Below are 144,179 nucleotides of genomic sequence, written 5' to 3'. Positions count from 1 at the left end.
GAGGGGGTAGGGAGTGACTGCCTTATAGGAATGGGGTTTACTTTTGAGGTGATAAAAATGTTTTGGAATCTATTTGGAAAATAATTTGTGATAAAGTAGAAGTCATGGTTGCACAATAATGTGAATATACTAAATTTGTTACTGAACTGTTGACTTTTCAGTGGTTAGGTTTAAGTTATGTAAATTTCACCTCAATAAAAATCTTCATATGACCTGAGAGAAATCCAAACCAGCAAATCTGCACGTTACAGAGTATTGTATGTGCTGAGAAGGACCTATACTTGGAAATGAGGCTCCATTTCCATTTGGGTGAAAATGGGGATAGAGGAGCAGAGGGCAGAGTTAAGGAACTGGGAGCTTTCTAGAAGTTGGGTCTCTGAACCAGCAAGAAGGAGAAGGTGGATAAGAGAAAACTAAGGGGTCTTGCTGTGCCCCTTCCCCAACCCAAGAATGGAAATATAATTTGATAAAGCCACAAATTTGGAGCTAAAATGGGATTAGGAAAAAGGAAATCTGGGAACACTGTCACTCAGGGACCAGACGATTTGGAAGAAGTGCCAGCAAGGACTGGAGGCGGAGAGGGATCCGTTCTCACACATATCGATAGCTCTCCAAATTCTCTGAAAGCCCTTCCTTCCCCAGAGCAACAGGGTCACTGCGTCTTTGTTTTTGTTTTTTGTTGTTTTTTTTTTTAATAGAAGCATGTTTTATTTATTTATTTGTTTGTTTGTTTTTTGTTTATACAAGCACTGGGTACAGTCAGAAGCGTGGGAGGGTGAGAGAATTCACCAGAGCCAGAGCGGGGAGCAGAGCAGGCAGAAGGACCAAAGTACACTGCTGAGGGGAGCAGCGGGCGGCAGGAGAGGTCTGCGCGCCATGCGGGACCCTCCTCCGGTGGCCGGGGAGCAGCCGGGGATCGAACCGTCGCCGCAGAGGCTGCGGGCAGCTTCGCAACCCAGCGCTCAACCGCTGCGCCACCGGGGAGGCCCAATAAATAAATCTTTTTAAAAAAAAAAAAAAGAAAATTATTTAAAAAAATGATTTAAAAAAAATGTAAAAGACAAAATGTTAAGGCAGATTGAATTGTAAAGTTGGCTGTCTGCAGTGAGTCATTTTAAAAGCAGAGCGCTCTGCCAGTATTAAAAAACAATATCCAAACGGCCTCCCAGGTGGCGCAGTGGTTGAGCGCTGGGTTGCGAAGCTGCCCACAGCCTCTGCAGCACCAGGTCAATCCCCGGCCGCCGGCGAGGGTCCCACATGGCGCTCAAACCTCTCCTGCCGCCCGCTGCTCCCCTCAGCAGTGTACTTTGGTCCTTCTGCCTGCTCTGCTCCCCGCTCTGGCTCTGGTGAATTCTCTCACCCTCCCGCGCTTCTGCTGTACCCAGTGCTTGTATAAATAAATAAATAGATCTTAAAAAAAAAAAAGGCAATATCCCTTTAAAAAAAATAAAACAGTATCCAAAGATGAGAAAAGATGTAAGAATTATATAAAATAAAACATTGAAATAAAAAGAATATTTTGCAATAAAAAATATCCAATTTAAAAAAAAAAGAAACCTATTATTTTTTGTAAGGTAGCAAATAAAAGTCCTTATGTGACAAAAGTCTTTTTAAAATAGTAATATCCCCCAAAGACTAAAGACAATAGATCAATGAAACTTATAGACAATTTATACATTAATTTATAGACAAACAGATCTATGGACTAGAATAGGAAGCCCAGAAACTGACACATACACATATGGATATTGATTTAAAATAAAGGTGGTTCTGAAGAGCAGTGGGAAAAGGCAATATCATCACAAAGGGTACTGGGACAATGGGTGTCAATATAGAAAACAATAAAATTTGATTCCTACTTCATCCTCTGGAAAATTCAATTCTATCAATATGTAGATTGTAAGCACAAATGTGAAAGTCAAAACAAACAACAGAAAAAAAGTATCGATATAATATAAGGGTTATTGTCATTTAAGTGAGGAAATTTTTTCTTGAACAGAACACAAAAGCACAGAGTAAAAGGTAAAGCAGGTGAGAGTGATAAACTTGATTATCTTTGAATTAAGATCTTATATTCATGAAAGGAGTATAAAAGCAAACTAAAGTGTAGGAAACTACATTTGCAATGCATTTTTCAATAAGGGACTTTATCCAAAATATAAAAGGAACTTGTCTACAAATCAAATTATTTTTCAAAAGAGATAATCAATAGAAAAACAGGAAAGAAATTTAAATGAGCACAAGAGAGAATATTCAAATGGTTCAAGTAAGTATATAAAGTGTTCAAATCTGACTTCTTTATTATTGGAGAAATGCTAATTAAAACCACAGTGAAGGGCCTCCCTGGTGGCACAGGCGGTTGAGCGCAGCGCTGTGAAGCTATCCTCAGCCTCTGCAGTGCCAGTTCGATCCCCTCCAGCCTCCGAGCAAACCACATGGCGAGCAGACCTCTCCTGTCTTGCCCACTGCTCCCCTCAGCAGTGTATTTCGTCAGTCTGCCTGTTCTGTTCCCCGCTCTGTCTCTGGTGAATCCTCTCACCCTCCCACACCTCTGACCTGTACCCCGGTTCTTGTATAAATTAAAAAAAAAATTTTTTTTAAAGAATTTTAAAAAAAAAACCACAGTGAAATACCAAAGCACCCAAAAGAATACCTAGCTTTTCTCTCTTCCCTTTTCTTTCTTCCTCCCTTTCTTTTTTAATTGAAGTAACACAAAATCGCAATACTGTGCAAGTTTCACATGTCATCATTGAGAACCAAGATATATAAATACCACATGGAGTTCACAGTTAAAAATTCAAATTTATTTTTCACAAAGTGATTGCCCCTTTTTCCTGATTTACCCAGCCCCTTTCCTTCTGGTAACCAAAAAGTTTATTTTTGTTTTATTTAGTTCATCTGTTTGTTTTCTCTATATACTACATATGAGTGAAATCATACAGTGTTTGTTTTTCTCTGTCCAGTTTATTTCACTAAGCATAATTAACTTTAATGTCAAGTGTTAAGGAGAATGTGGAGCAAATAGGAACTCTCGTGGTGGGAGTACTAACAAGAGCAAACATCTTGGAAGACTTTGTCTACTAAAGATGAATGCACACTGTTTTTGTGTCCTTTGGGTAGATCCCTAGTAGTGGAATTGCCGGATCGCATGGTAGCTCCATTTTTAGTAGACTGAGGAACCTCCAGACAGCTTTCCATAGTGGTTGGACCAGTTTGCACTCCCACCAGCAGTGTAGGAGAGTTCCTTTTTCACCGCATCCTCGCCAACATTTGTTGTTGCTTGTTTTTTTTGATATGTGCCATTCTTACCAGTATAAGGTGGTATCTCAATGTGGCTTGATTTGCATTTCCCTGATTATAAGGGATGTGGAAACAGTGATTCAAAAGAGCACCTGTACACCTATGTTTATTGCAGCATTATTTATAATAGGTAAAACCTGTAAACAACCCAAATGCCCCAAAATAGATGACTGGATCAAGAAGATGTTGTATATATACACAATGGAATATTATTCAGCAATCAAAAAGATAAACTCATGCCATTCACAGCAACATGGATGGAGCTAGAAAGAATTATGCTCAGTGAAATAAGCCAGAAGGAAAAAAAATATCGGATGGTTTCACTTACAACAGGAATATAGAGGAACCAAATAAGACATCAGTGTAAAAAATAATTAACAATACAAAACACAACAAAGCAAAACCAGACAATTATAAACCAGAGACATCCTGCAGGGGAGGAGGAGGGAGAGGGATCAGAGGGAGGGAGGGAGGAGCACAGGGGACTGAGGTGATGGTGCGCGGGTGCATTGGGGAAGGAAACTCTATGGGGACTACACCTGAGGGGGAGGGGGGAAGCAAATATTGTCTAAAAAGTGTAAAAAATGATAAATGTTAATATAAAAAAAGATGAACGCACACATACCTATGACCCAGCAAGTCTACTCCTAAAAAAGTGTACCCAACAGAAATGTGCACCTATACACACAAAGAAAGCACAAACACGTGCAATAATAGCAACAATTATTCTTAAGAGTACAAATGGTCCTGACCCAAGTAGTCGGACAATAGTAAAATAAACTACATATTTATACAACAAGATAATATACAATGAAAATGAGTGACCTGTTTTTGTTAGGTCATATAGTTGAATCTCACAAATAGAATATTGACTGAAAAAACTCAGAAACATATGCCTATCTATATGCATATATGTATAGATATATATGTATGGATATATATATATATTCATATAAAATTTAAAAACAGGCAAATCTAAAGTAAGGTGATAATCTTTGGGAAGTAGGCAAGATTGGTGATTGAGAGGAGACACGAGAGGAAGGCTTCTGGGGCTGCCATTTCTCTGGTATTGAGCTGGTGTTCATTACATGAGCATTTGTTGATGATGAGCCACTAAACTGTACATTTATATAGTGGATACTTTTCTATATGCCTGTCATACTTGACAATAAAATACTTTTCAGTGAATACCCTTTAATCCAGCAATTTTTACTTTTTTTTAAATTTTTTTATTTATACAAGAGCCGGGGTACAGACCAGATGTGCGGGAGGGTGAGAGGATTCACCAGAAACAGAGCAGGGAACAGAACAGGCAGACTGACGAAATACACTGCTGAGGGGAGCAGCGGGTGAGACAGGAGAGGTCTGCTTGCCATATGGGTTTCTCGGAGGCCAGCGGGGATCAAACCGGCACTGCAGAGGCTGCAGACAGCTTCACAGCACTGCGCTCAACTGCCTGCGCCACCAGGGAGGCCCAGCACCAATTTTTACTTTTAAAAATATGGGGAATATAAAAATAAAATTTATTATTAAAAAAATAATAAAATGATTATATACAAATTAAAAAAAATTAACTTAGGGACTCCCCGGTGGCGCAGCGGTTGAGCGCTGGGTTGAGAAGCTGCCCGCAGCCTCTGCAGTGCCGGTTTGATTCCCAGCTGCTCCCCGGCCACCAGAGGAGGGTCCCACATGGCGCGCAGACCTCTCCTGCCGCCCGCTGCTCCCCTCAGCAGTGTACTTCGGTCCTTCTGCCTGCTCTGCTCCCCGCTCTGGCTCTGGTGAATTCTCTCTCACCCTCCCGCGCTTCTGACTGTACCCAGTGCTTGTATAAATAAATAAATCTTAAAAAAAAAAAAAAGAAAAGAAAAATATATTTTAAAAAATTTAACTTAAACAACTTGGTAAATATATTCAAAAAAATAGAAAAAAAGATTCAACATTTTGTTATTGTTAGAATACATCCACAAAGTTGATATGACATATATTACAATTGCTACTTTAAGTCTACATTTGTTCATGTGGAAAAATACCATGATATAACAGTTGAGGGCGGGGAGTAATCCAACCCTAATTTTGGAAAATACATGCATAGGAAATGAGAGTAAAACAATACATTTATAGTTATGTCAGTATATCTGTACTTGTTTTCCTAATTCTCCTACTAACTTAGATTGTTAAGATTATTAGCCAGATATTGACCTTAAATCTCTTCAATCTGTTTTAAAGCAAGAATTTCAATAACTCAGAATCTAAGACAAAAAAACCAGCTGAAAAAATTAAAACCTTGATAGATGTTAGTTGTGCTGTGAATAGGAAAAAATAATTATAATAGCTATTAATATTTATTAAATGATCACCATGTGCTGATCTCAATTAAACCTCATTATTGCACAGTAGACTGGTTGCATTAAAGGCCCCAACTCATTCTCTCTGTGTCAAACTTCTGCTTGGTATTGCCATCCCACACTGACTTAGTGTTCAGTTTTGTGATTTGCCTTAGCCAATGGAGTACAAATCTAGGATTTACAATTAGGCTGCATCCCAATAAACCCATCATAAGAAAAAATATTTAATACATTTAACTTGCCAAACATCATAGCTTAGCCCAACCTGCCTTAAACATGCTCAAAGCACTTATACTAGCCTACAGTTGGGCAAAACTATCTAACATAAAATCTACTTTATAATAGAGTTAAATATCTCATATAATTTATTGAATACTGTACTGAAAGTGAAAAGCAGAATGGTATGGGGTTTTGCCATATTCCTCATGTGGGAAAAGATCAAAATTCAAAGTACATTTTCTACTGAATGAGTATCACTTTTGCACCATCATAAAGTCAAAAACTGTAAATTGAACCATGGTAAGCTGGGAACCATCTGGACAAGTCACCATTAAGCAGTCAGGAAATTGAAAATGCTCTGGTTTCTCCTGCTTCCTCTAGCCCTCTGTGGTCACCATGAGATTATGACAAAGCCAGCCTGCTGGAGGAGGAAAGATACAAGGGGCACAACTAGCCACCATGTCACCCTGGATGAGGCCATTTTAGATTAGCCAATAGCCAGTTAATGTCGACAAGTGAGCAAGCCCCAACATGATCAGCAAAGCTGTCTAGCCAGTATCCATGTGATGCCAGACATGTGAACAATAAATGTTCTATGCCACCGAGGTTTTGTGTTTATTTATTAATACAGCATTATTGAATCAAAGGCTAGCGTACATGAAGTCTGGGATGTAAATAGTAATATTACTATTTGGGGGAAACTGAGGCTCAGAAAAATCACACAGCTCATAAGTGGTGGAGCTGCGATTCAAAGGTCTGTCTTAATCTAGAGGAAATGTTTTTAATTACCACACTAATACATTGCCTCTACAAATGCACCCCTAGCTATAATTTTAAACGGAGCTCTAGCATTGTGTGTGCATGTGCATGCGTGTGTACAAGAAGGCTTGCAAGTCTTTCTCCACAGCTGCTCACTAACTGAAAATTTAAACTTTGGAAGCAGTATTTCTGACTAGCTCAAACAGCTGAGTTATATTTAGCACTTTTTAAAAGCTGACTGATCGCGATCCTTGCAATTTAAACCAGCAATTGTGTGCTCGGGGACTCTGGTGTTTTTCTCTCTCTCTTACACTTTCTCTGATGTAGTCCACAGGCATTTAATTTTTCACGGATGCCTTCAGCGCTGACCTGTATCCCATTATTAATTTGTGTGCCTCAAAGATTTACCCTAAAAATGCTGATGACACCAATAGGAGATGTAAAATTTGACCTTCACTTACACAATGATTGGCATTGACTGTAATTCCTTATGAGATTTCCCATAATCAACGTGCTGTTGTGTGCAGCTAGAGTACATAATCAGTTGTTCTGTATCAAAAATCACCTAGCAGTTGAGCCAATGAAACAAGTCCTCATCCTGAATGGTCAGGTGAAATTGTTGTTAGATATACAGCCAACTTTTGACAATCCCTGTTAATGTTGGGCATGAATAATTATTATCCATTGATGATGGTATATAGGATATATCCATCCAAAATTTCACTTTCTTACCAAAAGTGCTCAAGATGGAGTGATCAAACAGCAGGTGACTTAGGACCACCTTGCAGGTGGTTCCAGACCAGGTGCCATGAAGTGAGACTCTGGAAGAAAGCACGGCATGTGACAAACAGTGACAAGGGAGTCTGGAGATGTGCTAGTCCAACCCCACCTCAAACTGACAAAAGTCAGTGGACATCTTCCTTTGCCCCTAGATCACCCCCCACCCTTACCCCATCTACTCAGTGCCAGGAGACTGACCTAGCTGGACTTCCTTGCCTCTGGCTTCCAGTTGGGTTTGTAGAATAGAGAGCCCTGGCAAAAAATAAAAGGAATGAAAAAAGAAAACTAAATTATCTTTTCCCCTGACTTCCCCCTGTATCACAGAGTGGTGCTTTGTCCCTCCATGATGGCCTTAGCTTCTTTCAGAAAGCCCCCTCAATACATCCTGCTCCATCTCTGGGCTCTGCTAATCACCTCTTGCCTTCAGATCGAGAAGCTCCACCACTTATATGTTTAGAACTCTGGATTCTCTCATAAGATTTCTCCCTACACCAAAGGTACAAACCTTTATAAGTGGTCTCCTCAGCAGACTGTCCTTGAATTATCCTGCTTTGCACATGCTGGGCTGATCTACCTGTGACCTAGGGAAGTCCTGTCACTATGCATCCTCTTTCTTATCTATCAAATGCAGAAAATCTCCCCTTTATGGTCAGTGGGCATATTTTATTTGGAAGATTTTGATGCCAACATCCTTGTAAGAGTTAAGAGCTACAGAATGTCAAATTAATATTGTAAAGCTTTCTTGGGATTACAGAACAGAAAGGAAATGGATACTAGCAATATGAGGAGGGATAAAGTGTGTGATACCAAAAGAAACAAAGAGGAATAAGAAAGCAACTTTTTTGAACACTAGTGTCCTACTAGCCTTTGTAGGATTGGTTCTGAGAGTAAATCAGGGGCCCTACCATTTTCTTGTTTCCTGCTTCTTTTCATCAACATCTTCTACTTGGTGTCCTCCAGGAAAAGTCGGTTTTATTGAAAATTGAAAGTGTGTTAAACTTGCTGACATAAAAGATGAATATATAGTTGGAAAAGGTGAGTTTGAGCTGTTCAAGTCCACTTGCTATCCAAGAGTTTCATACTCGGGGATTCAATGAACCATGGATGTTGGTTGGCTGCATCTGTGGATGTGGAACCCATGAACACAGAGGAAGGCTGACCAAGTTTTACATGGATTTTCAACAGAGGAGAGGGTGGGCACTTGTAACTCTCCTGCTATTCAAGGGCCAATCAACTGCATTTGATGTTTAAAAATATGGATGAAAAATGAAAACTTGGGGCCTCCCTGGTGGCACAGCAGGTTGAGCACAGAGCTGTGAAGTTGTCTGCAGCCTCTGGAGCATGGGTTCAATTCCCAGCCGGCCAGGGAGATACCCACATGGTGCAGGAGACCTCTCCTGTCTCGCCCACTGCTCCCCTCAGCAGTGTTTTTGGTCCATCTGCCTGTTCTGTTCCCCACTCTGTCTCTGGTGAATCCTCTCACCCTCCTGCACCTCTGGCCTGTACCCCAGCTATTGTATAAATAAAAAAAAAATCTTTAAAAAAAAAAAAGAAAAATGAAAACTTGGAAACTTCACTCAGATTAACACTTGTTGACGCTGTGCCCCAGACTTCCTCCTGGTGCTCTCACCTGACCTAGGTAGTATCAGTTCCTGGCACTCGCAACCAGCCTGCTCCTTGTTCCTAAATTGTACCCAACTGGCTTCTCACATTATAATGCCCACTGACAGATTAGTCTTTCAAGTTTGATGATATTGATTCATTCAATCTTATTTATTAGACACTCAGAAACTCTTTTAGGCAGTGGTGAACAAGTAGCACAAGAGCCTTTTCTTTGAGAGCTTATGTTCTAGTGCCATAGCCCATAAGATATGCATAATTTTAAAAGAAAATCTTAAAGAGGGAAAATAAAAGCTCTAATATTGATTTACATTTTCCCTTACATACTTGCACAAATATAAGAGACTATTGGGTATTCAAAATTAGAATTTGAGATCACTAAATCCAATCCCTGAGCGCGTAGGCTCCCACCCAACTACACACGCCACACACAGAAATTGCAAATGAGAAAACAAACTGTGAGACCTTGAACAAATATCACAAGCTCTCTGTTCCTTAAAAATGACAGATTCAGGGCCTCCCCAGTGGCGCAGTGGTCGAGCGCTGGGTTGCAAAGCTGCCCGCAGCCTCTGCGGCGCCAGTTCGATCCCCGGCTGCTCCCCGGCCACCGGAGGAGGGTCCCACATGGCGCGCAGACCTCTCCTGCCGCCCGCTGCTCCCCTCAGCAGTGTACTTCGGTCCTTCTGCCTGCTCTGCTCCCCACTCTGGCTCTGGTGAATTCTCTCACCCTCCCGCGCTTCTGACTGTACCTAGTGCTTGTATAAATAATAAATAAATAAATCTAAAAAAAAAAATGTTAAAACCTTAAATAAAATAAAATGCAACCTTCAAAAAAAAAAAAATGACAGATTCAGCATTGGACTCCAAGCCTCCCAAATCCTACCATGCTTCAGACCTGAACATGCGTTTCTCTTGGTGTTTCTCTGCTGTTGTTATCTGTGGCAGCTGGGAGATCATCTTTCAAAGACATCACTCCTAGGAGCCTTCACATATTTTTTTTTTTCTTCCAGCTTATCTCCCACACCGCCTTCAAGGCTTGCCAGTGAGGCCGCTAGGAACTTCAGACCAGGTTGGCTTTCCTGTGCACATACCTGCAGCAACCCACTCCACTCCCCTCCCTCAGCACTATATAATTACTAGTACCTGATTGTCTTCCCTCACTAGAAGATAAGCACTTCCAGGCGTGAACCAGCCTCTCCCCCGAGCCCAGCAGAAGGCAAATATGCTGAAAGGATTTGTGAATAAATGAAGTTCTTATTTAATTTATGAAGGACATTAGAGAGAAAACCAGGATGTGTTCACTGAATAGTTCCTGACAGAAAGCTCTTAAGGAGCAACAATGCTACATCTTCATTTTTAAAAGGAATGACAATAAATTTGATCAGCCTTTTTGAATAAGAGAGAAATAAAAAGTGGTACCCCCTGGCCTCATTACATGAGGAACTAGGTTCTCCCTCCCACCCTTTCCCCGTTTCTCTTACAGTGACCCTACCCTTCTCGTATGCCAGTAGTAATTCACCACAGTTCCTTTCCTTCCCTTGAACCACAGCAGTACAGAAAAAGTATCTCCCAGCTTATGAAAAAGCAATTTCCTCCTAGCGTCTAAATGGAAGGAGAACAGAGGATTCAAAGGGAGGGAACATTTTCCCTCCAAGGCCAAGGATTGCAGAGTCCTCAGGGTGGAGGAAAGACTACAGAGAAACACAGATGGCATGCCGGCAGTGGGATAAATTAATGTGATTGCATCCTGGTAATATTTCAAGTGAGATATTCATGTAATTCATGCAAATTTAGAAATAATTGTGGTTCATGTTTCTAGGATAAAGCCATGGTATTTTGCATTTACCTGAACTACCCCTCCAAAAGGGTCATTTTTATTATTCCTTATTCAATTATTCATAACCACACACTCATGGATTTCAGACCCATAAAAGGTCAGCCCTCTTTGATTCTGCAATTGTTTTCTTCTGAAGTCAGGAAGCCCATGAATATGCACCCGCACACAATCCTGACACTTCCCTCACTGTTCATTAACAGCGTGTTCACTGTATATTTCAAAGTCAAACAAATAATACCTGTCATGAACATGAATTTTTAATATCGCCTATATTTCATTTTAAATGAAATGTCAAAATGATGGAAAATATTTCCATGGAAGTTTGGAAAGGGCAGCATCTCACCAAGGCTGCCTTGTGAAATTTCGGCGCCGGTACAAAAACCTTGTTAAAACAGTACCACTGCCACTGGAATCAGATTTTTTTTGGTATTTTACTGCCTTTGGCATTCCTGGGAAATGTCAATGCAAAATCTGTTTGCTTTGGGGGACTGATCAGACCTGTTGTCCTCTTTTCATCTGAGAATGGAGCCCCTTTGTTCAGAGCCCCCTTCAGTTCCCTGCTTTTGGGAAGACTACATTTTATCGACATGTGATGCCCCTATTAGCATATTTGTCCTTTGCCTGCTATCCCTCTTCATTATTTTTTTTTAAGACTTTTTATTTTTTTATACAAGAACCGGGGTTCAGGCCAGATACGCGGGAGGGTGAGAGGATTCACCAGAAACACAGCGGGGAACAGAACAGGCAGACTGATGAAATACACTGCTGAGGGGAGCAGTGGGAGAGACAGGAGAGGTCTGCTGAGCCATGTGAGATTCTCGCCGGCTGGCTGGGATCAAACCTGCACTGCAGAGGCTGAGGACAGCTCCACAATGCGGTGCTCAACCGCCTGCACCACCAGGAGGCCCTCCCTCTTCATTCTGTAAAAGTGAAGAGGAATATCGGGGAACCAAATAAGGGATCAGGAAAAAAAAAGACAAAACTAGCAGGCAACTATAAGTTAGAGGCATTCAGCAGGGGAGAGGGAGGGAGAGGGATTAAAACAGCGGCAGGAAGAGCACAAGAGACTATGGTGATAGTTCAGAGGTGACTTGGTGGTGGGAATTTTATGGGGACTGTACCTGAGTGGAGAAATCAAACATTGTACAAAAATGAACAATGATGTAAAAATATCTATATAAACTCACATATATATATTTAAAAAATAAATGCATGAACAGACACACACAAAAAAAGTGACTTCCCATTTTTGAAGGCAAGAAAATCAATCATTTTGACCCCCATTTTTTCTCTAACTCTCAGTTAGAATTTCTTAATTTCAAACTCCCATCTACATTCCCAGAAATAAACATAATTATTTCCCAAGAAAGCATTTCCTGGAGATTGGGACAGGAAGTGAGAGTTTATGGTGGCAAGAGATGTTTAAGTATGTCAAGTGGGGTTCTCAACCTCCATGCTTAATATTTGGGGTCTGATAATTCTGTCAGGACACTTTCCTGGGCATGAGAAGATGGTTAGCAGCGCCCAGGGCTTCTAGCCACCAGATGCCAGCATCACACACCCTCCTTCTGCTGTGACAACCAAAAGTGCCTCTGGACATGCCCGATACCCCTGGGAGTGCATTTGAGGGTGACGGGTGACCTCCCACACTCCTTACAAAACACTGATTTACAAGAACAACCAGAAATAATTGCTTTCCCAAAAATGTTTTCTCCCCTCAGTGCTAAAGAAGCAGGCACTCCAGCAAAGTGCCACAACTGAAACCCACAGCCTCTCTGATACCCTGAGAATGTCACCAAATGCTGGTCTCAGTTTCCCTTAGCCAATACAAGGAAACAGAGTTTGAGGAAAAGGAAAGTAGTTTAATTTATTGACAAATGAGGAGAGTAGCAGACTCCTGTCTGAAAGACCACCATCCTACTCTTTGGCAGCGTGTAGGAGTATTCATAAAAAGGAAAAAAAAAAGGGGGGGGGGAGATGGGCAGGGGTCTGCATGTCCTTTTCACGCAGGCAGCTGGAGATTTCGGCATGAAGAGATTCAGGTGGGCCCCAGCTTGCTTGCTAACCCCTGGTATTTCATTCCATATTATCTTCTTAGGAATGTTCTTTTTTTCCCTTAGAATGTAAGAAGGCAAGGTTGTTAAACAATGAGGGTAGATATAAGAGATGGGAATGTTTGCATGTTGGGGCAAGAAGAGAGACATGTCTTTTTATAACTGTATCAAGAACAGAGTGGAGAATAGAAAACCTCTGCCTCTCAGGGTATCAGGTGGGCCACAGGCTTCAATTTGGCTATAATTTTCTGGTTCTCCTGGACCCCTGCCTTCTTTAGCACCAACAGGAGAAAACATTGCTGGGAAAACAACCATTTCCAACTATTCTTGTAGATGAGTGGTTTAGAGGGGCTGTGGTGACTTTTTATTCCTATTTTTAACATATCTGTGAGTCCTTAGCCTTCCAGTCCTCTAAGACTCCAGCATGTCCATCATTAGACTCTTCTGCCAAGTTTTAGGGGATTGCAAAGTGAGGTGGTTCAAGAACATGGAAGTTGTGGATGATAATTTGTATCCTCTTCATTATGTTCAAGGCATACAAGCAAAGGACCTAAGTTTGTCTCTTAGTTATGTGGACCATGCTTTTTCACCCCAATACTGCCATGGGACTGAACCACACAGGTCACGGATTTTATCTTTGTTATATTTTTATTGGGAAGTAATTTAATTTATGCAAAGGATCTTTGGAAAATGTTATCTCAAATAGAGTGTAATAAAGAGATGCTGTAATCTCCATTTTACTGATAAGGAAACTGAGGTCAAAAAAAACACAAGGAGTATACTCTAAGTAAATTTCAACACCCTTGTTTCTCCCATTACCAAATTGGCTCTTTCTACATAATATATTGCATTGGTGCCAAAGTTTCTCAGGCACAGGGTAGAACTTTGATATCTTTCTGTGTATTTTTCAAGTGGTCTGTTTACATATGTCAAATAATTATGTCTAATGTGTTAGGAAAGTTCTTACTTTCTATATGGAGAGAAGACTCGGCCTCCATAGCCTGTCCACTTATCCATGAATAAGCTCCTCCTATAAAGGACCATGTGTCTGGATGCCTGCTGCCAGTTCAATGGTCAGTTTGCAGAGCCCAAGCACTTAAGTTGAGAGAAGTACTTGTTGGGTGTTGTGGTGAGTGAAGCAGGACCTTGAGCCATATCTGAGCCAATAAACAGCTATAAACATATCGTAAAATTTTCTGGGGAAGTCCCCTGAAGGCTAGAAAGCAATACCATCTTCTCGGGCTCCATCCTTTATGCAGGAATCTGCTGTCTGAAGCTAAAGTCAGTGCTTTCACACCCACTGAGGCTCGAGGAGCCAGATAAAGATTTAACAATGGGTACCCACTCTTTGCATCACCACATTGCATTCTTTAGGGAGGAAGGAATTAAATCCTACATTGTCTTCCTCTAGTATCAACATATCTTTAGGTCTGGACAACACAGAATAACAAACCCCTTTTGTCAAGAATTTATATCCTTTGCAAAATCAACAAACAAAAATGAGTAGCCTTGCTATATGCCAAGAATCAGTCTGAAGAAAAGGAAATTTTTAAAAAGTCCCATTTACAATTGTACCTCAAAAAATTAAATACCTGGGAATAAACCTAACAAAGGAGGTAAAAGACCTACCTATACAAAGGAAATTATAAAACATAGTTAAAAGAAACAGAAGAAGGCACAAAAAGATGGAAAGATATCCCCTGCTCATGGATTGGAAGAATTAACATTATCAAAATAGCCATCCTACCTAAAGCAATTTACAGATTCAATGCAATTCCAATAAAAATCTCAATGTCATTCTTCAAAGAAATAGAACAAATATTGCTGAAATTCACATGAAATCACAAAAAAACTTGAATAGCTAAAACTCTCCTGACTAAAAGGAATGAGAATGGAGATATCACATGTCTAGATTTCAAAGTATTCTACTAAGCCATAATAATTAAAACAGCATGGTATTGGAACAAAAACAGACATAGAGAACAATGGAATCAATTGAAAACCCAGAAATAAAGCCACATACATATGGACAACTAATCTGTGACAAAGTAGCAAAGAATATGCAATGGAACAAGGAGTCTGTTCAACAAATGGTACTGGGAAAATTGGGCCACTACATGCAAAAAAATGAAACTAGACCACTACCTCACACCATACACAAAAACCAACTCAAAATGGATAAAAGACTTGAATGCAAGACCTGAACATATAGCAGAAAATATATAGAAGAAAACATAGGCAAAACACTCCGTGACATACACCTCCGAAACATCTTTGAGGACTCATCTCCAGAAGCAAAGACAGTGAAGAAAAAGATAAACAGCTGGGGCTACATCAAACTAAAGAGCTTCTGTAGAGCAACAGAGACAATAACCAAACAAAGAGCCACCCTATGGACCGGGAGAAAATGTTTGCACTCCGTACAATTGATATGGGGTTGATTTCAGAGATCTACGAAGAGCTCACATGATTCAATAAAAACAATGTAAACAATCCAGTCAAAAAATGAGAAGAAGAGCTAAAAAAGATACTTTTCCAAAGAGGAAATGTAAATGGCCAACAATAATATGAAAAATGTTCAACATCACTTATAATCAGAAAAATGCAAATCAAAACCACAATAAGATACTACCTCACACCAGTGAGAATGGCCCATATGAAAAAAACTAGCAATAACAGATGCTGGTGAGGATGTGAAGAAAAAGGAACTCTCCTACACTGCTGTTGGGAATGCAAACTGTTCCAACCACTATGGTAAGCTATGTGGAGGACCTCAAACTACTAAAAATGGATCTGCCATATGATGCAGCAATACAACTCCCAGGAATCTATACAAAGGACACAAAAACATTCAAAAGGAAACCTGTACACCTATATTGCAGCACTACAGTTAAGATATGGAAACAGCCTAAATGCCCAAAAACATATGACTGAATCAAGAAGATGTGGTATATCTACAAAATGGAATATTACTCAGCAATCAAAAAAGATAAACTCATGTCATTTGCAGCAACATGGATGAAGCTGGAAAGGATTATGCTCAGTGAAATAAGTCAGAAGGAAAAGGAAAAATATTGGATGGTCTCACTTATAGCAGGAATATAGGGAAATCAACAAGGGGTTGGCCAAAAAAAGACAACAACAGCAGGCAAACTATAACATTGGAGACATACAGAAGAGGAGCGGGAAGGGAAAGAGACCAAAACAGGGACAGGAAGAGCACAAGGGAATATGGTGATGGGTCACGGGTGATTTGGTGGTGGGAATTTTATGGGGATTAAACCTGAGAGGAGAAATCAAACATTGTACCACAATGAAAATGATGTAAATATATATATTTTTAAATAAATTAAATATAGGCATTTAAAAAAGAATGTATACCCTAATGTCACTGACTTACTATTCAAACTTGTGTTTATTGAAACAGTTCTCAACAGGTAAAATCTGTCAACTGCTTTCTCACTTTGATAATCTACTAAACTCTTTGTCTCTTTGAGACTTCATTTCCAGTTAACAAGTGATATTTCTTTGTAGAAGTAAACCTGGGTGCTATGAACCTCTTACCACAGTGGAGAGGAAAGGTAGTATATGAGAGAAAAGAAGGTTCTACAATTGCTTGTTTCATCAAAGCTCAGTGAGCTCACCTACAAAGACTGAAATGATTACCAAAAACAAGTAACACCGACTTTGCACCAACAATGACTACATATACCCCAAAAGGGAAGAGGGATGGGCAAAAAAAAATCATTTTCTGGGTTTTTTGCTTATGCTACCACAGTGTTACTTTCTGAGAATCGGGTAGACATAAATTCTAGTTCAAGCTCTGCAACTGACCTTGATCAAAACACTTCTTGTACACATTCTACAGGTGAGACTTAGAAAAGGTAATGCCCACCCAAGCTGTATCACAGGGAGAGGTGCAAATTAGCTCTCAGATGTGAAAACACTTGCAAACATAAAGCATTTCATAAAGCATAATGAATCCCCCACGTGAATGAGGGGCAGACTTTCAGAGGATCAGTGGTTCATCAAGAGTGACCACTACAACCCTGAAAGAAAGAGAAAAATACCAGATGGTCTCACTTATAGCAGGAATTTAGAAAACCTAAGTAAGGGGCCAGGAAAAAGACTAATTACAATAAAGTAAAAATCAAAATCAACAAGCAACTATAAACCAGAGACACATTATAAGGGGGGAGGGGAAGTAAAGGAGTAGGATCAAAACAAGAGTGGTGGGAATTGTATGGGGACTATAACCAAGATGAAAATGCAGACATTGTGCAAAAATGAAAAATGATGTAAAAAATATATAAAATTTAAAAATAATAATAATTAATTAATTAATTAAAAAAAGAGTGACCACTACAGTGAATTGAATAGTGTCCACATCCCAAAATTCTTATCTGCTCAGGACTGCAGGATGTGACTTCATTTGGAAAAAGGTTCTTTGCATATGTGGTGAAGGTAAGGAAGGATGGAGATGAGAGCATACTGGAATAGAGTGGGGCCTAAATCCATGGGAATTTCTTAGTAAGAAACAGAAAAGGAGACATAGAAAGGGTGATGTTTAGAGGAGGCAGAGATTGAAGTGATGTGCCCACAGGTAGGAGAATGCCAAGAATCGAGGGTAAGCCCCAGAACCAAGGAGGAAGGTCAGGAGCTGTTTCTCCCTCAGACCTTAGAAGGAATTAACCCTGCAAACAGCTCAATTTCTGACTTCTGCACCTTAATTGTTAGAGAAAAATTTGTTTGTTTGTTCGTTTGTTTGTTTGTTTGTTTGTTTTGAAGTTTTCAAACTGTTATTCCATAGCAAGATAACCATATGATTCTTCATGAATATTGATTGTTGTTTTTTGTGATTATTTTGTAGAAGCCCTAAGAAAACAATACAACCACATTGCATCTCCGGGACTAGGACTGTAACTATCCTTCCAGCTTGGGAAGATTAGAGGAAACATAGACTAAACTGTCCCCAAGCCTCACAGTCTAGATGGGGGGTAGCCATATCAAACTCCAAATCTCCTACAAGAAAATGGGCATAATTGAGGGCCTGATCTTCAGCCAAGTTTGTGTAGGTAGGATATAGCATTCTGTGAGGTCCCAGAAAACTCCATGATATTGGCCATGAACTCTGAGGCCAATCAAGTTATTATAAAGTAGAAAGCAGTATTTTCTCCACTGGAGATATGAGCCAAGTCTCCTACCTTCACTCTGATAGTGACTGTGCCTGTCTCTAAGAAGGAACTCCTCCCTAATATATACTTTAGATGAAATAAAGCTTTCACCACTAGCAAACCCTTTAAGCTAACAACCCTCCAGGTTAACGATATGGGATCCAGCATGAAGAGGTCACAAGTGTGAGATGTTGAGTTCGAGAGATAGAATGACCTCATGGAAAGGAGAGCAGAGAAAGAATCCCAGCCCTTTAATTCTGCAGGTTAAATCTATATAAATAAAGCCTCCAACTATTTCTTGGGAACAGCATACAGATCCTGTCCCTAATGCTGACCTTTTTATGCTGAATTCCATAAACTTTAATAAATTCTTGTTTGTTACCTGCAGGGTTAGAGTCTCTATTATTTTTAATTCTCAAAGAACCCAGAATCCAGTAACAGGAGGATCACAATGAAACAGCCTCAGCAGCACTCTTGGGATGCTTAAAGTGTGAGCCAAGTTTTGGAGAATAGGTCCCTTCCCACCTTTTGGATGGACATCCTGTGGAAGTCATTCCCTAAATATACCAGACTAAAGGTCCAGAAGAAAATTTCACAGACCCTACATGACACTGCTAGCAGAATTACTAGAATCCCAACTGTCCTTTACATACAGAGAACAACTCCCCTGCAGACAGATTTAGGAAAGCTTAGGCCAGGTCTGCAAGAGTTTAAGTGCATATTCTCCACTACCCACTCTCACCACAGCAAAAACCATGAGTAGCTGCAAGATTTTCCTACACCCCAGTAACATGATCTTACGTGTAAAGGGTAAAATGAGATTTATTATGCATGACAAGTCAGTGTGAAAAGGATTAAAAAGTAAACATTTACTTAGCAACTAACTTCACAGGGAACTTTACACATGAGGTAGTATAGAACCTAGAAAATACTAGGAATTCTGTAGTAATAGAATCATTGTAAAGGACAAATACCAACCAGGGCTGCAGGGGAAGGTTGGGAGGTAAAGTGGCAGGAGCAGAAGCCATAGGGATGGATCGGGAAGAAAAGAAGCAGATCATCCCCAGGCAGCAGGAGAGATAAGCAGATGGGACATGAAGATGCTGGAGAAAAAAAATCCAGAGACCCAAAGAGTCCTGTGTCAGCAAAGCTACAGGGGGACTGGTCCATGTCCCCTTAATGAGAACCTGAATGATTCAATGTTCAACAAGGAAAATTAAAATCTCCTACTCTTCTGAAAACTAAAGTCTATTGATTTGATGATTCAAAGAACAGTTCCATCAAGAAGCAGTTGGCTGCCAACCATGTGTGCAGTCCACAGGGACAGATGCCATTAAGCTGGGCAGTGAGGCACAGGGAGTGACTGGCTATTTCATTTCAGAGAATGAGGAGAAAAGAATCACATCCCCACGATACCTAGCCTTTTCCTGGGGACTTCTCCTTATAAAAGAAGTCCCAATATATGTCTTGGCAGTATTTTTGAGCATCAAACACACTACATTTGTTGGATCATCAATTACTTCATTCCCCCACTTTTCAATAATTAATGATACACCTTATAGTGACACATCACACCTGATTGGTGTTGGATAGTCACTGTTTCCACAACCAAGCAATAGAATCCCAGGCAAAAGCAAAGCAATGAGTGTTCTTCTGGCCCATGCGGCCATTTCAGAGACATAGGTATGCTTTCCAGCTGACTTTGAGAGACTCAAAAAGCACTTATAAAGCCCCAGCACATATGCACTGACCCAGGTTCCAAGGATCCTAAGTTGTGAACAGCTGATGAACAATGATTGTATCTAGAAGCTCTTTGATCTCCTCGTAAATCTGCAGAGTAGATCCCCACCTATCCCCAGTTTCTATCAATTTTTCCCTTCCAGTCATTTCCCTCCAACCCTCCTTTAGCTGTCTAATATCTCCATGCTGTATCAAAATTTTAATCAATTGATTTTTTTCTGGTTTTGGTATCGTCATTACATAGGGCAGATAATTCTGTAGAATAAGATGATAATATAAGAGACATTCATATTTTAAAAACTGGGTAAAATTGTTTTTTATATCATAATTCTTTTTTTTTTTTTTTGCTTGTAATAATTGTGGATAGTGCCTCAGTATTCCCATGCAAGGAATGTCACATTTGCTTTTCTCAAGATTGGCCCAAGTCCAGTGCTACTTTGTAACCTTTTGCCATTACAACTACCCTTACCTTTTACCATTCTCTCTTGACTGGTTCAAAGCCCTCGAGAACTTACAAAGCCTAGAAAGGAAGCCCCTTAGACTTTTCTGAGCAAGGAAGAACCCTACTGTGTGTCCTGGCTTCCTGCCCTTCCTTTCTTGCCTCACAGTAGTGCTGCAGAGTCTTCTTCAATCACTGCTGGTCCAGGAGGCTTTGCTTAAGCACATCCCACTCAGCTCCACACCTTCCATGGCAAGCAACCTCAGCTCCAAATGTCACCACAATTAGTTACCAACCAGTTCAGAGTGCCAGTGGCAGTTCTCCTAGACCCTCCTGCATCAGAGGTGCTATGCCAGTGTTAACCAGACATTCGCTCATCCATCCATCATGAAACTAGCAATTTCCCCTCCTCTCCCAGGGGCAGCTTTTTACTCCCTGACACCAGACTCCAACTATTATCTTAAGAAGACTGTGGAAACATAAAGGCCTGTCTCTCCCTGTGAGGGTCAAAGGGTGAAGAGAGAAGAGGAGAGAATTCCTTCCACCCCTTACTAATGAGGCACCCACAGACTGGAAACTATTGTACTATAGCAGTGGAAAGCAAATTAAGTTTTCAGCCGGTCATACACATACATACATACTAGCTATTGACATCCCACTACCCAACTTTATAAAATTTCCAGTAAAGCATTAACACATTTTTTCCATTCATAAATATAAATTCACTGTTGGAATTTAGCAAATGGGGGAAATTAGAATAAACTTATGTAACTATAGATTCAATAAGATGAGAAGGCACAGGTTTAGTATGAACAAGATAAAAATGGAATTTTCCACTGGAACTGCTCTAAAGAGAATGTCACCAGACAGCAACAGAAATATGATTCATATGTAAGTTTATAAGTTCCTCATCCATAATTCTGAATAATTCATAATAATAATGGATCATCACAATTCATCTAAAAACAGAATCTTTTCTGCAAAGATTCTGTAAAGAGTTGGCATCAAAACCTGACCTGAACTGACATGTGACTATTTATGGCCTTTATTCCACTTAATATTAATATTTGTATTTTATAATAGAAATATTGGTATATTTGATTTCTAGGTGCTATCCCAGGCTATACTAAATATGTGTCATCATATATATGCTACATTTCCAAAAATCAAACAATTTTGAATTCTGCAGCCTGTCTGCCTCAAGTTTTGGGGAAAGGGATTATAATACTAGACTATCTTTGAGGAATTACCTCTCCCAGAAGGAATTAAGGCTAAGAAGACTCATTCCCTCAAGATCTTAAGCAGGGTATTTTGTTTGAACATTGGGTCTTTTCACAAGTCCTAACATTTAAACCAATAAATGCAAGTCTTTTTATCACTAAGATTTCTGCACTATAAAATTCATATCTCACCTTTAATTCCTTTTTCCTCTGGGGAGAATTGGGGGTCAGGTACTTTCAGGGATAGGAGAATGCTGGGAGCTTGAAAGTCAGGAATGGAGTCAGAGTTAAAGACATCACTTGATTTTTTTTTTAAGTTCAATAGTTATATTTTATGGTCATAAAATGGATGTGGATATCCCTACAGCAACCAAATGGTTATATCAAAATGTCATGAACCCCATGAGACCAAGAAGGAAATCTTTATAGCTACTAAAGGAGAAATTGCAGCTGCTTCCAAGGAGATAAATGGCATCCAGAAATCCGACCAATGAAACATCTTCGGCCCACGGGTCAGAACTGGAAACCCACAGGCCTGCTTCATTTAGCTGACATCGATCAAAAACATCGATCCTCACAGGCTTTATTTTGTTTTGTTTAATGTGAAAAGCATGCCACCTTTAAAATACAGACATTTTCACATAAATACCTTGGTATTTTCTTCTCTTAAAAAATCTAAATATCTGACAATATTGGACCCACACGCAACATGGCACCAGTTGTCTAGTGCCGAGGATGGCCATGGGACTATTTTATTTATTTTTTTAATTTTATTTTTATATTCCCCATACAATTGCAACCCCCTTATTTTGACCCCAATCCCTCCTTTCTCCACCCCCGTAGTGTGTCTCTGGTTCACAGTTGTTTGTTGATTTTGATTTTTTTCTTTCACATAGTTATTCTTTTTCCTGGTCCCTTATTTAGGTTTTCTAGATTCCTGCTATGAGTGAGACCATCCAGTATTTTTCTTTTTCTTTCTGGCTTATTTACTGAGCATGATCCCTGCCATGGAACTATTTTAGATAGGAGTGACCTCTCCACATCACCACAGTCCCCATAGTTTCCTGGGAACTGGCTCCTGCCAGCATTTGGGAGTGAGGCACATGCTTTGTATCAGTCCTTCTACCATGCTTTGCACACATCAAGGATTCAGAGATGCACAGTGACACACTGGTGTTACACAATACTGTGGATGCTCTGGGAAAACCATCTTTCACTGAAGGGGGGTCTGGCAGCCTGGTTCCAAGCACACAATGGAGCAGTAATGACTAGTGAAAACGTTTCCAGAGACATCACAAAGAGCAGTACCAAGCAGAAATGAGAAATCAATGAAAATTTCTGCACAAGTGAAATTGCCATGATGGGGAGTAGGGAATGCAGATACTCTTAGCTGAAAAGAACCTTAAGGAACAACTAATATAATTATTTTCACTAATGAGCAATTTGTTACTTTTCTCCCAGGGAGACAGAAACATCCCCAATATTTATTGTACCTACTGAGAATAGGCCATTTACATATGCTGCCTCATTTACTCTTTACAACATCCCTGGGAGGCAGGTATTATTATGTTGATTTTAGAAGTAAAGGAACTGAACCCCAGAGATTTTAAGGAACTTACTAAGGACACTAGCTTGTAATTGTTACAACCAAGATACATATTCAGGTTTTTATGATCTTAAAATTAATTTCACTTTTCATTATAACACTTATACCAAAAGCAAATGTGTATCTCTGTCCACCAAGAAAGTAATCACTCAAATAATTCTGACATCTACTATTTTCTCTCCCTCTTAATAAAAAATACCCTCAGGATCTAATAGGGGTCAGTCATACTTTAGTGTGAATTGAGTCATTCTGGAATCTTAATGGAACTTGAAAGATTTTTCAACCAAAAAAAAATCCTTTAGGAAAGAGGGCATTCCCCGGTGTCACTGAAGTCTCAATGATTTTTTTAACCCAGAGCCCTCCTTAAACTTGTGATTATGATCTGGGAGCCATGCTCAGGGGCTGGGTTTCAGTTTTCTCTGTCCAGCCCTAACCACAATCACAACCTCTTCTCCATCTGGGGAAGGAGAAAGCACTGAATTTTTTAGGCACGAGTCTCTGGCCTGCAGGTACCTACCGCATGGTCTTGGAAAACTCAATTATTAATGTGAGTAAATGAACATCATTTTCTTGTGATTAGATTTCACTTTAATTTAAATTTTGTTAAAGCCACAAGGGAGCAAAGAAGCAGTCTCGTGAAATAAACTAGTCAGTCTCAGTTTTATTTTTCATGTTGGCATGCCAGGATTATTGGCAAATCTTATCAGTCAGGCAGCAAATTACCAAGGACTACATTAAAAATGTGTATAGTCATTTTCATTTTTGAAAGATTCAAGACTATAAATAATTAAATGCATTAGACATCTGTTATTTATGAGCTGAAATGACAGTTTTAATTTAGTTCTTCATCTAGCTAGGCTTGACGTATAGTGACTCTAAAGGAAAACACAGGAAGTATCTAAAAATGACATCTTACAGCGCCTGCAGTAGCAGTGACCAGAGGTGCAACTCAAAGCCTGGTTAGTTGCACTTCCCTTCAAGGCCTGTCAAGACACAGTCTCCATCCATGACCTTGTGGTGTCTATCCTCGGGAATTCTGACTGGCTGACAGAACAGGCTGTATCTGCTTGTTTCACAGTGTAAATCAGGCAGCTTAGTCGGAGCTGTGAACATGCTCCCAATTCATTATAATTGTGAAACTAAGTCACTACACCACATCTACAGCACACTTCAGGAGCATGCCGAGAACTCAAAGCACCTATTTGGGTTTCCCAAAGATGTGCAAAACTCATGGATTCTGGAAAGGAAGAGACAAGAAACAGATGCAGGGGGTGTGATGTTAATAATTAAGGATGTTAATAATTAAGGTGCACTGCAGTCACTAACTAAAGTGAGAAAGTGAGAGAATCATTTTTGGAAATGTAGGCTCCCTAAAACACAGTCCCACAAACCCACACACATCAGCACATGCCCTGTGACAAGATTTTGGATTTCTGGCTAAGAGGAAACAGAGTTTTCTTCAGTTTGGAGCATTTGAAAGCTACAGCGAATCCTAGGGTGACCTTGGCCTTAGGTGATGGAGAATCACCTTAGCCTTTGTCAGAGCTCCTGAAAGTATGGCAGGTCACATTACCTGTCCTGGGCCAGCTAGGATATGCACCATTTGATTGAGCTTGTCAAGCATTGAAGATTACTGCAGTACTCAATGTTTGCTGATTCCAGTCAGGTAACTGAGTGGTTGGTTTGTAGTTTTTTATCTTAAACAATGGAGAATTGTATCTATGGTGTGTGTTTTTTATGTATGCAGTGCTTAAAGCATTAAGACTCCTAAAGTAAACTGACTAGAACAGAATTAGGTGAATGTTGACCCCCTTAGAATTGTTTACCAGGTTAATGTGGACATACATTTCAGGATCATTTGCAATTACTTCTTTTTGGGGGAAGGAGGACCAATGTGCTGGGGTTTTTTCCAATGTGTAAAATATAAGTCAGAAAACAAATCAGTATATTCCAGCAGAAATGATGCACATAAGGTAATAACCCCTGGATCCCAACTCCTGCATCTATCCAAACTCCCAGTCAGGGCCATTTTGCCCTTTCTCATAGCTGAAGAAATGGAAGAACTTCTGGGGCTCAGGGACTCACTTTTGTTGAGCCCAGAGGTGTTCCTGCCCTGACCCTGTATCCCAGATCCAGAACCGGATTCCTTGATTTCCTTCTTACAATAAAAGTCAGCCTTACCAACCAGTATCCATGCGGTCCTCAGAATTCCCAAATCTTTGCCTTCATCTCCCCTCATCTTGCTTGACCTTCTGTACTAGTCGCCCACTAACTAGTGTTCTATCCCTTTAGCCTACCGCCAACAATGAGGCCAGACTCCAGATGCAGCCATGCGGAATGCCTGCCAGGATCTTCCTGAGGCTCCCTAGGCCCAGCCAGGACAGTTATTGGTCACCTCTGATGAAATTCCCCCTTCACTTGCCCCAAAGGACTGGGTTTCTCAGGCTCCAAGGCTGGCCTATTCTCATAATGGCATCCCTTATCTGACAGCTAGGTATTTAGGCTTCTCTGAGTAATTTTTCCTCTGCTCCATCCAAGAAGCCTGACTGACAGCTTTTCTGGGATTTCTGACTTCCCCAGCTGCTAATCCTGCTCCTCACCCAGCTCTGTATTCCCCTGTTCCAATTAATCTAGGCAGGAGCTGATTCGGCTTGTAATGTGAGGTTAATTACAGAAATGATAACATTTCTAAATAAGAATGAGCTCAACTTCAAAAATCTAAATTAAAATAAAACCAGGGCCTCCCCGGTGGCGCAGCGGTTGAGCGCTGGGTTGCGAAGCTGCCCGCAGCCTCTGCAGCACCGGTTCGATTCCCGGCTGCTCCCCGGCCACCAGAGGAGGGTCCCACATGGTGTGCAGACCTCTCCTGCTGCCCGCTGCTCCCCTCAGCAGTGTACTTCGGTCCTTCTGCCTGCTCTGCTCCCTGCTCTGGCTCTGGTGAATTCTCTCACCCTCCCGCGCTTCTGACTGTACCCAGTGCATGTATAAACGAAACAAACGAACAAATAAATAAATAAATAAAACATGCCTCTATAAAAGAAAAAAAAATTTTAAAAAAAAAAAAAAAAAAAAAAAAAAAAAAAAAAAAAAAAACCAGAAGGAAATCATTTTGGGTTACAAGACACAACGACAACTCCTGATGCGTGTAAGCATTTTCCAGCCAGCAGAACTCACCCTGGTCAGTACAGCCAGCCTGAGCAGTCACAAAGGGCCTTGCCTTCAGAAGGACCCCGTCCTGGGTTAATGCACTTCTCTTTCTGCCTAGAGAGGCTTCATTTTATCTTCGAACTTGTGTTTCACAAGTGAAGCCCAATGGGACAAGGGAACTGCACGCACATTCCCTACCATTCCCTGCTGCCCCACAAGCACAGCACTCCAATACACCAGCCATGCCACAGTAAAACTCAAAGTGACAGAGCCTCCCCTGGTGGTGCAGGCAGTTGAGCACTGCTCTGTGAAGCTGTCCGCAGCCTCTGCAGCACCAGTTCAATCCCGGCCAACCGGTGAGGGTCCCACATGGCGAGCAGACCTCTCCTGGCTCGCCTGCTGCTCCCCTCAGCAGTGTACTTTGGTTGATATGCCTGTTCTGTTCCCCCACTCTGTCTCTGGTGAATCCTTTCACCCTCCCACACATCTGGCCTGTACCCCAGTTCCTGTATAAAATAAATAAATCTTTAAAAAAAAAAACTCAAAGTGACTATAAGGTACATGTTACATCTACAACTGACTAAACAGGGGGTACTGACATCCCCAAAGGCCCACCACTTCTGTTCAATCAAACCAGAGCTTGCTTCCACCATGGGGACTCCCCAGCCCTCTTTGTTCTCAGGATGTTGTCTTGGTACCCAAATTTCCTGCTGGTCAAGCTGAAATGTAGAGTCAGGCAGGGGGCCTCTCACCAGGACAAAAGTGTTGGTATTACAATAGCTGCTGAAAACAGCAGGCAGACATTATGGTCAGATTAGCATAACCAGCTAGACTACCACCAGGTTGACAGGAAGTCAAGCATAAGCAGGGACTAGAGATATACTGTTTTAATCAGAAGAACCAATGTAGCCCCAGGCAACAGCCCCTTTTTACTCCCCATTAGTTTGTGCCAGACTATTGTGCATTCCCAATACACATCGTGACCACTCACATTCCTCCACATATCGAACACCGACTTGCCCACCTTCCCTGAATCTGACACCCAATAAATGTGAGATTGGACCCGAAAATCCAATGCTGGAGGGGCTGCATCTCCAGACCCTCTAGATCTCTCTCTCTCTCTACTGGGACTTTGAGTTGTCTTTCCTCCATCCCGCACCACTCCCAACACTGCCACACTGCAAGGTGACACCACTACAGAAAGAATGTAATGGTGTCCAGAGAATCAAGAATACCTGGGGACCCTATCACACATTCTGCTTTCCTTTTTTACTTATTTGGTTTCCTACCAATTATGTCCAACCATTTCCAGTGAAAATGATGATACAAAAGAAAAGGGAAATTGAGGGCACCCACCATTCCCTCCCCTACTCCTCAATAAAGCAAAGGTTTGGAAGGACGTGCGCACATCAAGAAGTGAAATGAGTACAGTTGTGTTTGTTTTGTGTGTGGTTCCCAGTTCTGACCAGAAAAAAAAATACATATGCATGCATTTTGCTTAAAATACAAATTGCGTCATTTCAGGGAATCTATATATGAGTTAAATGTTCATATTTGATGGCCAACAGGCATATGAAAAAATGTTCAATATCACTTGTCATCAGGGAAATGCAAATCAAAACTACCATGAGATACCATCTTACACCAGTGAGAATGGCACATATTAAAAAAACTAGCAACAACAAATGTTGGCGAGGGTGTGGAGAAAAAGAAACTCTCCTGCACTGTTGGTGGGAGTGCAAACTGGTCCAACCACTATGGAGAGCTGTGTGGAGATTTCTGGACCTACTAAACATAGAGCTTCCATATGATCCAGCAATTCCACTCCTAGGTATTTACCCAAAGGACACAGAAACATCAATTCCAAAGAGCACCTGCACCCCTATGTTCATAGCAGCACTGTTTACAATAGCTAAGCTTTGGAAACAGCCCAAATGCCCAAAAATAGATGACTGGATCAAGAAGATGTGGTACATATATACCATGGAATATTACTCAGCATTCAAAAAAGATAAACACATGCAATTTGCAGCAACATGGATGGCGCTGGAAGGGATCATGCTCAGCGAAATAAGCCAGAAAGAAAAAGAAAAATACCGGATGGTCTCACTCATAGCAGGAATCTAGAAAACTTAAATAAGGGACCAGGAAAATGAATAACTATAAGAAAGTGAAAATCAAAATCAACAATAAACTATGAACCAGAGACACTCTATGGGGGGGGGCGGGGAGGGGAGGGATTGGGGTCAAAATAAGGGGGCTGCAATTGTATGGGGAATATAAAAATAAAATTTATTTAAAAATAAATAAATAAAATAAAATAAAATAAATGTTCATATATTTGCATTTAAAACTGGCTTTGTATAATATAAAGTTAAACAGTAAAATTCATGCTAATAATCTAAAATTTCTCTTTGTCTTTTAATTAGAAAGACATTAAATAGCAAATAAAGATGACCATGGCAAATGTGAGAGAGACCTGGGATAAAGAAAAAAGTTGTGTATTTTAGTACTCTAGCTGGATCGGTTCCATTTTGTAATAAAAACTCCCCTAGACCAAAATTTAGGATTAAGTAGAATTGAAACTCTAACCACCCTTTGTTCTGTCTTCCCCCGCTCACCTCCTTGTGATTGACCTTCAACTTGCAACTAATGCATTTCTCTCCAACCACATTCCCAGAAACTTGGGAAACTTGGAAAACTGATTGTATTACATCCCTAACAAACATTTTCTGTGCTTCTTTGAGGCTGATGGTAACATAAAAAACAAACACCTGCTGATTGTTGCCAGGCAATGACCCAAAGGAGACACTCACTGCAGAGAAAGCCAAAGACCTTGACTCACGATGTCTAACTTGCCCTGTATTAAATCAGCCTTGGAAACAAATTCCCCCACTTCCATTTGGTGGAAGCCTTGACTATAGTCCTCTGTGAAAAGATTTTCTTATAGTTCAGAGTTTGCTTTCTGGGTGGCCAGCAAAAGACCTAGTCTGGTCACTTTTAGTACTTTTCATATCACTTTTTTCTGCATTTTTAACAGGGACCCCACATTTTCATTCTGCTCTAGACCTAGTCAGGAGCAGACTAGTTGGGCAGGCAGACACTAACCAACTCTTGAAGGCCCCTCAGTCCCAGAATGTTTCCAACTCTGACCTTGAGTTTCAGCTCCGCAGTCTAATGTGGGTTTGAGTCTCCTATGGCGGACTCCAGTGTAGCACAATTTTGGCTCCTGCCAAAACCCTCAGCTGCCGACCCCGAGGCCTGCGCCACACCACCTCTCCATCTCCGGCTCACCCTCTTCACACCAATCTTCTGCATTGTCTAACTTGCCAAACTTGCTACATTGCCCTGCCTCCCAACAGCTGTTGTCTTTCCAGGTCTTCTAAGCAGCAGGGCCAGTTCTTGGCCACCAGACCCCTTGCTGGTTCAATTCCTATTTTGGTCTTTCTGTCACCAGGCATCTAGCACTTCACCACTTCCCCTCCTGCATGTGATCACAGTGTGGGGATCAGAGCGGGGTGGGCAGTGTTGACTGGAGCCAGTTTCCATGTGGGAGGTGAAAGGGGGCATTGGGGGCGCCCTGCCCAGTGAGAGAAGCCTCACAAGTCCATCAAATGTTACTTGGCTTTGGAACCAAAATCCAATCATCCAAAGACAGTTCACATCAGAGGTTGGCTGCCTCTGATGCAATGAATCCAATGGATTCCATCCATTGGAATCACCTGAGGAGATTTTAATACACACAGGCTCCTGCCCAAAGTTCTAATTGAATTGGTCTGGGGTCAGGCTCAACACGTATTTTTTTACACCTTTCTAAAGGTTTGTAATGCACATCCAATGCATCCAGCCATAACATAAAAAACTTAGCTGAGCCAAAGGAGCAAAGCTAAGAATAGAAGACAGAGGGGCCTCCCTGGTGGCGCAGCGGTTGAGCGCTGGGCTGCAAAGCTGCCCGCAGCTTCTGCAGCGCAGGTTCGATCCCCAGCCACCGGCGAGGGTCCCATATGGCGAGCAGATCTCTCCTGCCGCCCGCTGCTCCCCTCAGCAGTGTCCTTTGTCAGTGTGCCTGTTCTGCTCCCCACTCTGGCTCTGGTGAATTCTCTCACCCTCCCATGCTTCTGACTGTACCCAGTGCTTGTATAAATAAATAAATGAATCTTAAAAAATAAAAAATAAAAAAATAGAAGACAGAATCAACAGTTACCTCGAGATCACTGCTTGGTCCCAGCTCTCTTGTGGCTCTGGGCAAACCACTTATGTCACTGAACCTCACTTTCTACCTGTGCAAAGCAGAAGTAATTTTATAAAATCCTGTTACTGATGCTATAAAAGTAGAACACTAAAACATTCCTCGCATTTTGGGTCATGATTTACAATTCCCAGCATTATTTTAGCTATCAAACCCTGAGATTATCCAGGCACACTGGGTCTACAAAGTGAATGTTTGTGCTCCCCAAAAACTCATCTATTGAAACCTAACCCCCAACATGCTGGTAAATGCAAAAGGGATCTTTTAAAGGTGATTGGGTCATAAGGACACCACCCTTATAAAAAAGATTCCAGGAAGTTGTCTTGCCCCTCCAATCATATGAGGTTATAACAAAAAAGACCACTATCTAGGACTAGCTCTCACCCCACGCCTTAAATTTGGACTGCCAGCTTCCAGAACTGTGAGAAATAATTTCTGTTGCTTATAAAGCCTCCCTGTCTATGATATTCTGTTCCAGCAGACAGACCAGAGCAAGGCAGTCGGGGAGGCGGGACATGTATTGACAAGCATGGACCACCTGGTTAGTGTCCTGAGGACACCTGGCGGGGACCTTTGCTCCATCTCTGAAAACTTCTCCACTGACACTTATTTTGATAAATGAGTATGCTAGTAAGACACAAACTCAAAATTCATCAGTAACACTCTCAATTATTCCCGGTACTGTTTTTTTTTTTTAATTTATTTCCTTATTCATAGAGAGATTGCTATTAAAACATTATGATGGGTGTAGGGTAAGGAAAAAATGTCAGGCTTTTCTGCCCTCCCGCCATCAGGATAGATGATGGATCCTTGCGGTCCTGAATGCGTGCTGAAGGTGGGCACCTGGAATAGGGCATGGGCATAGGTAGATGGGATTCACCTGGGCTGAGACTGGGCTTTTAAGGGCAGCATCATGGGGACGCCAGTAGAAGCCAAAAGAGAAGCTGAGACAGGAGCAGAGAAGCCGAGACAGGAGCAGCAGAAACTGAGAGAGAAGCAGAGAGGCAGAGAGCCCAGATAGAGTGAAAACTTGCTGGGGGCTGGGAGCACTGCCAGCCTCCCGGCCCCCCAGCACCCCTGCCTGCTGTGTACTGGGTAAATTCCAATAAAAACCTGCAAAAAACCACTGAGAACTCTGACTCCTACTTTACCCAGTCTGCTGGATCATAGAAAACCTGCTCAGTGGCCCGTTCCTGACCCTACAACGGGCCTCCCCGGTGGCGCAGCAGGTTGAGCGCCGCGCTGTGAAGCTGTCTGCAGTGTCTGCAGTGTGGGTTCGATCCCGGCCGGCTGGCGATAATCCCACAAGTTGCATCAGACCTCTCCTGTCGCGCCTGCTGCTCCTCAGCAGTGTACTTCAGTCAGTCTGCCTGTTCTGCTCCCCTCTCTGTCTCTGGTGAATCCTCTCACCCTCCCGCGCCTCTGGCCTGTACCCCAGCTCTTATATAAAAATAAATAAATCTTTTAAAATAAATAAAACATTATGACTGCTTAATGAACTGCCCCATTCTGTTCTTTAAAACACCTTGGTCAAGGGCTTTAAGGAATCTGAGTAGAAAAGCGCGTCATCTTCTATCTTGTTGCTAGCTTCTCACTATTTCTCCCTTTCTTTCCTTTCCTCCCTGCAGCTCCCCTACTCTTTTCTGGCTTCAGCTTTCTTTGCCTCCTCTTTCCACTTCTCTCAGAGACTCACCTTAGAAGGGCCTTTTCTCATGGTATCTAGTCCAATTATTTGGCTGATTACACTACTAAGCAGCTCTGCTGAAATGACAGTCAGCCATCTCTGGACTTAATCCTACAGTCCAGTGCATCCTCCTCAGAGTCATGAGGAGCCTTAGACTATACAACGCAAAATTTTCACTGCTGTTCTTGTTACCTGAGCTCCCCTTCCTTCCTTGATGATAATTGGTTTCCAGCCTGCCTCAAAGTTGATTGCAGTGGAATCAGCTGGTAGAGCCTGGCGACTGTAAACAATGGCAGAGAACAAGTCTGGGGCAACTTGGGCTTGATAGGCAATTTATGGGATATGGAAGGACACTTTACTCTCAGAAGCTGGCAGCCCTGGTCAGCCCAGACTGTCCTTAGGGCAAGAATCAAAGATTGATTCTTCCTGTTTACACCTGCAGTAGAAAATACAAAATGTTATCAGAAAAGGCCACAAGAAGGATTTTTGTTTTCTTGCTATGCCTTTTTCCTAGTTTATAAACACACATATACATGCACACTCTACATCTATCTCTTAATTTTCCTTCTCAGTTTCCTCTATTCCTTTTCCTTCCCAGCTTTCTTTCTTTACACATAAGCACTGAGTTTAATAAAACCTAAGGATATTCATCTTCATTAAGTAACTGGTGAGACACCTAAAAGACAATTAATTGTGATCACTGGGGAAAATAAAACACTTTATCAGAATCCACTTTGGGTTTTTTTTCTTAATAAACATTACTTTTAGAGCAGTTTTACCTTCTCAGCTAAACTGAGAGAAAGATACAGTTTCTACATAGCCCCTGTTCCCATATTTGCACACACTGTCCCCACCTCATTGAGCTAAGCTCCAAGCTGGCAAATGCAGAGGAGGAGCATGACCTAGAGGAGACCTCCAATAAAAATTTAAAATCTCACTTATCTGAAAAAGAAAAGAAACCTCATCATAATCCTCCATGTATGGACTGTCCTGTAACTATCCAGTGAACTTCAAACAAGTTTACTATTCTTTGCCCTTAACCCACTCCTCAGCCAGTAAAATTTTTTTTAAATAATGAATTTTATTTTTATATTCCCCATTCAATTGCAACCCCCCCATTCTGACCCCAATCCCTCCCTTCCTGCCCCCCACCCCCAAAAAGTGTCTCTGGTTCATAGTTTTTTGTTGATTTTGATTTTCACTTTCTTATTTATTTTCCTGGTCCCTTATTTAAGTTTTCTAGATTCCTGCTATGAGTGAGACCATCCGGTATTTTTCTTTTTCTTTCTGGCTTATTTCGCTGAGCATGATCCCTTCCAGCACCATCCATGTTGCTGCAAATTGCATGTGTTTATCTTTTTCGAATTCAGCCAGTAAAATTTAACTCCTTTGTTCTCCCCTGAAACCCTATTAGCCCCTCCCCTAACTAGGCAGGATGGCAACTTTGAGTTTTTCTCTTGCCTCTTTGCTCATCAACCTGCAATAAACTTTTTCTGCTCTCAAAACTGGCATCATGAGATAGCAGTCCTTTGCTCAATAACAGCTTAATAGTTCATTTCTTTTAGTCCTGAATAATATTTCATTACCTATATGTACACAAGTTTATTCATTCACCTACTGGAAGACATGTCAGTTGCTTCCAAGTTTTGGCCATTATGAAAAAACTACGATAAGCATCCATGTGCAGGTTTCTATGTGGACATAAATTTTTTATATATTATTTAATTCATTTGCTAATATTTTGTTGAGGATTTTTGCAGAAATTCCTTGCCTATATGCCAACAATGAACAGTAGAATTCACGATAGGTACTGGTCTGCAGTTTTCTCTTCTTGTAATGTCTTTGTCTGATTTTGACATCAGGGAAATGCTAGCTTCAGAATAATAACTCAGGAAATATTCCTCTGCTTTGAGCTCCTGAAACAGGAGCTGGTATAAAATTCTTCCATAAATTCATCAGTGAACGCTTTTGGGCTTGGTACTTTCTATTTTTGAAGATTATTAATTATTGATTCATTTACATTAAAATATATAGGCATATTTAGATTTTCTAGTAGTTCTTGTGGAGTTATGACTGTGCCTTTAATAATCATGTTACTAAATCTGCAGACAAAGTTGTCTCATTTCTTTATTATCCTCTTTGTGTCTATGGCATCTGTAGTGGTGTCCCCTTTTCATCGCTGATATTAGCAATTGTGTCTTTTTTTTTTTTTTTTTTTTTTTAGTTAGGCTAAAGTTTTATCAATTCTATTGATTTTACCAAAGAAATAGTTTCTGGCTTTGTTTTTTCTATTAATTTCCTGTTTCAATTTCATTGATTTCTGGCTTACATTTGTTATTTCCCTTCTTCTTCTTTAGATTTAATCAATCTTATTTTTCCAGTTCCCTAAGATAGAAACTTAGATGATTGATTTTTAGATCTTTCTCTTTTCTATATCATATATATTCAATACTATCCATTTTCCTCTAAGCACTACTTTCACATTTTTTGAAATGCTGTGTTTTCATTTATTTCAAAATATATTTAATTTTTCTTGAGATTTCTTCTTTGTTCTATGTGTTACTTGTAAGTGTGTTATTTAATCTTCAAGTATCTGGAATTTTCCAGTTATCTTTTTTTTTTTTTTTTGTACTTCTAGGTTAATGCCATTGTGTCTAAGAACATACATTGTGTAGTCTCTCTTTTGTAAAGATATTTTTATGGCACAGAATGCAGTCAATTTTGCTCAAGGTAAACTTGAGAAGAATGTGTATTCTGCTATTATTGGAAGAAGTATTCTACAGATGTTAGTAATATCCAGTTGATAGATGATATTACTGAGTTCATCTATGTCCTTACTGATTTTCTGCTTGCTGGATTTATTTCTGATAGAGCAGTGTTGAAGTCTCCAACTTTCAATTGCTGATTTATCTGTCCTGTTTCTTTTCAAAGTCCTATCAGTTTCTCCCTCACATCTGTTGACTCTTTTTCATTTGGTGCATATACATTATTACAACTTCTTGGAGAACTGACCCTTTGTCATTATGTAATGTGCCCCTCTTTCCTTGCTCTGAAGTCCGTTCGAACAAGTAAGACCCTCCATTTTCAGTGTCATTGAAGTAGGAACTTGCGGAGGCCCCTAATTATGAAGAACTCCCAAGGCATGTGCACACACTCTATGGTGTGGTACAATGAGCCAACTTCATTTTGCAAACCATAGAGTGTTGTAAGGAATTAGTACACATGGATCAACCTGAGTCTGTTTACCAATCCAGTCTATTCTTATCTGAGTGGCTAGAACAAGGACTTGAGCTTCCTTCAAACTCTCCCCCTCTTACTCTATGATACATGAGGTCAATCCCTCATGACATGATCTTTTTCTTCCTGCTAAGAACACAAGTTTACCTGGGGTGGGTGATGTGCTCCATCTAGCACAAAAAGCTCTGGACATTCAACTTTTTTTGGAGACATCATATGAGTGGACAAGTATGGACTTTGGGGTCACAGGCCTCAGTTTTCTCATCTGTAAAGTAAGAGAGGAAGTTCTTCATAGTTTGTTATGAAGATTAAGTGAGGTACAGTATATAAAATATCTAACATGGGAACTTAGCAAATGTTCAGAAAATGATAGGGAAGTGTCTCCCCAGAACTGGTCATCTATTACAAAGGGAAAAACAGTAACTTAACAGTAGAAAACCATGAATGATATTACCTCAACATTAATATCACTAATAATGAGACAATCTGAGGTCAAGTGCATCCCAATGTGATGCATTTCTATTACATTCCTGCCAAATATATATAATTGAATCTAATTAAGAAAAAAATATCAGGCAAATCCAAGTGAAGTGACAGTCTACAAAATAACTGGCCTATACTCTTCAAAAATGTCAGTGTCATTAAAGACAATAATACTGAAGGACTATCCAAGATTATAGGACTAAAGAGACATAACTAAATGCAGTGCATGATCTTGTGTTGAATCCAGTACAACAGAAAACAATAGCTATGAAAGATATTATCAGGACAAATGGTGAAATTTTAATATGAGATATATGTTAGAATATATGTTAGAGTTAAATTTTGTGAATCTGATCACTATGTTGTGGCTATATAAAAGAATATCTTTCATTCTGAAGTATTTATTGGCAAAGGTGCATCATGTCTGCATCTTACCATCAAATGGCTCAGAAAAAAAAAATCATTTTTAACAGATCGGTGAATTGAGGGAAAAAAGCCAAAATACTAACAAATGGATCAGGGTAAAGTATATACAGAAGTCCTTTGTGCAACTTTCTGTTTTGTGTGTTGCAGCTTTTCCGTATGTTTTAATTTATTTCAAAATAAAATGGGAATTAGTTCTAATTGGGAAAAGAAATCAAGGTATACTGCCACATTCTCAAAAAGGAAGAGGATCTCTTGGGGAAGGACTTTCTAATCTCGGTGTAACACTATTTTCAGTCACACCGTATCTGAGCAGTTCCACCCAAAGCAATGTTCTGGAATTTGTGCTGGCAAACCATTTCCTTATGGAGCAGTGGCTCTCCAGAATATGCACACACACACACAAGATGCATACACACATCTTGGCACACACTGTGCCAACACATACATATACAACACTGCACAGACACACACACACAGATCACAAACAAGCATACTATATGCACACTATGTGCACACAGAGATGCAAATACACAAACATACACTGAGATACACACATTCAAGCACATAAACATTCAGGGACAAACTATAATTGGCAATGGAATTTCAAGCTATGTCTTCTTAAATTCCAATATATCCATTGTATCTCTAACCTAGAGCCTTATATTATCACCTAACTGGTCTACTGTTTTCACTCTTTTCTTCCTCCAGTTTATCTCTTCTACATTCTTCTTTCTAGTATCAGTAAAAAATAAATATGGTCATGTCATTCATTTGTTTAAAAAGCTTCAACACTTCCCAATCGTTAAACTAATTCCTTCTCTTACTTTCCTCAGAGCATCTGCAATGTGAGGCAGCTGTGTGCAGATTTCTCCTGAAAGATGGGAGGTAATTGGAGGGACATTACATTGCACGGCAGCAAATCATTCAAAATTGAAAAAGATTACCATTTATTTTTCTTGAAGCAGAGTAATTTGACTTTTTTTTTCCTTAACCAAAACTACCTTGGAACATCCTAAAGATAACTGATTCAGAGTTTGTCCTTTCTGCAGTGATTCGTCACCCCGACTGTGCACTGAAATGCCATAGGGAGCTGGAACCACACCTCAAACCAGGTGTGGAATCAGAATGTCAAGAGATATGTCTCCTCCCACATCCCTACACCCAAAAGCAAGAAAAACAACATAAAGATGCATCCTCCTTTAGAGCAAGTGCCCAGGTCATGGTGGTTTCATTTATACACTCTGTGGTCCATCAGCATCTCAAGAACCAATGCTCTATGCTATCTTTTTTGTCAGACACCAAGCTAGACCCTAAGGAACTTACAGTGTCCTCAACAGGTCATATTATTCAGCAATCAAAAAAGATAAACACATGCAATTTGCAGCAACATGGATGGCGCTGGAAGGGATCATGCTCAGTGAAATAAGCCAGAAAGAAAAAGAAAAATACCGGATGGTCTCACTCATAGCAGGAATCTAGAAAACTTAAATAAGGGACCAGGAAAAAGAATAACTATAAGAAAGTAAAAATCAAAATCAACAAACAACTATGAACCAGAGACACTCTATGGGGCATGGGGGGCGGGAGGGGGAGGGATTGGGGTCAAAATAAGGGGGTTGCATTTGTACGGGGAATATAAAAATAAAATTTATTTTTAAAAAAAAGTTACTCTTTTTTGTAACACATGTAGATTGGGCATTTTATATATTTTACCTTATTAAACAGATCATAGTGAGAACTGGTATTATTAAATCAGATCATTAAATAATAATTACAGATGATTATAATAGGCATTGTCATCTCCATGTTATGGATGATGAAACTGAGGGTCTAGGGAATAACTGATGAGCATCAGGTCACATTCACACTTTAGTAAGTGATGTTGCCCAAATCTGAACTCCCATCCTTCTCACTTCCAAGTCCTTGATATTTCTACTACATCCTCCCACAATGTCTCATTAGACTCAAGTAAGAAAAAATCTTTGACATTTCTTTTGCTATAAAATTCCTAATTATTTCAAACCATTCATGAGTTCTGGTTGCAGCTTATATATTTCCTTAGAATTCACATCAGAAATAATCTTTGAGGGCCTCCCCCGTGGTGCAGCGGTTGAGCGCTGGGTTGCGAAGCTGCCCGCAGTCTCTGCAGCGCCAGTTCGATCCCCGCTGCTCCCCGGCCACCGGAGGAGGGTCCCACATGGCGCGCAGACCTCTCCTGCTGCCCGCTGCTCCCCTCAGCAGTGTACTTCGGTCCTTCTGCCTGCTCTGCTCCCTGCTCTGGCTCTGGTGAATTCTCTCACCCTCCCGCGCTTCTGACTGTACCCAGTGCTTGTATGTATAAATAAATAAATTAATAAATAAAAATAAAAAATAAATAAAATTTAAAAAAAAAAAAAGAAATAATCTTTGATAGTTCACTATTATAGATAACCCTGGTCCCCAAGGATGAGTGTCACAATGCATCATTCCCGTCCAAACTTGCATTTCACATGACTGAGCAAAGGAGTATGGGACTGATTGCTTCTGAATGTCCAAATGAATACATCTCAAATAGCAGATGAGGAGTACATCCTAAAAAGTTCAGAACCATGTGGAAATTTATGAGATCTCACATAGAACTTCCATGTGCTCCAAGTCTTAACTGTGAGTGGCAGAATAAGTAAGCTCTGCTTGATTGTGGAGGTAACTTGTTAACATTGGAAGCTTTGGATAAAGATGTTATTTCTTGAGGTTTGTTCACAGTAAAATGTGGCAAATAAATAACTGGTAGTTTGTTGTATTAGATGGAATATCTAAGGTATTTACCATAATATATAGTTAAAACACTGTATCTGTAATTATAATAGATTTTATTTTTTTTAAAGATTTTATTTATTTATACAAGAACCAGGTACAGGCCAGATGCATGGGAGGGTGAGAGGATTCACCAGAGACAAAGTGGGGAAAAGAACAGGCAGACTGACGAAATACACTGCTGAGGGGAGCAGCGGGCAAGACAGGAAAGGTCTGTCGCACCATGTGGGACCCTCGCCGGCCAGCAGGGATCAAACCCACCCTGCAGAGGCTGCGGGCAGCTTCACAGTGTGGCGCTCAACCGCCTGCGCCACCAGGGAGGCCCTATATTAGATTTTATAATTACACTTTCATGAGTTCTCTCCCTTGCTCAGAAAGGAAATTTCACACAGTGAGTCTGAGATGATGGCATTAAAGTTTGGGATCATAGGGCCTCCCTGGTGGCGCAGGTGGTTGAGCACAGCGCAGTGAAGCTGTGGGCAGCCTCTGTAGTGCTGGGTCGAGCCCCACAGGCTGGTGAGATACCCACATGGTGTGGCAGACTTCTGTCTCACCCACTGCTCTCCTCAGCAGTGTATTTCAGTCAGTCTGCCTGTTCTGTTCCCCGCCCTGTCTCTAGTGAATTCTCTCACCCTCCTGCACATCTGACCTGTACCCCGGCTCTTATATAAATAAATCTTAAAAAAAAAAGTTTGGGATCATAATGGAAGATTGAATATTTTTTTTCTCAGATAAGCATGTGTATGTTCTTCTTTCAAGAACCATTTGAAGAGTTAATCTGGAAAACATTTGGGATTGGTCCCTGGGAGCTTCCAGGGATTAAGGAGGCTGAAGCCCCATTCATTGCAAGGTTTGTTAGTACAGTCACCTTCAATAACTCCTACGTTCCACACGTTTCCTCTGCTCTCTTTTGTATCACCTAACTCCTAAATGCTTATTTTATGTTCTCTCAGGCTTCTGGATGTAACTCCACTCAGCACTTACTATTTACTCTTAATCTTTATATGCAATACCTTAGACAATGTCTCTAGGTTTTTTGGATTATTTTTATTTTATGACAAAGACCCTTCTCATAATGAATATATGAAATGTACCTACGACTGTGTCTGACATAGGGCTCTAAACTACCAACGTAATAAACTACCACAATGCTGGTACTGATGTGGCTGGACCTGTGATGGCTGGCTGATATTTATTGAGGATTAACTCTGTGCCAGGCACTGTTAGCTAAAGGTTTTTTGGTTGGGGTCAGATTATCCAGAATCAATGCACTTATGGGGACATTTTTAAGCCATTGCATTGGTATTCAAATTGATGGTCTAGGTGCTTTCTCCCTCACAGAAACAGATGCTTGATGAAGTACAAGATGCTGAGATGATCCCATGAAGAAAGTATTTTGAAAAAATTCTTGCAATCTCATCATTCTCAACAGCCTCACACATAAAATTTGATAGCTGACCATTTAACACACCCAACCAGAAACAAATCATCATCTTTAAGCATCACTGATAGGCCATCCGCTAAGCAGATGTGTGAGGGTTTGTGTTGTAATTACCTACAGGTGAGCTGCCAGCAGTTATTGCCCCAGAAAATGTTTTCAAGCACTAAGGAGTATTTTATATCTAGTGTCAATATGCCAGTAATCAAAGGTAGTTTAGCAGCAATATTAGGTATCTAACTATCTATAATAATGTTTTTGATGCCCTCAGTGTCAAACTAGTGTTCTTCCTAAGACTCTTAAATCCTAATACTCTTAAATCCTTTCGCTGTTCATTTCTGGTTACAGCTGTCTTTCTGATCCATGAAAACCGTCTCTACTAGTAACATACTTCACCACAAAAAAAAAAAAAAAAAAAAAAAAACCAGCAATAAAATCCTGGCCCTCATATTACCAGTGTATGAATAACCCTTCGTATCAGGACCTTGGCATTGTAATAAACTACCAAACTCATCCATTAGCAAATACACTCTCCTCTCAGTGTTTGCCACACTTCTCTCCCCAGCGCTATCAGGGCCAACTTCTTTGCCCCAGTGATCATTCATTACTACCCCAGAGTCAAATAACTGTGCATATTTTTCCATCAGACTACTTCAGCCCTACGACTTACCTCTCTCCCCATACCCAGGTTAAGTCAAGTCTTCTCCCCCACCACGTTCATCTGCCTCTCATCCTCCATGTTTTCTCCCCTCTACTCACCTCCTTAGTTGGATGTACTTTCCTCCTTTGCTATGGTGTCCATGGAAGACCCCTGCTTCCCGCTCTCATTCCAATATGTGGGTCCAGTCTGGGGTGTGGCTCCATCACACCCCAAAGCTGCACCCAGTTCTTCTCACTTTAGTCATCCTTGGCCCCACCCACTTTAATTTCGCTGAGAGGAGGTTCTTTTTGGAAAAAAAAAACTTTTCAGGGCCGCCCTGGTGGCTCAAGGGGTTAAGACATGGCCTATGAAGCTGTCTGCGGCCACTGCAGCACGAGTTCGATCCTCAGCCAGGGAGAAACCCACATGATGCAGCAGACATCTCCTGGCTTGCCCTGTGCTCCCCTCAGCAGTGTACTTTGGTCAATCTGCCTGTTCTGTTCCTCACTCTGTCTCTGGTGAATCCTCTCACCCTCCAACCTCTGGCCTGTACCCCAGTTCTTGTATGCATAAAATAAATCTTTTAAAAAAATTAAAAATTTCTAGTTTTACTGAGGTATAATTGACAATTACATTGTATTAGTTTTAAGTGTAAAACATAAGGATTGAAGTCACTGAAAGGATGTGACTGCCATCTCACCCTCAAGCTGTGGGCCCAGGCAACCAGAGACTCCTTCCCCACTAGGGAGGTGCTTTCCACTTGTGCTAGAAACTGCCCCCCAGGAACCGCCACAGTTTTCCATAGTGGTTACACCCATTTGTGTTCCCACCAAGAGTGCATCAGGGCTCCCTCTGCCCCACATCCTCACCAGCATTTGTTAACTCTTGTCTTTTTAATGGTTGCCATTCTAACAGGTATGAGGAGACAGCTCATTACAGCTTTGGTTTGCATTTCCCTGATGATGAATGATGTTTAGCCCCTTTTCGTGTAGCTGTTGGCCATTTGTATGTCTAGTCAGTTACTTTTCATTGCTCTTCCATCCACCCCCATCTCTCCCCACACCACCACTTGTGGAATTACTTCCCCATGTGGTTTTTGCCCAAGATGTTTGCACAGTTGGACTGGTCACTGCTTGTGCCCCACCCGAACCCAAGCTGTTGGGTTACAAAGCCACTACCCTGCCATTATTGCAAAAGAAAGTGTTGAAGACAGACAGTGCAAACTTTTAGGCAGAAAGTAAGGGGCATCTCATAGCCAGTCCAGCCTTTTTCATCTGGTCATAAATGTTCCCGGTACTACAACCAGGGATTCTGCAGTCTAGGCACCCAGATCCACCATAAGAATGTGTAGTAGATGTTTATGTGGTTGTTGGGAGATTTGAGTATTGGGAAAACATCTGGGTTTTCTTCATAGCATTTTAGCTTTTTTTTCTTTTGTTTTTATTGCTGAGAATTTAGTTATCTTGATTTGTACTGATTTGAAAGTTCCTTTATTCGGCCTCCCCTGGTGGCGCAGCAGTTGAGCGCTGGGCTGCGAAGCTGCCCGCAGCCTCTGCAGCACCGGTTCAATACCTGGCCACCTGCGAGGGTCCCAAATGGCATGACAGACCTCTCCTGCCGCCCACTGCTCCCCTCAGCAGTGTACTTCATCACTCTGCCTATTCTGCTCCCTGCTCTGACTCTGGTGAATTCTCTCACCCTCCCGTGCTTCTGACTGTACCCAGCGCTTGTATAAATAAATAAAAAATAAATCTTTAAAAAAAAAAAAAGTTAAAAGTTAATAAATAAATAAATAATAAACGTTCCTTTATTCTTTATCTATCCCGCTCAGTTCAAGTTTTTTATTTTCTTTTTAAAATATTTTCTCTTAATCCTCTTTGTTAAAGTACTAGCACTCAAAAGAGCATTCTTAATTCCTTGATCTTATATGTAAGCTTGAAATCCAGCTATTTTTATGATTTTAACACTTTTTTCATAGGTTTCAGTCTGCTATCCTCTTAAGCTTTTTTCTCTTTGATGTGTTTAACCTTTTACCTTGTTGATTTATATTATTGTATCTTTTATCTTAAAGCTTATTTATATTGTGTCATTATTCTTTATTCTCAATTTTTATTTTATTTATAGCTTGCCAGATTTATTTTTTAACTTTATTCTGACTTCAGCTTTATTTACTCCTCCAACTTTATTTCAGTGATTCCAGTCTTCTATTTTCTTTACCTTAAACTATATTTATCTTTCAAGAGTATTTGAAGTCTTAACCTTTTATCTGTACTGAGCTTTATTTTTTTATTATAACATATATCGTACTCTTGGGCCTCCCTAGTGGTGCAAGGGGTTAAGACGCAACATATGAAGCAGTCCACAGCCTCCACAGCACGAGTACGATCTCCGGCTGGCCAGGGAGCTACCCACATGGCACAGCAGACCTCTCCTGACTTGCCCGCTGCTCCCCTCAGCAGTGTATTTCAGTCAGTCTCCTGTTCTGTTCCCCCATTCTGTCTCTGGTGAATCATCTCACCCCCAGCATCTCTGGCCTGTACCCTGGTTCTTGTATGCATAAAAAATCTTTTTTTTAAAAAAAGAATTCATTTAAAAACATATATCATACTTTTTTTCTTTCAACTTTCTTTTTCGAAGTCTCGGTGTTTTAATGTTAATGTTCTCTTAGACCTCTGCCCTGCTTTTATTATTTTATGTACGTTTTCTCACCTTTCTTTTCCTACATTTTTATTTATTTTTAGGACTGGGGTTTCAGTCTCTATCAGGAGTATTAATAAGAGAAAAATTCCACCTTCCTCAGGCAGAAATCGCAAATCTTCTCCCCCAGGGGAACTTTCCCTGACTTTCCCCCTACCCCGTTCCCCATCTCCGGCATCCCCAACCCTTTAAGGAGACTTAAGCAATCCTCCTGTAACTCTTTCCAAGTGGGCAATGAGCATGACTTCACTAAAGGGCATTGCCTCCTGGCATCTTATTATCCTTGACATTTTTTTAATCTGTTTGCATTTGGGGCTGCCCCAAACTTCAGCCTATGTGGAAGCATTTTAACAAAACAGCCCTGTGAAAACAAAAAGATCAAGTAGTAGAAGGAAACAATGGGGGTTGCTGAAGATGAAGCTTGTTCCTGTGACCGAAACATTTTCTTGAGATTGGCACCGGTTCCTGTCTTATATGAACTGTTCATGTTTTCCTCATGTTGGCTACCAAAGTCACCAAATGTGTGACCTGTCCCAGCGAAGTTCTCAGAACCTGCGGGCAGGCCCCAGTTCCACTTAACTACCCCACTTCCTCCTAAATTTTTCTCACCTGTCATCACCTTAGGCTAAATAGTTGATCTCTCTGTACTTCATCTTCATATCTGTGAAATGGAAATGACAGAATCTACCTCATGAATGACTACAAGGATTAAATGAGCTACTGCATATCAAGTACTTAGCACAGGGCCTAGCAAACTTCAAGTGTTTAACATAGTGTAGCTTAATTGAGAAAGGGGCTCTGAGAAAGAACGGGACCCATCCAGCAAGCTTACTAAAGGGATATATAAATGAGTTGCTACAGATTGTATTTTCCATACCACCTGCCCCTCAATAGTGTGAACCAGCTACTCCATTATCATGAAGAAAATCTATAATCCCATCACCTTGAATCTGAGCTCATGTAGGGAGCAGAATAAAACAAGCATACCTTGAATTTCCTGGCAGTTTCTGCTTCTTTTTTTAGGGGGCCAGCGACCATTAAAAAGTGCTACTACCCTGAGACCAACATACTGTGAGAATCCTAAGACATGTGAAAAGACCCTGGAAGATGAAATCATGTAGAGAATGAAACACAAAAAGCACCCAAGAAACAAGGCATGTGAGAGAAGCTATCCGGGAAATGGATCTTCCCAGTCCCCAGCCATCCAGCTGACACACAGTCAATGCCTTCCGAAATTGTTGACCCACAAAATTGCAAGCAAAATAAAATGCTTGTTTTAAAACACTAAGTACTTACTATGATTTGTCATATGGCAATAGATAACAAATGGAAATAGAAGTGCTAAGTAAAACATGTAACTGTCAGATTTTCACACCAACTCTTTATAGGTGAGTGGAATCAAATATTACTTCAATCATATGCCAAAAGTCAACCTCCTAGTGGACAACGGCCATGTCTGATACTTCTTTAGGACCCTTCAATAATTCCTAACTTCTGAGTAGTACATTTTGTTATAAAGGCTATGTGTTCAGCTACTCAGGATATTTATGCATTCATTCAACAGACATATACTGAGTACCTACTATGCGTCCAGCGCTGTTCATATGTTGGAGGCATCATGATGAACATGTCAGATCAAGTCTGTGTTCTCACAGAGCTCGTGCAGAATCTTTTCTGGTTATTCATTGGCCAGATCCATTCTCCTCTCTTCTCTGTATTTTGGAGGCTGACATCTATGGTTTACCTCAACTGTGCTCCTCAGCCTCTGTTTCCTCATTAAATTGCAGAGAATTTACTGAAGGGGCTGTTAAGTAAATAGGTTAAGACATTGGAAAGCACCAAAAGATCAAGTACTGGAAGGAGAGAAAGGTCAGGTGACTGCTTCCCAGCCCCCTCCCTGCCTCATCTGCCTCGCCTCCTGCAGCAGTTTATCTCTCAACATAAGGTCTCAGTTCCCATAGTGGAATCCTTCTTCCATGCCTCCAGCTCTTTTCAGGGCCCATAACAGTCTTCTTTGCTTTCCCATTCAGGCCAAGAAATGAAAGTGGCTTCTTAGTCTACTTCTTACTTTTGCTAGTACCTGAATGCCTCATCACCCGCTTTGGTTCCCTTAACCCTGCCTTGACCTACATCAATAGCTTCAGTAAATTCTCTGCAGTTTCTCACTTTGAATGTGCCATCTGTCACCACCCAGGAACCCAACTGCTATGTTCTCATTTCAAATCTTCAGCATCACTAGAACCTTTATATGAATCACATTTCTAATTTACATTTGAAAAATATGGCCATTGTGGACTTCCAGAAGTACTGATGACTCAGTTACCAACTTTAGAAAGCTCGAAAACCCAGTATTCAAAGACAGAGATGAATGAACTCCAATCACTCTCAATTATACATAAAGAGAGGTCTTAATTCATGTGCTAACACCAATTACTTGGAAGAGGCTGCCTAGAGCACATTGAGAAGAACTATAGGGTTATATCTGGACTCTGCAGGAATGAGTTCTGGGGTCAATTAACAATGTCTGCTACTGGTGTAGGTTGGGCAGTGGCAGCAGGTGAAAGACATACATCTCATTTCAGGCCATACTTTTAGCATTACTTCTGCATCACTATATGTCATTGATATCTTCTAAAAATTACTTTTTAAAACAAGTTGATATATAAAAAAACATAATAAGTAAGTGGACTTCAAACAAATCTATTTCCCAGAGTCAGATATTTTTTTCAACTCACCTAGACAATAAGGAACTGAGTTGAACTGAAGACTATAACCTTGAACCCATCAATGTAGAGGTCCAGTTGAACCAAACTAAACTTCAAGCTACTAAACTTTTTATATCCACACCTTTGTATTTCTTTGGCTATAGTAACTGCCACAGTGATTTTAAAAATTTCTTTAGCAACAGAGCACTTCCTTTAATTAGTCTCACACAGAACACTAAACAGATAAAAGTAGAGTCACTCTGATTAAAGAGAAAAAAGCCAGAGAAAAAAGCCAATTATTACCTTGCCTATAATTCCCACCTCAACATGTTAGATCTCTTCAGCCTGGCGGGCACTGCTTGAACACTAGGAGGAAATCTCTTAGGTCCTATAGGGTTCTGTGTGATTTCAGCAGTATAATATTTTGATATATTAACCAATTCTTTTCATCTTGATACTCCCAGTTACCCTGTGAGCCAGTCCCATTCATGCATCCAGACATGGCCTCAAGGAACACCCATCTCATGGGTGTGCAAAACCACAGCATTCAACACTTAGCTTTTATTTTCAAAAGGTAAAGTCCAGATTGAATTGTCTGCCTGATTAATATTATACTATTACAGCAAGGCTTAAACCAGAAGTGTTAGTGACTTAGCATAAGAAACTTATTTGGGTTGAGCCTCCTCCTCCATCTTTCGCAACACCATCTGGAACACATGACATTGGGGGTCAGTGCAGCAGAGAAAGAGAGAGGATGAAGAACTCACTCAATTTTAAATTCCTCAACTTGTGTATTAGTCTGCTCAGATTGGCTGCCTTAAAAAATACCACAGAATGGTTGGCTCGCACAACAAAATCTTACTTCTCACAGTTCAAGAGACTGTGTCCACAGAAACATCAATTCCAAAGAGCACCTGCACCCCTATGTTTATAGCAGTACTGTTTACAATAGCTAAGCTTTGGAAACAGCCCAAATGCCCAAAAATAGATGACTGGATCAAGAAGATGTGGTCCATATACACCATGGAATATTACTCAGCATTCAAAAAAGATAAACACATGCAATTTGCAGCAACATGGATGGCGCTGGAAGGGATCATGCTCAGCGAAATAAGCCAGAAAGAAAAAGAAAAATACCGGATGGTCTCACTCATAGCAGGAATCTAGAAAACTTAAATAAGGGACCAGGAAATTGAATAACTATAAGAAAGTGAAAATCAACAAAAATTATGAACCAGAGACACTTTTTGTGGGGTGGGGGGAGGGAGGGGAGGGATTGGGGTCAGAATGGAGGGGTTGAAATTGTATGGGGAATATAAAAATAAAATTTATTATTAAAAAAAAAAAAGAGACTGTGTCCAAACCCCAGCACTAGGAGACAACTGGAAGCTGAGTTAGTGCTCAAAGATGGCCCAAACTCCATTCCACTCAAGGAGGTACTGGACACCCTCACGGCAGCCTCGCGCTGCCTATCATCCTCCCCTCTTGGCATCTGGGTGGGATCTTTTATCAACAGTAACTAGAATGCTGCCCGCTGATCATCCAGAGGGCCTGTCCCATGTGCCGCAGACCTAGTCAGGTCCTGGCTGCCCCATCAACTGACTACTGTGGTGGACAGCCCCTCACACACACTCACACACACTCACCAGTGTGCACCGTGATCTAGATGCAGAGGGTGGGGACAGTGAGGGGGGCAGGGAAGAGGTGGTGGTTCATCTGCCATTCTCCTCTGCAGTGGGACTAAATGAAATAGCTCAAGATTCCCCCACCACCAGGGCCAAAGTGAATTAGGCTCCTACATCAAGAGGCACAAAACCAAGTTGTGTGGAACAAGGAAAACCATAGAGCCATCTACTGGTCACAAGTAAAAAGAGAAGGCACCTGAAAACAATAAACAGGAAAACAGTAAGATAATCTAATTCAATGTTAATAACTTCATTATAGAAATTGATGGGAAGAACCATCGCATTCCCTTCAATACAAGATAATATTAGAGACACCCCAAGTCGGACATGACCTTAATAAATACAATAAATGTGTTTAGGGAATGAAATTTCAACATGCTAGGGGATCATTTAGCATATAGTTCTTAGGTACCTTTCAATTCTCTCAATTCTACATGTTCGAATTCTGTAAATATGTGACACAGATTCAGTTTATGAAACCCGAAACCTCCAAGTTTAATTAAGGAATTTGGATCCTGCAGCTTGTCTGATAAGTGATCTACCTGCTCTTAAATGCTGGTACAGATCACATCCCTGGTCCACAGGGTTGTGAGATGGACTCCCCTGGTCAGGAATGATTTTTACAAAAAAGACCTCCAAAGACTTGGGGATGGGGAAGGGTACAATAAAGGCCATATTCAAGTAGGTATCACTTTAACTGGCAATACTGGATTTACGAATTGAGTCACACCAGCTAAAAAGCCCAGCAGCTCACTGCTCAGAAGGAAGTTGATGAGTTATGCTCAGCCCAACACCCCAACCTCACCCGTGTAGAATGTGACTCTACTGCAGTCTCTGCTTTCAAGAACAAAACCCAGAAAAGGCTACCAAGGCAAAGGCCCGGGAGAAACACCTCAGGGTCATTTTCACAGCCTGTGGGCATAATTCCAAAGCTCAATCTGGGACACGATCCAGCCTACGGTGAATGCTACATTGGAGCATAGACGGCTGACCTTCCGTTTAGGGTCAGAAATCAGCTAATCTGTTTCTCAGACTTGCTTCACAGAAGCTGTACAGATAGATCAAGTTTAACTAAAAAGATGCCAGCCGCGCCATCCCTTCTCCAAAAGGAAACCTTGGAGACAGGCTGTCCATCCTGCACCGAGTACACAGTGCCACCTACAGCTCGAAGGGAGCGATTCATCACAGCTCTCTTCGAAGGCGGCATTGGAAAGAGCTGAAGCCAGATGGGAGAATGCTTCTGCCCATTCCAAGACAGGGCAGAAAGAAGATGACCTGGACTTTAAACCTGGCAGACATTATGTTTATTTGGGGATGGATTTTAAAAAATAGAAAAATTTGATGACAAGCAGGAGGTTGGACTTATTGGATACAGGCTTGTCTATTTGCTTTCATTCTGGCTTTCCACAACAGCATGGAATCTAATATAGTACCTTTTTTCCTAAGATCTGTTGCAAGAATTGACCACGGAGTAAAATCAATCACAATAACCATAAAGAGCAGTTGACATGGAAATCAATCATCTGCCACCTCTGAAATTTAGAAAAGAAAACCCTTACAAGAAGAGGCTCCAGAGTCCTCAAACTTACAGAAGCTGGAATTGAGGGTGATCACATAGTGGGTTCTGGAAAGGGTTGGTACAGTCATCTCCCCACTGACTCCTTAAAGTCCACTATCTTTCCTCTTTCTGAGTCTTCACAGGTTCTTTTATTTATGTTTTAATTCAAAGGGATCAAGCCTCTACCTTGCAGCACAGGGGGAAGGGGGGAAACTATAAAGATGAGATTAACTCTTACCCTCAAAATCATGTGCCTTTTATACTTCCACGCATTATAATTTTATCACTTCAATATAATGGGCACTAATATACAAATCCTTGTTTTCTACCAAGTTTTATTTGTTGAGGAAAGGAAAGGATCCCTGGGCCTGGAAGGAACACCTCATGAAAAGGGGGGAAATTTTCTTCAAATTCAAGCTCAAATGTCATCAGGGAACAATGTGTCCAACAGAAGGAATGACATGAGCAAAGGCATGGAGGTAGGAAAGTACTAGATGTGCTCTCCATGAAATAGCTCTTGCAAGCAAGCGCTCAGGCAGAAATAAAAATGAATACACATCACTCACACCAAACCCCTCTGTCTCCTTCAACTGCTTTGTTCCTTCCCACAGGTGTTATCACCTGATTTACATATATCCATGTGATTACCTTCTGGCTCTCTCCATGACAAGCTGTAAGGCAGCAGGAACTCTGTTTCATACATTCTTTATTCTCAGTGCCTAATTCAGAGCCTGGCATATTACATCATCCAGACAAGTAAAGATGGTAGGGTTGTTGGGACAGTTAAAAAAGGTTGAGTCGGGGGGGGGGGGGGGGGTCTGTAAATTGGATGAAAATATATATCAATGTTGAATTTTTTTTTCCTTTGGAGGATTGTATTGTTGTTATTTAGGAAAAGTGTCTTTGAGGGTGAAAGACCCACTGGAGTTTTTAGAGGTGCTGGGACATCATAGCTGCAACTTAAATATTCCCAAAAAAAGAAAGAAACAGGGGCTTTATATAATTATATACATAAAATTCACAGACGATGTATTTTATCTAATGGTGTTAATTACATGAGGTGGTATAGGTAAAGCGCGTGGCACATGGTCAGTCCTCATTACAAGTTAGTTGTCTTGTCCAAGAAAAAAGGAGAAAATGTTAAGCTTATGCCTATACACTGTCCAAAATAAGACTCACATCACATAAATACTCTCTTGAAAATACAACACTGAGGCCCACACCACAATAGCAGTGATAATAACTGGTCTTTCGCAATATGCCATTATAATGATACCTCTTTTTGGATTACAAAGCACTTTTGACTTCATTATCTCATTTTGTCCTCACAATATCCCAGTGAGACAAGCAATTATCATTATTGTTGCCTTCTTCTGTTATTATTATTATGGTTATTATCATAAAGATATGGCAGTTCAGAAACCTCAGAGTAGGGCTAAATAAATAATAATTAAAATGATACTTTAGTTACTTTCTCAGGAAAAGAAGATTGTACTCATAACTGCAATCACCAAAACAAAATGTGATCTTACGTAACTCCCCAAGTCTCAGTTCCTCATTCATAAAGTAGATGCAATGATAATAACTTTTAAGCTAAAATACGCATTAACCAACCACCTATATTTTATAACAGACAAATGCCATTGTTCAGAAATCAAACATTTCATCATTGAAATGCACAACTGGGGGCCTCCCTGGTGGCATAAGGGATTAAGATGCAGCATTATGAAGCTACCTGCAGCCTCTGTAGCACGAGTTCCATCCCCTGCCAGGGAGCAACCCACATGGTGCAGCAGACCTCTCCTGACTCGCCCGCTGCTCCCCTCAGCAGTGTATTTCATTCAATTTGCCTGTTCTGCTCCCCACTCTGTCTCTGGTGAATCCTCTCACCCTGACACCTCTGGCCTGTACCCTAGTTCTTGTATACATAAATAAATAAATCTTAAAAAAAAAAAAAAAAGGAAATACGCAACTGACTTTAACCTTGTAATGGCATTTCTCCCCTAGGTTTAATGGTTTGAATTTCCATTACCCAGTTCCCATTTCTCCAGCTATGCGGTTTGCCTGAAATGACACCCAAGATTTCCTGAAGCGTATGATTTTCTCTGCACTTCTGGCTTCTGTGACCCCCACCTCTCGTGCCAAGCCAGGACTGAGCAAAAACAATGGTGGGCTCATCACCATCCACACTCCTGTCTTACTGGAAATGGCAGACAAGTGCAACAGGACCCACGCTGAAGTGGATAGTAGTTGAGAATGCACAACCACAACCTGATCCCGAGAAAACAGCGAACAGATAACCTATTTTAGAGCAGGAATATGTCCTTCAAAAATGTTAAATTCTATGGGGACTACATCTCAGGGGCGTGGGGGGGGAGCAAACATTGTTTAAAAATGAGCAGTGATGTAAAATATATATAAATATTTTTTTAAAAAGGGGGGGCCTCCCCTAGTAGCGCAGGCGGTTGAGCGTTGCGCTGTGAAGCTGCCCGCAGCCTCTGCAGTGCCGGTTCGTTCCTGGCCCGCCAGCAAGGGTCCCACAAGGCGTGGTAGACTTCTACTGCCTCGCCTGCTGCTCCCCTCAGCAGCGTATTTCGTCAGTCTGCCTGTTCTGTTCTCTGTCTCTGGTGAATCCTCTCACCCTCCCTCACATCTGGCCTGTACCCCAGGTCTTGTATAAATAAATAATTTTTAAAAGGGGGGGGCCTCCCTGGTGGCACAAGGATTAAAGTCTCAGGACTATCAAGCTATCGCCAGCCACTGCAGCATGAGTTCAATCCCTGGCCAGGGAGCTGACCCACATGGCACAACAGACCTGTCCTGTCTGGCCTGCTGTGCCCTTAACAGTGTATCCCAGTCGATCTGCCTGTTCTGTTCCCCACTCTGTCTCTAGTGAATCCTTTCACCCTCACACCTCCGGCCTACACCCCAGTTCTTGTATGCATAAATAAATAAATAAATCTTTTAAAAAACTGTTAAAAATTGTTCAATTAATGTTGAAAAATGTTAGATTACAGATGTGCACATAAGACCTGAACCTAACTCTTAAAAGAAAATATAGGGAATAAGCTCCTTGACATCAGTCTTGGCAGTGTTTTTTGGATTTGACACTAAAAACAAAGGCAAGAATAAACAAGTGGACTACAGGAAGCTAAAATGCTTCTGCATGGCAAAGGAAACCATCAACAACAAAAAGTCCACTTACAGAATGGGAGAAAATATTTACAAATGATGTATCTGATAAGGGGTCAATACCCAATATATATAAAGAACTTTTATAACTTAATGGCAGAAAAATAATCCAATTAAAAAGTGGGTGATGGAACTGAAGAGGCATATGTCCAATAGACATATGGATGGCAAATAGGTACATGAAAAAGTGCTGAATATTATTAATCATCAGGAAAATGCAAATAAAAACCACAATGAGCTATCACCTCATACCTGTTAGAATGGCAATCATCAAAAAGAGAGAAGTGTGGGTGAGGATTGGGGAGAAAAGGGAAGCCTTGGGCACTCTTGGTACAGAAGTAAATTGGTGCAGCCAATATGAAATCTCAAGGGGAAAAAAAATAGAGCTGCCATATGATCCAGCAATCTCACTTTCAGGTATACATCCAGAGATAACCAGCATCAGGACCCAACACAGGTACATAGTAAGGTACAAAAAGTAGACAGGGTCTTTGCCTTCCAGAAGCCTAAATGTTGGTGGGGAAAATCAGTGGGTACAAACTTCTCTAATGAAGGCTTAAAAACTATCACTTTGAATCAATTGAAAATTAGAAACTAGAATGGTTACTCACAATCAGAAATGACCTCTTGAAATGAGGCGATCAGAAATGGTCTCTTCCAACAGTAGAATTTGCTTTTATTTTAAGCTATTTTAAACAAATTTTTCGATTGACCCCTTGCTTAAAAAGCTATATAATTTGGGGAGTGTAATCTCACCCTCCACCAAAGCTCCAGTGACAATACCCAATCATTTAATCCCCCCATCACATTCCCTCCCCTCTCCCATGCCTCTTCTCTGGTAAGCACCGTATTATTCCCAGAGTCTAAGTTATTTTTTATGTGTTTTACCAGTTCATTTTCTTTGGTTTATTATATTCCACAAATGAGTGAAACCATCCAATAATTGTCTTTCATGTTCCAACTTATTCCACCTTGTATAATCACCTCAAAAGTCATTTATTTTGACCCAAAAGGCATTATTTCATCCTTTTTAATAGCAGAGCATATTACATTGAGTATCTATTCCACAATATCTTTACCAGTCCTTTGCCTAGAGGCATTTAGGTTGATTCCTCAACTTGGCTATTATGAATGATGGGGCTGTACACATAGAAATGCATAAAGCTTTTCATATTAGTGTTTTCATGTTCTTTGGGTAAATGTCAGCTGTGATATTGCCACATCATATGGTATTTCCAATTTTTAAGGAATTCTGATACTGTTTTCCAAATAGGTTTTACATATTTACATTCTTAACAACCATGAATGAGAGTTACTTTTTCTCCACATTCTCACGGACACTTGCTGTTTCCAGTCTCTTTGATATGGGCCATTCTCACAGGGTGAGGTGGTATCTCTTTGTGGATTTGATTTGCATTTCCTTTATAATAAGTGATGCTCAGCATTTTTCATATATCTATGGTCCATATGTATATCTTCTTTGGACAAATGTCGAAATCTTTTACCCAATTTTTTTTGCCCATTTTTTTTGCACGATTTTGTTGTTGAGTTATAAGAGTTCTTTTAATATTGAAACTTTACCCTTCATCAGACATGTGTTATACAAAGTTCTTCTCCCAGTCCACAGGTTTTGACTTTGGTTTCTCAGATTTTTACTATTTTAACCATCAGAAAAGAGGTGCTATGGGCTCTGAGGACCAGGTAAACCTAGTTACTAAAGCTTTTTAGTTTGATAAAGTTCCATTTGTTTGGCTTTGTTTCCCTTACCTTTGGAGTGAGTCCCCAAATACATCTCTGAGGATGATGTCCAGGAGTGCATCGCCTATGTTTTTTCTTATGTAATTTATGGTTTCAGATCATTTATCCATGTAGAATTTAGTCACATGGAATCCTGAGTCATACCAAAACTTAGAAATAAAAAGAAAATTCGGAGAAGGGAATAGGGAAAAAGGAAGACTGACTCTTAAATTATTTTAGGCAGAGGAAAGCAGCTGCTCCCGACTTTCATCCTAAGTGTAATCAGGACAAGAGAGAACTCAGGACTTTGGAGAGCAAGCTGCAAGCAAGTTTGCATACATACACTCACCACATGGTTTGCCAGTCATAACTCAGGAAGACCTCTCCTAGTTTTACATTTTCACCCCAAATGGCAATGATGACCAACATCCCAGATTATACTGATACGACTCCTAAATTTGAAAGTTGTGCCTGCTTTTACCCCAGATGTAACAAATTCCAGTTCCAAAAATGTGCTCATCCTACTTATACTTCATGTCCCCAAAGGTGCCTATATCCTCAAATAAACACACACACCCCCCACACACACACACACAGTATTTATGTGGGTTTTACATTTATCAAAATATAACGTGAGTTTCCCTACAGAAAAACTAGATCCATAGAGCGACACAGAAAAAGAAAAAGCGCCCTCTTGTGGCTCTTGTCTCACCTTGCAGCTTACTAGCCAGGTGAGCTAACCAAGTCGTTACTCTTTAAACCTCAACCCTTTTTAAGGTAAGGGGATTGCAGTTGTATGGGGAATATAAAAATAAAATTTATTTTAAAAAAAAGACGTCCTCCCATGCTATGATCAACCGTGGAGATTAAAATTAGCAACTGGATGCAACTCACCAAGTTGGGTGTCTACCTCAAAGTTTTCAAAACAGTAGCAATATTATTTTGATTATGAGTTTGATGAAGATTAGGGCTATGCAAACTCACCTTAGCCAGAAATGGTTAAGGAAGAGGAATGTAGCCCTGTCCCTGTGTGGTGTGAGATGGCAGGGACTCCTCTTGGCACGGGCAGCTAATCAGGCACAACTGGTAAACACATACACAGCCGGCTTTACTTCAAACCAAGATTTTTCTAGGCACAACTTGTAAAAGATTCGGAGGGACAGAAACCCAGCAGGAACCAGATTTCTGCAGTTTGCAGAAGCTCCAATTCTCCCACAGGAGGCGCACACAACCTGGCTCCGGGACCCAAACCAATGGCTCTTTCCCCATTCCCCCTCAGGCCAGTGAGCCATCACTTCATCGGCTCTGTCCGAGACCAGAGAGGTCCTGTGAAGCTGCAAGAGCCCTTTTTGGCAGGGGCTGGCAGGAATCCCTGGTGTCAGCAGACATGCTGGAGGAGCTGCAGCAAGTGTCCAAGAGGACGCTCCCTGAGAACTCAGGACCCCTTCCATTCTAAATTTCTTCAAGGCAGGAACTCATCTAGCTCAGCTGAGGACCCCCAGCAGCTGGCCAGGACTTGTGCATATATATTTGGAGAATGAATGAATAAGTAGAATAACTTTGATCATGAAGACAGGATGTGCTCATCTTCTTATCCCTGTGGTATAAATAGTTTAACCTCAGCATCTCATTGGAGAATCACACACAAACATACGCACGCACGCGTGCCAACCCACATACACATGTGCACACACACTCTCACACAGGGCTGACCCAATCCTCTCCCCCAAAAGTGGGCAGATGATTGGTTCAAGAAAACTCACAAACTCAGCTTGTACCATAAAATCTCCTCTCAAATTTTTACCATTTTAAACTATCAGAAAAGAGGGACTGTGGGATCTGAGGACCAGGTAAACCTGGCCCTGCCTGAGACTACTTTGCCAACACATGAAGTACAGTGCCTGAGGAGGAAGCCAGCACAAAGAAAGGCAGAGCAAAAACAAGGGGGCAAGTAGTTGAGCCTCTGGATCCAGCCATGTCTGATCTCCTTCCTAGACTTCTAGATACATAGGCCAATTTTTTTGATACTTGCAAAGTGAGAGTCAGGAGTCTACTACTGAACAGAAATGACAGCACTGAACTAAGAGTAGCCTTCCAAAGCAATCCTGATATCAATAATTTTTCCAAGACAGTGGTGAGAGAACAGACTGAAGTTCGAATCCCCGTTCTACTTCTCATTTACTATATAATCTTGAAATATCTTTCAGGCCTTTGAATGGTGAATACATAGTTCTAGTCACTAGTGAGAGCACCTCTCTTAATTTAGAAATTGGATCCTAGGAAAGTTTCATATTAATCACACCATTCAAATTACTATTGTTTTTAGTTTTAATATTTAAGCACCGACAGTATTGTACTTGCACATAAACACCTTTAGAAGGCATTCTTCATGAAGAAGACAACCACTGATTAGCCAGATACACAGCAGATTGCTACAATATGAAACTAGATTTACAAATTTGACTATTACCAATTTGGAGGAAATAAAGAAATAAAATCAGTTTTGCTGGTATGAAAAGGCATACAGTTGAGGTTTCTGAGTCTCATGCTTCCATTTGCTCAGAGCAGGAAGTAGGATGGGGGAGAGTTTCCTGCCACAGTCTTGTTAAATTTCAGAGCACGGTCCCCAGTTAACAGCAGGACACCTACTCTGGGAGGAAGCGTCCTGCCTGACCACTGACACAATAAGAGGTGGTGGCAAAGGCCCAAGACAGGCAGCAGTTATCCCATCACTCACCCCATGTCTTCCCAGTGTCCCCATACAGAGTTAGGTGATCACTTCCTTTATTAATGAGATCCGTCCCCAGGTTCACCCTTTCTCTCCCTCCACCATTTGCCCTCCTCACTGCATCACCCTGCTGCAGCCCTCTGCCATTCACACGCATATGCCAGAGGACCCATGTCTCATTCCCGGAAGGTCTCCTTTAAACCTATCCAAAGGCCTGAAAGGAGAGAATCTATACTTCCAAAATACTAACAATGATGTACACAATGTACTTCAGTACACTTATACTTAGTATATACTTACAACATATAACTTCTTTGGCCTACAAATTGAACAGTCATCAACCTTGGAAAGATGTGTTAAGTCCCAGGCTTGGGACTTAATTTTATTTTATTTTGAATTTTATTTTCTGTTGAAAAGACAGGACTGTGGGCCTCCCCAGTGGTGCAGCGGTTGAGCGCTGGGTTGCGAAGCTGCCCGCAGCCTCTGCAGAGCCAGTTCGATCCCCGGCTGCTCCCCAGCCACCGGAGGAGGGTCCCACATGGCGCGCAGACCTCTCCTGCCACCCCCAGCTCCCCTCAGCAGTGTACTTTGGTCCTTCTGCCTGCTCTGCTCCCCGCTCTGGCTCTGGTGAATTCTCTCACCCTCCCGTGCTTCTGACTGTACCCAGTGCCTGTATAAATAAATAAATCTTTAAAAAAAAAAAGGAAAAGACTGGATGATTTTACTCCATGAATATGACTGAGTGACAGAGTCTAAGTTAAAACGCCATTGCCAGCTGGTGTGACTCCATAGTTGACAGGCTTTGGGGAGTCTGACCTCCTGGGAGTGCTGCTCTTCCTATCCAGAACTGTCTCCTTTCTCTACCACTCCTTGCCCTCTCCATGGTGGCACTTTCATTCATCAGAGTCACCCATGTCTGGGAGTCGCCCCAGCTCCTGTATCCATCATCCCTTACTACTCATCCCAAAGTCCTGGGCTTGTGCATCCCTGTCCCCTTTACACTCACCTCTGTATCAAGATGAAAGATAGAAAGGACAACCAGTTTCATTCAGTCTGCCACTGAGGGAGACTGACACCAAAATGAAAGACAGCAAAGAAGGTCTGGCCAGAGTGGGCATTTATGTCTATAGATTGAAGCTTGCCAAGACTTTCAGGCAGTCACCTACTTTTATGCGGCAGACAGCTGGGATCACTGGAGCTAGTGTTCTTGCAAGTTCTGCAGCTCCTGGTCTCCTGAAAACCAGAAGTTTTCCATGCTGTTTGGTCCCCTAGCCATTCCTTCAATTCTGTGAGTGCCTTCCCAGTGTTCTGAAAGTTACTTCCCAATGCTTCTAGAAGTTGGAAAGCTTAATTCTTTCTCAAAAGGGCCAGCTAGTAATTATTTTGGACCTCAAGGATACATGCAGTCTGTGTCACAACTGCTCGACTCTGCCACTGGAGTGCAAAGCAGCCCCACCAGCGCTGAGGAACATGAGTGTGCTCCAAGAGAACTGGATTGTAAGAGCAGCCAGTGGGCTGGATCTGGCTCACATTTATTTGTCCATTGGGTGATAGTCACAGACCTTCTCCAGAACTGGTCTATAGATGTTTAGAAAGCAACGTTCCTCCAGTCAGGCCCGGCTGGGAGGCCATGCATGCAGTCCTCTTCCTTGGCCACAGTAATGGAGTCCATCTTTCCTGAGTTGTTTCTACAGAACATCTCATTACAAGTCACAAGGAAGCAGCCAGTCAATTGTTAATTGATTTGAAGCAATTAATAATAGTTTATACATTGAACAAGCATGGGATTTGGTAGGCCCTATGCAAGAGTCCTCACAATAGTCCAGTAAGGTACGAGAAAGCAGGGACCCAGACTTTCAGGGACTCCCTAGATCAGACAGCCTATGAGAGGCACTGCTAGGATTCCAATCCAGATCCAGGCCAGCTTGATCCAGGTCTATACTCTTAGCCACTATCCTATATGGGCTAATCTATAAAACTTGGAATTTCCCAACTCTGAAAGTCCACAAAAGTGAGGCAGGGAGGGTGTGACTGTCCACTAACAGTGCAAGGATGGTGGAGACCACTCTCATGACTCCATTTCTCCCAGACACGTAGGAATTTCTAATCTAAGGGGAAACTATTTCTGAGTGCTGAATTAGACAAGTGGAGTTAATGACAATAAAAGCTATAATATATATATACCAAACTGCCTCAAAGTCAAGCCTTGATTCATATAATACTTAGATCAACTCTGAGAAGCAGGTATTAAAACTCACTCCACAGATGAGGTGTCAATTAAAATGCTTAAGTTGGGCGCTAGAGGCACCAGTTCGTGGGAGAATCTGAAACCAAACCCAGGTCTGTAGTTCCGAATACTATGGTCCATCTGGCTATGCGTCAAGAGGATCCAAATCCAACTTGTGCCAGACCAGAGTTCCCATCTTTTTGCAGTCTCTACCCACTGTGGCCTGCAAGTAGCTCTGAACTGTACCTGAGGGATGTAATTACAGGAGTTTTACTGCATGCAAACATGGAAATTTATAACTTAATTTAGTTCACAGCATGCTTTATTCCAGAGAAGTTACTTTTTACAAATCAATATTGAGGGAAAAAACTGTCCAGTATTTCACCATCTGTCTTTCTCAACTGTCCCTTGTGACTTTTCTACCTATCTGCTGCAAAGTATTAACCTTGACTTTCTCCAGCATATAGACAAGCAACCTCCTTGGTCACTTGACAGGTAGCCTAACCAGAAAGACCTTGTTTTCATGAATTGAGAAAGCTTCATCTTATCCAGAGCATTTCTTGTTCCTTCCCTCCTTGAATGACCACAATGAATCAATCCCGAATGAAAGCTCCTCTTGTGGTCCTAGGACATGAAGGGGGGATTTTGTTTAAAAATTGTCCTGAGGGCATCTAGTACATGAGGTTGTCTAGTACATTAAGACAGTCAGAGGAATTACTCTCAAGCACTGGATTACAAAAGCCCCCTTCCTCAAAAGGAATAATACTTCGTGTCTGATAATTCCACTCAAAGATTGTTGTAGTATTTTGTGGGAAAGGATCCAGTGCCAACTATATACCAGAATCCCTGGTATATACCTTAGGTATACCAGGCACAGGACAAACATTTGTTACACTAATTAATTGGCAATTCATTTTCTCAGTTTGCATCAACGATCGGTGCTCCTTGAGTAATTACTCACCAATCGTTTCACTACAACCAACCATTAGTTCTTTGATGCATATTAAGTATAAAGCACAGGTCACAAAACAGTGCTTGGAGTAGCATCCCTATTTGTTTTCAGGAACTTTCTATGTGAAAAATATTAGGTCAATAGAAAAAGAGTTGTGAAGATGTTATTCATTGTTATAACTGGGCGATGGTTCTGGGGTGACTTTTATTCCTTTTGTTGATCTCTGTTCTCTGTATTTTCAACAAAATTGAGATCAACAAAATAAATACTAAAAATGCTTTTAAAATGCAAAAATTCTAAATCTGAAATTCTGTGTTTCCCCTGGCACTTAAGCCTTATACCCTCCCTATGCCACAGTAGTCCCCAGGCAGCCATCTCAGCTCGGCTATTATGCCCACTGCTCACTCAAGGCTGATGCCAATACAGGAACTTCAATTCCTGGGAAGAAGTTCTGGGGGGAAAAGGCAGGGGTGAAGAGGACCTCCCAATTCAAAGGTACTAGCCCATGTCTTTTGGACTCTGAAGTCCTCAGCCTCTGAGTTGTACAACATCACCCTGCCTCAAGGTACTACCTTTGGAGAAACCATCCACTCTTGTGCCTATGCTGGCCTTATCTCCCCTTTTCCTGCTATCTAATTCTAATAACTGAGGGCAGTCCCTGAGGAAGACCTCCCCCTTAGCCAAGCCCTCATTTGTTGTGGGGAATAAGGTTTTAAAGGCCAAGCTTTTGTGGAATTCAGCACATTACTGAGCTTTTGCTCAGACCAATGTACTGACCAAGAGTGGTTACTGCTCCCTCCAGCCTTGGCAATAAATTCTGCCCAGTGTAATGTGAACCTGGAAGCAATTCCCTGATGCTGGAGGTTTACTCAGAATGCATAATCATAAACATGCCCAAGAGACTCCAGCTCACTCTGCAAAAGATTTCTTGGTGACCTGAACTAAGACTTTAGCCATCCCTAAGCCACAGTCCCATTCTCTGAAAATACAGAAATTGGCCTTGCCAGCATTTTTCAACATGCAGAAGTGTCCTAGCTAGTTATTTCCAGAACTTCCCAGACCTTGCTGAGGAAGATCAGCTGGGGTAAACAGCCTCAGAATAGGGCAGAGTAACTCCACCCCTGCTTGTTTCACAAGCAAGACATGAGAGCAAATATGTCATAGCAGCACTGCTCTCCTACTCTGGGACTAGAGCAGGCGGAAGAGCTGTGGAGGGGACAATATGATCTCTAGAGAGGCCAGCTAATCTATTGTCCAAACTGGGACATTCTGGAAAGTGAAAAGGGGAGCTATTAAATTCTATGTCAAGATAACAGATGGTAGGCAGGAATATCCCAGACAAACCAGGATGTGTGGTCACCCCAGAACACATCTCCCATTCCTGTTACAGGTTAGAAAGCTGCTTGCTGTTCTCTCCCTGCATGTGTATGACTAAAGAAAGTCTAGTTTCCAAATAAAACCGAGGCCTCATTGAGCAAGCTCCCTGGCATCCCAGGAAAAGAAAGAAGAAATTATCACAGGAACCACAAAATGTGGGCAGGGCCCTACATGTCTGCTCCATCACTGCATTTCCTGGGCCAAGACAAAGCTTGGCAGGGAGTAGGTCCTCAGTGAGTGTTTGCTGAATTAATGAATGAATGCCTGAACAGAGTTTCTCAAGTCATCAGGAGAACTGCAGGTGACCAGAGATTTGGCAATCCAAGTTAACACTCTTACCTAAACTAGGTATGTTAGATAAACTAGGTAACATTTTAGGATTGACCTCTGAATTGTTATAAAAATATAAGGCATTGCATAGACTGCATTTCCCTTTGGTGGAATTTAAAAATATGCAAAGTACAAAGCTTTAAAATGCCAGATTGAACTGAAACTGTAAGTTTCTATAAATAAATGGACTGAATTTCAGCTAAACTAGCACAATTTCCTGCCATATTTCCAAGATGAACTTACTCAAACTTTCATTGGCCAAACTGGGACTGAATGAAGCAAATGCTTACCAGACACAACAGAATTCCTCTAACCACATTCTCACAGTATGTAAGTTCTCTGAGAAACAGCTGTCATAAGGAAATGAGATTTGCAAGAGATGTAGCAAGGAAGCATCTGAAGGCAAATAAGGAGCAGCGGGAGAAGGCAGGCAGGGCTTTCAAACCATGACGCAGGTCAAACACCTGGAAAAGGAAGAGGGGAAGTAAGATTTGCTGGAGGAGAACCTCAGGGTGGGCATAGTTCCAGGAAATTTCCAGCCAAGCTGATGGGGAAACTTGGGGTCAATCTGCCTGGAGGAGGCGTGTCACCTGCTACAGGAATGGGCCTGTCATATCCAGTGCTGGCTGGGAACAAACACAGTGATGGAGCAGGAGCTCTAAGCAGCATGTGTTCGGGGTCATCACACATTTTTCAGAATAATAATTCCCCATGGAGTGGCTCATGTTTTCTGTGACTCCAAACAGGCTCTGTGAAATTATACCAACCATCAGCTAAAAACTCATAGTAGCATGAACCAGAGACACTTTTTGGGGGGCGGGGGCGGGAGGGGAGGGATTGGGGTCAGAATGGGGGGGCTGCAATCGTATGGGGAATATAAAAATAAAATTTATTATTTAAAAAAAAAAAAAACTCATAGTAGCTAACAAGCAAGCTATGCCACCACCATCTTTTCTTCCCAAGTGCTATTCAAAATAAAATTCTGTCATAGATTTTTCAATCAATGGCAAAGCTTTTATTTAAAAAATAGAAATCTATTCTTTCATTTAGATACATCCAAAGAATCACGCTCATCCTGGGCAGCCCACACAGTGGCTGTCCAGAAGTCCTGAAGAAGAAGGCATTTGATCACCATCATCCAGGAGTAAACTCTTTGTAGGGTTAGGTTTTGAGTTCTCCGTGCTGTCTTTGGCCAATCAATGACTGTAATTTGGGTCCAGAGGTCATCCAAGGTAAGCGAGGGTTGAGGCAGCCTTAACTCATACCCAGATGGCACAGCTTCCGCAGAAAGGCTGGTCCACCCCAGTAACCCCTGTAAGAAATGACACAGAAAGACATTGGAGCAGAAAAATGCAGATGACTTCAGCCTGTAGGATACTGCAAGGAAAGCCAGCTTGTTCACAGAGCATACTTATCACACTATAAAGCAAGATCTATCTAATGAGATAGAAAGAGCTGATGACTAGGAGGGGACAACCTACTTGAATTCTAGCTTTGACGCTGACTTCCTATGTGAGTCTGGACATGCTGATGAAGTTCAGCAAACCTATACGAATGCTGCACTACATACAAATTGCAATCCTCTCTACTTTCACTTGCTTATAAATGAAGTATAGATCGGGGTTTCTCATTGTCAACCTTACTGGCATTTTGGACCAGACAGTCCTTTGTTATAGGGTACATTATAGGATGCTTACCAACACCCCTGGCTTCTACCCACAAGATGCCACTAGCATCCCCTCCAGTTGTGACAACCTAATATGCCTCCAGGTATTGCCAAATATTTTTGGGGGGCAGGGAGGAGGAATAGGAAGGTGGGGCAAAATCACTCCTAGTTGAAAACCACTGATATATATATCCTATCTCACCTCTCTCATAGGGGTTTGGAAAAGTCAAGAAGAGACTATCATTTTTAGGGAACTAACAAGGGAATTATTTTTATTACTTGATTTACTTATTATATGCCAACTATGCAACTTTCCCTTTATATGTTATCTCATTAATCCCCATGCTGTGAAGCAAAGAATATTATTTTTAATTTGCAGATAAGAAACTCAGATACAGAGGGTTTAAATAACCTGCCTGAGGACACACAGCTAGTAACCAGCAGAAGCATGACTCAAGCACAGATCTGACTCCAAAGCTTATGCTCTTAATCACTATGGTTCATTTTCCCTATCACATAATAAATTAAGGTCACAGATGAAAAAGCATTTGATGTATAAAAGTGATATTGTTGTTGTTGTTGTTGTTGTTGTTGTTGTTATATTATTTCAGCAGCAACAGAGGGCCAGAGCATGGAAGACAGAAGTCTTGACCACTGCCAATAACAAAGAATAGAGGCTACAACCCCTGTGGGTGGTACATGTGCTACAGCTCCCTTCCTCACCTAGGGGAGCCTCTTTCTCACTGAGTCTGGCTGAGAGTTCAGAAGCCTTTGCTGCTGCCATCACCAATCCATGGGACATGGTAGAGCAAGGTAGGTCCCATTCACCAGTCCTGCTTTAGGGTCATGATCTCTCCTGATTAGCAAGGCCTCCTTGAAAGAACTACCCTGCAGAAGCTGGTGAAATATGCTAGAAGATACACCCCTGCCCAAGCGGCACACTTACCTTAGCATCATATTCCAATACAAGATAGGCATCAGGTCAGCCTTCATGAGATACATCGAAAGTCGCTCTTTACCCTGGTCAAAGGGGAAGGTTTCCAGTGGCTGAGCATTGTAGTCAAACTCCGCAAGAATCACACGGCTGTAGCCAGTCACCAATGGACACGATGTATAGCCATCATACTAAAATTTTACGAGACTGAGTTGGAAAGTGACTTTTTTATCATGGTGTTTAACACTTCAGAAATTAGTATTTACTCTAAGAAGTTGCATTTTTTTTCTCTAAAATTTGGTATACTCTAATTTCTATACAGTAAAAAATGAAAATTATTTAACAAAAAATATACTAAAGGCAAAAATTGATGTGCCCATATTGAAGAAACTGATTAAGAAAGAAAGTTGCAATATTGTGGGCTAACACTGGTTTCATGAATAATGCAAAATGATCATTGAGATACTGATTTTACAAGGCATACAAACCTTCTTCCTTGGTGTTTGATTCTTCATAATCAAAGAAATTGTTTTTTCAAGTATTCCTGACTGGGCAGCTACAAGAGAAATGAAAATGTCAGAAAAATATAAGTGTCTAGGTTTTCCATGAAAACTAATTTGCCAATGATTTAAATGTGAAAGAGTTAAAAAGGCTTCCTCCATTCCCCTTCTCGCTAGATTATAACTTACTACTCTTTTTATTACTCAAAGCTCTGGATACCAGAGGAGTTCCTCAACTCATCAAAAGCCCACACAGATGTCTCTGTCAGTCGAAACTGAAGAGTCAGTTTCCTCCAACAGGAAGCCTGGCAATTTCAAACAAGGGGACTGCAAGTGTAACCATACCCTAACCACAATTCCCCTCTACCTAGGGGTCAGTTGTTATCAACATGGTCTGTGTACCCAGAATCCCTTAGCTCTCCAGGATGTCCCTGTTTGCCTGTTTAGACAACCTACTATATTCAACCAAGTATATTCAGTTAGACAAAACACTGAGCTTCCCTTCATACTGAACTCCCTGGGTAAGACAAGATACAAACATAGATAGGCAGATGAGACAAATGATTGACTGATAAATGGATAGATGGATGCATGCATGCATGAATTTTGCTTTCTGATGGCAAAAGTGAGAGGCTACCTTTTTTATTATGAAAATTTTCAAACCCTGTCATCCCTATTTTATCTATCCCATCATACCTGCCCCCATTTTTTTCTGGAATATTTTTACAGCAAACATAGTAACTATTCACCCAAAAATATGTCTGTCTTGTCTTTAAAAAAAAATTAAGGACAAACATAACAGCATTTTTATTCCCAAGATTACTAGCAAGATTTCTTTCATATCATCTAATCCCAGTCTGTGTTCAATATTAAATAACTAAGACTGTACTTTTAAAGATACAAGCAGTTTGTGTCTCTAGAGGTAGATGAGAGGATTTACTTTTGAGGATTTTACAGGTTACCTTTATATTGTAAAATGCTCTTTAAACTATTTGTTTAAACTATTTATTTTGCATACCCAAAATCAGAGGTCAGCATATTCTTTCTGTGAAATGCTTTAGCCTTATAGACTGAGCGGCAAAATCATATATTATATGAGAGAAAACAAATTCTAAAAAAAAATCCATATTCACAAAACTCACAATATAGTAATGAATTGAGAACAGAATGAGAATAGGAAACTTTTTCTAGGATAACAAAAGAGTTAGTTTCCCTATCATCAAATCAATTACAAATTGATTTGTAATTTGTAATTGATTTGTCCATCTATGAAATCATTCTTGAGCAGCAGTACAAAAATGGGCAACAGGCTGCATTTTGCCAGGAGGCTATGGTTTGTTGATGCCCAAATCCAAAGCACAATAAATTCTGTTCTGGAATGAAGGGTTTACAAAATATGAGGAATAAACAACTCTGCTTAAAACTATTAAATGGGTGTCTTCATTGTGGACAAGGTAACATATCAAAAGGTATGTGGGCAAGGTAACATACCAAAAAGTATGTTAAACCTGTTAAACCAGGAAAACTCTGTTCTGTTGGGGGACAGCAAGAGTTGAGGATCTTTGTGTCATTCCTCTTTGAGGACATACAGTTTGGAAGCTGCACTGAGAACACCGGAGGAGCCCCCTGCAGCAGGGCATCAAGGTCAACAGAGAAGACACCAGTGGTGGCACCTGCAGAGAGGTCAGGCCCATGACCCGGAAGCCATCACACTCAACACACAGGTTAAAGGTGTACGGGTATGAGGGCATCCGTGATTTTTAGGGAGGTTTTACCCTGTATTATAATTCCAGTCTGCAGTTAACTTTTGTTAAATGCCACCTCCTGGTCTCCATCATACTGTGGATAATTAAGGGAGAATCCTGGTGCAGAGAAAAGCAGAGGAAGAAGCATGAGCTGCAGGAAAGCCAGATGCAATGTAGCAAGACAATGTCTTGCCCACATAATACAGAGGTCTGGACTGAGGTAAGCATCGCCCAGGGATCCTCAGAGCAATAGAGAGGGGAACACAGTGAGAAATGTAGATCGTAAGGGGAAAACAAGGACTACTGTCATGCAGACATTAAAGAGAAGAGCAAGTAGCCTTTTGCATATAAAGTGACATAAAGACTGCAATGCTTCCTGTTTGAGATAAAAATGAGTTGAAAATAATACAAATATAAATTAAATGTGGACTCATTAATTTCTGGACCAACCAGAATTTAGAATACAGATTGCCAAAAAAAAAAAAAAAAGACAAGGGAAAGCAACGGGCACTCTACATGTTAAGGGGGGATATAGAAGCTGAGCGAATGCAAGGCAGGGTTGGAAGTAAGAGTTCTCTCTTCTATTTATTTAATTGTATTTAATATTATCTATTCAGAACATTAAATGAAATATATGTTTATTTAAAGAAGGTCAAAGCTGGGTAATCCAGGCCTTACAAATATCATAGGTTATTTTCAACATAAATTCAACAAAATTGTATTAAGAAAACTACACATACAGTCTATGTAAAAATCACAAAGAGCAACGATGCTTTAGCAGTAGAGAGAACCAAGCTTAATCCAGCAATGAGCTCCAGCTCCACGAGGACTTGACAAACTAGCAGGACAGACTCCTAAGCAGACACAGTGGGAGCACACAGCCTCGCGGACCGAGGGGCTTGCCAAAAAGTATACCCTGTGTCTAACCATAAGAAAACAACTAGACAATTCGAAACTGTGGCATACTCTACAAGATAATCAGCCTAGACTCTTTAAAAATGCCAGTGGCATGAAAGTTAAAAAAAAAAAAAAAAAAACCACTGTCAGAAAGCCTGTTCTAGATTAAAGGAAACCAAAGAGACATCACATCAAATGCAGTTCATGGTGCTTGACTGGCACATGATTTAAGGAGACAGTAGTGAGTAGAAAGGACATTTTTAGGAAAACTAGAGAAAATCTAACTGGATATAGAAGACACTTTGATAGTATAATGTCCAATTTCTTTAACATTATAATGGTCTTGTTGATAAAAAAAAAAAGAGAGTCCTTGAAGGCAAGTTGAAGTATTTAAGGGTAAAATATGATATCAAAACTTACTTTCAAATGACTCAAGAAATATACATAGAGAAATAAAGCAAATGTCAAAAAATACTAATTGGTTAATACCTAAATTTTTTCAAATTCTCCATAGGCTCGATTTTGAAATTAAAAGTTGGGGGTAATTACTATTGATAATAAGAAAGACATTCAGCTCGTTTCCAAGAAAGTGCTCCTTAGGCTGAAGTAGTCAGCGAAAATAATACATGTTCTGCCAGTGTGTAATTCACACGAAACACTACCATACCCAAGGGCCGGGAGCTCAGTGTTTTACAGTATCTGGAGGAGACAGTTCCTGTCTTCAGAAGACAAGATCTAAAAGGCAATTCTCCCCATCACTGCTAGTGCAGAACATCGAGGTAAAGAACTCAGTTTTCCAGGCTGAGGCCTTAATCGTGTACCAATCAGGGCACGCTCCACTGTATTTGTCTTAACAGAACAATTTTCTGCTCTGCAAGCTTTCATTGACTTGCATGTGTTTCCTCGGGAAATAAATGCTTCCTTGGCTTACCAAGTCTTTCAGACAGAAGAAAAATAGCCAACCCGCCTGGTGTCAGGAGCAAAGAAGGCCAGGGGTGCAAAGCAAGGCAGAGTCTGAGAAGTAACAGAATTCTAGAAAGCTTGAAAATCCCTCTCTCCCAATGTACCTCTCCTGCAAAGAGTCCCTCTGACCTAGAAAAGGCAGATGAGGTCATGCTACTATATTAGTGCAAAACGCTCAATAAACACTTTCTTTACACAGCACAGGGTTCACTGACAACTAGCCTCTGTGTCACCGAGGTCGAAGTCATTTTTAGGTCAGAAAGGTTTCATTATTAACCACTGCCATTTATGCCAGACTTTTGGTTTCGATATGCTGGTGCCTTCCGGTGACATCATTTGGAGAGGAGAAACAGAGCTTGTCATCTTACCTACAGCAGCAGCAGTCCTTGAAGTAGGAAGGTTGGTACAGTCCCCAATCCCAAACACATTGGGGTATTTCTTGTGCTGTAGAGTGTCTTTATCCACGTCCACCCAGCCAGCAGCATCAGCCACAGGGCTCGTCTTGAGGACATCTGGTGGGCTCATTGGTGGTGTCACATGAAGCATTTCATACTGCAAGAAAAGGACAGCATCCACATCATTTGTGTTCCTTCCAAGATTTCCACTGCTCGAAAAGCTCTCCACCATCTCCCTCACACATACCGTACGATGGCTGCATGCAGCACTAGACACTTAGTGCTTACACTATCCACACCCTCTCCAAGGTCTCACATGCTCCCATGCAGGCTAGTAACAAAGAACTACCAATCTCTCAGTTGACATGGTCTCCCCATACAGAGTCCATGTGATTTCTCTGGCATGGGAGAGATACCAAAGTGCATCTCTGTAGGACACAGTTTCTATGATTACTAATAGTAAGGGGACAGTGTATCTGAGCTGTTCTCTTCCTGACCCTTAGCTTTTGACTTGGAAAGTCTGATACCTATAAAGAGGTGCTCAGTCACTGAAACTTTTTAAGACCCTGTTAGGAGCTGGTAAGAGACAGCCCAATATGAGTTAACTCCCAAAACACACTATAATCCAAGAGGGATGCAAATAGCATCTTTCTTTACAACCCCTCTAGAAGAACAGAAACTATTTCTCTGTCCAAGTCCCGACCTGCAGCCTCAACTGTCCAGAGCATAGCCGAGCACTCAAGTTTAAAAAAGAACAAACAGCAAGTCAGTTCATGCTCTCAAATTGATACACTTTGCTCCTAAAATTATGCTTTGGACCCTCATGCATAGCCCATTTGCTTTCACTTTAAAATTTAACAAGTTTGGCTACCTCACTTTCTAGTCAATAAAAATTAGAAGCAGCAGTTCAAAACAGCTGAATCTGGAGGAACCTCTCAAAATATTTAAAACTACCTAACAGCCAAGAAAAAAGAAAAACCACAAAACGAGAAGTACAACTTTGGGGACAATTTATATACATTATGATACTAATAATAATATATAATATATGTAATACATAAAAATATAATTATATATACATGCAACATTTATTATGTAGTATTTACTTATATATTATTTGTATATAGTTTTAGTGGGTACAAATGATAAAGCAAATGGAATAAAATTCTATAGTAAGTTAATCTAGGTAAAGGCTATACAGACGACTTTATGCTATTTTATTTTTACAACTTCTCTAAGTTTATTTCCAAATAAAAGTTTTTAAAAACCATGACATGAGTCACCAGTGACATTTTAAATAACAGTCAATACTCTCCATTTAAAAAAGGAAAGTCATGTGCAATACATTTTAGAAAGAGCTCAAGAGAAAAAGCTTAAAATTTGAAGTTTTGATGTTTAGAAGATTAATCTGAGGCTCATTTCAAAATTCCTTTTTATGGAAACCTTCATTCTTCTACAAAGACCAAATGAGCAAAATGTCACTGCTATGTTTCATCACTGCTAACAGCGCTCAACAGGATAGTAGAAACAAATGATTCTGCCCACCATGCTTCATCCAAATGACTTGACATCTTGTCCTGACCCTCCCACACGTCTACAAAGCGTACTATTCCCACTTCACAGGAGAAGAATCCAGACACGGGGAAGCCAAGCCCACAATACGAGAGCTAGGTCTTTCCATATTGTGTGTAGCTCCACCAAATCTTTCAAGGATCTTTAAGTGCTTCATTTGAGGCTCGGGTGAAAGGTATTTAAAGACAGCCTCTTCCACAGGTGAGAGACAACCTGTCATTCTTGAATGATTCACAAGCACGGCTATTGCCCACACCCCACAAACTGAAATAACCACCAGATCCCACGATTAAGGAAGCCCCACCTGAACTCTGGGCTGTAACTAACAATGTGAAATATTTTTGATTGCTTCAAGTGACTCAGAACCAAGAAAAGTAGAGACACAAAATAGGAGGAAAATTCACTTGGTACTGGTAAAACGCCCTCCTCACCTCCCATGAAACAACCTCTTACCTCTTTCTCCTCCCCACCCATTTTCTCCAGCTAACACTAAGATGCTCACTTTAGCCAGCCGCCCCCAGCACATGATGATGGTGGCAAGGGAAGGCTGTGCGTCACCTGCACCATTCTGTTGACAGCTTAACCTCAACACTCACTGAAAACACTTGAGTCTCTCCAGGTTTGTCCAGATTTTCAAATACAGCCTCTTGTTTATCAGCTCGGACTTCAATGAGGTTTTGCTTGTAGTTAACAGTGAGGTTCCTCTCCCGGATGATCTCTTGCAGGGCATCAGCATACTTCTTAACCGCAAAAATCGTTCCAAGAGAAGTGTTGAAAATAATATTGGCCTTGGATCGCTTCCCTGTCTGAAAAAAAGAATAGAAACAACTAACACCAAAGCACTACTCCAACCATTCTTTTTTAACTGAAATAAGAAGTAAAACATTCGGAAGAGAAGTTTTTTCCACCACTAAGCCCTGCAGGGGTGAGGCATGAGCCAATCTTCCTCTTTATTTTTTGTTAGTGTAGGGTCAATGGTTATCAGGCTTTTCTGCCCTCCCGCCATTAGGATTGATGATGGATCCCCACGGTCTTGAATGCATGCCTGCTGGCGGGCACCTGGAGCAGGGTGTGAGCATGCATGGGTGGGTTCACCTGTACTGAGACTGGGCTTTTAGGGGCAGCGTCACTGGGACAGCAGCAGAACAGAGAGAGCGAAACAGACTAGGGGAACAGCAGAATAAAAGAGCAAAGGAGAGACCAGAACAAGAGAGAGAGCAAAGCCACGAGAGAACGCCAGAGAGCCCAGAAAGAGTGATGATTCGCTGGGGGCCGGGAGGCCTGCCAGCCTGCCGTGTACCTGGTACATCCCAACAAAAGCCTGAAAAAGCCACTAAGGGCTCCAGGACTCCTACTTCACTGGTCTGCCCGATCATAGCAAATCTGCCCCACCCCTTCCTGTCACTATAGTTAGCAACACAGGAACTCACATGCACACTTGAGTCGGGGGGGTGAGGGCACTTTTCAGCTGAACACAACTAAATTAGTATGGACAGAGGTGACGGTCAAGTTCAGGTAAAAAGAGAGAGGAACCTTTCAGTCACTCAATAGGTATCTAATGCAGTCCTAGAGTTAGCCAGGGACTAGCCAGCTAGTTGTAGGTGCTGAGGACACAGCAGTGAACGAAAGCTCCAGGCCCTTTGGTTCAAATGCACTAGTATTGCCCACATGTCTCAGAGAGGCCAGTGTTCTCCCAAATGCCTAGAAGATGGCACACCTGAACGAAAATTCCTCTCAGGCCATCCAAGACCTGGGAGAAAGAGTTACCCAAAGAGAATTTCCAGAAGGGAAGAAAACAACTATTGTCTTATTCTTTTCTTCTGTTCAGCTCTTTTATTTTTTTAAGTTCTTTTTCTTTTTTTTTTTTTAAAGATTTATATTTATTTATACAAGAGCTGGGATACAGGCCAGATGCGTGGGAGGGTGAGAGGATTCACCAGAGACAGAGCAGGGAACAGAACAGGCAGACTGAGGAAATACACTGCTGAGGGGAGCAGTGGGCGGGACAGGAGAGGTCTGCGCGCCATGTGGGATTCTCACCCGGCCGGGTCGGATGGAACCCGCACTGCAGAGGCTGCGGACAGCTTCACAGTGCGGCGCTCAATGGCCTGCACCACTAGGGAGGCCCTGTTCAGCTCTTTTAAGGATTTGCTCACTTGCTCACTCACTTGAACTATTTGCAAGAAGTTAGGTGGGGAAGAACATCAAAAGGCTATGGCAACCCAGAATTCTCATGACCCAGACTGGCCTTTCTTTGAAAGGGTGACTAGCACTGCCCCTGGATTTCCTGGGCTGGTGCAGACTTACACAAGTCTGGGCAGACTTATATAACCCCAACACCTCTTCAATCCCCCCTCCCCATAGGCTGATGAGAATTCAGCCACTGTCTCAAGTCAAACCATGCTTGGTAAGCCAGAATGTCACATCCCACACAAGGGCCAGAGGGTAAGAACAGGAGGGTATGCCGTACCCCTGGCCCCCAAATTTATAGCAGACATACTTGACCTGCAGAAGCTGGCTCTCACACACAGGGTATTTGAGGGATGCTCAGAAACCTGCCTCTACCTGAGTATCTCCACTGAGGATTGAAGTTCTACATGAACACTTTTTTTTTTGCCTTTAGAATTGACTTTTGCCAATTACATTTTCAAAAATGTTTATCAAGAGCCAGGAAATATTCATAGCCTTGAACTTGAATAGGAGCAGCTGAAAATACTATTATTTATAAGAATGAACAACTTGCAACTAATTGCCTATATGGACATATGTAAACAATTAGAACACACCCTCTCGATAGACTTTTATATATTAAAAGGTGTGATGCAAAAAATTATTTAATACCATTTACATCTAAATTAGTATGGACAGTATGATTATAACCATGTTTTAAAAGGGTATTGAGGGCCTCTCTGGTGGCGCAAAGGGTTAAGTCTCAGCACTGTGAAGCTATTCCCAGCCACTGCAGTATGAGTTTGATCCCTGACCAGGGAACTAAGCTACATGTGGTGCAACAGACCTCTCCTATCTTGCCCGCTGCTCCCCTCAGCAGTGTACTTCAGTCACTGAAATCTGCCTGTTCTGCTCCCAACCCTGCCTCTGGTGAATCGTCTCATCCCCCTATCTCTGGCCTACACCCCAGCTCTTGCATGCATAAATAAATAAAATAATTTAAAAAAAAAAGTGTATAGAGGGCCTCCCTTGTGGTGCAAGGGGTTAAGCACCGCACTATGAAGCAATCCACAGCCTCTGCAGCATGAGTTCGATCCCAGACGGCCAGGGAGCAACCCACATGGCGACACAGATCTCTCCTGACTCGTCCGCTGCTCCCCTCAGCAGTGTACTTCGGTCAATCTGCCTGTTCTTTTCCCCACTCTGTCTCTGGTGAATCCTCTCACCACCTGCATCTCTGGCTTGTACCCCAGCTCTTGTATGCATAAATAAATGAATCTTTTAAAAAAAAGTGTATAGAAAAAAATTAGAAAGACAGGTCAAATTGATAATAGCAATTATATTGAAGCAATTGGACTAGGAATGACTTTCTCCTTTTTTTCTATTTATAAGCTTCCAAACATATAATTTTGTAGATATATAATAAAGATTTAGATAAAAAAGGAATCGTGGCCCTCTGAGTTAGCATCATCTGCCCTCCCTGTCTCTGTCCCTGGAAAAGTAAGAATACCTTTCTGAAATAGGCTTCCGATAAATACATGATCTTCTGTGGGGCTCCAGCACACTTTATCGGAGTATTTGGGAAGGTAAAAATGGCATTGCCCTCTTTGAAGTCCTGCAGAGCTTTCCATGTCTTCTCCACTGTCTTAACTGAGTAATTGGACCCTATTTTTGGATGGGCAAAACCTTCAGGTAGGCCTTTAATCTGCAACAAAGCATACAAAGAAATTATTTTTTTAACAGATATGCAAATGGCTTTGGAGTCCTAGTTCTTTGCTATCCCTACAACCCTCCTAATATCTCCATCACCTTTTCATTCCCAGTACTCAACACAGTGGAGCAGGCAGATGGATGGGGGGTCTGCTAAGACCAGAACTGTGGTACCTGGAGTCACCTGTCAAACTGCAGAAAGGACTTGGCCCAAGGGAACCCTCCCCCCTCCCTTGGTCTTGAGGCCCTACAATGACTATATCCCCACCAGAAGGAGGACAATTTATTTCATCTGTCCATCAGAGTTAAGGACAAGAAGTCAGCCATACTTCCTTTTTGAAGGACCAGTTGCCTTACTAGGATGGAGATCTATAGTAATAGCACAGGTTATCAGTAATAGCACACTTAAAATACCCTTTTCAAGTTGTAACAGATCAAATTCTTAGATCAGGAGATCAGTTAGATCAGTTAGATCAAAACTGATGCTTGTCTTAAATGTTAGAAGGTTCATGGAGCACAGTAATGATGGCACAGATTGAGTTAAGAAACTCACATACCAGTTCTTCCAGCAACAGCAGGGAACCATCAAAAACCAGTCATCAGCCTGGGCTGGTTCTTCAGAAGGTCCCCAGGCTAATCTCCCAGTGCTCGGGCAACCACCTCCAGAGTCACAGATACCCATCCCTCAGGTCTCAACAAAAGAAAGTCCTGTGATCTCCATGACACTCAGTGTTGAGAGCAACTATCCTCTGATTACTGATCAGAGATCCCCGTTTGTTTAAACCCACCTGAGTAACTTCCTGGTATTTACAATCAAAGGGTGTCAGCTAATACAATCGGCCCTGGTAATGTATTTACATTCTCTTGCCCTCAGTTTTCTCACCTATTAAATTGAGATAAAATATCTACCTTGAAAGCAGTTGTGAGGCATACTAGCAAGGTTCCCAGGAAAGCACAGAATCTCCACAATAATAGTTACTTTAAAAGGGTTTATTTCTTGGTTTGCTGCAAGAGGCTGCTTAGAACGCTCAGTCTGGGTCTCTTCAAACAGCCCCTCACACACACTGGGCCTGCTGGGGACACAGCAGCAGGGAGATGCACTCTTTGCTAAGTCAACACAGGCAGGAGCATGAGAGGCATGGACACCTTCCAAGATCTAACGGCACCATTCTCCTTGGAGTCTACTCCACTGTCTGTTTCAGGAGAGTCAGGGCCGATACCATCACTCAAACCCGCCCCAAACTTCACACCAATTCATGGTTACTTTGGACCTTCAGAGAACATAAGCCAGAACCTTTCATTACCCTCATCCTGGACAAGTCGTGATTAAGGGGTTTTTGTTTTTGTTGGTGGGGGGTTGTTTTTTAAAGTAGAAACGTATGTCAAAGGTGTTATGAGCCAACTCAGATGAGGACTCTGCCTGAATCACCGTCCTGTAGCTTGTGACTTGGTTGTCACTCTGCTTTATGTGGTACAATCATTTATCCACAGTCCCCAACAAGCTTCTGGAAAAACATAATAATTACTGACTTGCTCCATTATGTTTTAGAAAAATAAACTGGGATCTCACAATTGTCAGATAACATCTAGACCCCAGGCTCACTGAAATGGGAGATCTACTTCTAAGATAATATCTACATTTCATTGCTCATTTCATAATACCAGAAGTTCCAGCCTCTACATAACAAAACCAGACACCCTTCCAGTGTGTGAACTAACTTCTGATAATGAACTAACCCCTGAGGTCTGCTTACAATTTCACAATCTAAATATTACTTTCAAAAGAAAATTTAATCTGTAATAGGCCAACTCAGTTCTGCTTAGAAAGGGAGTTTTCTTGTTGGTATGGAAAAGACTGCTGTTTTTTGATAATTAACATTAGAGTATAAACATGTTAACTCTCATTATAACATAAGACTAGAACATTAACATTGGCAAAATCTTAGGAATAATAATTTCATGACAACAAAAAGACTGCAGAGAAGTAAAACTAAAAGTGGTTTGTTAGAACACTTTCTTATCAAAATGAATATACAGCACTAAATGCAGCTTTTGATCTTGACATAAGCGGACAAGTATATCACAGAAATATTTTAAAACAGGGCTTCCCCAGTGGCACAGCAGTTGAGCGCTGGGCTGCGAAGCTGCCTGCAGCCTCTGCAGCGCCAGATCAATCCCCGGCCACCAGCGAGGCTCCCACATGGCACACAAACCTCTCCTGCTGCACCCACTGCTCCCCTCAGCAGTGTACTTTGTCAGTCTGCCTGTTCTGCTCCCGGCTCTGGCTCTGGTGAATTCTCTCACCCTCCCATGCTTCTGACTGTACCCAGCGCTCATATAAATAAATAAATAAATCTTAAAAAAAAAAGAAAAGAAATATTTTAAAACAGTACCTTCTCATAGTCCAACTGGATTCCGAGAGCAATAATAAGATATTTGTAGGATATCTGCAACACAAAACAATGTTATTTTAGACCAGAATCTCAAAAGTGGCAGCCCAAGGGCTGACTTAGGCCCCAGACTTGCTCAGCCAGTACCAAGTTTCTGTTTTTGAATGAGTAGCCGGGGGCTCTGGGTGGTGGGCAGGGCTGCAGGGCAGGAGCACAGCCCAGGCAGCCATCCTGACCACATTCTCTGTTGTCTCATACCTCACTGCATCACAAATCTATGTAACCTGCCTGGTCCCAAAGAGACTGCGGAGAATGATAGCAAAGAAGTCACAGTTATTGTGCAGTGCTTCTGTTAACACTCTTTTGTGTTAAAGGGTGCAGAATGACTTCCTAATCATAAAAGACAATAACATTTCTTTAAAATATATGGGGGGGTATAAGCAAATCGGACCTGCCATATGGATTGGATCACTATCATAACAGAGTAACTGCTCTTTTGAGAGTAATGAAAAAGAATGTGATATGCTAGATCTAATCCTATTCAATAATCTGTTTGGAACTTAAAAGTCCCCTGTTTAAGGAAGGATGTTGTGATTACTCAAGCTGAGGAGAACATATCTACACACATTGTGATAGAAATAGGAGAAATGTAGGGGACCAAATAAGGGACCAGGAAAAAAAAATTATTATATTAAAAAACAAAATTAACAGGCAACTATTGATCCAAGACACTCTGCAGGGAAGGGGGAGGGAGAGGGATCCAAACAGGGGAGGCAATGTGTTCTTACACAAGGGACCATGGTGATGGTGCATGGGTGAATTGGTGATGGGAATTTTGCAGGGGCTACACCCGAGAGGAGAGAGCATGCATTGCACAAAAAGGAAGAACGATGTAAAAAATACATAAAATTAAATTATTTAAAAAAAAGAAGAAAAATGTGGGTTTTAGGATGAGGAGTAAGACAGACTGAGGCCAGGAAGTGTAAACAAGAGGGATGCCAAGTAAAAGGACCAGCCTAGAAAACTGGAGATGGTAAATGATCAGTGAAACTCCAGATTCCAGAAAGGGGCAATAGGCACTAATAGCACAGTCTTGAACTAAATGGAGAAGCAGAGCAGTGAGCTCAGCAGATCATAATTGAAGAGAAAAGACTCCAAGTCCTGAGAGAGCTTGGCTCAGACTGGGGGACCCAGGGGAGAAAGTCGTTTAAGAGGTTCTGCCCTAGAACCCAGGAGACTCAGCTCCAAGGTCACCTCCCTAGTGAAGCCCACAGGTCCCTCCGGGAGCGCCCTTAGCACAGTACATGAAGCTTTATAGCACCTGTCATGTTTATGGGAGTCATGTCATCTTCTACATCAAAACACTCCCAGAGGATAAGGGTTATGTCTTATTCCTTATATTCCTAGAATCTAGCACAGTCACTAAATTAAGTGAGGAACTTAGTAATGGCTGGAAGGATAGAAGGATCGATAATTTCAGTTGCTTGAAAAAACATAATTATTTAAAGTAGAAAGATAATATATACATCTGCATCTGTGTGATTTGCTTATCCATAGAGAGTTGGTGCCCTAGAATGTCTTGTTCTATAGGAAAGTATACTGGGATCATTAAATAGCTTAACTGTGTTGAATCTTCAGGGTATGTGAGGTCAGAGGTGGCATGGGGACTGGGGGAATGATCTACTGGTAAAAGATACAACCATCATCAACAAGAAATGCCTTTGCTTTGTCCGTGCCTTGATGGCTTTATTAGAGCGTAACATAAAATCTGACACTAACAACTTAATTAGGATATTCATCCACTGCAAAATTCCAGACTCACCCACTAAATAGCTATGTCTTAGTAAATTGATAAAAGGATGAGCGTGAACACAGCTTCACAGATTGCTAATAATATTTCTTGAGCATTCACTCTGCAAGGCAGAATTGCATGTTTTAATTCTTTTAATCCTCACAACTAAAAAGGATAGGTATTATTTCCTACCCCTCCAGGAACTCAGTCTAATGGGAAGCCAGGCATTACCGATAATCACACATATAATTACTAAATCACAGAATGTTGTGATAGCATGTCAAGAGGGAACCTGACCTAGTCTAGTTAGACCAGGGACAGCTTACCTGAAAAGGTCATATATATGCTAAATATGAATAAGAGTAACTTAGAAGAAGCAAGTACAGCATGTGCAAATGTCCTGAGGAATGAAGAGGCAGAGACATTTGAGGGAATGAAAGGCCAGTACACTGGAGCAGAAACAAGAAGCAGGTTAAGTCTGGAGAAGGAGCAAGGCCCAGTATATGCAAGGTAGATGGGATATGTTCCAGGCAAACAGATCTCTGGGTCAGAGAAAAATTAGAAACAGGCCAAGTCTGGGTTTCAGCAGTGCCTTCAACTCAGTCTTTCACACTGTTACTAGGATCAGAAATTATAAGCTAAGATGGTATGATTTGATAAATTTTATTTTATCTTTTTTATTTTTTTTATTTTTTTAATTTTTTAATTTTTTATTTTATTTATTTATTTATTTATGGGGGGGGGGCGGGACCCTCGCCAGCAGCCGGGGAATGAACCGGCGCTGCAGAGGCTGCAGGCAGCCTCGCAGCCCAGCTTTCAACTGCTGCGCCACCAGGGGAGGCCCTGATTTGGTAAATTTTAAAATACATGCTAAAAAATATTGGTCAATTTATACATGATTTTACAAACATGTTACAGAAGTAAAGGCTGGAACTGAAGTGAGGTCATCATGGATTAAGTTAGGGGGAAATGCTAAAAAATAAAGAAGGATAACTTGTCAGAGAACACCTTAACCCTGGGACAAGTAATTATCAACCCATTTTAAATTCAACCCCAACCCCACATGCCCCAGTCCCAATTACTCAACTCTTTTTTTCCATAACATTCAACAATTTCTAACCACTATCTAATTCACTTATTATGTCTATTATGTATTGTATGTTCTCCCCCCACTATAAAATAAAATCCAGGATAATAAGGATTTTGTATGCTTTGTTCACTTTAAGACTATAACTAGCTTATAGCAGATGCTTAATAAATATTTGGAAAGGAAGGCAGGAAGGCAGGCAGGAAGGCAGGCAGGCAGGGGCAAGTGAATGCAGGCCAGAGAGCCAAGGATCATGAATGCTGTAAAGCAGGTAACCTTGATCAGGCTTCACAGAAAGGATACAATGAATCTCTGAATTCCTTGAAATTAAGTGCAAAATTTGGAACATATATACACATTTCTAGAGAGGACTTTCATCAGGTGCTCAGAACAATCCATTACCCAAGGAAATGTTAAGAATGTCTGAGGCCAATGAGTCCCTGCTTAGAGGAAGGGGTTGGGATTCCCACTGACTCTCAGATTCTACAATTCTGTCAAAATGCTGGTGTGCCCCCTTTGAAGCAAAAGCAGGCAGGATACTGAGGCCCATAACATGCTTGGGGCTCAAGAACCACAGGAACTTGGACCAGGCAGGGGACAGCAGGATGGCTGTACTGCCAGCCACTGTCTTCGCGCAACAGTAAAATGAGGGGACAGGACACCACAACCTTTCTCCCTATCCTGTTCTCATCCTCTCAGACACACAAGGGACAGCAGCTGCTGAAAGACTCTAATCCCTGGCAATCAGGGTGAGGAGCAACTTCTAAATGGGGCTGAGCAATAGTGAGCCTCTGACTCCAGTCTCAGCAATTCTCCTTAGGCCCCAGCACAAACCTCAGGGTCCCAGGATTCCCTTACAATTCTGGCATAGTGGCCCCTAGTGTGACTGGGTGGATATTTCCCAGTATCCCCTTCCTCTGGGAGGCCTACCGTCAGAGAAGCTGGCAGAGATGGCTGGTATTTTACCATGAAGTACTAGTACTGAGAATCAGATGCAAGATATTTTACCAAGCAATAGGGCAAACAGATGGTGTTCAATAAATACCTATCTTAGTTGTTCATTTATTAATCCCACATCACTCAGTCCTTTCTCTAATCACTATACACCTTCCCATCTCATGTGGTATTCAACACATACACATACGTGCACACACACATATACTGCCCTCTCACCATCAAGCCGCCTGGTTGGTAATGACGACATTAATACAAGCCCTCAGGTTAACAAAAGCCAAAGGGCCCTCACTGGGTACCTCCTTGCCATTGTCTGTGCGGATGCAGTTCTTGTCTGGGTTCAGCTCAGCCACTCTAGCTTTGATCCATTCTACACCAGATGGAATCACAGTTGCTGTGGGACGCCCAGATGAGGATAACTGCTTGGCACCAGCACCCACCAGTGTCCAGATTGGCTGGTAGTAATGACTCTGAAAAAGAAAATATTTAGAGATTTATTCTTTTGGGGACTGATCAAAAGGGTCATAGTTAAAGGCACACTCTGATGGTTAAAGCTATACTCTCAATTACTCCCTCCTTATCCACAGAAAATTCTCCAGAAGCTTGGTCACACCCCACGCACACACTAGTCGGTGTCTACTAAGCTCTGAATAGCAATCACCTAACACAAGAATTCTGAAAGATGATTAAAAAAAAAAAATACACTGTTTTTACAGTCCATTGTATTCTTTACTGCTGAAAGTTGATTTGGTGTTTAACATGTTTTATATATACGCTCATAATATATAGCTACCTTTAAGTGCACAGATACAAAGAAAAATTAAGCCCAGTAGTCTAAATATGATTCCTCGGAAATATGAGGTGAATATGATAAATCTGGTTTTCAGGCATTTCTGGGGACCCTTGAAACTTCCATATTGGCCCCTCTTCTTTCTCAGAGCTTTTACATCCCCAGCCAGGAAGCACCAGATCCTACGCATAAGACAGGCCAACTTCTGTTCTCTGGAGGCACTGCTTTGATGGTCCACTCTTGATTGAAAGTAAAAGTTCTGGACCCAAGGGCAAAGGGCAGATTGGTTTAATGTTCTCTGAGAATTCCAACTGAGTCTCCACATTGCCAAAGTGCCTCAAACTGGCTGGACAAAATTGCCAACACACACTCAGAGGTGAAGGAAAACCTTCACATTTTCCCCTCCAGCCAAAAATGGTATGATCAAAGAGGAGGGGGCAGAGGTCCCCAGTTGTGACAGTTCATTGATTTCAAGTCTGTTTTGAAAAGGAAGAGGAGTGAAAATACAAGCACACACTGTTTTTAGACCAGGAAGAAAAATCAGCCTCAGCAATCACGAAAGCAGACACTGGAGGGAAAGCGGCAAATACCTTAGTCTCTGGCAGATCCTTGGAGAGACTCCACATTCATTTCTTGTGGAGCAGGACAGAAGCAATTTTGGCCTCCTAGTTTGGAGGTCAAACTAGGGAGACTTGCCCCAGTGTTAGTTACAACACACCACTGGTCACCTGATAAAGCTTAGACCACTGTCATTTAAAAGATTGTCTGAATCAGTCATTTTAAAAGGAAAGTGATTAATCTTTGATAAAGGAGCTACCACCATACACTGGAAAAAGCAAAATCTCTTCAAGGTGCCTGAACTGCTCTGCCTTACCACCTGCCACACTTGCACCTGGGGATTAGAGCAGCCTCCTCTGCTGTGGTTCAGGAGCCCAGGTCCTCACCAAGAAAAAGGCCAAGTTTCCAGGAAAAAAAAAAGAAAAAAGAAAAAACACAAGGCCCGTGGGCCAACCATCTATCTACATCTTGCAGCAGGGGAAGAGGGGATGCAATCAGAGCAGGGAAGAGAGACAGAGGGGAGCTGGGTGGTGGTGCGCAGGTGGATTATTGGTGGGAGGGCCACACCTAATGGGAACAATAACTACAGAAAGATGACCCATAATGTAAGAAAATAAATATGTATTTTTTAAAAAGTAAAATCTCTTCAACAAATGGCACTGGGAAACTTGGACAGTCACAGGCGAAAAATGAAACTAGATCATTACTTAACTTCCTACACAAAACTTAATTCAAAATAAAGACTTGGATATAAGACCTGAAACTGTTAAAAATACACCTCCATGAAAGAGGGAGGAGCACTGAATAGGTGCTAGTTTCCCACCCCACTTACACCTAGCCACCTTGAACTACAAATCCCAGCAGGCCATGAACCAGATTTCCTGAACAGGAAGCAGGCAAGAAGCAAGGTGGATATATACATTTGGTGAAACAAAGGAGACACATGGAGGAAACATGGAGAGACACTTAGAAGAGACACGTTGGTGAGAGACACATGGGGAGGTTGCTCCTGGTCCCTGACAAGAAACAACAGCCGATATTTCTTTTGACTTCATGGTAGATTATGTGGTATATTATGAACTTTGAGTCTCTCCTTCCATCCCAGCTTTCTGGGACATGCCTAACCCCTTTCTTGTGGTTCCTTACCTACCAGAAGTTACCGTAGACTTATGGCAACAGAGAGAAGAGAAGTGCGTGGCCACTGACTGTCATCTGCACATAAGGTTGGAGGTGGGAAGGTTTTGTGGGTTGAATTGTCTCTTCCAAAAAGAAATGTTGAAGTCGTAACCCCGGTCCTGTGAATGTAACCTTATTTGGAAAGACGGTCTTTGAAGAGTAACCACATTAAAATGAATTCATGCTGAACTAGAGTAGGCCCAAAATCCGATGACTGGTGGCCTTTTAAGAAGGTCATGAGGAGTTACTGGTACAAAGAGAAGGTCATGGAAAGGTGGCAGAGATTAGTAGACAAACCAAGGAACACCAAGGATTTCCGGCAACCACCAGAAACTAGGAGAAAGGCATGGGACAAACACCCCTTTGCTCCACAGCCTTCAGAGGGAGCATGACCCTGCTAACACCTTTGTTTTGGATTTCTGGGCTCCAAAACTGCCTGGTTTAGTGACTGCGGAGAATAAATATCTGCTGTTTTAAGTCACCAAATTTGTAGTAATTTGTCATGGCAGCCCTGAAGAAACAGATAAGAACATAAAAGCCAAGAGCTTGTCCTCCCACCTCCCAATCTATTTGAATGGCCTGGTGTTTATGACCTAAAAGAAAGGCACTAACTTGGGGACATGAAGGCCCAATGCCTGACCCCACCCTACACACACACACACACACACACACACACACACACACACGGGCACTCCAAAGTGGGGCACTCACCTCACTGGGTTCAACAATAGCCACATTCTCTGCGCCCACTCTCCTCTTCATACGGGCAGCCATGGTGACCCCACCACTGCCCCCGCCCAGCACCAGCACCTCATAGTAGTTCTTGGCCATGAGGTTGGCCCCTGTGTGCAGCTGAAGTGGGCTGGCCTGCTGAGGACCCAGCCTGAGCAGGCAGGCAAAGAGCCGGGCGCGGGGGCCAGACACCACGGTGACCAGTGGGGACATCTTCAGGCTGGATCAGGCTAGAAAAAAATTAAAAAAGCTCTGAGTACTAAGGAAGGGACAACTATGGGACCAAAGCACTTTTTCTTTCAGGAAGGATAGGCTGGCACCTGGTCAGTTCTAGCTGGTTCCCATACCTTCCATCAAGACTACCTTCCATCAAGACCTTGGCTGTTTCCCCAAGATCTCCTGGCAATGCTCCATGGAGAGGTAAGAGTGGGCTAAGCTTTTCATTTCTTCCCCCACCCCCCCCCCACTTTTACAGGACATCTAGAACTTTGAATCAGGTCATCTTTAAAGTCTTCCTGATAACTTGTGTGTCCCCATCCTTGTCCGTCCAGCTATAATCCCGCTGTCACCATTCACCTCCAGGAACATTCCTTACTTCTGACTTTTCAGTTCATTAATGATATATGATTCCCCAGGTTGAGACCTGCACAATTCCTTGCCATAAAGGGCACCAAAGACCTTACTGAAACTGTAACGGGGGGGTCCCCAGGAAAGGGGGAGCTTCCAGGTTTCCTGCCCCACCCAAGGGAGGGTGGAGCTGAGCAGGGAGAGAAGAAGCTGCAGAGACTGAGGAAGGAAGCAGGATGGAGCCAGAAGGAGACCTGGAGGAGGCACTTGGAGCCTAGAGACACGTGAAGAAACTGCGCTTGTCTTTTGGTCGTGGACTGGGTGACACAGATGTGGGTGAGACCCATGGGGAGGTGACAATGGCAGCTTTTATCTTGATTTGATTTTGCTCTTTTCCTTCCAGACTTGTCTGGTTGTTTGTGACACTTTTCTGTGGGTCCCCACTGGAAGATGCTTTAGACTCGGGGCAGGCTTTGGGGCCTTGCTCTGGGCCAATCCCATTTGGATGGAGTTTTACCCATGAGGGGACGGGTAACTTTGGGTGCCTGATTTAGAAACTAGATTCTTTGCCTTTCCTGTATTGTTTCCTAATTGTATTAAAGTTCCTTCCCATTAAAGTCTCATGTTTTGTGTTAATGCGGCGGATGCCTATATAGAATAGGCAGGTTTGTGGGGTTTAGGCTGCCCCTCTCCCTGCCCTGTAACAAAACTACTAGACTACTGATGTAGTCCAGCAAGAAACTCCCCTCTTGCAACTCAGAGTTCAGACCACAGTAATTGGGGCCCTGGCCCCACCTGGAGTCCTCCTGGCTCTCTTGCCCAGAGACAAGCAATTTTATCAAATCACTGAGTATAAACTTGAAAGCGAAAGGCCTCCACATCTTTGGCAATTTCAACCAGATGATTAAAAAGGCCATAAAAAGAGGCCTGCTTGGTATCATAAAATTATATTTTATGTAAGAACCTATGCATGTTTCTGACCAGTCTCTATTATATTCAATTCAGTATACAATCTCCCCTAATAGTTCCTCTGAAAGACACACTTTACCTTTAGGAAAATAAGTTTCTGTGTGTTCTGACAATGAGAAAGGCTACTCAGGGGCTGGACCCATCCACAGACCTGGCCCGACATCTCAGATACCATCTACTTGTATTGAGAGGCCCAGACTCAAAATAGCTGCCCCCAATTCCAGCATCAAATTCAGTTCTTCTGGCTCAATAATGCTCTAAACCCTTTATTAAATTGCAAGTACCCAGCTTGCTAAGTCTTAACAGGAATGATTTAATTATATGATTCCCCCACCCTGGAAAAAGAAGACAGTTATACAAGAGGAATGGAGACAGGGGGAAGAGGAAAAGGCCATGAGAGGAAGAAGGAAAAGCCCTGGAGGAGTGAGAATTTACAGAGTAGAAAGGAGGAGCTGAGTGTTCATATTAAGATTTTATTAATTTTTGCATAAAGAACTGCGGTATAGGCCAGAGGTGTAGGGGGTGAGAGGATTCACCAGAGACAGAGTGGGGAGCAGAAGGCAGATTTACTGAAATACACTGCTGCGGGGAGCAGCAGGCAAGGCAGGAGAGGTCTGCTGCGCCATGTGTGAAGTAGCAGCAACTTGGCTGGGGACTGAACTCAGTCCTTCTCGGCGGGCCATCTCAGGGATAGCACTGAGACTTAACCCGTAGGCCATGGGAGGTCCTGAGCCTGAGTGTTCATTTTAATTAGGATTCACTCTATTCCACAATTTTGCACCACTGGTAATTTCCTCAATATTTCAGATCTGAAAAGAGCTGGGAAGAAGAGATTTGGGGGCCCAGAGTAAGCGGAGCAAACTCGGACACTGTTGCTGTAAGTTCAAAATCAATATGACCCTTTTAGAAAATAATTTGGCATCCTTTGATGCTTCATTTTCATTTCTAGGACTCTAGAGCAAGGAAAAACAACTCTATTACTGAAGAAGAAAAGTCCTGACAAATATTACTTCTCTCACATTCCTTCTTACAGTCAATTCTCAGCTAACTGGTTTGAGGGTTGGATATAATTAAACCTGGCTACAGAAAATATATCCACAGGCTCCAACCTGGCCAGGGAAGTCAGGTCACCAACTGTATTAACCAAGGTTAATTTACAATTACTTCGATTTAATGTAGGAAGGAGGGACAGGGATAGCATTCTGAAAGTCAAAACACTGGGACAAGGTTAATTAAAATGTGATTACAGAAGATGACTTATGTAGCCTTTTAAAATTATGTTTACACAGAGCATATAAAATGCTTATGTTATAGTCAGGGCACAAATCAGAAACACAATAGGACCTCAAACTATAAGAGAAAATGAATTTTTAGAAAAGATAACTAAAATGTTAATACCACTTCAGTTGTTTTCTCTGGGTTTCAGAATTATGGGTGATTTTGATTTCTTCTGCTTTTCTGCAGTCTGTAAGTTTCTGCTGTATGTATATTAACATTATAATATTAAATATTTGGGGTTTTTTGTTTTTTTTAAGATTTTTTTATGCATACAAGAGCTGAGGTACAGGCCAGAGATGCAAGGCGTGAGAGGACTCACCAGAGACAGAGTGGGGAACAGAAAAGGCAGACTGACTAAAAAACACTGCTGAGGGGAACAGCAGGCGAGACAGGAGAGGTCTGCTGCACCATGTGGGTGCTCCCTGGTAAGCCGGGGATCAAACTTGTATTGCAGAGGCTGTGGATTGCTTCATAGCGTGGTGCTTCACCCCTTGTGCCACCAGGGAGGCCCAATATTAAATATTTGTTTTTATGATGGCAACATATATTCAGTATCTGTCTGAGCACCTAACTTGTGATGGGCTGCCATTATCATTCCTATTTTACAGGTGAAAAACACTGAGGTGGGGAGTAGGTAAGTGACTCCCTAAGGTCATACAGCCTATAAGTGGTTACTCCAATTTGAACTCAGAAACCATTGGTGCCAGAGCCTGTACTTTAAACCACTACACTCTAATATCTCCGTGATTTTAATCAACAATAACGAAACAATAGATTTATATGATCATTTTTTTTTTTTTTTTAATTTTCTAGAGCATGTCTTATATTATTTATTATTTGTTTGTTTGTTGGTTTATACATGCACTGGTACAGTCAGAAGTGCGGAGGGTGAGAGAATTCACCAGAGCCAGAGCGGGGAGCAGAGCAGGCAGAAGGACCGAAGTACACTGCTGAGGGGAGCAGCGGGCGGCAGAGAGGTCTGCGCGCCATGTGGGACCCTCCTCTGGTGGCCGGGACAGCCGGGATTTAACCGCTGCAGAGGTTGCAGGCAGCTTCGCAACCAGCGCTCAACCGCTGCGCCACGGAGATATGATCATTTTAAATTTAAAAAAATAAAGATATTTTCCACACTTCTTAGAAAAGAGAAACCATTTTTCATGGTACTGAAACCTAAATATTTGTAACATTTTGGCATAACTATAATGAAATTTTCTTCTTTGTGTGTGCTTTTCTGTAATAAACTTAAACTAATTTTTTTTTTTTATTTCTCAAATTTGTTTATGATTGAAGAGTAGAGGAAGTCACTGCTTGGTAGGGAAGAAGCTATTTTATGGTGAACAGATAGTTATCACATTCTATCTTTCAAAATGTACCGAGGGCCTCCCCGGTGGCGCAGCGGTTGAGCGCTGGGTTGCGAAGCTGCCCGAAGCCTCTGCAGTGCCGGTTCGATCCCCGGCTGCTCCCCGGCCACCGGAGGAGGGTCCCACATGGCACGCAGACCTCTCCTGCCGCCCGCTGCTCCCCTCAGCAGTGTACTTCGGTCCTTCTGCCTGCTCTGCTCCCCGCTCTGGCTCTGGTGAATTCTCTCACCCTCCTGCGCTTCTGACTGTACCCAGTGCTTGTATAAATAAATAAATAAATCTTTAAAAAAAAAAAAAAAAAGGTCTACCGAAACACAGCCATTGCCTCACTTACCAGAAAAGGGAAACCATTTTATCATGGCCCTAACCCTAAATCTTAGCCCCATGGAAAGAGTTAAAATAACAGTGTAGAAGAAGGCTGGTTATATGTCTGGTTTGCAGTTACTCCATCTGAGGTTATTTAACTTTCTATGTAGTTCTCTTCTTCAAAGGGGAAGAGTTTATTCCACGATTTCCAAGAAGTGGAGTTCAGCCAAGGAGGCTGGTTCTGTTTTATCTCAGTGGTCAGTCATAGCCTGTTTCTGGATTCATATTTATAAACACAAATTCCACTAAAGCAGTTCTATCGACTTCATTAGTAATTGTCATCAAGCAGAAAGGCCTGACCCTTACAGCTGGATTTAACTTGTGAGCTATAAACAATTGCAAAAAACACAAAAAATGTATTAAAGGAAATGTTCCAAATTTCCAAACACCTAAAAATCTCAGCAATGCACTCACTCCAACAATGTAACATCATCTAAACTTCCAGATCAGAAAAAAAAAACTATGCTATAGTCCTGTTTTGGGGATTGGGGGGGCAGGATACAATGTTGAAGGAAAAAAACAACCAAGGGCAATGATGTATAGTCATAATTTTTTCCCATTTTATAATTGTGGTTTATGTGTATATTATATATACTATGTATTAATGTGTGTATATATGCATATGTATATGTGTGAGCATATATATTTGAATTAAATATATAGGAGTACTGCATGTGTGTGTGTGTGTGTGTGTGTTGTGTGTGTATGGCCTTTGTTCTCTGCTCCTGGTACAAAGCTCCTAAAACCCTTGTAATTGCCTGAGAAACAGGAATCAATAATAAACCCCTTTAAACTATAACTGGGTTTATGCTACTGAGGTGATTCCAGTCGGGACTCCTAGATAGCTTTAGGATGGGGTTGGGGTGCTGACAGAACAAGACCAAATGTGTATTTAAAGAACTGGAACTTTCAGGCCCACCCTAAGTCTCTGGGAGGGGAGGCAGGCTAGAGATTGAATTCTACAAAAAGTCTGGAACAAGATTCTGAAAGCTTCCAGGTTGGTGAACACGCTGTGGTACTAGAAGGGTGGCGTTGCACCCCCAAAGACTGCATGGAAGCTCTGTGCCACCCCACTTGCCCTATGTACTTCTTCCACTTGCTGTTCCTGAGCTGCATCCATTATAATAAACCAGTAAACTTAAGTCTTTTTCCTGAGTTTTCTGAGTCATTTGAAAGAAATATGAAATCTGACATGGAATCCTGGGTGGCCGAAGTTCATGGTAAGCCCGGCAGAAGTACAGGATCCTGGGACCTCATTTGGCAGCTCACATCTAAAGTAGGGGCATTTTTTTGCATGTGGAGGTCCAGTTTCCCAACACCATTTATTGAACAAACTGTCCGTGTTCCATTACATATTCTTTGCTCCTTTGTCAAAGATTAGTTGTTCATATAAGTGCAGCTTTATTTCTGGGCTCTCTATTCGGTTCCATTGGTCTGTGTGTCTGTTTTTGTTCCAATACCAAACTGTTTTAATTATTATGGCTTTGTAGTATAGCTGAAGTTTGGAAGTGTGATACCTCCTTTCTCCTTTGTTTTCATCAGTAGGACTTTAGCTATTCATGGTATTTTGTGGTTCCATATGAATTTCATCAGTATTTGTTCTATTTCTTTGAAGAATGTCATTGGGATGTTTATTGGAATAGCATTGAATCTGTATATTGCTTTTGGGAGGATGGCCATTTAAATAATGTTGATTCTTCCAATCCATGAGCAGGGGATGTCTTTCCATTTCTTTGTGTCTTCTTCAATTTCTTTTAACAGTGTTTTATAATTTCTTTGTATAGGTATTTCACCTCTTTTGTTAGGTTTATTCCCAAGTATTTGATTTTTTTTATTTCAATTATAAAAGGGATGGTTTTTTTGATTTCTTCTTCTTCAGATTGACTGTGTATAGGAAGGCTACTGATTTTTGTGTGTGATTTTGTATCCTGCTACTTTACTGAACTGGCTGATTATTTTGAGTAGTTTTTCTGTGGATTTTTTAGGGTTCTCTATGTATATTATCATATCATCTGCAAATAGTGATAGTTTTACTTCTTCTTTCCCTAAGAATGAAACTAGATCCACTACCTCACCGTGCACAAAAATCAACTCAAAAATGGATAAAAGAACTGGACATAAGACCTGAAATCATAAAATATATATAAGAATATATAGGTAAAACACAAGACATACATCGCAGTAACATCTTTAAAGACTCATCACCCAAAGCAGTGATAGCGAAGGCAAAGATAAACACCTGGGATTACATCAAACTGAAAAGCTTCTGCACAGCAAAAGAGACATTAATCAAAACAGAGAGACACCCCACTGATTGGGAAAAAATCTTTGCACTCCATCCAACTGAATAGGGACTGATCACAAAGATATACAAAGAACTCACACGGTTCAACAAAAACAAAATAAACAATCCAGTCAAGAAATGGGCAGAAGAACTTAAAAGACATTTCTCCAAAGAGGAAATGCAAATGGCCAACAGGCATATGAAAAAATGTTCAACATCCCTTATAATCAGGGAAACGCAAATCAAAACCACACTGAGATACCACCTTACACCAGTATGAATGGCATATATCAAAAAAACAAGCAACGACAAATGTTGGCGAGGATGCGGCGAAAAAGGACTCTCCTACATTGCTGGTGGGAGTGCAAACTGGTCCAACCATTGTGGAAAGTTGTCTGGAAGTTCCTCAGTCTACTAAATGGAGCTACCATATGACCCGGCAATTCCACTCCTAGGGATCTACCCAAAGGACACAAAAACAGAGATTCAAAAGAGCACCTGTACACCTATGTTTATTGCAGCACTATTTACAATAGGCAAAACCTGGAAACAACCCAAACACCCAAAAATAGATGACTGAATCAAGAAGATGTGGTACATATACACCATGGAATACTATTCAGCAATAAAAAAGATAAACTCATACCATTCACAGCAACATGGATGGAGCTAGAAGGAATTATGCTCAGTGAAATAAGCCAGAAGGAAAAAGAAAAATATCGGATTGTTTCACTTATAAGAGGAATATAGAGGAACCAAATAAGACATCAGTGTAAAAATAATAATAACAGTACAAAATACAACAAAGCAAAAACATACAATTATAAACCAGAGACATCCTGCAAGGGAGGAGGGAGAGGGATCAGAGGGTGGGAGGGAGGAGCACAGGGGACTGAGGTGATGGTGCACGGGTGCCTTGGGGAAGGAAATTCTATGGGGACTCAATCTGAGGGGGTGGAGGGAAGCAAATATTGTCTAAAAAATGTAAAAAAAATGATAAATGTTAAAATAAAAAATAAATAAAGTAGGGGCAGTGTTGTGGGTTCTGAGTTAAGTGTAGAAGTTAATGTCAGTACTGAACTGTAGGCCACCCAGTCAGTATCAAGAAAACCATGTTTGGTGTTAAAAGTGGTGTCAGAAAACATCTTTCAAGGACCAAAAGGAATGTCTGGTATTGACCCACAGCTGGGAAAAAAAACAAACAGGCAACTGAAGGAAGTACCAGTCACACATCTTAACCGGGAAAATCCAAACTTCACCCAGAAATCAGCAGAAAAACCTCCATCAATAAAATAACTAGTAAAGTATAAATCTAATGTGATTTACTAGTCTCCCAAGGAGGTGCCTGAAACACATCCACTTGTTAAGTTAACGAAATAAAAACTAACTGCCAATGACAAAGAAGAACTTTTTGTTCCAGACTCTTCCTTTTTGTTCCAGACTCTTCCTTCATACAAACTGAAACACACACACTTTTTTTTTTTTAAAAAAGCAATAAGTTAAAGTTAATTTTCATTTAACAAGTGGCACATACAACACATTTTATAAACAAATACCATGATTTTGTTAGATGAAAATTCCTCAGTTACTCCTAAATCAATTCAGTCTGTCCTTCCAAGGCTTTGCTGAAGTAAAATTCCTGCTGATTGAAAGACAAGACAGTCTCCTGGGCATCTCTTATTACTTCACTGGCTGTGGTTTCTGGGTCCTAGTCTACGTGAGTCTTTGGGACGCCACACCTTTGCACAGCCAACCCTTCCTGGGCAAGCAATGCAGATCTCTCCTGGGTCAAAGTCTCCCTTATCTTATGCCAGGTGACTTGCCACTCACTGGGTGTCAGCTAGGAAACCCCGCTTAGTTCAAACAGAGCAAGGATTACTCAGCATTTTTCATGAAAGCTCCGTGGGGCCAGCAAGACCTGTAATCAACCCTGCGGTTGTTTTTTGCTCTTGAGGAAACAGTGGGACTTTGTATCATTGATCATGGGTTTAGCTCAAGTCTACGTCAGGCTGGGCTCTCTTTGCCTCTGGTTTCAATAACCACCAGGCCCACCTTTAACACATCGCCTTTGTAGAATGCTTCTGAAAGCAAAGACAAAAACATGTAACCACTTCCAGCTCTTTCCCACGCCATTTCTCCCAGCCAATCTCTCAGACATAGGCTTCCCAGGGCAAGCTTACTTGGAGCTGATACGTCCTGAGGTCTGGATGCTGTGTTCCTACTCTCTGAGACACAAGTGAGCCTTGTCTACACAGCACAGGCAGGGCTTACACCTAGTGCCCAGAGGACTTGGTCCTGGAAGGCTCCTCCTCCTGTACCAGCTCCGCCCCCTCTTGGCCTTTCTAGGCCTATTCAATTAAATCACCCCTGTCTCTATTTGTATCTTTCAACAAAATTAATTTCAGAAGACAGGTTCTGATAGAAAAAAGTAGGGGAAACTGGCATAATGATAGCTAACATATGTTTACCGGTTCTACTTTATTTATGCTGTCTCAGAGATGCCATAAAATAACTTTGTAAAGGGGGTGATTGTATCCCCATTTCATAGTTGAAAAGAAGGCTTAGTGTAAGGGTAGAGAACTTGCCTAAGACCACATCACTAATTTAACAGTAGAGTTTAATTCAAACTAATAAACGGATTTCTCACAGACAGACCTAAGAGAGCCAGGAAAAAATGCCTACCAGCCGAATTTTATTTACATTTGAATTTAAAGTAGCTTACGCCCCCATGGAGAGGAATGTGTGTTACTAAATTTTAGCTTACTAAGCAAACTGAAAAAAAAAAAAAAAAGGGCTCAGCTTTTTTGTGGGGGGCGATTTGGGTATGGTGCAAAAATTGCATTGATATAACTTTTAATAGCCCTTGTCTTCTAGAAATATATACTTGATTCTTGCAGTTGAAATGATTTGGAATGTGCTTGACAGTGATACAGAATGATACAGTGATACAGAACTAAGTGGGAGTACAGATGACACAAGATTGCCTAGGAGTTGATAATTTGAAGGCAATGATGTCAGTCTGTTTATTTTTGTACATGTTGTAAAGTTTCCACAATAAAAAAGCTAAGATGAACAAATTAATAATGCAACAAAACAACAAAAATTGAAAACCAGTGTGTCAGAATGTACAATAGCTTTGATGTTTCTGAAGTCACTAAAGCATCAAGGTCTGGGATTATTTTCAAATAGTAACAAGGTAATAGAAATACAAGTAATAGGGCCTCCCCTGGTGGCGCACCATTTGAGCACTGGGCTGCAAAGCTGCCGAAGCCTCTGTTGCCGCGAGGGTCCCACATGGTGTGACAGACCTCTCCTGCCACGCCACCTGCTCCCCTCAGCAGTGTATTTCTTCAGTCTGCCTGTTCTGTTCCCCACTCTGGCTCTGGTGAATTCTCTCACCCTCCTGTGCTTCTGACTGTACCCAGTGCTTGTATAAATAAATAAATAAATCTTTTAAAAAAAAAAAAAAGGTAAGAAATACAAGTAATAGCAACACAATTATAATCATACTTCCCTCCCATGGACATCCGGCTTTACAATTCACATGGCCCATACCTGGCCCACACTGGAGCTATTGGTACCACTTTACAAATAGGGAAACTGAGGCTCAGAGAGCAAGGTGATCTTCCAAAGGTGACACAGTAAGTCAGCAGCAAGGCCAAAGCATACTGAATCTTTTCTGTGGACAAGAATTTTTTCTAAATACCCTAGAGAGCTGCACTGCAGGCATTAGCAGGAGCTGGCAATACAGAGGTGAAGAGACACCAGTCTAGACAGTCTCCCATTTGGGATCTCGGCACAGTCTCTTTGCTGGGTTGGGCCAAGCAAAAGAGTCCCATGACCCCAGTGGCCCCATGTGCTGTCCCAGATTTGTCCCAGAGGGGCAAATCTAGGTTTTATGGAAATTGCAGTCTACACAAATTGGGGGTTGGACATTACTAAAATTAGGAAGAAAAGTTAATATTAACTTTGGATAAGAAAATAAATCACAATAAATATCTGGATCCTTGGTGATATGGTATTCTTTCTTCTGAGGTCTCTTTTAAGCAACTTATTAGAAAGACAACCATAGAAATGTTTCCTTGGGGGCCTCCCTGGTGGCGCAACAGGTTAAGCATCACCACGATAAAGCAATCTGCAACTACTGCAGCACGAGTTAGATCTCTGGCTGGCCAGGGAGCAACCCACATGGCGCAGCAGACCTCTCCGGGCTCGCCTGCTGCTCCCCTTAGCAGTGTATTTTCAGTCAGTCTACCTGTTCTGCTCCCGGCTCTGTCTCTGGTGAGTCCTCTCACTCCCACACCTCTGGCCTGTACCCCAGCTCTTGTATGCATAAATAAATAAATCTTTAAAAAAAAAAATGCTTCCTGGTTACAATCAGATTACGCCTCCCCTCCTGGAACCTGTCAGAATTCCCTGCACCCACAGGGGCCTATGTAAGAGAGAGACCCTAAAGCTTAATTTCATTGGCTTCTGAATAAATCCACCTCTAGTGCCTACAGCAACTCCTCTAGGACATTCTGCCCACTCACCCCTCTAAGACTCCGAGGACTAGACATCCCTCCTACCAGTCCTGAGCTTTGCCAATCCCCCTTTCAAACCTCCCCAAAATAACATGGTCACTTTGAGGAATCTAATTCCCATTGTAAACTGGCTCAGCACTCCCCTATACCACGTGGACCAGCATAGTGCTAGATGTAACTATGCAGACATGCAATCTCATTTTACAACTTGAAAAAGCAAGGCTAGAGGAGATGGTCACATCCTCAAGGCCACACAGCCAACAAAGGACAAAGTCAGGATATAAGTGGAGGAGACAGAAACAAGTAAGGGGGGGGAGCCACAGTAAACATCCTCACTTTCCCTATTATATGAAGGACACTCCTGGGAATTGGCTCACATGACTGCGGAAACTGACTAGTGCCAAGATCAGCAGTCAGCAAACCAGAGACCCAGGTGAATGGAGTGCGTAGACTGAGTCCAAAAGTCAGCAGACTCAGATTGCAATTCAGAAGATAAAACCAGGAAAAAATTGATGTCCCAGCTCAAGGCAGTCGGGAAGGAAAGATTCTCACTAGTCAGAGGGTCAGCCTTTTTGTTTTCCAGACCTTCAACTGACTAAGGCTACCCACATTGGGAGGGCAATCTGCTTTACTCAGCCTACTGATTCATGAGGAAACAAACTTATTGGCACACTCAGAATGTTTGACTAAATCTCTGGGTACCCAGCAGCCCTATAAAGTTGACATAAATTAAGCACTATACCCTCTGACTTTAACAATAAAAGGACAGGTCCGAATCAGGGAAAATCTCAGAAACCTGTTAGTATCATTCAGATTAGTACCACTTTGAGTGCAAATAAAACGCCACACATTGCCCTAACCATGTTATGGTTTCTTGCATTAGATATTAGCCAATAAAGTATGCAGTCCTATTTGTGGCACTTATTGATGGCACTGGATTACACACTTCAGGAAACCTTCCCGGAGATGCTTTCAGTCTTATTAATCATGTTCTAAGTTTTCCATATTTATGCCTATGTGACATTTGGGGCTCTTGCTAATTCTAGAGAATGCCCCTCCCAGCACTATCTAACTCCTAAAGATAGTAAACCCACTTTTTGAGAGAGCACACCTTTGGTATTTGAACCAACCAATCCACAGGCAATATTCTAAACCACCTCCTCCCTCTGGTTTTCACACTCTCAAAGGTAACATCCCTCTATCCTAATCACCTAAGGCCAGACATCAGACAACTAGGATAGCTCCTACACCCCAGAGACCATTAAAATCATTCAAACTAGCTGATTCTGAACTTGGTCAGCCTGCCCCCTCTCCCCACTTCACAGAAAGCCACAGAAACGAGGCTTTCCCCCTGCCTTTTCTACCTCCCAAGCATCCCTGGTGCTTTCCCATGTGGCCCTGTTACAGGGCAGGGAGAAGGGCACCCCAGACCCCGCAAACCTGTCTGCTCTAAATAGGTTCTGCCCACACAAAACATAAAAGACTTTAATAGAAAGGAACTTTAATACAATTAGTTAACAAAGAATCTAGTTTCTAAATCAAGCACCCAAAGTTATCCGTCCCCTCGTGGGTAAAAGTCCACCCAAGAAGGATTGGCCCAGAGCAAGCCCCAAAGCCTGCCCCAAGTCTAAAGCATCTTCCAGTAAGAACCCACAGAAAAGGGTCAGAAACCACCAGACAAATCTGAAAGGAAAAGAGCAAAATCAAAACAAAAACTGCATTGTCACCTCCCCACGGGTTTCTCACCCACATCTGTGTCACCCAGTCCACGACCAAAAGGCACCGCAGTTTCTTCACCTGTCTCTCTGCTCCATGTGCCTCCTCCAGGTCTCCTTCTGGCTCCATCCTGCTTCCTGCCTTCCTCAGTCTCCTCTGCAGCTTCTCCTCCTCCCTGCTCAGCTCCACCCTCCCTTGGGTTGGGCAGGAAACCTGGAAGCTCCCCCTTTCTTGGGGACCACCCTATTGCAGTCCTACCTGGAATACTCTACCTCCTGTTCCTGCCAAACTACTAGTAAAAATTCCTTTCTTGGCAGTTGTCTCCTGGTGGGTTGGCTTCACCAGACCAGATGAACACAAGTCCTAGGTGATGGAGGACAAGCATAGAAAAAAACTGAAAAGGACGTGCACAAGACCAGAAACCTGGCTCACACAAGGAAGTGGGGGTAGAAAAGTTTAGCATAACCATCAACAGTTATGGAAACTAGTATCCTTAGGCGCAGAGGATGATCCTTAGGCACAGCCGCCTAGATTACAAAGCATAACATCCAAGCAGGTAGCTAAGGGCGCATCCAAAGGTAAAGATATGGAGATTGAGCCCATTGTAGGATCTCACCTCCCTTTCAAATCCTACATGGTTATCCAAAATCAGCAATTCACCCGAAGGCTCACAAGGAGTGACCCCTCTGCAAGAAGGCTCACAAGGAGTGACTCCTCTGCAACCGCAGGACACGGAGCAGGATCTCTATGATCCGAGCAGACGGGGTAAGGAGGAGAGTCCTGGAGCCCTCAGTGGCTTTTCAGGCTTTTATTGGGATTTACGAGGCACACTGCAGGCAGGGGTGCTGGGGGGCGGGGAAGCTGACAGGCCTCCCAGCCCCCCAGCAAGTCTTCCACTTTTTCCGGACTCTCTGGCGTTCTCTTAAGTTCTCTCTGCTTCTCTCATGGTTCTTCCGTTCGTTCTTCTGGCGTTCTGGTGACACCACCCTTACAAGTTCAGTTTCTCAGTCCAGGTGTACCCACTTACGCATTCCCACAACCTATTCCAGGTGCCCGCCATCAGGCATGCATTCGGGACCACAGGGATCCCTCATCCGTCCTAATGGCGGGAGGGCAGAAAAGCCTGATACGTTTTTACCTTACCCTACACCCTCCCAAACAGAAGAAGACTGTATCAGTGCAGTCTCTGCACTGGCTCGGGGCAGCAGTCCCTATGCCCACCTGTGCCTATGCAGGTGCTTCTTTTCACCAACTCTCTCCTCTGCAGGGCAGCAGCTTCCTGCCTGCCCGTGACCTGTACCTGCCAGGACTTCTCCTCATTGACTTCCCTCAGCGGAGGGAGCTGTCCTCAAGGCCACCCGCCTGCCACCATGCAGGCCTCTCTCAGCAAACCTGTCCCTTTGGGGCAGCTCTTCCTGCCTGCTTGTGTCTATGCAAGTGTCTTTTACTATCCTATCCCTTCCCTAATAAACCTGCTCTTTCAATATAACTACCGTCTGTCTCGTGGAGAAACTCGCCTGGGAAACTCGCCGCGTGTCGCTGAAAGAGGAGCTCTGGTGAAACTCTTCCCAGAGTGAACCCAAGGACCCCGCACTCCAAACCCAGTGACTCCAAAAAATGACTATTAGTGTAGGGTAAAGAAAATATCAGGCTTTTCTGCCCCTCCGCCATCAGGATAGATGATGGATCCCTGTCCTGAAAGCATGCCTGATGGCGGGCACCTGGAGTAGGGTGTGGGCATAGGTAGATGGGATTCAGCTGAGTTAAGATTGTGCTTTTTAAGGGTGGCGTCACAGGGACGCCAGCAGCAGCAGCAGTAGAAGCCAAAGCAAAGCCGAAAGAGAAGCCGAGAAGCAGCAGAACGAACGCCAGAGAGCCCAGATAGAGTGAAGACTTGCTGGGGGCTGGGAGACCTGCCAGCCTCCCAGCCCCCCAGCCAGCACCCCTGCCTGCCATATGCCTGGTGAACCCCAATAAAAGACCTGCAAAACCACTGAGGACTCTGACTCCTCCTTTACCCGGTCTGCATGGGATCAGAAAACCTGCACAGTGCCCTGTCCTGCCTTTACAATTAGGTACATTTTAATACACCTATATTAAAATGCATACACTAGAGATTTTACATGCCTAACAAATGTTTTGCTGTGTTCCTTCTCCTTACCTACTACTGAATGTAAGGTGGCATTGAAAAAGCAACTGAATTCTTAGGACAGGACAACCAGATGGAAAGTTATGATGTGAAAATCACATGACAAATTGTACTGATCACTGCCTCAAACTCTTGCATCTTTCTGAGATTTCCCATCAATTGTTCATTTCAATTTTTACTCACTTCCAAATATTTACTCATCCCATAACACTCAGGCTTATCATTATCATAATTTTACTTTTAATGAAATGTTTCTATTATAAGCACTAAAATAATTTTTTAATTAAAAGCAAAATTACAAATTACTGTAGAATGTTATAATTATGTGGGTGATTAGACTAAACTTTTGCAACTAAATAACATACCTACAGTATAATTTTTAATGCAATAATTACTCCAGAAACTATAACACTGGGCCTTCCTTTGTCACGCTCATCACCCACTATATTACAACTGAGATATCTTCTCCACCAAGGAAAGTCTTTGCGTCACTTTTATCCATTTAAACTTGACAAAATGGAAATTACATCCTCCAGAATTGCTCAAAAGAGTGTTTAAGGAACAAGTTTTCTGCAGAATATAAATATATGTGCAGGTTTATACCTGTACTGAATTTGTCTTCATCATACAGTAGCTAAATTTGCAGAATTGAAAATGTGGACATATAACCTAAGTTGTATTTGTATCACCGATCTATGTCCTGCACAAACAGTGTACAAATTAAATTACATTTATCCTTTATGGAAATAATGGAACACAATTCTGCTGCTAAGCACCTGACACGATAAAAGATCTCACTAATTAGTATATCAGGCTGCTATAAGAGAATACCATAGGTATTTATTTGCCAATGTTCTGTGGCCTTTGCAGACAGCTTCTCACCACTTAGCAGTTCCAGGTGAACAGGACCTGCCTAGCTGAGGTGGAGGAGGAAGTGCCAGAATCCCCAGGTACAATCACTGAGCAGGACCTGATAAGAGCCCAGGGCAGCTTGGGAGGAGAAGCAGGAGCCACACCCACTGATGGGCAACAGGAAAACTAACAAGGGTGGGGTGGGAAGGAAAACCTCAGCAAAAGACCACATAAGTCCTTGGGGGGCACAAAACATTGCGGAGAAAGAACAATCACAAACAAGTGGAAGAGACAGTCTTCCTATCAGACGCAGAATCCAAAATTGCTGTGATGAAGACTAAAGAACTGGAAGACTACAAAGAAAATGCAGAAAAGCAAATAAATTTCATGAGAAATAAGATCAATGAACAAAAGATCAAAACTGAAAACTAAATTTGGTGTCAGGGAGCAAATAATTGGAGGAGAGGAAAAAAACAGTTCTGGAAATCATATAAGTGACTAGTGCTGGGCCTCGCTGGTGACGCAGAGGGTTGAGCGCAGCACTGTGAAGCTGTCCGCAGCCTCCGCAGTGCCGATTCGATTCCCAGCCAGGCAGGGAGATACCCACATGGTGCAGAAGACCTCTCCTGTCTCGCCCGCTGCTCCCCTCAGCAGTGTTTCCGGTCCATCTGCCTGTTCTGCTCCCCGCTGTCCCTGGTGAATCCTCTCTCACCCTCCCGCAAGTCTGGCCTGTACCCCAGTTCTTATATAAATAAGTAAATCTTTAAAAAAGAAAGAGAGAGACTAGTGCTGTTGTTCAGGTGTAAATGATAAGAGCCTGATTAGAACCTGGCACTTGAAAATATAAATAAGGATTCAGATACAACAGAGGTTGGGAAAGAAAATGATTGGTTGAGAGGTGGGAAGGGTCCCCTAGAGAAAAAAGCAAGTCAAAGTTGATATCCAAGCAGCTGAGAGGAGCTATATGAGCAAAAACCCTGCAGTAAAGACAAGGATATGTTCGGGTTAGTTTGGGACAATTAGGTTTGAGATCTGGGAAGTAGAATAGCCGAGAGTGAGGACTGCATAACTGGGCAAGGAGAACAGCCTAGGGCAGATAATCCCTTGGGAAGAGGGAGAAATAAAAATTGGACGGGCATATGTAACTTGAGTTTATTTTGGGAATTTAATGCTAGACAACTGTAATCTTATTTCTCTAGAAGTCACAATGTAGCGACCTATAGGCCAAATGCAGACAAAAGCCCTGTGGTGGTTCTGCTCAAAGCATTTTCTTAAACCTTGAATCAGTGGCAACATTAAAAATTTTGGATATCTCACCCCCAAACAATCCAGATTGTTGGCCTTTCTGACAACACTGGGTGGACATTCTCACATGTCAACGCTTGGCTAGAGCTGGGAAGTTATTCCCCCATCTAGACCCTGCACCAGGGGTCACCCTGGTGCACCCTGGCCCCATTAGACCTAAGTCACTCATTTATGTTATCTGCTGGGCTCTGGTGTGCACTTGGCAATTCTGCCAACGGCAGTGAGAAAGTCCATGGAAGTTCTTGATGACATTGAGGGCCAGATCCCCTGGGAAAGTTGATATGGTTAATTGGAGCAATTCAGTTGAGTTCAGCATTTTTCTAAAGTTTATTTTGTGCCAGGCAATGAGCTAGCACTGGAGAGGCTGGGATGAATTGGAAGTCTGTCTATTGTAACAAGAAAGACAAGGATGTGAAGATCTGCTGAGTGGCTGTTTCAGAGACTTAGGCACCACTGAGGACTTGGAATAGGCCATGTGAACAGGGATGAAGGCATGAATCCAAAACACATGCTGAAAGAAATTGTGTGACAAATTAGGAGGCCATAATAAAGACAGGGGTGTAGGGAACTGTATTGGGTCTCTCAAGTGCAGTAAAACATCAACAACAACAACAACCCCCCACCCCATGCCCCACTCAGTAACTTGAAAATGGAAGGAGTGGTGTTGTTCAAAGGGTTTGTGCAGCCGGTATGCTTCCTCTTGGCACACATCCTCTTGAGTAATGGCAGCCGTATCATCGCTTCTGTGTTCAGCAACTGGATTACTATATTGTTAACAAATGAAGCAATATTCATTTAGGCCTGTGGGGCCATGTTAGAACTCTACCTTCCAAAGCTGTTTAAGGTAAGTTCAGATATTTGTTTAAACAAAAGCTCTGGTTGCTGACCAGGAACAAGTCATCCAGGAAACAAAAAGGTTTGCACTACTCCCTGATGATTCAGGGGTTAGAGGCACACTGGATTTCTTTTATCCTAACTCTTTTCAAGGCCAACTATAGGAATTTCCTTTACAGAATTACAGATTCAGTCACTGACGAGGACTTGGCAGTAAGAGGGTTCCCTGTGCTGCTGAGACATTTCATACAGGTTTCCCCAGCCTGTATTCTTTGGATAATCAGCAATATATTTGGGGAGGTACTGACCAAATGTTTGGTATGTTACCAAACCATAAACTGAAACTAAAATTTATTTACAAAAAGAAAACAACAGCATTCTGGCTCCGAAAAGTAAAAAAGAGATGAGTCAACTGGAGGATTTCAACTGAAAGTTAAAGGTTTGATTGAATTATGCAGGGGGAGATGCCTTGTTTTTCTGCTTGCTTTGGCCAATGGGAGCTTAACCGCTCATGTTCTAGTGTATCAATAATCACAACTTTGCTCCTGGTCAACTCCATCTTTTACAGTTGGCCTCTAGTCAAGTACAATGCAGGCTTCCTTTCATGTCTGCATACGCTTGTGTGTGCCTATCCCCAGGCTTCCAAACACACTGACACAGGAAGGGGGAGTCTGATGGGGATGAATTCACTCCCCATCATAGAGCAAGGATCAGCTGGTGGCCGTCTCCTGAATCTGTCAAGTGATCACAATAAAAGTACTCATGAGCCTCAGGAGCAGTGGGGTTCCTCAGAACCTCAGCTGCAAGAAGACTCTGAAGGGTGACATTTCATTATAAACATGAACTGGCCAATTAGTCAGGCATATTGTTCCCTGGAATCCAGTACGCGAGATTTTAACACAATGAGAACAGACTCTAATTACAAGTTATTCATCTGTTGTTTAAACGTGATTGAAGGGACGCCAAACTCAATCCTTTCGTGGTAGGACAGAATGTGGGGTAGGAAAGGCAGCAGGTGTGCCAAGTCACCTAAGCTCATGTCTTTCCTGTGTCTGTCTAAAGGACACAGTCCCCCGTTCCTGCTGAACCTTGTCTGAGGGCATATTGGGGTCTGGAGACCAAGGTCCACATTTCAGTCCTTAGTCAGTCAGTCCTTAGTCATTCTGGGTTATCAGTGGAATATAGGACCGGACTGGGTAGCTTCAAAGGGTCCTTCCTTTTCTAAAGCTCTCTGATCTTCTAAATGAGGGGAAAGGGCAATGGAGGTTCACACGCAGGCAGTCAAATGGAAATACTTGGTCTATTAATTCCTCAGGTTGATCAAAGTTGTGAATTGTAGCAGCAAAAAGATTTATAACCATGACTGGAATAGAATCAGAACAGAAACCATATCTCCCTTTCTCCGCCGCCAATTCCCACACATAGACCATTACTGCCCACGATTCACTGGGCAGCTGCAATGGAACAGTGGGCTCTCCCAGGCACAATAAAACCATCACAAAAAAAAAATTGCTGAAGGTTCACTAAGTGCCAGGCATTGTACTGGGCACTTGTCATAATTTCTCACAACAATCTGAGAGTGGAGCAGTATTAGCCCCATTTTATAAGCGAAGAGCCAAGGGCAAGTCACTTGAACGCCTTGAGATCATTTCCATGAGTACAAAATAAGTGGATGTGATCTAGTTGACTTTAAAAGCCACTCCTACTCTAAACAACTTCAAATTCCATCACCCAGATCTCCAAAGGCTCACCATTATCATACAAAGCCAGCTGGCTAGAAAGCCGGATGGCCCCTCACCCACCCCAAGCACCATTCATCAGCTCACTAAAACACAAAACCACATTTACCAGACCCACCACTTCCTTGGGGAGCACTCACAAGCATATGTGAACAAAGTGGTTGTTAAAGCTCATTATTTCCCTAAGGAGACATCTTAGGCTGTGTGAGAGCAAATTGCCAAGGAAACAAGAAAATTTCAGAGTAAAATCACCTCGGTCCCCCCCCCTTCTACCCCCGCACAGTCAGGGATTCCAGAGTCAGGGATTACTCCACGGATAAAGACACAGCTACTTCTTCTCCGCTACTATTGACAGGGCTAGAAATGCCGCTCCCCAGAGATAGAAAGAAAGTTCCCTGAGGTCTGGGTCAAGGTCAAAACTCAGAAATACATTATGATTAGAAAGGAACGGCCCATAAGGTCGATCATCAACACCATCATGTCATCACCCACCATGTATTTATAAGTATACACTATGTACAAAGCACAGCAAGTAGCCTGGTCATTTGTTGAAGACTCTAAGTTCTACTTCTGACAATTATCACGAAGGTGAATAAGGCCTTGATGATCTCCAACAGAAAGAAACTGAGGCACCATAGAGTATCCAGACAAAGAGAATACAAGATTCTCCAGTGAGGAGAAGGAAGAACAAATCATGTCAGGATCATGGCTTAAAATAGAGAACATTCATCTGTATTCATTTGCTAGAGTACCACAGACTGGGTCGCTTCCACAACAGAAGTTTGTTTTCTTAATTTCTGGAGGCTGGAAGTACAAGATCAAGGTCTTTGAGGGGCCCCTTACCTGCCCAATTTAGCACTTTCACAAAGTAAATCACAAGAATGGTTAACTGTACCCACGTTCCTTCTTTCAAACCTTTGTTTGTTAGGTTTACATAGATTTTTAAGAGTGAAAATTAAGAAGCGACTAGTTTACTTCAGGTCTAGTCTGGGCAGCTTCTAGCAACTTGTCCCCACTGCTCCTATTTACCAAATCTCCAGGGTCAAACAGGAGTTAGGTAGTGGGTGTTGGAGCAGGGAAAGGTGAAAGAAAAGAGGAAAGAGAATTGTGCATCCATGCCCAGAAATGCGTCCTCAAGGACCTGTCTTCATTCTCTATAAAACATTTCCTGTTACAACACACAGGATTAACACATTTAGACACAGGCAAGATGGAGAAACTGTGAAATGTTCTAAAAGGAATTCTGGTTTCCTATCAACACTCAAATTCATTTTCTCTGGCAGAACACCAGCCACAAGACAGACACCCCACAGACAGACTTACAGGCCTGTGTTTTCAAGCACTCCAGCTCCAGAGCGGTTTATGTATTTGTTCAGCCAGAAGAAAAAAAAAAAAAAAGCCCAAATTTTAAAGTCATTTCTCTAAACACCAGCGATCTCCTCAATTAATTCTGCTGTTTTTTGTTTTGTTATGTTTTGTTTTTTAGATGTAGTCAAAAGCAACCCTTTCAAATCCACTTATTCATTTAAGAACTTTGTACTGAGTACCTGTCATGGATTCAACAGACCAGGACTGGCATGCCCAGGACTGGGGATACACTGATGATGGCGACAAGTCCAGCAAGGGAAAGCAAGTTCTAGAAATGGTACTTATATCACCCCTCTGCGCCAAGAGCAGTGCTGGGCACCTTAAATGCATGGGAAGGTACAATTATCTCCACTGTACACTGAAGAAGCTAAGACACAAAGAAGTTCAAAAGCCAAAGTCATGTTGCTGTCAATGGAAGTAGGAAAACCAGAGCTGTGTCACCTGACCTCCTGAGCAGTGCCCATCCCACTACTGGTATCTTAACCATGAACTTGGACCCCCCAAAAAAAACCTTTGGCTTCTTTATTTTTACTAACTTCTCATTGAAATTTAACATTTCCTTCAATTATTTAGATAGGCCACAAACAGCTGCAGTATTAGCAGTACCTCTGACTGTCACCAATAGAAATCACAGATATTTTCTTATATTACACAGATATTTCTTATACTACAGGTGTTGCCTATACCTTGAAATATTTTTTCTGCTTAGCTTCTTCAAAATTATGGTAGCCATTAGACCCACTGTCAGATCTTGTTTTTTTATGTATTTGTTTTTTTAAAGGCACGCAGACGGCTACATCATAAATTCTTTTCATAGTTTGATAAGTATTCTGGAATTGGTTTCTTTTCAATATTCTGCCTTTTATTTCATATCTTTAAAAGCATTGTTCTAAGCAAGGTCCTTAGTCTTCCCAGAACTATTCAAGGGGTACATGGACCGAAAGTGAGTCAGAACCCCACACTGGAGCAATGTGCAATGCAGGCACTGGGTCTTTGAGCAAGAAGCTAAGGTTGTGACTTTTATAATTAAAAGGAAAATGAAGAGGGGGGGGAAGGAGCCCCTCAATTCCACCAGAGCACCCTTTCGACCAATTCCTGGTTGGCTCGTGCCCTAAGGTTCTGCTCTGCTGCTTCCAGCTCCCACAGCCCCCTCGAGCGCCCCTTCCTCCCACGCGCAGAGTCAGTAGATAACCGTGTCCCCGCCGCGGGCAGACATCAACCTTTGCCCCCCCCCCCCCAAAGCTGGGCACCCACTAGCGCCCAGGGACGGTGCGCAGTGACAGGCTGAATAAGTGAGAGGCGCCAGAAACTCCCCCACACTTAAGACACCGAGAAATTCCCACACAGCAAGATGCGGACACTTGGTTCTTTAGCCGCCCCTCACAGGTGGGCTCCCCGCGACCCCCGAGGCCCCCCACTCCAAGAAGGAAGCAAGAGTTCCAAGACCAGGTTCGAAGCGAGGCCAAGAGGCGCCGCGTCTGGGTGGGAGGCGAGTGTGAGGTCCGCGGGACCCCGCGGCGCAAGCTCGGGGCCCACCGCCAGCCCCGGGGGAAGCGCTCTCTCCGCCCGGCCCCCACGGCCAAAGCCCCCCGCCTCCGCGAGCCGCAGTGGGGCGCCTCCTACCCGGTGCGAGTTGAACCTCTGGCCACCGCGTCCGCGCCGTGGAGTTGCCGCTCCTGCCCTGGCTCGCGCCGGGCCCGCCCCGCCCGGCCGCCCCCCCTGGACGGAAGCTGGAGGCGGGGTGAGCGCGGCTCCCCAAGAAGGTCAGGGAAGGTCCAACGGCGGCCGCGGTGCCGAACTGGGCGCAGGGTGCCGGAGCTTGGAGCGCACGCAGCGACGCAGCTGGCGGCCCGGGAACGGCCCCGCCTCCGGCGCACCCCGAAGGGCTGAGCCGCGCCCCCGCGCGCGGCGGCGCAGGACACCGCGGCCACCTGTCAAGCCGCGCCCACCCCCTCCCGGCGGGGCCAACCGCCCGGCTGCGCTGGGAGGGGCGAGGGCGAAGGCGGGGCTGGCAGGAGCCTGTGCAGCCTGCGCTCGTCGGGGCGCAGCGCGTCTGTGCTCCCCGCGGGGTTCCCGAGGCTGCCCAGGCTGACCGCGGCCCCGCGGCCCACCGCGCGGCAGCCGGGCTCTCCCCGCAGCGGCTCTCCCCGCAGGCGCCTGCCTCTGGCCTCCACTTCCACGGCTGGACGTTTGCAGCTGGCATTTCTTTGCCAGGTGGGTGCAAAGTGGGGATGAGTGGTTGTCCACCCTGTAGGGCCTCGCAGCGTCTTTCTTAGATACTGGGCGCCCCAAAAATGTTGTTGTTGCGAGTTTAAGGCGTCGTAACTTCAGATGTGCGTTGGGAAGTTTCACCCACAAAATCCCTTCAAAGTGTATTTACGTTGCGGTTGCTTTTGCTTTGTTTGTTTTTTTTTTTGTTTGTTTGTTTGTTTGTTTGTTTGTTTTTGGTAAATTTTGAGTAACTTTTCTGAATTTTCTGTTGCAGACGTTTTCTTTCTTCGGAGGAACTGGCTGCATCCATGGTAAAAATCACTATCGCAGCTACAAACACAGGCTCTGTATAGATATTTTGGTAACCCAGTTCCATACCCCAATTCCAGGGGACAAATGAACAGTAATGTTTCTGTGACAGGATTTTGTGAAACGGTGAACAACACTAGTTAAAGAATTTCTCGATAAGTGTAGTCTAATTAATTTTTCCAATGGATGCATTCCTGGAAATTTCAGTATATTAAAAACATGCAAAAATGCGTATTTGTAATTATCTGAGGTAGAACATAATTTATTTTAGCCCAAAAATGTGGGGTGTTTTTTTTTTTCTTAACTTGAGTGTTGAGGTAAGGGAAGGGACACAGAATCATGTAGAATTCAGGACAGTTGATTGCTCTATGGCACTGTCCACACAGACCTCCTAAATGCCAATAAAACCAATCATCTTGACAAATAAAATGCTCCCTCTTTATTTCCAAAATACCTCACCCCACCTCCAAACTCCACTGCTCTCCCATCCCAGTTCAGCAGCTCTGGTTTAGCCAGAAAGGATATCATTGGGAAAGAACCACAAGAGAGGTGCTGCTTGCTGGGCAGTTTGAGGTTGGTGGGTATGGAGTCAAATTCTGAGTTAAGAAATGTGTCTGCATCACCCAAAGCAGTGATAGTGAAGGCAAAGATCAACAGCTGGGACTACATCAAATTAAAGAGCTTCTGCACAGCAAAAGAGACAATAACAAAAAGAAAGAGACACCCCACTGACTGGGAGAACATTTTTGCACACAACACTAATGATAAAGGACTGATCACAAAAATCTGCAAAGAGCTGATGAGACTCAACAACAACAAAGAAAATAATCCTGTCCAAAAATGGGCAGAAGAGCTAAAAAGAAACTTCTCTGAAGAGGAAATGCAAATGGCCAACAGGCATATGAAAAAATGTTCAACATCACTTGTCATCAGGGAAATGCAAATCAAAACTACCATGAGATACCATCTCACACCAGTGAGAATGGCACATATTAAAAAAACTAGCAACGACAAATGTTGGCGAGGTTGTGGAGAAAAAGGAACTCTCCTGCACTGTTGGTGGGAGTGCAAACTGGTCCAACCACTATGGAGAGCTGTGTGGAGATTTCTGGACCTACTAAACATAGAGCTTCCATATGATCCAGCAATTCCACTCCTAGGTATTTACCCAAAGGACACAGAAACATCAATTCCAAAGAACACCTGCACCCCTATGTTTATAGCAGCACTGTTTACAATAGCTAAGCTTTGGAAACAACCCAAATGCCCAAAAATAGATGACTGGATCAAGAAGATGTGGTACATATACACCATGGAATATTACTCAGCATTCAAAAAAGATAAACACATGCCATTTGCAGCAACATGGATGGCACTGGAAGGGATCATGCTCAGCGAAATAAGCCAGAAAGAAAAAGAAAAATACCGGATGGTCTCACTCATAGCAGGAATCTAGAGAATTTAAATAAGGGACCAGGAAAATGAATAACTATAAGAAAGTGAAAATCAAAATCAACAAAAAACTATGAATTAGAGACACTCTGTGGTGGGTGGGGGGCGGGGAGGAGAGGGATTGGGTCAAAATAAGGGGGGTGCAACTGTATGGGGAATATAAAAATAAATTTATTAAAAAAAAAAAAAGAAATGTGTCTGAAGCAGATCCTGACATCTTCTGCATATATTCCTTCTATTATCTCACCAAAGTCTTCCTGGAAGAAGCACAGGAAAAACATCAGACAGCCAGGAAGGGGGCTGAGAGCTCACTCACTCACTCACTCATGTAGTCATTCTTTCATCTGACTGATATTCCCTGAATCCCTGCCTACTGTGTCAAGTAGGCTCTGTGCTTGCTATCTGGTCAGATAGTGTTGAAAAAATCAGACTTGGTTCCTACCTATGTGGAGTTTGCAAAATAGTGAAAAATGCACTTGGGAAAATGGGAAACGAAGTATTTTTAAAGAGGGGGAAGAGGCAGTGATAGGAGGGGCTGGCAATAAGAGAAACATAGCCCAATTCATAAGCACCCAAGAGAAAGAAAAGCAAACTGACAGGGCTTGGGAAGATGCACAAGCATGTGAACAGAACTGACATCAGGAAGGAGAAGAATAGAAAAATAAACAGAATAGGACCCTCTGGAGAAAAGGCAAAGGACAGTGCAAGAGGAAGAGACGGCAAAAAGGCTGGTCCTATAGGAATGCTGGTTTAATGGTCAGTTCTCTCTGCTTTTCCTGCCTAGCAAGTTCCACTCATCCCTTCCAGCTTGCAAATTCTTCCCCGAGTAGCTAGAGAAAAGGCTCACTACCACCCTGACCCTTAGAAAACCAAATCTAAGTGAGTAAACAGCCCAGCCAAAGTGCCACCAACCTATTGGGGAGCACCATGGAGTCACAGAAGAGCTGGGGTGAATACCTAGTATGTCCCTACTACAGGGACATTGCAGCACACATGGTGTTCATCCTGCCAGACCAAGAGGCAATCTCAGAATTGGGGGTGTGAGGGGATAAATGAACAGAGCATAGGGACTATGTATTGGGCCTGGTTTAAAAAGGCAACCCCAACATCCTCCATATGTGTTATTTTCCTCATAGTCATCCTGCATATCAAATAATAACTAAAACTGCAACCAGGCTACATCAAATAAAAACTGAAACTGCAACCAGGCTACATGCATAATCAGCATTCTTGGTTGCAAGCAAGACACCATCTTAAGTAGAAAAGGGATATGAAAGGCTTTCACGGATTCACAGAAACATCGAAATGATGGGGTAATAATGGCAGAAAAAGTAGCAAGGAGGGCCTCCCCAGTGGCGCAGCGGTTGAGTGCTGGGTTGCGAAGCTGCCCGCAACCTCTACAGCGCCAGTTCGATCCCCGGCCAACGGGCGAGGGTTCCACATGGTGCGCAGACCTCTCCTGCCGCCCGCTGCTCCCCTCAGCAGTGTACTTCATCAGTCTGCCTGTTCTGCTTTCTGCTCTGGCTCTGGTGAATTCTCTCACCCTCCCACGCTTCTGACTGTACCCAGTGCTTGTATAAATAAATACTTAAATCTAAAAAAAAAAAGAAAGAAAGAAAAAGTAGCAAGGAATCAAGCCAGTTCTGCAGAATCAAAAAGCAAAAAGCACAACACTCTCTTTTAACAGGGAACAGCCTAACCACCCCCAGAATATACCCACTGCCTTCACAAATGACTCTAGAGAGACACAAAAAGTGAGAATTCAAATTCTCAGTGGGTAGGTCCAATTGACCAAACCTATGTCCAAGACCAGCACAGTCAGCTAACAGATCAGGGAGGGAGCCTCACTGACTTCCTGTTGGATTTTCATAATAAGTACCCTGCTGTGGGAAAAGGGACTGAATCTCAATGATAATCAGATCAAGACTTTATTAGATAAAGGATTCGAACCTGGGAACGCAATCTAGCAGATTTTTACTCTGTGAGAGCTGTTTCAATAAATATAAGTTTATACAGGTTGGAACAGTGAGTCATTGACATCAAGATTCTTGATAGGAATATCTAGTTTTAATTCTTGATGGGTTTCTAGTTCTATGTTGTTCAGACCTAAAGATATGTTGATGCTAGAGAAAAGCAATGCAGGATTTTAATCTCTTCTTATCTAAAGAATGCACTACAGAGATGCAGAGGTTGGAGTCAGACAAATCTTAATCTGGCTCCTTGGTCATCAGTGGGTATGAAAAGATTTGCTTTACCTTCCTGTATAAACTACAGGGTGCTACAGACCTGCATAAGCTACAGCATGGAACCTGGTCACACTTTAAGTATGAAGATGGTTTTGCTCTCTTGCCTGCTATACCTGGGCAGGGCGAGGGAGGGGTGAATGTTTCCCCAGAAAATTTTATAATATGTCAAACTGTAGCTTATACAGGAAGGTAAAGCCTTATGTCCCTGAGAAGTTGTTCCCATTGGGGAATAGGACCTCCACATGCCGAGCCCGGAACTGGAAGGAAAGAAAGCACAAAATCCCCCGGTGGGTCATTAGAACCATTCCTGCCTCCAACTGTTAGGCCCTCATCCTTCCTACTGAGGACACGGCACCATAGAGGTCTCTGATTTAATAAGTCATACCTTATCCTGAAGTATGGCACTCCATTCTTTCAGAGTACTTTCTTAGAGCTACCCTTCTTTTGTGACTTTAGAAAGTCATCCCAATAATCTCTAAGGCCAGTTACCACTGGGTGGTGCAGCATATGACACAATCAAAGACCGGTGGATCATGACCACTTGAAGGAGACCCCTGGCCGGAAGCTCTACTATATGTAATTCCGTATCTGTGGGTCAGACATTTCTTATGCCTCCTGCCGAATGATGCTCTGTGAGCAGGAAAATCAGACACTATTCTTTGTTTTAGATCTCCTGTCTCTTACCATAAAACAGTCTCAGAAACCTGGACCTCTGAGATGTTACTGATCCATCACATTAATGATATCAAGCTGATTGGACAAAACAAGCAAGAGGGGGTGCTACAGGACCCCTCTTGATAAGATGTACACACTTCAGAGGATTGAGATAAAACCTATGAAGGTCAGAAATAGGCCATTTCAGTTATGTTCTTAGAAGTCCAGTGGTCAGGCATATTCTAAAATACTCCCTTCTTAAAGTAAAAGACAATTTGCTATATCACAAAGAAGGAAGCACGATGTCTAGTACACCCTTTTGTGCTCTGAAGGCAACACTTCAACCTGAGAAATTTCTCTGACCCAAATATTGGATGACATGGAGGCTGCCAGTTCCGAGTGGGACTGGAGCAAGACAGGAGGCTGCAACAGGGCCATGCTACAGTGCATGGATCCAGCCAACAGGCCCCCAAAGTGTTGGAGGTGTTGGCCATGGTAACAGACGCAGTATGACCATGGTTCAGATGTGTGGATCCAGTTGGGGCCATTGTAAGCTGGACTTGTTCCAGGACCCCATTTTTCATCTGGTCCTCATAAATTCTCATTCCAACAGGAGGGTCACGATGCTCCTTTGGGTTTCTTGGTTTCAGTGTCAACTCAGACCCTTTTTCCAGTAGTCTTGGAAAGGTCCATTACTCCCTTTCCCCCAATATACAGCCACCAAGCAAACAGCCAGAGGTTCCTTTGAAGAAGGACTGGGGAAGTTGTCAGGTACGTACTAGCCAGTACTGGAGGGTCCTTCCTCCAGTCACCTATTCCTTGTAGGTCCGAAAATTGACTCAGGCCTGGGAACTAAGCAGGAAATCTTGACTTTTTATTGAAGTGACTGCCCTCAGCCATTTGATCCTCCATTTTTAAAAAATGTTTATTTTCTTACATTGTTAATTTTTGGATAATAGTTGATTTCTACCATCAGGTATAATCCCTGCAGCTCTTGCACCACCACAGCACCCGTGATCCATCAGCAGTCCCTGTGCTCTTCCCTCCCATTTAGACCCCTCCCTTTGTCCCTCCTCCCTGGCTGTGTGCCTCAGATCTATGGTCAGCTTGCAAGTTTTGTCTTCTTTTTCCCTGAAACTTTGTTCAGTTTCTCTATATTCTGTATATAAGAGAAGCCATCCATCATTTTTTCTTTTTTCTTCTGACTTCATTGAGCATAATCCCTTCCAGCTCCAGCCATGTTATTGCAAATGGCATGAGTTTATCTTTTTTGATTGCTGAGTAGTATTCCATTGTATATATATATATATATAGACCCATCTTCTTGATCCACTCATCTGTTTTGGGGCATTTGGGCTGTTTTCATATCTTGGCTATGGTAAATGGTGCTGCAGTAAATACAGGAGTGCAGGTTTCCTTTTAAATTAGTGTTTTGTGTCATTTGGGTAGATTCCTAGGACTGGAATCACTGGTTCATATGGTAGATTCATTTTTGTGCTTTAAGGAATCTCCAGTTTTTCATAGTAGTGGACCAGTTTGCATTCCCAGCAGCAGGGTAAGAGGATTCTTTTTTTCACCATATCCTCACTAGCATTTGTTGTTTCTGTTTTTTTTTTTTTTTTTTAATATAAGCCACTTTCATGGGTGTGAGGTGTATCTCTGATCCTCCAATTTTTTTAGTAAGGGAGCAGCAAACAATGGTCCATGGGCCAAATCCAGCAAAGCCCCCTTTTTTTGCTAATCAAGGCCTATTGAAATATAGCTACTTGTGTTTATTTATCATCCATACATAGCTACTTTTGTGTCACAGCAGCTAAGTTGAGCAGGGACATTGTATTGGGCATGGGACCTACAAGTCTAAAATATTTACTATCTAGCTCTCTAACTAAAAGGTTTGCTGCCTGTTAAGATGCTAAGCAGCACCCTTGTCAACTGTCTGCCTGCCACGCCCTAAGGGGCAATATTGACACCACATTCCATTAAGTGTAATATCTATTTAGCTCCTCCTATAAAGTCCATTGACCGCCCTCCCACCTAGCTTTTTGGTGAGGTAATTACAGTCTCTAGGCTTCTGGCAGTTAAGCCTACCATCTCTATCACTTCTCAGATGTTAATGAGCTAGTTTGTAACTGGTCTCCTTCCATCATCCCTGCAGAACTTCTTAGTGATGGTGGTGTCCCTTACCATCACCATTTTGGTGGTTTGATGAATGGAGTGTCCTCTCATGTGATATATCCTCTGGTGGGTCTTTGGGCCTTCCACAATACAACCCCCCCACCCCCAGCATATCCACTTCCTCAGCCTCTTTATTCTGTGCTGTACTGTCCGCCAGAGTGAAAGGAGGAAGGTTGGAGGGGAAGCATCCTAAACTGCCAAGCAAAGTTTCAGCAAAGTCAACAGGGAGTCCTTGAGTCAAAGTTAACCATCAGACAGTTCTTCATCTCCCAGAAGTGAACCCTGGCTAGGAACAGCCTATAGGAAGCATGCTCAGTATAAATGCAGATAGGGTCCGCACAGCCGCACGGTCACTTGGTCAGTTAAGGTCCCTGTAGTTAGAGGGATGTGAGACATGTTCTCAACGCCACAAGAGCAGCCATGAACAAAGAGTACTATGGTTGAGACAGGGCCTGCTTTAAATGCCAGTCAGCATCTTTAATAACAGGTCTGACTTGCAAGATGGCACAAGCTGCTGTTCACAATGACATCTTAGGGAGAGGAATGAGTCAGAATAAGAGGGTTGCAGGATGGACTACAAGGAGAAGGGTGACTCATGTGTGCCTCACCTCCTCTTTCCTTGCCACTGTTCCTTCAATCCAGACAGGAAAGGAGCATCTTCCCTCATTCAGAAGTAATCTCTTCCTTGATTCCCCATTCAGAGGCTGAGGCCCAGACTGAAAAAACCCAGAAACATGTAAAGCACTTACCTAGATGCTTCCACTGCAGATGGGTTGGTGCAATTATTAAGTGAGGAAAACAGCGCTCTGCAAATATGTGATACAAAGTGTGTCAGAAGGTTAATGCCAGAAGAATCTTACTGACGGAAACTGAACTGCTCAGGGTCCTCCAGTGAGAAAACCTGGTTTCTAATCTTAGCGACGTTCTTTTCACAAAGCAGTAACAATGCAGAAGAAATGGGAACTGGGTTGCTGCCTGAAGACTAGAAATGCAGGCCCAACAAGACAACATCAAACAAAGCTTTTTCAAGGTAATGGTGATGAAATGTCTCAGTACAGCTATAATGTGAATGTCCTGGCCATTCCAGAGCTGCTCATTTCACCCAGCACCTCTGCCTTGCTTTCATTTACTCCAACATCATCATCATCTCAAGGGAAGGTTTCTGATCCACACCTCATCCCATTTCAATCTCACCTGTTTCTATCAGAGAGATGTGGCGCTTCAGGGCCAGTCTAAAATTAAAACAGTCTTGCAGGAAAATCAGTTCTTACTACTAGGCAGGCTCTTCCCCAACATGGAAATTCATGCCTCCTCCACTTCTGATGTTCCAGTATTATTAGACGGGATTAAGAGAGTTAGCAGATGAAACGGTATATCCACATAATTCCCTGCCATCATTACTGTTTTATTGAAAGACTTAGAGTAAAATTCCTGAGATCTATTTCTCTCTGTTCCCAGGGTCCAAGAAAATTCCCTTGCACTGTAGTAACTATGGATTTTTCCCAGAATCAAATTCCAGCTCCATCACTTGTGCTGAGTGGTTGTGGTTTGGATACTCAGACTCAGTATGTCTCAGCTCTCCTTGTCTATAAAATGTCCTCATCTGTAAAACAGTGATAAGAACATGGAGTTACAGTGTTAACTTCCTAATGTTTCTATACAAGGTACAGTATCCAAATTTTAAGTTTGCAAATGAGCTGGAAATAAATCTGGGATTAGAAATCCAGCCAGAGATAAGAATACCTTTAAGAAATTGGATAAAACAAGGGAGAAAACCCAATAAACAATAAGAGGTATGTGGCTGACAACCGGATTGAATCCAGGTTTGATCAATATCTTCTTCCTTGAATTCCTGGATTATCAGGTATGGGGATGCATACACTCCTAAGTGATATTCTTATTGAATTAGATAATTCATATTAAAACACTTTCAAAAATGTAGCATGCAAAAACCTAAAAGGCAATATTAGATGTTTGTGGTTGCAATAAATAGGAATTTGTTAAGTTTATCTCACAAATGGGAGGGCAGATGGGTGCTATTGTAGAAAATTTATGGAAAACAGAAACCCTAGTCCAGTAATCAAATCTCACAGGAAGCCAAGAGAAGCACAGCACCCAGGTCTCAACAGCGCCTTGTTTTAGGAATCCTAAGCATTCTAAGGGTCCTGATGACCACATCTTCTTTCAGAAATACAAGTTCATGTGTCCCTACTTCTCCCCACAATTAACACAGTCTTTGTGTGTTTTCTTATTTTTCTTTCAGTTAGTATGGAGCTGATTGTCTCTATCAGATGAGGTTTCTATCACATATTCCCAAAACACTAATTGGCTAAACCAATGGAATTCTCTAAAGTCCCAATTCTCTAAAGTTCCATTGGCTAAACTAATGGAATTCTCTAAAGTTCCAGTTTTCTACCAGGTCGATTTTTCACCAATTAGTCTATGAGTTGACTATTCTTGGGTCAGGGCCCCCATCTCAGATCCTATCAACTGAGGCCCCATATGGAGGGTCAGATGAATAAAAACACTAAACCCCAGGGCCTCTGTCCACTGCAAGACTTTTGGCCTGGAGTGTTTTCCTGGAGTGAGCATGTTTGATGATGATATAATTGTAACTGGAGAAGCAGGGTGCAGGTGGGAGAGGACTTCAAGCCTACTATCAAAGTAGTAAACTCAAAACATTAGAAAAATATAGCTTTAAACCTTATCAAATGTTTCACAAATCACTTTCAAATATCACATAGGCTAAACAAAAGTTTTTATATAGAAAATCCTGATTAACAAAGTTTTAAAAAATTGAATCATCAAGAGACTCAACAACAACAAAGAAAATAATCCTGTCAAAAAATGGGCAGAAGAGCTAAAAAGAAACTTCTCTGAAGAGGAAATGCAAATGGCCAACAGGCATATGAAAAAATGTTCAACATCACTTGCAATCAGGGAAATGCAAATCAAAACTACCATGAGATACCATCTTACACCAGTGAGAATGGCACACATTAAAAAAACTAGCAACAACAAATGTTGGCGAGGGTGTGGAGAAAAAGGAACTCTTCTGTACTGTTGGTGGGAGTGCAAACTGGTCCAACCACTATGGAGAGCTGTGTGGAGATTTCTGGACCTACTAAACATAGAGCTTCCACAGGATCCAGCAATTCCACTCCTAGGTATTTACCCAAAGGACACAGAAACATCAATTCCAAAGAGCACCTGCATCCCTATGTTTATAGCAGCACTGTTTACAATAGCAAAGCTTTGGAAACAGCCCAAATGCCCAAAAATATGTCTGGATCAAGAAGATGTGGTACATATATACCATGGAATATTACTCAGCATTCAAAAAAGATAAACAGGGCCTCCCCCGTGGCGCAGCGGTTGAGCGCTTGGTTGCAAAGCTGCCCGCGGCCTCTGAGGCGCCGGTTCGATCCCCGGCTGCTCCCCGGCCACCGGAGGAGGGTCCCACATGGCACGCAGACCTCTCCTGCCGCCTGCTGCTCCCGTCAGCAGTGTACTTCGGTCCTTCTGCCTGCTCTGCTCCCCACTCTGGCTCTGGTGAATTCTCTCACCCTCCCGCGCTTCTGACTGTACCCAGTGCATGTATAAACGAAACAAACAAACAAATAAATAAATAAGTAAAAACATGCCTCTATAAAAAAAAAATAAAATAAAATAAAATAAAAAACAAAAAAGATAAACACATGCAATTTGCAGCAACATGGATGGTGCTGGAAGGGAGCATGCTCAGCGAAATAAGCCAGAAAGAAAAAGAAAAATACCAGATGGTCTCACTCATAGCAGGAATCTAGAAAACTTAAATAAGGGACCAGGAAAATGAATAACTATAAGAAAATGAAAATCAAAATCAACAAAAAACTATGAACCAGAGACACTTTCTGGGGGGTGGGGGGCTGGAGGGGAGGGATTGGGGTCAGAATGGGGCGGTTGCAATTATATGGGGGAATATAAAAATAAAATTTATTATTTAAAAAAAAAATTGAATCATCAAGACAGTACTAGAATTTGTAGTACTAGGGGAGCAAATACCACCAGATGGCAGCATTACCCCACTTGCGCTTTATCAGGCTCTGTATCTGCGCTCTGCTTGAGCGGGCTCTAAAACTGCCCACCTCTTTCTTACCGAAAGCTGTTTTTAAGAGAACTGAGCAGCCCTGATAGAGACGTTGTAAATCTAATTAGATGTGCCACCTATTTTTCTACAGTCCAGTATGCTCATTATCTCTAAGCTCATTTGAGTCCAAAGGTCTTGTAAGTAGCTATCATTTTGTAGTATGTTTAAAAATATGACTAATCACAAAAGTATTGATGACAGCTTATCCAGATTATAGGGTCCCTAGTCATGTCTGGACTGCAGGAATTTGGTCGTTTTATTGTAAAATTTTATGTCTATAATCCAGTTTGTTATTATAGCTATTTTTAATAATTGCATCTCTCTGCTATTAGATTCAATTTAATCCCAACGCTGATGGTTAGTTTTATATGGCAACTTGGCCAGACTATGGTAACTATATTATTTGGCCATATACTAGTCTAGGTGTAGCTGTGAAGGCATTTTTTAGGTAAGACTAACATTTAAAATCAGTCACAGCAGACTAAGCAGATTACCTCAATAATGTGGTGGGCCTCAATCAATCCATTGAAGGCCTTCAGAGAAAAAGACTGAAGTCACCTGAGGGAGAGAGAATTCTCTCTCCAGAACTGCCTTTAGGGTATCAACTCTTCCCTGAGTCTCCAGCCTTTTGGTCTTGATCTGCAGATTTTAGAATCACCAGCCCCTACAATCATTCTATACACACACACACACACACACACACACACACACTCCTTATTGATTCTGCCTCCCTAGATATCACTAATATGCCACCAAGGCCAGGTACTACTGTGCCAAAATTAAAAAAAAAAAAGACATTTACTTCACCTTGAGACATATGAATACATAACTTATAGTGCAAATGCTCAGACAAATGTATTATGAAATACCATGGAAACATGGTGGTTTGAAAACCATAAAGAAATGACATTTGAGTAGAAAGAAATGAATCCTGACATTAACAGGGTGAAGGAGCTAGCTTGGACAGAAGAAACCCCGTGAGCAAATTTTAAAAAAAAGCCAAAAAAAGGGCAAAATAAGCACAAACCATGCACCCCACACCCTGAGTGGATATCTGATTTCAAGATACTGTGATACAACAAACCACATTTTCTTGAGTTTCTTTCTATACTGTTAAGGGCTTTATGCGGATATCATGAAACCTCATAAACTTAAAAGTTAGAGACACTTATTATCCCAACTTTACAATTCCGGATTTAAGCAAATCTAAGACCCCAGATCAAGCAGGGATATAAACACTTCAGAGTCCACATTCCTAACCACTATATTCCTAAGGCCCTATGTACTTTAAAATATAATGGTCAAAGCAGAAAGAGACCAGGAACCTTCAGGTCTATATACACATTTTTGTTCCCCAGTATTTCCTTATGCAAAGTGTTCAATATGCCTTTTTTTTTTTTTAGGAATTTTATTTTTAAGATTTATTTATTTATTTATTTATAAAAGCACTGGGTACAGTCAGAAGCGCGGGAGGGTGAGAGAATTCACCAGAGCCAGAGCGGGGAACAGAACAGGCAGAAGGGGCCTCCCCGGTGGCGCAGCGGTTGAGCGCTGGGTTGCAAAGCTGCCCGCAGCCTCTGCAGCGCCGGTTCGATGGTTCGATCCCCAGCCACCGGGCGAGGGTCCCACATGGCGCGCAGACCTCTCCTGCCGCCCGCTGCTCCCCGCAGCAGTGTACTTCGGTCCTTCTGCCTGCTCTGCTCTCCGCTCTGGCTCTGGTGAATTCTCTCACCCTCCCGCGCTTCTGACTGTACCCAGTGCTTGTATAAATAAGTAAATAAATCTTTAAAAAAAAAAAAAAAAAAAAAAAACAGGCAGAAGGACCGAAGTACACTGCTGAGGGGAGCAGCCGGCGGCAGGAGAGGTCTGCGCGCCATGTGGGACCCTCACAGGCGGGCGGCCGGCTGGGGATTGAACCGGCATTGCAGCGGCTGCGGGCAGCTTCGCAGCCCAGTGTTCAACCACTGCACTATCAGGGGAGGCCCTCAATATACTTTTTGATTGTCTTCAGCAAAGTTCAAAAGTCAAGACTAAACTAGAAGCAAGCCGCACCCATGCAGGTGACTTTTAGCCCTGTCCTTATCCGGATTGAACATTGCAGGCCTCCTAAATAGCTTAGGAACATGTTTATGATGGAAATCAAAATGAACAGCTACAAATTTTATTTCAGTTTATGATGAAGTACCAACAGGGAGCAACTTTTCACTACTTTTATCCTAAACAGAAACCTATAAGCTTATTCAGAGTATACGAAGGATGTATATTACCTTTCTCTTCTACTTCCATTTTGGTCTTTCCTTTCCTCTTTTTTACCACCCACCACAAAGTTTACCTGTCTTTTCTTTGATTACCATTCCTTCACACTGTTTCTTTAGACTTTTTAAAAGCCTCCAGAGCTCTTTAAATCAGTAATTGAAACTGTCTCCCTTGGCTACTCCCTTCACTTTCTTAATGGCTTTACAAATAAAACTAGTCTCACCCAAAGGTTAACATTGATCTGGCTTCATACAGGCAAACACAGCTAAAGTAAGCTAGCAACAGAACAAATCTTAAATATCTGGTTAATCTGTGCAAACATATGTGAACAAACAATATTGCATAAGAACTACCTTTATCCAAAAGGAGAACCTAAGTAACATACTTTTAAAATATGTGCAGTAATGTTAGCAGGTTTAGTGATTAAGAATCATTGCTTTAGAGCATTCTTCTATATACAGATCTGATACATAGTCTCTCTTTTTTTTTTAAAGAGGCATGTTTTATTTATTTATTTGTTTGTTTGTTTGTTTTTGTTTATACATGCACTGGGTACAGTCAGAAGCACGGGAGGGTGAGAGAATTCGCCAGAGCGGGGAGCAGAGCAGGCAGAAGGACCCAAGAACACTGCTGAGGGCAGCAGCGGGCGGCAGGAGAGGTCTGCGCGCCATGTGGGACCCTCCTCTGGTGGCCGGGGAGCAGCCGGGGATTGAGCCGGCGCCACAGAGGCTGCGGGCAGCTTCGCAACCCAGCGCTCAACCGCTGCGCCACCGGGCAGGCCCCTGATACATAGTCTCTTAATATTATGTATGATATATATGTAAGCTATAAATATATGTGACTCTAACGATCTATGGGCCCAATCTTGGGAAAACATAGATATAAAAATCAGTGAAATTCAGTGAGGAATTTTTGAGAGTTCATGTCCCCTTCCTCCAAAGGTCACCCACATAAGTCTTCCATTTGGGATTCCAGGACTTCCAAAGTTAAAAAAATAAAAGACATGAACTAACTATTCTATAATTTGGAAATTTCTCTTATTTATAGGCTACATAGGCAGGGAACATTTTGAAGCACTTTTTTTTAAAGATTTGTTTATTTTTATACAAGAGCTGGGGTACAGGCCAGAGGTGCGGAAGGATGAGAGGATTCACCAGAGACAGAGCAGGAAGCAGAATAGGCAGAAGGACTGAAATACATTGCTGAGGGGAGCAGCGGGCCCAACAGGAGAGGGCTGCTTCAACATGTGGGAGTCTCGCCGGCCGGCCGGCCGGGATCGAATGCGCACTGCAGAGGCTGTGGAGAGCTTCACAGCGCTGCATTCAACCCACTGCACCACCAGGGAGGTCCATTTTTAAGCACATTCTACCAAACCACTTAAAATAGTAGCTTTTATTTTTGTCCTCAAAGAATAGTGAAGAACTTTATGAAACTGAGTTATTTCAATTATGAAACTTTATGAAACTGAGTTGATTCAATTCATTCAATTCAATCATGTAATTGAATGAAACTTTGTTTTGTTTTGTTTTGAATTTATTTATATATTTTTACAACTTTGTTCATGTTTGCTTTCTCCTCTCAGATGTTATATCCATAAAATTACCACCACCAAGATACACCTTACCGTCAGACATTTGCATTTGTTTCTTCCTGCCCATTTTGATCCCTTTCCCTCCCCGCCCCCCCCCCATGAATGTCTCAAATTTGTAGTTCACCTGCTAATTTTGTCTCTTTTTTTGGGGGGGGGGGCGGAATCCCTTATATGGTTTCCCTATGTTCTTCCTTTAAGTGAAACCATCTGATATTTTTGTTTTTCCTTCTCACTTAATTCACTGAGCATAATCCCTTCCAGCTCCATCCATTTATTCTTTTTGATTGCTTAGTAGTATTCAATTGTGTATATATACCACATCTTCTTGATCCAGTCATGTGTTCTGGGGCACTTAGATTGTTTCTATATTCTAGCTGTTGTAAATAGTGCTGCAATGAACATAGGAGTGCAAGTTTCCTTTTGAATTAATATTTTTGTGTCCTTTGGGTAGATTTCTAGAAGAGGAGTTGCTGGGTCATATGGTAGATCCATTTTTAGTAATTTGAGGGTTCTCCACACAGCTTTCCATAGCGGTTAGACCAGTCTTCATTCCCATTGGCAATGTAAAAGGGTTCCTTTTTCTCCCCATCCTCGCCAGCATTTGTTGTTGTTAGATTTTTAATATGGGCCATTCTTACTTGAACAAAACTTTCTATCACTTTTCTGAAAATGATGAGTGGACCCAGCCATATTATGACAAAATCTAAAGAGAACTTTAGGAGGAAGATGACAATTAGGGGAAAAAAAGAAGTGGAATTTTTGAAATAACATTCATGTAAGGAACTATACAGTGCAAAGTACACAACAATGTTTGCTAAATTACATTGGATAATTCAGGGACCTTTTTTATTACATATATAAAAAGTAGTCCTCATTGACAAACTCAAAATAGAAAGGTATGAGGTTGTATAACTCACATTATTTACAAACTGTATCTACCCAAAAACTCACTGAGGACACATCTACATTACATTCAATGTCTGCATATTTACATGATATATACTGCAAAATAAACACAAAGCTAATATCTATCATTTTAGTTTAGTACCTATGCAATGTAATTTCAAAACAAAGGCAATCTTTTCCAACCAAAAACCAAAATTCTCCTAAGTATAAATTCATATTTCGTGCAAAAAAACAGCAAGACTAATTAAAGAGGTACCATTCAAGTTTAGTTAGTGAGATATATTTACTTGCTACTGAAATACAAATACAGTTTTAGATTTTAATTACAAGGTAATAGTACTTCTGATTTACAAGTGACCTAAAAATAGTGGATGCTAATATATATATATACCTGACATTTTAAAAAAAATTTTCAAAACTTAAATAATCCAACTATAAAAGTACATGTGTGCCTTCCCATTCATTCACTAAGCATGATTTTAACACAGGTCACCAAAATTCAATTAATTAACTAGATTTCTATTTCAGTCTTAAATCTGACTTTATATCAAAAGCAGCAGCTCAGAATTTATTTCAAAGATTAATCCCAAGGTTACTAAACAGCTTTTAAACTAGTTCACTCCTGATAAATATGAATCACTAGATAGTTTAAACACTGCGGGTCCTTGCATCAGAGTAATCCTGGAAACTCTAAAATTTTCATGCATCTCCCAACCCAGAACTAATGAGTATGAAACTTACAGAATGTCTGCAATTTTTAAAGTTCCCAGATGATGATATATGCTGCTTAATGTGGGAACCTCTGACCTAAACAACTAATGTAGCATCATTTTAGAGAGCATTAGAATCAATTGGGAAAAACTGGCAGAGAAAAACATGTTTGCTTCAGTAGATTTAGTGGTGTCCAAGAACCAGCATTTTATTTATTTTATGTTTTTTTTTTAAGATTTATCTATCTATCTATTTATTTATTTATTTATCTATTTATTTATTTATTTATTTATGTAAGAACCGGGTACAGGCCAGATGCACGGGAAGGTGAGAGGATTCACCAGAGACAGAGTGGGGAACAAAACAGGCAGACTGACGAAATACACTGCTGAGGAGAGCAGCGGGCGAGACAGGAGAGGTCTGTCGCACCGTGTGGGACCCTCGCCGGCCGGCTGGGATCGAACTGATGCTGCAGAGGCTGTGGACAGCTTCACAGCACTGCGCTCAACCACCTGCACCAATGGGGGAGGCCCCAGGAACCAGCATTTTAAATAACCATTGTAGTTGGTTCACAAACCACTCTGAGAAGAAACGGGCAGTCTCTGTCAGGTTATGAATACATTCAGCAGTTTAGATGATATTGTCCTATAAGCCCTAATGAATCCTGCCCTAGGCAGTTTTAGCTAGTGTTTCAGGGCAACACTTAGCCTTTCTAAGTAAAATACACTTATATTCTTAAATGTAAGTTCAAGGTCAAGTGAACTGTGAGAATCATCATTCATTAAAGAAGGGAAAGGCTTTCAAAGAAACTATTTAAACCTATTTAAAACACTCTAGTTCTCAGCACTCAAATCTAAAGCCTTCTTCTTCATTAATTAGCCTGATATGTGATCAGAGGTAGTAATTACAGCTTACCAAAAATGTAATGTGGATTATAAAAGATACATATTCTAATCATACACTTTTATAGGTTCTATACAGTCTCTATATAATAGAGATTAGAGACCACTTGGATATTAAGTAACACCAAAACAGTGAATAATATTCTCCCAATTTTGAACAATTAAACATTATAACATTTCCCTCACATAAGTGTCTACATATAATACTGGAGAGAAAAATACAGAAAACACAAAAGTTATCATGCTGCCTCTCTTGTGAAGAAGCTAACTAATTTTCCATCATTCCTGTCATTAACTATAAAACAGGTGTTTGGTATAGATCATTCTACTTTAAGAATTTTTTTAAAGCACATAAAAAGTCACCACATGTAAAGCCACAAAGGAAATCAGAGGGCACACACAACTTGTGCTTAGACCTTCCATGCGGAAAGTTGGGTTCATTATCATATTGAATTAACAACTGCATCTCAGTGTGTTAATTACTACTACCAATTATCACAAATATTTAAGCATATTTGAATGTGTGAATTCCACCTCCCCATCAAACTTTAGGGATATGTATATTCTACCTTGAACCCAAAAGCTACAGAAGCACTAAACAGCAACCACAATGCTAGGGAGCAGAGCACACAGTTAGTGGACCAGACATCTTGTTTACCTATCTTGTGTCTAAAATGCTACTATTTCCCACATACACACTTTTCTATGATGCATATAACACCTCTTTGTCAGGGGCACATGGGATAAAATAGTTGGCATTTCTTTTTAACCAAGCAATGAAAAGGCAATTGCCAAAATCCAGCAATGCATTACCAAAAAGGCAAGGGATTTCATAAAATACAAAACTGAAACTTTTAAATTCACTTAAGAAGCTAAAATTTTCATGCTAATTTTTAACCAGAGTCCAGACTATTAAAAACAATCAAAACATTATACAGTTTATAGAGTCAAGGCCAAAATAATGAAATTAAGCAAAACACAAAGTGAAATAATTACATATAAATACCCAAATCAAATGATATTTAGAAAAAAGTCTCTTTAAAGGCTGAAATGAAGACACAGAGATACAGGACTCCAGGGAAAAGAATTTAAAACACACACAATAGTATAAGGCACTACCTTCACTTTAGTCTACACTCATGTTGTCTTAAGGATGTGGGAGAAGGGAAGAAAACACAACCTTTCATGTCCTTTTAGCTGGTTTGGCAGTTAACTGCTTTTCTCTTTCCAATTCCTTCTCTCGTTGCTGCTCCCTTTCCAATTCTTCCTTTTGCCTCTTCTGTTGCAGCTTAAGTGCTCTTTTCTATGTCAAAGAAATTCCAAAACCAAGAAAACAATCAAGGGTTATACATTATGGCCTAATTTAAAAGTAATAGTGCTTTGATCTGTGGTAATGAATGCAATTTAATACATTTCATATTTAACTTTTAAATTAAAGTTGTCTTTAAATTTTGATACAAGAAAAAAAGTTACTCCAAACTCTTATTTAAGTGAGAATTACAGTTACATATTCAGAGAGTATGAGCCTACTAGTCCAACTCTTCATAGAAAAAGCCCACAATACAACTAAAAAGTATATGTTTTACAAGAAAAAATGTACCAGGAATTAAATGTGTTATTGTATATGGATATATAAGTCAGAAAACACATACTGGGAAAAAAAAAAAAAAAAAAAAGACCATTAAACTTCTAATTTTATGGAGAATATAAAAAGATTTCAACTCACTTTTAACTTTGATGTCTTTTCATGAAGCATCAACATCTCTTTTCTTATATTCACCAACTTGGCATGATAGTGTTTAGCTTCAGTGAACTTAACATGGAGAAAGTAAATAAAAAGTCAAGTTAAAATAGACAGGAATAGGGCCTCCCCAGTGGCGCAGCGGTTGAGTGCTGGGTTGCGAAGCTGCCCGCAGCCTCTGTGGCGCCGGTTCGATCCCCAGCTGCTCCCAGTCCACCGGAGGAGGGTCCCACATGGCGCGCAGACCTCTCCTGCCGCCCGCTGCTCCCCTCAGCAGTGTACTTCGGTCCTTCTGCCTGCTCTGCTCCCCACTCTGGCTCTGGTGAATTCTCTCACCCTCCCGCGCTTCTGACTGTACCCAGTGATTGTATGTAAAAACAAATAAACAAACAAATAAATAAATAAATCTTTTAAAAAAAAATAAATAAATAAATAAATAAAATAGACAGGAATATCAAAATGAATAAACAAGTCAATGCCTAAATTACAGTTCATTCTTCCTAAACTGGTCAAACTTTTTATTTATTTATTTTTTGAAGATTTATCTATTTATTTATTTTTGAGGATTTATTTATTTATTTATACAATAACCAGAGTACAGGCCAGATTCGCAGGAGGGTGAGAGGATTCACCAGAGACAGAGCAGGGAACAGAACAGGCCGACTGATGAAATACACCGCTAAGGGGGGCAGCGGGCAAGACAGGAGAGGTCTGCTGCACCATGTGGGACCCTCGTTGGCCAGCTGGGATCGAACTGGCGCTGCAGACAGCTTCACAGCACTGCGCTCAACCACCTGTGCCACCAGGGAAGGTCCTGAAGATTTATTTATTTATGCATACAAGAAATGGGGTACAGGCCAGAGGTGTGGAGGGTGAGAGGATTCACCAGAGAAAAAGTAGGGAACAGAACAGGCAGCTTGACTGAAATACACTGCTGAAGGGAGCAGCGGGAGAGTCAGGAGAGGTCTACTGGGCCATGTGGGTTGCTCCCTGGCTAGCTGGGGATTGAACTCGTGCTGCAGTGGCTACGGAGAGGTTCACAGGTTGCATCTTAACCCCTTGTGCCACCAGGGAGGCCCTGGTCAAACTTTTTAAAACCTTAATTATATCTACATTTTAATTTCAAAATTCAAATTTAATTTAAATCATTAGTGGAATTTTAAAACACCTGATTTAGTTTAGCTTGATCAAAAAGTTATTAAACAAAGAGCAGATATTTATATTATATACAAATAAAGTAAAATACATTTTGCTTTAAAAACATGCAAAATAATATCCTAGAATTTCAGAAAGACTATCCAAGAATGCAATCGTCAATTTCACGTAAGAAAAATAAAACACTATCTACTGCCTTCACAAGGCAGACACTGCGCTAGCGTCGACAGGACGGTTTTAGTGTAGTGCCTGCCCATCAGGAAAAGCCAAATTTTGGGCAGAGAGACCTGCAAGGACAAATGTGGTCATGTTCCTTGGGCTTTTGCAATCAGACTAAGCAGAACCACCTCTGTGAAGATACTTTTCTTACCGGAATGATAAGGTCAGTTTCATCTCACTCAGAGATGGGAGAGAATAAAGGACCTGATTCTCAGGCAAATTAACAAAAAGAGAAGATAAGGCAACAAAAATGAGGGAAGTATCAGTAATGAGGTTAGCACCCTAATGTAGCCAGAAGTCAAGGCAGTCTGATGAGCTCCAGAGCTCACAGACTCTCTTTCTCTGGGCCTTTTAGTTTTCAGTTCCTGGATGATATCTCTCTTGGGCTAAGGCAAGAAGAAAGAGGAAGACTTAGTTTCTACTCTACCCCTTTAGACTAAAGCAATTGTACTGCATTTGCCTGGTTCATTCAGTCATCATTCATTCACTCAGCAAGTTTAACATGACCTCAGTGAGGAAGGAAAATATTCAGAGTTACTATGCCCACTTTCTTCACAAGTCAAGAAATACTGAGGTAATGACTTTAATTACCATAGGCCTCTGCCTAATGCTAGAGAAGATGAACATTTGTTTTTCATTGTTATAAAATATTAAAAAGCCACATCTACCATTTTTGAGATACATTTGAAAGTCCACAAAATCATGCAAACCAAGCTACTTCAAATATTTAAGAGAAAGGTAGCCACAAGTCCCTTATTTTTTAAAATTTATTTATTTATTTGTTTATACAAGCACTCAGTACAGTCAGAAGCGCGGGAGGGTGAAAGAATTCACCAGAGCCAGAGCGGGGAACAGAACAGGCAGACTGATGAAATACACTGCTGAGGAGAGCAACGGGCGTGGCAGGAAAGGTCTGTCGCGCAATGTGGGACCCTCACCGGTGGCCGGGGATCGAACAGGCACTGCAGAGGCTGCAGGCAGCTTCGCAGCCCAGCGCTCAACCGCTGCGCCACCAGGGGAGGCCCACAAGTTCCTTATTTTTGTTAATTCCCTGCATCTTAAAATAGATTATCAGTTCCTCTCATCGAAAAGCTATAGAGCTTCTGATGAAATTCATCTATTGTCATTTATACTGAAAGATGCAACTGATCATCCTCAAAGAGTCTGTTTCAGCATTAATTTGTTGTGGCATTACAAGTATGCCATACAATAAAAGAAAATGCTAATAGTAAAAAAACATGTAATTATGGGCCTCCCTGGTGGCACAAGGGGTTAAGATGCAACCTGTGAGGCTGTCTTCAGCCACTGCAGCACAAATTCGATCCTCCGGCCAGCCAGGGAGCAACCCATATGGCGCAGCAGACCTCTCCTGGCTCGCCTGCTACTCCTCTCAGCAGTGTTTCAGTCAGTCTGACTGTTCTGTTCCCCACTCTGTCTCTGGTGAGTCCTCTCACCCCCCACACCCCAGGCCAGTACCCCAGCTCTTGTATGCATAAATAAATAAATCTTTAAAAAAAAAAACCAAAAACATGTAATTGATAGCTAAAGAGAGGTACACTTTCCTTAAGGGGAAAAATAGTACCACAAAAGTTTCTTACTTTTAATTCTCCTTTATAAGTCTTTAATTATGACATCATTCCAGACTTTGATAAGTAAATTCAATTTCCTATAACAAGTTCAATAATGGTGGTTCTAGTAATTTAAATCAAGGTTTCCTGTTAAAAGATAAATTCTAAAATTTAGCAGCAAGAGGAAAAGATCCTAAATTTAGCAGCGGGAGGATAAACCTAGCTATTTCTAAAACAAGCTATCATTAACCTACACAATTAAATCATACTTACCAAAGCATTAATATCCAACATAGAATGACATTCTTTAAATTTTGAAATCTCTTGTTCCAGTGTGTCTAATAATATAACTTGGTTCTGTCTGAAACAAAGTACACATCGAAAATAAACTATACATACTTGTAAGTGTTGGTTCATTAAAAGGACTCACATTCATCCTGGTCATGTTAAAGGCTAAAAGTTAAGGTGGAAATTTATTAACTCTCCAAGGGTTATCTGGTTTAGCATAATCTTTTTAAAAATAATATTCCAAAGCTACATTTGGTAACTAAATTTACCTTTTGTTCTTGCTTAAATTTCAGATTCTAAAAACTAGTCATACCATTTAACATTATTTTTAGCAGCTCTCTGTATTATCCTAAAGGTTTTTTAGATGGTCTTGCCCAAGAAACTCAAAAACAATAAATCGCATTCCTGTAAGAAAACTGAGGAACACTAATCTTTCAAATTGGAGTTGGAAAAGATAATAAGTCAAAAGGGAAAGATAAGAAGATGAAAAAAACAGTACCAGGATTCACAATCCTTGCCAATAACCAGTTGTGTGATCTTGGAGATTTAGAGGTTCTTTTAGGCCTACCTTTCTTCATTTATAAAATGAGAATGTCAGACCAGATGTCTAAGGTTCCTTATTAAAATTCTGATTCAAAGAGAAGCCAAATTCTTTAATAGTCTCTCCAGATCATGCTTGTATCTCAGGAATAACAGAAACCAATAGGTCACCCAGTTGAATATTTTAGAGAATACTACATACAAAGAAAAATAAGATGCAGTTTGCTTCTATAATTATGCTAAACAGAGAATAGTGACAGGAAAAAAAAATAGCTCTGAAGAAACTAAAAGGCAGCTCCAACATCACCATCCAGCACTGAATTAGGCATATCTCACATATCACAAGTCTGACCCCTCAGCTCTCACTGAAGACAACAGAAAGTGAAATAAAGGATGAAAGGAAAACCCAACAAGCCAATACTTCAAGATAAGCAGGACAGCAAAACAGACTTTTATAATGGAAAACAATAGAGAAAAATCAACAAAACCCAAAGATGGTTCTTCAACAGATCAGTAAAATCAATAAACCTCTAGTCATATCAGCAAAGGAAAAAAAGAGGACATGAATGCTAATATAATTTATAGAGTCATCACTACTGATCCTACAGACACTAAGAGAATAATAAAGGGATGCTTCCAACAATTCTGTCCACAAATTTGATAACTTAGATAGAAATGACTAGTTTCTTGAAAGACACAAATTTAGCACAGATAATCTAAGCAGGTCTATCTTTCTTAGGGGAGTAAAATCAATAAGTAAAAATGTCCCAGAAACAAAAGTGCCAGGGCTTGAAGGTTTCACTGGTGATTTCTACCAAATATTTAAGGCAGCAATACACCAATTTCCATAATCTCTTCCAGAAAACAAAAGCAAAGGAAATACCTCCTAAATCATTCTCTTAGACCAGCATTACCCTAAAACCAGACCCAGATTAAGACATTACAAGAAAGGAAAACTACAGACCAATCAATATCTTTCATGAAAACAGATGTAAAAATCTATGTTGTATAATTATGAATTTGTCTGATCTTTAGCCCAGATTCCCGGCATGGCACTGCTAAAATCCTCTGAATTTCCCAAATAACATATGTATCTTTGTTATTTATACGTCATTTGGCTCACACTTTATGCTAATGGGGTCCCCTAAAGCTTTAGAACACAGATGGCTCACGTCACCAGCTTTGAGAATTGGAGTTTCGAGCCCACCTTTATAAGCCTATACTGCAGGGAAGGGAGGAGTCTGGAAACTGAGTTAAATTACATGAGTTAAATTACATGACCAATGACCCAATTAATTAGTCCTACATAATGAAACACCAATAACTCTGGACACCAAAGACCAGTGGCGCTTTGAGGATGGTGAACACATCAGTGTACCATGAAGGTGATATACCCTAATTGCACTAGAAGAGGTCACAGAAGTTCTAGGGTTGGGACATTTCCAGACTTTCCCCTCTGTCTCTTCATTCTCTTTATTTGGCCAGGGCTGATGTGTGTTCGTGATAATAAAACTGTAATTGTAAGTAATAGCTTTCATGATCCATAAATCTAATAAGTTCCAGAGAATATTTAGCTATAATATAATGGGACAGAAATAACTAAGCTTTCTTTCCCTTCAAGTTTTGTATAATCTGTAGTAAATATGCTGGGCATGATTATGAAGTCTTGATGCAATATCTGAATGATCCACTGAGAAAAACCTGTTTTCTTAGAAGGTCCAAGGCTGGACTGCCTCAGGGAGCTTCACTGAGGCTACTCACAATTATACTTCCCTCGCTAATTTTAGGATCTGGATCCCAAAACCTCTTTTTCTTTTTCCCAATGTTGTTATAATGACAAATTCATATAAAAAATAATCATTTCCTATATATAAAGCTAAAATTTGTACTTGGTTTTCCTTGCCCATTATTGGTAAATTTATTAGTTTACTAATTATTATTAAACCCATTATTAGTAAACAAAGTAAACTTAATTTCTATCTAACCATTACTTTCTCCACCTTTGTAGTCCTGTTTCTCAATAGTAATCTTAATGAAGATTAAACTGTTGGATGACAGTCAGGATTAGAACCCACGTGCCTTGCATTCCAGTGCTCTATTCCCTACATCTATTAATCATGAAATTTGTGGATAAAAGAGGAAAAGCAGCAGCTACCAGGAAATATTTTTTTTACCTTTCCCTGAAATTTGCTTATTACCTTTTCTTAACACTCAAGAAACATAACAACTGCTTATTCATCATATTCAACTGTTACTTCTACCACTACCTATGAAATCTTTTTGAAGTTATTTAGCCTCTCTGAAGCTCAGTTTCCTCAATTGTAAAAGGGTATAATACCGGATATTTCATAAAGCAGGTGCCATGATTAATTGAGATATGTTTGTACTCAAGTCCCTTTTCATATTCAGATTGCTATGTACCCCTCCACTCCCAGTTGATATCACTAAGATCTATCCAATTTCATTAACTGTTATAAAATATTATACACTTATACAGTAAAGTATGACTATGCCAAAGAGGAAATGATTGCATCTATGCTTTTTGCTAGCTCACGTGAGTTCCTGGAGGGCTTGTTTTGATCTCTGCAGATCTGGCAGGTAGTGAGAAAGCAATCCTTCTGCGAGTTGCTCCACAGCTTTGTCTTCTACAGTCAAGTCCTCTATTAGCCCTTCATCTGGAGAAGTGTCTCTTAAACCTGTCCCCAAGGAAAAAATCAAATTTAGGAAGCTTTTAAATTGACACAGGCGAAAGAGAGCAGAAGGTAGGGAGAGGAGACTGGCAGTGGGATTCAGAGCACATATACTGTAGGTATCCTTCTTTTCTTTTTTTAACTGTTTTTACCTTCTGAACTTCCTCTAAAAAACAGGTTAGAAGCACTCAAAAAATGTTTTTAAGCTACTAGTGAAAGGTAAAATCTAGGTTAAAAAAATTAACATATGCAAAATTCTGTATGTTTGTATATTTTTCAGACCAGAGGACTTGTAGTTTTCAGTAACTGAAAGAGTCTGAAGCTTAAAAGTGGGAAAATGAAATGAATAAAAGCAAGAATTCCTGATTTTCAAAAGCATGGAAAAGTTATATATGTTTTAAAATGCAATGCTTAAAAATATATTTCCTAGTCCTATGGTAGAATGTGGGTCCATATTTTGCATAGTTTGATACATTATTTACATGTTAAAAGTGGGTTGTCTAACAATTTCGGTCTTAGAAAATGTGTCTAAAAGTACGGTCACATTATCACTGCAGTCTAAAAGCACTCTTTTTAAAAGCTAATATTAAACTCTGACACAATTCTCCTCAATCACCATCTTATAATAATCAGTGACAGCAAGTTAGATCATTATATATACTATACTTACTGGGACATTTTTCTTATAGCTGATTCCAAGTACATACAGTTTTAGCACAAATTTAAATTTTGATAAGATTAAGGAAAACAAGAAGCTGTCATATTCAAACTTTCAGTGATCAAAATAAAATAGTATAACTTTCACCTGGTTCCTGAGAAACATATTAACAAACTCTGAAAGAAACACCTGCTGTACATATATACTACATACTAGATTCTGAGATTACAACAATAAATTAGGAACTCCTCTAAAACTGCTCAATACAAGGAAATCACAAAATGTGAAAAGTACCATTAGGCTGAAAAGTAAAATTATTCCTTTCTCATTTTCTCACTCCATAATCACTCTGGAGTTTCTTACACAACCTTCAAGAAAGTGTCCTGGGTGGTAGTGGGGCAGGGGAATTAAAAAAAAAATCTTTTCATACCCATGCATAAATCCTGTTTTTATCACATAAATTAATATTCATACTGTTCTGTAACTTTTCTCTTACATACCTTAGCTATATGTCCACATATAGCTGAGGATCTACTGTATTTTCAACAGAACAGAATTCTACCATATTGCATTCAACCAGTCCCTATTATTATGAATTTTATGTATCTTATCCCTCTCCCCCAAATTCATTTGTTGAAGACCTAACCTCCAAAGGTTAGGAGGTTAGGGAGGTGGGGCTTGGGGAATTAGGTTTAGCTAAGGTCATGGAGGGGGAATCACCAGGATGAGATCAGCATCCTTAAAGGAAGAGGAAGAGAAACCGAAAGTGCTCTCCCTCTACATGTGAAGCACAGATAGAAAACACGCAGCTGCAAAACAGGAAGACGGTCCTCACTAGAAACCTACTCTGTTGACAACAAGATCTTGGATTTCCCAACATCCATAACTGGGACAAAAGTCCTTTGCTTAAACAGCCCAAACTATCATACTTGTGTTTTAACAGCCTGAGTGTATACAAAGACACTCATGACTTATATTTTCATATTTTGTTACTTCAAAGAGTGCTACAATGAGCTTCCTTGGTTGTCTTTGCATATTCACGTCCCTGTTTCTGTAGCATAAATTCCTATAAGGACATATAGCTTAAGTATTTTTTACAGACATTGCAAAACTGCCTTCCTAAAAGATGGCACAAATATACAGTCCCCTGTAGCAATTTGTGAGGGTTACTATTTCCATGTATAAGAATCCTAAGACGGGAGTGAATGTAATATGGGTAAAGGAAACAGTAGCAGAAAGGTGGAAACAGAGGATTGTTCTGGAAAGAGAAGGTAACTTGGGGTATCTAAAACAAGCAGCATATATAATAGTGAGGTATAAGACCACCTACTCAAACTATGAGAACTTCTGAATGCCAAGCTAATAGGTTTGGACCTTTGTTTACTAAGCAATAAGAAGCCATCTAGAGTATCTAGTCAAGGAAGTGACATGATTGGAAATTTTTCTTGGGGTACTGATAGGACAGCAGTGACACAGCTGTGGAAGAGTAAGAGACTGGAGATGGAGGACCAGCCGTACAACTGTTAACAGTGAAAACAGGAAGGGGAGATGAAAGTTGTATAGTATAATACTTTAGGCTAAACAGAAGTAGGAAGCAAGAGAAGAAGAGTGAAGAATAATTCTAAAGTTTCAAGTGAAAGTGACTTGGCACCATTCAGGATCAGACATCTGCTTTTATTTATATACCTGTTCTATGTGAGAGAAGTGCAAAACCACCAGTCAAAATAATCTGCAAGCAGATGGAGGAGCAAGTAAGAACTAAGAGAGGGGCCCAAGCTGCACAAACATCCAAGGAAATTCTATTCATAGAAGCAGTTTATGAAGGTGTGAAAAGAGGCAGATCATAGAGAAATTACATAACCAAGAAAGGGGCTGAAAGTAGTATTTTGAGGTAACCCCTATATCTCTGGAACAGGAAGCACATCCAAAGCGGTGCAGCTTCTCTCATCTCTTCTCACATCTTCATCTGAAGCACAGAAATCAGACACAGCTTTGCGTAACTGTTTTCTCAATTCTCCCGAAGGATGGTGCAATAACAGTCCATTCTAGATACACAGCAAGTCAAGTCATTCCATGGATGCTTTAGGGCATTAGGGCTTAACTTGCACCTGCAACTGGGGCTGAGAAAGACAACTGGAGGCACAGGGGTGCAGTACTGTCACGAAGCATGACAGCATTTCCCGAGTTACTGGTCAATAACATTGGACACATCAATTACCTGAATTACCAATTACCAATCAACCTGCTGACAAACTCACCCTCAACCACTGACGTATAAGAAATAACTAACGATGTGCAGGGGCCAACATACAACCTCATCAGGCCTCCAGCCGCACCCTAACACCGCTTCCCTTGCAGACCACCTTTCCCGCCCGCTGCGCTCGGCAGGAGGCGCGCGCGGTCCCCCAATTCCGCGCGGGGGGGCAGAGCCGGAGCTGCTCCACGCAGTTTATTCCCTCGGGGCAGCCCCTGAGACCTCCTCCCCTCCTCGGGTCACGTACCCGGCGTCGGCTCCCCGGCTCCCCGGCCGTCGGGGGACCCAGCCAGGGCCCCGTGGGGGGAAGGAGGCCGAGGGACACTCATGTCCCCCGCGCCCGCCCGGAACAGGGAAGGGGCTGTCGTGCGGACCGCAGGGGGTAAGACGAATGCGCAGAGCGACACCAACGCCGAGCCGGACACAAGCGGTGGTCGCACGCGGAAGTGACGGAAGCGGAAGACCGGGGGCTCGTCGCGTCGCACGTGACGTCGGGCCCACCTCCCGGCTTTCTGCTCCGCCCACCACTTCCCCGCCCCGCCCACGCTCCCGGCGCTCCGCGGATTCCGCGCTGACGTCGCAGTCTGCGACGCCGAGTCTGTAGACGGGGCCGTGCGGGGCTCGCGCGCCTGCGACCTGCCCGCGGAAGCGGGGGAGAGGAGGGGGAAGGGCGGCGACTGGAAGCGGGGGACGGGAGCGCCCTTTGCTGGGCGTGGGCGACAGTCAGACTTTGTTCTCTCATTATCCACATCATACTGCCTTTTCTCCCCCTGCTTCTACTGTCACACCACCTTCCTTCCGTCTCTGATTTCCCTACCTCCCTTCCTATAGGAAACCTCATGATTATACTGAGCTCACCAACGTAACCCAGGATAATCCCTACCTCAGCGTCCTTAACTTAAACCACATCCACAGAATTGCTTTTGACATGTAAGGTTACATTCACAGATTTTGGGGAATTAAAAGTAGACATCTTTGAGGGCCATTATTTGGCCTGCCACAGATGTGCAATGGTGCAAGTGCACAATTGGAAAGTAAGTAGAGAAATTTAAAAACTTAATAGAGGAAATGAATTTAAGCCATATCTTGAAGGACAGGAAAAAAAACATGATATGCAGAGAAAAACTAGTAAAACCTACCAACAGGGGGAAAAAAAAAAAGACAACACTACAAGTAGCAAAAGTATCCTTCAGAATTAAGGACCTAGAGGTGCTATTTTTGGGGAGAAGACAAGCATAACAACAATTAAGTGGTTACTGAAAAAAAACCTAATGGAGAAAGATGTGCATGGTCTTTTAGACTAATAGGCTAATGCAAAATCTTCATAGAATCCTGAAGAAGTTAATCCAAAGAAACAATACCCAGAAAGAGTTAAACGCTGTATATATTTATTAAAAAAAAAAAGGGAGACTGAGGTCTTTGGGTTTATTTTGCTAGTCAAGAGCAAGCAGGCAGGAAAGAGATACAAGTAAAGAAAAAAATGTTAATACGTAAATATTTTCTATTCTTTTTATTGATAAGGGCAGTTTATTTTTAGAATGAGCTACTATTGGGCAAAATCTACTCCCCATGTGACCTACTTCCCTCACAGGTTTTTCTTCCTTCTTTCCCTTTTTCTGATTCATCCTTTTTCAAAAACATACGAAGGAAAGTGGAGAAAGGGCAAAAAAGATTTGAATGAGAAAGATATAGGAGCTGCGGAGCGAAGAGATGAGAAAAGGAAAAGTGCACAGAGAAAGATGTTATAGCCCAGACCTTTTGCATCTAATGAACTAGCATGTCGAAATTTCCAACATACTCACATAGGATGATGAGCCTGCAAAATAATAATTAGGAATGGGCCTCCCCTGGTGGCACAGTGGTTGAGCGCTGGGCTGCGAAGCTGCCCACAGCCTCTGCAGCACGGGTTCGATCCCCGGCCACCGATGAGTGTCCCACGTGGAGCTACAGACCTCTCCTGCTGTGCCCGCTGCTCCCCTCAGCAGTATGTTTCGTCAGTCTGCCTGTTCTGCTCCCCACTCTGGCTCTAGTGGATTCTCTCACCCTCCCACTCTTCTGACTGTACCCAGTGCTTGTATAAATAAATCTTAAAAAAAAATAATAAGTAGGAATAAGCAATAATAAAATAATAATAGGGCCTCCCCGGTGGCGCAGAGGTTGAGCGCTGGGTTGCGAAGCTGCCCGCAGCCTCTGCAGCGCCGGTTCGATCCCCGGCTGCTCCCCAGCCACTGGAGGAGGGTCCCACATGGCGCGCAGACCTCTCCTGCCGCCCGCTGCTCCCCTCAGCAGTGTACTTCGGTCCTTCTGCCTGTTCTGCATCCTGCTCTGGCTTTGGTGAATTCTCTCACCCTCCCGCGCTTCTGACTGTACCCAGTGCATGTATAAACAAACAAACAAACAAATAAATAAATAAAACATGCCTCTATAAAAAAAATAATAATAAAAAGGAAAGAAGTGAACTAAATGTAGAAAATCAGGTAAGTTGATAAAACATTTTACCATTTTGCCTATGATTAACCAATCTAAAATGACAGTTTCTCGGGCAATTTTAACCACTTTTTCTCTTCTTATATTTCCATGAGAAATATTCCTTCACATAGTGAATTGTTAGCATACTTGCACCCAATGCAACACTGCTGCACTTTCCATCATTCTTTCCTTGTATTATGTAAAAAAATATATTTTTACAGGGTTTGTTTCACCAAAAAGTTGGTAAAATACAGGCAGAGGTCAAAAGCAATGATATTTGAAATGTTTAAAATATATTTTTAGAGCAGTTGCAGATTCACAGAAAAACTGAGAGAAAGATGCAGAAAAGCCCTATATGCTTCCTCCACATGCATAACCTCCCCCACTATCAGCATTTGCACTAAAGTGGTGCAATTGTTATTAACTTAGAATCTATGTTGCCATGTCATCACCCATAGTTACATTAGGGCTTGCTCTTTGTTTTGTAGATTCTGTGGGTCTAAAAAAATGTATGATGACATGTATGCAACACTACAGTGACAAAGAGTAGTTTCACTGTCCAAAAATTTCTTTGTGCACTACCTATTCATCCTTCTCTCCCCATTGATTTTTTTATCTGTAGTTTTGCCTTTTCCAGAATATCATATATTTGTAATCATATAGTATGTAGCCTTTTCATATTGACTTATTCACTTAGTAATGTGCATTTAAGATTCCCTCATGTCTTTTTGTGACCTGATGGCTTATTATTTATTTTTTTTTTTTTTGGAGGGGCCAGTCTGATGTACTACAGTTTATTTATTCTCCCACTAATGAAGGACATCTTGGTTGTTTAAAAGTATTATCAATTATGAATAAAGTTGCTTTAGACATTCACGTGCAGGTGTTTGTGTGGATGTAAGTTTTCAACTCCTTTGGGTAAAGACCTTGGAGCATGACTGCTGGATCACACGGTAACAGTATGTTTAGTTTTGTAAGAAACCATCAGACTTTCTTCCAAAGTGGATCTGCCATTTTTTGCATCCTAACCAGCAGTGAATGAAAGTTCCTGTTGCTCCATTTCTTTACCAAATAGGTCTGCAGCAGTATCTCATAGTTGTTTTAATTTGTATTTCACGGTAACATATTAGGTGGCATATCTTTTCATATGCTTGTTTGCCAGCTCTGTATCTTCTTTGGTGAAATATCTGTTCAAATCTTTGCCCCCCCCCCTTTTTTTTCATGAAGTCCAATTTATTAAGTTTTTCCCCTTTTGTTGCTTGTGCTCTTGGTGTCACACCAAAGTATCCATTGCCAAACCCAGTCTTTTCAAAAGAAACCACAATAAGATCCTTCTTCCTCAACTGTTTTAGTAATATTTTAATCGAAACATTGATCTTTTGTGGTTTTTTTTATCTAGCTTTATTACTGAAAAATAGTTTTCTGTATCAGGAGCACACTGAGAGAGACAAGTCATGCACCAAGTTTGCAACGCAAGATGGCCGCTCAGTGCAGCCCTCTTGCTATTTATTAGCAGTAACAAGCAAGCATGATTAATTATGTGATAAGAGCATGAGGAATAGGGTCCAGGAGAGACAAAGGGTAATCATTTTTTTCACGGGGAACTAGAGGGGACATGTTGACCATATATATGGAATGGGGAGTGTTGTGCTGACCATACATACAAAGAGGGTTTCCTGTGCAAATAATGGTATGTACCTGGTGTAATCTCTGAACTATTCCCAGACCACCTCAGGCCATGACCGCCATGACCATACCATCACATTAATGGCTACCTAGGTGTCCCCAGGCTTGCCTCATGATGTGGGCCATTATCTTAGGGCAGTCATGCAGGAATGCTTTTCCCAAACCCTACACATACAGGTTCATAGAGAGACCAATAGTTGACATACCTCACAGAATTAGTTTAAGGTATACAGAATGGTGGTTTGATTTACATATTTGTGAAATGATACCACAATAGTTCAGCTAAAATCCATCTTTTCATATAGATACAATCAAAAGAAAATAAAAAATGAAACAAATTTTCTCCTTGGGTTAAGAGCGCTTAGGATTTACTCTCCTAACATTCTTATATATCATGTAGCAGAATTGCCTATAATACAACCCTAATATTTATTATAAAAGTTTGTACCTTTTGATTATGTTCCTTCAGTTCCAGTCTCCCACCCTTTGCCTCTGGTAACAACCATCATCACTTTTTCTATGAGTATGACTTGGTTCTTTTGTTTGCTTTTTCATATATTCCATTTATAAGTGAAATCATGCAGTATCTGTCTATCTCTCACTTCATATAGCAAAATGCCTTCAAGGTCCATCCAGATTGTCACAAATGGAAGGATTTTCTCCCTTTTTTGTGGCTTAATTATTGGTATATTCCTCTGTATGGGTGTGTGAGTATGCATGTGCGTGTGTGCACACAGGCACATGAGTTCACATATCACAACTTCTTTATCCATTTATTTAGACACTTAGGTTGCTTTTATACTTGGCTATTATAAATAATGCCATTATATGTTATATAATGCTATTATAAATAATAAATGGCATTTATAAATAATGCCATGAACATGGAGGTGCATTTAACTTTTCAATTTAGAGTTTTCATTTCCTTTGGGTATGGAATTGCTAGATCATACGGCAGTTCTATTTTTCTATTTTTTTTTTTTTTTTGAGGATTCACCATCCTATTTTTCATAGGGGCTGTATCAACATACAACCCCACCAACAGTACATAAGGGTTCCCTTTTCTCGACATCCTGCATTTGTTATTGCTTCTCTTTCTGACCATGACATAAGGTGGTATCTCATTGCGGTTATAATTTACATCTCCCTAATAACTAGTGATGTTGAGCATATTTTCATATCCTTATTGGCTTTCCATGTATCTTCTTTGAAAAAAATGTCAGTCAGGCCCTTTGCCCATTTTGTAATTGGGTTATTTGTTTCTTTTGCTATTTGGTTGTAAGACTTCTACTTCTTTACATATGGATATTAACCCTTTATCAGATATGTTGCTTGAAAACTTTTTTCCTTTTCCATAGGTTGCTTTCCACTTTGTTGATGGTTTGTTTTGTTGTGCAAAAGTTTTTTGCTCATTTTAAAATCAGGCTGTTTCTTATTGTTTTGTTTTAAGGGTTCTTGTATATTTGGGATAACAGTCCTTTATCGAGTATGTCTTTTAAAAAATATAAATATTTTAAAGATTTATTTATTTATTTATACAAGCACTGGATACAGTCAGAAGTGCAGGAGGGTGAGAGAATTCACCAGAGCCAGAGCAGGGAACAGAACAGACAGACGAAATACACTGCTGAGGGGAGCAGCGGGCGCAGCAGGAGAGGTCTGTGTGCCATGTGGGACCCTCGCTGGCGGCCGGGGATCGAACCAGCACTGCAGAGGCTGCGGGAGCTTCGCAGCCCAGCGCTCAACCGCTGAGCCACCCAAAAAAAAATATATATTTTTTTTGCAGTCTGTGGGTTGTCCTTTCATTCCCTTGATAATTTTTTTTTTTAATGAAATCTTGAAAGAAATCTAGGACAATGAAAAGAGAGCAGGTTCTCTTTTGTACCTGTTCAGTTTTGCCATTTATAGGTAGGGACACTTCTCTGGCATATGCAGCAGTGGAAACAGCAAAGGACTTGATGTCAAAAGACATGTTTCAATCATGGCTAAGATATTTATTTTTGGATTGCCAGTGAGAAATCCAAACCTTCTTACACAAAACGAGGAATTTACTGACTCACTGAACTTGAAAATCCAAGAGTTGATCTGACTTCCAATATGCCTATATCCATTTCCTCAAATTATGAAAATACACACACACACACACACACTTTCCTCTCTCTCTCTCCCCCCTTGCCCCCAACTCCACTGGACTTCCTCTAATTTGTCTTCACTCCAACAGCTCTCAGTATGACAGGAATACAATTTCAGGTTTTCATAGTCCTCACTACTCCCAAGTGAAGCCAACTCACTCCTAGATTCACTTCAATCTTTTTTTTTTAAGCCCAAATTACTTGAATCACATGCCTACCTATATATACCAGTCCCTGCATCCAGAGGATATACAGGGTTCTGATATGCCAATGTGGGTCACATAAAACAGAAAAAGGCAAAGCCCCATTATCAACAGTTCAGCTAGGAGTTATGGAAAGGCACAGGGGTAGTTCCTTAAAAGAAAATCAAGAGTCCTGTTACCAAAGCAGGAAGGAAATTGGCTCGCCAAAGCAACCAATGTTACCTTTGTTAGTTATAAGATATTAGTCAAGTAACTTAATCTCTAAGGGGCTGTATTTTTTCATCAGTAGAAGAGACAGGGTAATGATAATACCAGACCCACTACTTGACACAGTTTTGTGAGAATAAAACACTCAGTAAGACAATGAAAAGAATCTGCGCTCTGTAAAGCACCACTGCAAAATATAGCAGCCCCTAACTAAGTTCTATGTACCAGAAATATCGCTACTTCTGTTACTCATATCTTGGTTACATATATTTACAACCTTAATTTGATTTCTTTAATAGACTTAAGAGGTTTTTAAAAATAATTATTTATATCTCACTTTGGTTTCTTAAATAGTCTCTCCAACTGTAACAGGGTGGTCCCCAGGAAAGGGGGAGGTTCCCTGCCCCACCCAAGGGAGGGTGGAGCTGAGCAGGAAGAAGAGAAGCTGCAGAGGAGACGGAGGAAGGAAGGAAGCAGGATGGAGCCAGGAGACCTGGAGGAGGCACATGGAGCCTAGAGACACGTGAAGAAACTGCGAAACTGCGCTTGTCTTTTGGTTGTGGACTGGGTGACACAGATGTGGGTGAGACCCGTGAAGAGGTGACAATGGCAGCTTTTATCTTGATGTTGATTTTGCTCTTTTCCTTCCGGGCTTGTCTGGTTGTTTGTGACCCTTTTCTGTGGGTCCCCACTGGAAGGTGCTTTAGACTTGTGGCAGGCTTTGGGGCCTTGCTCTGGGCCATTCCCATATGGATGGACTTTTACCCACGAGGGGATGGGTAACTTTGGGTGCTTGATTTAGAAACTAGACTCTTTGCCTTACCTGTATTGTTTCCTAGTTTTATTAAAGTTCCTTCCCATTAAAGTCTCATATGTTTTGTGTTGATGCGGCGGATGGCAGAACCCATTTAGAATAGGCAGGTTTGCGGGGTTTGGGCTGCCCCTCTCCCTGTCCTATAACACAACAAGGAAAGACTAAAGAATGTAAATGAATATCCAAAGGCTTAGCAACTGTGTGTTTTATTACATAGTCACTTCTTTTGCACAGATCAAACTATTACAATAAGATAGGTTTTTAGAGATAAATCTCCTTTGGCTAAGATTGTAA

General features: G+C 41.6%; 2 protein-coding genes across 8 annotated transcripts; both read right to left on the bottom strand.

Annotated features, from left to right (window-relative positions):
• Positions 1–63,378: 63,378 nt before the first annotated feature.
• Positions 63,379–107,401, bottom strand: SQOR (sulfide quinone oxidoreductase). Of its 5 annotated transcripts, none has more exons than XM_037502415.2 (10): positions 107,343–107,401; positions 84,388–84,638; positions 81,452–81,622; positions 77,323–77,376; positions 74,730–74,924; positions 71,647–71,856; positions 69,452–69,635; positions 65,467–65,534; positions 64,991–65,169; positions 63,379–63,690 (listed from the first exon to the last, which is right to left on the bottom strand). In XM_037502415.2, the coding sequence occupies exons 2-10, from the start codon at positions 84,619–84,621 to the stop codon at positions 63,633–63,635; spliced, it is 1,353 nt and encodes a 450-aa protein (XP_037358312.1). In that variant the 5' UTR covers positions 84,622–84,638; positions 107,343–107,401; the 3' UTR covers positions 63,379–63,632. The 5 variants fall into 5 exon arrangements, with proteins under 5 accessions (XP_037358312.1, XP_037358313.1, XP_054557191.1 ...); XM_037502416.2 differs by having other exon boundaries at positions 84,487–84,638; XM_054701216.1 differs by lacking the exon at positions 107,343–107,401 and adding an exon at positions 97,731–97,757.
• An 8,590-nt stretch (positions 107,402–115,991) lies between these two features.
• BLOC1S6 (biogenesis of lysosomal organelles complex 1 subunit 6) lies at positions 115,992–136,819 on the bottom strand. 3 transcript variants are annotated; one of them, XM_054701199.1, is made up of 6 exons: positions 136,622–136,819; positions 133,327–133,468; positions 130,218–130,305; positions 126,988–127,074; positions 126,442–126,564; positions 115,992–116,369 (listed from the first exon to the last, which is right to left on the bottom strand). In XM_054701199.1, exons 1-5 carry the CDS (start codon positions 136,701–136,703, stop codon positions 126,445–126,447), a joined length of 519 nt encoding a protein of 172 aa, XP_054557174.1. In that variant the 5' UTR covers positions 136,704–136,819; the 3' UTR covers positions 115,992–116,369; positions 126,442–126,444. The 3 variants fall into 3 exon arrangements, with proteins under 3 accessions (XP_054557174.1, XP_054557178.1, XP_037358311.1); XM_054701203.1 differs by lacking the exon at positions 115,992–116,369 and adding an exon at positions 122,195–123,455; XM_037502414.2 differs by lacking the exon at positions 115,992–116,369 and having other exon boundaries at positions 123,462–126,564.
• Between the last annotated feature and the right edge of the window lie 7,360 nt (positions 136,820–144,179).

This window comes from Talpa occidentalis, unplaced genomic scaffold (genome assembly GCF_014898055.3).
Source record: "Talpa occidentalis isolate TD23 unplaced genomic scaffold, MPIMG_talOcc4v2.1 talOcc4.11, whole genome shotgun sequence".
Lineage (NCBI taxonomy): Eukaryota > Metazoa > Chordata > Mammalia > Eulipotyphla > Talpidae > Talpa > Talpa occidentalis.
Note: the sequence above shows the minus strand (reverse complement) of the source record. Positions and strands in the feature narration are given on the sequence as shown.

What these genes read in the sequence shown, in the direction of transcription:
- SQOR (XM_037502415.2), bottom strand. Translation starts at nt 84,621, where the DNA reads ATGTCCCCACTGGTCACCGTGGTGTCTGGCCCCCGCGCCCGGCTCTTT. An exon ending in CTATTGTTGAACCCAGTGAG is followed by an intron (nt 81,623 to 84,387) that starts GTGAGTGCCCCA and finishes TTTCTTTTTCAG; the next exon opens with AGTCATTACTACCAGCCAAT. An exon ending in TCCAGTTGGACTATGAGAAG is followed by an intron (nt 74,925 to 77,322) that starts GTACTGTTTTAA and finishes GCTTTGTTGCAG; the next exon opens with ATTAAAGGCCTACCTGAAGG.
- BLOC1S6 (XM_054701199.1), bottom strand. Translation starts at nt 136,703, where the DNA reads ATGAGTGTCCCTCGGCCTCCTTCCCCCCACGGGGCCCTGGCTGGGTCC. An exon ending in AGCCGGGGAGCCGACGCCGG is followed by an intron (nt 133,469 to 136,621) that starts GTACGTGACCCG and finishes CCTTGGGGACAG; the next exon opens with GTTTAAGAGACACTTCTCCA. An exon ending in CAAGCCCTCCAGGAACTCAC is followed by an intron (nt 130,306 to 133,326) that starts GTGAGCTAGCAA and finishes ACTTTGTTTCAG; the next exon opens with ACAGAACCAAGTTATATTAT.